The sequence below is a fragment of the Lycium ferocissimum genome, chromosome 12 (assembly GCF_029784015.1).
Source record: "Lycium ferocissimum isolate CSIRO_LF1 chromosome 12, AGI_CSIRO_Lferr_CH_V1, whole genome shotgun sequence".
Taxonomy (NCBI): domain Eukaryota; kingdom Viridiplantae; phylum Streptophyta; class Magnoliopsida; order Solanales; family Solanaceae; genus Lycium; species Lycium ferocissimum.
The window spans coordinates 39,078,720-39,220,856 of NC_081353.1; the positions used below are offsets into that span (position 1 = coordinate 39,078,720).

Sequence of the window (142,137 nt, forward strand, 5' to 3'; positions counted from 1 at the left end):
GGTTACTACTAATTAATTTTGGTAAAGATGAATTTTTAATATGGATAATCTTGTCTTGAAAAATCAAAATAAAAAAGATACACATTATATCTCAAATCATAAGGGAGGCTAGTGTTACGAATCGGAGAAAGTCTCTCAAATTAAACCACAGGAGAGGTTATTTGCCTAATTATGTTTTGTGGCCCTTTATTTTCTATGTTGTCTCCAAGCCAACTAATGGGTTTATTCTGCACATTATAGATGGACACTATCCACTCAAAATGAGTTAGGTCCAGCCCAATCATGTGTGCTATTTTGTTGGCTGATTTGGCCACCAGTATTCATGGTTTGGTTGTTCTATATAGTTTATTCTTGTTAAAGTGACCGATTCCGATTGGTGATTAATCTAGCTTGTTGTGGCATATTTTAGGTTAGTTTTTTCATATTATTTTGTGTGAACAAATCTGATGCATAAATTTTAGTTGCAACCAAAAAAAAAAAAAAAAAATAGAGCATAATCGTAAACAAATATTAGCCTTGCAAATCTAAAAATGATCGTCTTATCTAACACTAAAAAAATATGACATGAAGTCAAACATGGAGTAGGATTAATGATAAAGGATCTGGCTTAAACATATAAAAATGACTAAGCTTCAAAATCTTGTATGTCTTCCATATTATCAAATTGTATTTTAAGAATTGGGGGTGGGGAGGTTGTGGTGAGAATTGGAGGAAATGGACAGAGCCAATCAAATTCAATGGCTGAGACACCCTTTAGCAAGGAGTATCGTTCAAAACCTTTCTCTTAACATTTTCAAATTTTTCCATGCGTAAATAAAGGACTAAATTAATTTTGGTAAAGATGCATCCCCCCTTAGGATAATCTTCATGGAAAATCGCACCCAAAAGGGTGTGATGTAGACAATCTACTGGGTAAATAAACTATATATATAGACACACACACTATGCTAATATTGAAAGTCCTATATACTTCTTTCAATATTGATGAAGTAAAGCCTTAAAATCACCGTAATCTTAGACACAAACAATTTAAATGTCAACTTTGTGATAATCGGTCGACACCACTTGAGAGAAATTCTACATACTCCACGAAGAAGAAAAATACCAACTAAATCTTAAAGAATCAGTCTTCTAAGCAAGAAGGTTTATAACAAGATCAAAATATAAGACATATTTAAATAGATGCATAGCCAAATGTCCTTACTTCTTTCAACGTTAATTTCAGACATAAAGTAAAACCGTAAAATCACCATTATCTTAAACACAAATAGCTTAAAAGTCACTTTGTGACAATAGGTTGAAACCATTGTTACAAAATTCTACATATCCCACGAATTAAGATAACACCTAAAATGATAAAGAAGCAATCTAAATGAGAATTTTATAACAAGATCAAGATAAAAGACATTCAAAGAGAGATGCATATATAGCCAAAAGTCAAATACTTTTTTCTTGATCCACCACCTGAAATTGAGTGCCCAAAAAAAAAAGGCCAATTCTTCTTAGCTTCATTCCAACCCAAGAGTGAAACTTCTCTCATTGGATCCCAACTAGATGAAAGTACTATCACATAACTAACTCCTAATAAGGCAGTCCCAAAGAAAATAAATGACACAATAAATGGCGCCCAAGTAGGTACATCAATCTTTAATCCAACCTTAAGATAATAAAAGAAAGGGGAAAAAGAAAAAAGAAAAAAAGCCAATAAACAAATGGATACCTACTTAAATTAATACTCTCTCCGGATCAGTAAAAGAGTCCACTCAACCATTTCAGACACCCCTTAAGAAGCTACTCACTCCAAGAAAAAAAAAATATAAATTGACTAAACTACTCCTAATTAAATAGGCATTGAAATTTGATCACATGACACTTAATAGGGGCAAATCCGAAAAGATAAGATTAATTGTCTCATAATTTAATAAGTGGACACTTTTTTTGACCCAAGAAAAAAAAGTTAAATGGACACTTTTCCTAATCCGGAGGGAGTACAAAGTAAATATCAATTTTAATGCTAATTTCAGACAAGAAGTAAAGGCTTAATATCACCATAATCTCAAACACAAATACACAAATACAGTTAGACCTCTCTATCACGGTCATTCTCTACAATAACAATTCATTAGAACAATTAATTTTATTTTTTTTAAACCGGTTTTTTATGTTATGTTATATCATATCTTTATAACAATATTTCGTTATAGCATCCAAAAACTATCGAAACAAACGACGTTATGAATAAGTTTGATTGTAACTTATAGTCGATTTGTACAATAAACCGACACCATTTGCGCAAAAATCTATATACACCACGAATCAAGAAAACACCTATAAATCACAAAGAAGCAAGCTAAATGAGAAGATTATATAATAAGACCAAGATTTAAAAGACATATTCAAAGAGAGATATTGCATAGCCAAAAGTCCTAATACTTCTTTCTTGATCCACCACCTGAAATTGACTGCCAAAAAACAGGCCAATTCTTCTTAGCTTCATTCCAACCCAAGAGTGATCCTTCTCTCATTGGATCCCAACTAGATGAAACTATCCCATAACTAACTCCTAATAAGGCAGTCCCAAAGAAAATAAATGACACAATAAAAGGTACCCAAGTAGGCACATCAGTCTTTAATCCAACCTTAAGATAATAAAAGAAAGGAAAAAATAATAAGCCAATAAACAAAGGTATACCAACTGATAATCCTATTCTGCTTATCATTCTATTAGTCACTATCTCTGGTATAACACCTCCTTCTTGATTCCCATCATCATCATCATCTTCTTGATCATCATCATCTTTATCTTCATATTCTTGTTTTGGTTTCTTGGTTTTTTTGGTAATTTTCTTAGGGGAAGGTCCAAAACCTTTTGGAGAATTTATAGTTGCAAAAAGAGGTGTCAAGTTTGAAGTTTGATGTAGTTGTTTGGATTTGGAAATTGGGAAGTGAAGGGAGTGTTTGTTTTTTGAGGTTAATGGAGTTGGAGATACTACTAGTCTTGGAAATGAATTTAGTGTTTCCATTATTCTTTTTCTTCACTGTCCTGTTTACAACTTCACTCTTCACATTGTTCTAATTGGTTGGTGGTGGATAGGTCTTTGTTCAAGATTTTTGTAGGAAGCTTATCTATTAGCTGAGATGATGTCCCTTTGGTAATTTACTATATTGCCCATGCTGGCAAGTTACTCCCAAGTGCTCAAAACTAAAGTGTTATAAGGTCCCAAAAAAGTATCACTTGATAGTGTAAATATTCTTTTTTATGGTTATAACATATCATTAATAATTTTTGCAGGTTACACGTTTATGCTTGGTTTAGAAAGTTAATTTGGAAGTTAGAACTAGGAAAAGATGGATTAAAAGGGGGAGGGGGGATAAAAGAAGAAATATACCAAGGGTTGAATTGGTGATTTCCTCATTCAAGCTAGATATACCCATTCGCCAAACACAAAAAGGGCAGGTTGCTATACTTTCTTTTTATATAATATAGTTTGACATGATATGAAAATTAAAAGAATAAAGAAAAAAATCAAAACTTATGATCTTAAACATAACATTATTATTTGAGTGACTATAGGACTTTTGAAAATTATGATTTTAAACATATCATAACATTTGTGTGACTATAAAAACTTGTTATTAAGGATAAAATGAAAATTTTTAAGTTAAATTATTTCTTAATTTAAAATCTATTATTCTTTGTGAAACATAGTAAGCTAAATATGCCACATAAGATAGAAAGAACTGAAGTATAAAATTTAGTTAAAGGGATGAAGTATTTATTTTAACTACCAATTATGTTGGGATGATATTTATGCTCCATTCTTAACTAGAGATCTCAAGTTCATGTATGAAAATAAAACATCTTTCAGCAGGGAGTGTGTTAATGTCTAAAGTAGACTTTTTAAAAGCAAATTCAAATTAGTCAACTCAAAACGAATACAAGACGTAGGTGAAAACCCCCAAAAGCATATATTTTAAAAAAAGAAAAATTTACATGACATAGCTAACTCTAAGAGGTATTTATGGTTAATAACTACTATTTAAGTTAATTACATTTTGTAGCCACAATTTTCATTTCGTAGCTATATACAATTGTATAGATGTATTTGAATGTATTTGGTTTACGTACCGCAAAAGCTGAATACAAATTATATGTGTATTTATATTCATATGTATATGGTTGAATACATATTTTGACTGTATTATCACTGTGTGTTTGCCAAATGAATTGAATTTTTGATTTTATGTGTTATTTGCTTCATTTATATACATATGTATATGGCTGAGCAGTGTATTCAAATATACTCAAATACACACGGGATACCTAAAACCTAGCTGCGAATACAACTGAAAAATGCATTCAAATACACCTAAAAACCAGCTACAAAATGTAAATATACAAAACATAGCTGTGTATTTTTGGAAATCATGGGTAACTTTTGGAAAATTTACTCTTTATATTAAGGACCAACTCATAAATGTGGATACTGGATAGAACACATTGAATCAATTTTGGCCATAAGAGTTAGTACTGTTAGTTTTGATAGCCAACAAGGGCCGATATATCATTACTCCCTGTTTTACCCCAACAGAATATTACTACAATATTCCAATCAGTTTCAAAATATGTCCCCTCCAAGACTCGAGAGTATTGCACTGACACTACCTTACTGAGCAGGTATAACCTTAAATCTCTTTACTCCTTTTTTTTTTTTTTTTTGCTTTTACTTTAGTATATCATGTATATACACTGAATTGTCCATTTCATTTTTAGTTGTTTCTGCTTACTTTGAGGTTTTATTGCTTAAAGAATGCTATTTTGTGCTCTTTTGTTCTTGGGGGGCTTTTCTGATTGTTGCTTCTTGTTTTAAAGTTTCATTGTTTAAAGAATGCTATTTTGCAATATCTTTTCTTGGGATGTTCTTTAATTTTTAAGAGCATAACTTGTCTGAATCAAGGATACTGATTTATCCATTTCATTTCTAATTGTTGCTGCTTGTTTTAAAGTTTCATTGTTTAGAGAATGCTATTTTGCAATATCTTTTTCTTGGGATGTTCTTTAATTTTTAAGAGCATAACTTGTGTGAATCAAGTATATTGATTTATCCATTTCATTTCTAATTGTTGCTGCTTACTTTGAGGTTTTATTGTTTAAAGAATGCTATTTTGTGCTCTTTTGTTCTTTTGTGTGAGGGGTTGGGGGGTTGGGGGGGGGGGTATTTCTTTAATTTTTATAAGCATAACTTGTGTATACTGAATTCTCCATTTAATTTCTAAGTGTTGCTGCTTACTTTGAAGTTCCATTGTTTAAATTAGGCTATTTTGTTCTTGGGGTTTTCTCTAATTTTTAAAACCATAACACTTGTGTGAATCAAGTATACTGATTTGTTCATTTCATTTCTGATTGTTGCTGCTTACTTTTAAGTTTCATTGTTTAAATTAGGGTATTTTACCCGCAAGGTGGCTCAGTTGGTTGAGCATGGGGCTTTCATAATGGAGGTCTCAGGTTCGAAACCCCCTGCCTGCGAAAGTAGGGAATTTGCCTTCTGGGTCGAGCTCGTTGCACATGGCTTGCCTAGTGCGGGTTATCTCTCCTGTGTGGTTGGGGGCTATTGCACAGGAGCGGGGTTTACCCTGTACGCACCCAAAGGGTAGCGGCTGGGGGTTCCCTTGTCATAAAAAAAATTAGGCTGTTTTGTTCTTGGGGTTTTCTCTAATTTTTATAAGCATAACACTTGTGTGAATCAAGTATACTGATTTGTCCATTTCATGTCTGATTGTTGCTGCTTACTTTGAAGTTTCATTGTTTATATTAGGCTATTTTGTTCTTGGGGTTTTCTCTAATTTTTATAAGCATAACTTGTGTGAATCAAGTATACTGATTTGTCCATTTCATGTCTGATTGTTGCTGCTTATTTTAAAGTTTCATTGTTTAAAGAATGCTAATTTGCACTATCTTTTTCTTGGAATGTTCTTAAAGTTATTTTGAAGAGCATAACTTGTGTGAATCAAGGATACTGATTTGTCCATTTAATTTCTAGTTGTTGCTACTTACTTTGAGATTTTATTGTTTTAAGAATGCTATTTTGCTCTCTTTTACTCTTGGAGTTTTCTCTAATTTTTAGAGCTTAACTTGTATGAATCAAGTATATTGATTTGTCCATTTCATTTCTAAGTGTTGCTGCTTACTTTGATGAGGTATCGTTGTGTATTTAAGGTTATTTTGACCTCTTTTGTTCTTGGGGTTTTTTTCTCATATTTTTAAGAGCATAACTTGTGTGAATCAAGTATACTGAATTGTCCATTTCATTTCTAACTGCGGCTGGTTACTTTCAGGTTTCGTTGTGTAAAGAAGGCTATTTTCCGCTCTTTTGTTCGTGAGATTTTCTATAATTTTTAAGAGCATAACTTGTGTGAATCAAGCATGCTTAATTGCCCATTTCGTTTCTAATTGTTGCCACTTACTTTGAGTTTTCATTGTTTAAAACATGCTCTTTGCGCTCTTTTGTTCTTGTGCTTTTCTCTAATTTTTTAACAGCATAACTTGTATACTGAATAGTCCATCTCATTTCTAATTGTTGCTGGATTTTTTTTGCTTCGTCAATTGTTGCTAGTTACTTTGAGGTTTCATTGTTTAAAGAAGGCTATTTTGCACTCTTTTTCGTTCTTGGAGTTTTCTCTAATTTTTAAGTGCGTAACTTGTGTTTTTCTACTTAGTTCGTTTAATTTTTAGCGTTTCATTTGCCAAGAGAGTAGCTAGCAAAATCTTCTGGTTTGTGAATAAAGGGCCACGGAGAGGACTGGGAATATAGGGGTTTATTTCTGGTTTAACTTTCAAATTATTGAAATAGCTCCTTTTTTTCTCACCACCAACTTGATGGTTAACTGGGATTAGTGGGGAGAATTAGTACAAAGATGATAGAGACAATACTCCTTCTGTCCCAATTGTTTAATACTTTCCTTTTTGGTATGTCCCAAAAAGAAAGTCATATTTAGCAAAAAAATAACTTTAAACTTCTCATTTTACCCTTAATGTGATGGTTTTTAGACACGTCTATGATTTGTTTTATACCACATGTTTCAAAAGTCTTTCTTTTTCCTTGAACTTTGTGCCCAGTCAAACATCGCAACATAAATTGGGACGGAGGGAATAGGATATAGACCCCCCAAAGAAGTAAATAGAATTCCATTATATTCTTCCAGTCTGTTAGAGAACTTTGAGAGGATATCTTTCAAAAATGACATAAAATTTTACCTTATTGCCTAATGAGAAAAGCCTGTCCTGACTTGGGATTTTCCGTTTGGGTAATCATAGTTATCTCTTGCAGAATTTGATAGACTTACGGGGCTTGTGATTAATTGTAGGTAGAAATGATTATAAAGGGCATGCTCAGACGATATGAAAGATGGAATCCAGTGCATCCTACATATGGAGCCTTCTGGGGCATGGGAATAGGTATTGGCTGTGGGGTGGGATGGGGCCCTGGATTTGGTCCTGAGGCTATTGGTTATGTTGGAGCTGGTTGTGGTGTTGGGTTCAGCGTCGGCTTCTCTCTGCTCGGCATTGGCATTGGCCTCCCTGCCAACTACATCTACACAGTTCCTTACAACAGTAAAAATTACCAACTTTTCATGTTCAGCTTCTTAATAATTGCATACCTTAGGGGTCATTTGGTTGCTGGTTAGACTTATGCAGGTTTAAGTTATGAGTTTAATTATTCATGTATTACTTATTTCATCTTTTACCCTGCACAAATAATACATAGATTCCCCATAACTATACATGTATCAGTTATGCAGAATTGTAAACTGGTAACCAAACCCCATACTTGGTGTGCTGATTTTATACATAACACTTAAAATGCTACCAAACGTGGTACTAGTTATGCTTGTTTTAATACATGAATAACTCACTTCCTAACCAGCAACCAAATGACCCCTAAGTTTTCTGTTCTTTTTTGTTTTTATTTGACCAATATTGCCAACTATAAATGTGAGATTTGAAACTACTGTTGAAGTTGATTTACTAATTTACTTGTATATTCTTTGTAGCCTTCACAGCTACCAGAAATGGTGCTATAGAGATGGCTCGATCCACTGATATACAAAGCATGAGAAACATTGTAGAAGACAATTGGTGTTACCTTGATTCAAGTATTTCTGGGCTGCAAGAAAGGGTGATTCAGACTTTTTCAACCTTAAGGGGCAAAGAATCGTTACGGAAGGCGGTAGATTTGTCCAAAAAGTCGTCCAAAATGTCCTTTCCTGATCAATGCATGCATCGTCTAAAACAAGGCATCAATGGCTTATTTCGTCCTTTAAAAGGTATGCTACATCGTGCTCACAAATGGATGTAGTACCATTTTGCAATTTAACCATGATTAGACCTTTCACACCACTTTGTTCTAATTCCTAAAAACACAGTTTAATATTGGTCATCAATCTATGTTCTACGTGTTGGTCATTTTGCGGATTTTGCTGCTAGTCCCTGTCATATCTGTTCCTTTAAACTAATGTAGATAAGTTTGCCAATAAAGCATCAATTATTAGGTTCCAATGCTGCTCTTTGGTTCGAAGATGGAATTAAATGTGATTGTTGACGGAAAAGTAACTTGATCTATCCTCAGTTAAAATGGTTATTAGTTCATATTCGTGTGCAATTTGCAACTAAAATCCTATTTTCAATTTGCAATCATTTTAACCGTTTTTTTTTTCATCGTCGACTCTCTCCGACTGGATCATGTTACTATGATTAAAGAAGTACACACCAATCATATTCATTTGTTTGGAGCACAAAATTACTTATAGATGGCATTTTGGAGATAAAAGTGGGAAGAAACAAAGAGTCAGAAAAAAGAGTGTGTGTGGGGAGGAGTGGGGGATATAAAGGATTAGGTGGGATAAGGAACAAGCCATGACTCCTAAGCAGGTATAAATGTTATAATAGACATACTTGGCAAGATTTTGTATTAGGTCTAGATCTTTACATATTCTGAATACCTGGTGTAATCTGATTATCTGAAGCTAAATAACGATGTTACTGTTTTATCGACTTTTTAGTTTTTAGAATTCCTTCAATCATTGGGGATAAGGAAGTTCTGTTCTGATATACCTAATTTTTGGGACCTTCTCGGTCCATCTTTTACTTATCAAAAAGAAAGAATTTAATAGCCTATTCATTTCCTAACACTGGAGTTATATTGACTGCAGCAGACCTTTTTTGTCAAGGAAACTCTAGAGCTATTTCCTTGGGATAGAAATAAAGATCTCTAGTGGTCAGTTCATGAAATTTTTACAAATGGTTTAAAACGTTTTGTTTAATGGTAAATGATTGTATGACGAAGTTTATAACTGATATTCATTATTATTTGAGTTTCTTTAGTAAGCAATTTAGTAATTTTTCTTGGTGATCTGCAGAGATTAAGAGACTGTTTCTAGGAATAGATTTAGTATCTGTAGATTTAGGAGGAGTTGGCCACAGTAAGGGATGGAAGTACGCTTTCCAATGCCAGCGGGACAACCATAGGCACATAGAAGAGGACCGCACATGAAAGTGCAAGGAGATTGTAAAAAACGAACACGATGTCCGTTTCTTAAGACAAGGCAAAGCCTTGACATCAAACGGGTGGCACAAGGAACCAGGCAAGCTAAGTGATTAGAGAAAGGCTAGTCAGGAATAGTGTTCTAGGAAGTTTGAGTATCCATTCTAAACTTTTAGCACCTAAAATGCTTAGAGTTCTAAGATTTTGACACTTGGTGATAATAGAACTATAGCGAGTGACCTACTATATTTCATCCTTACGTCAATTAGTTCATACAATTGAGCTACTTGTGGCTCAATCAGGATATGACTAGATTTAATATAAGGGCGACACGATTCCTGTAGAGGAAATGTTTGGGAGGTAATCTTGCGTGTAATGGTAATAATGTTACTAAGACGTACCCAATGGTGCGGCCTGGTACCCAATGAAGTGGGTGCAAACCTTAGAGATCATGGTTCAAATTCGAAAAAGACAAAATACTAGGTGATTTCTCTTATCTGCCTAAGCCTTGGTGGGCAGAGTTACCCGGTAGGCCGGTACCTATACTGGTGGGAGGTAGCAATCACCGGATGGAATAGTCAAGATGTGCGATGTCGACCCAGACACCACCGTTATAAAAAATGAAGTTACTAAACTCATGAATGTGGATAGCCAGCAAAGTGCAAGTACAAGGACGATAAACTCAGAAAATTGTTTTTATTAAAGATTTAGGGACAGGAATGGTAATGGTTGTTTGCGCCGAAACTAAAGATTGAAGATGGAAATTCTACAAGTGTCAAAATAATGCTATATGCTTTTGGCCCTGCGAATCTTCGTTAATCAAAATATTCTCTGGATAAGCCTCTTACACTTTTTTGTGGAGGGATTTACCTTAGGATGCTAAGGAGTAAATTGCTTATATGGTCCTTGTCTAACTTCCCGAATTAGTAGGGAGCAGTAGGGACCGTCTAAAGCAATTTACTTGGATGCTAAGAAAAGCCTAGAAGCTGGAACTATCAACATGTTCTTTATATGTTAGATGTCTTTATCATATAGTTGAATCACCCAACTGTCCTTTCATATATCAGCCTTACTTATTGTCTTCAAACCTACCTCCCTTTTCTTGGCTTTTCTAAAATTCCTTTAATCTGGCTTTAACAAGAATCTCCGTGATTGGGGATCGTTGAACACAGTTACTGTTTCCTTCTGGTACACTGAAACTGCCTTATAGTCTTATCCAGAATCTGTGTTAAGGTTCTTGAATATGGAAGCTGGGACACTATTTGGAATTATGTGTTCCGATAAAACTAAGAAAAGGGTCCATAATAGGAAATTGAATGTTCTTGTCAACGTTCTCTTTGCTGACACTTCGATTTGTATTCACACTAATATATAATGTGTTGTCATCTCCGCAATGCTATCATTTAGAACCGTTGCCTTAAATTTGTTTATTTGGGAAATAAGTGTTCTGGAACCATGACCTACCGGTCAGTGTTGAGTAAGGTGTGATAAGAGTCGTGCAGATCCTTCAGAATATACTTAAAACTAGAACAAAAGGAAAACTTGATGTCCTTGTACTAGATACGTGCACACACTTGTATCTGATACAGGGGCGGATCCACCCTTTGGGGTGGGGGTGGCATGGCACCCCTCGATTAATAATTTTTTTATATACTTATGTTGTAATTTGCTTAAATTAGGTTAAATATTTGATCTTGATATTTTTAACATTTTCCGATTCCCGTTTTTCTTTGCGCTTTTTACTTCCTTTGTATGTACACAGTTATATTGTTTTCCTCTTTTCTATTATTTTATGATATTTATTCCAAATTAAGCATTTCTCTTAATCTCAAATCATCGTGAGTATTTAAATCGAAAAACTTGGTTTCAATGGGAATTTTGGATTGAGATCAAAATTCATTTTTTTAATAATTTCTTTTTGTTTATTACTCTCTCCGTCCATGTTTACTTGTCTATATTTGACTTGGGACACTCTTAATAAGCAATAAATAAAATGAGAAATGAATTGGAGTACTTACTAATAAGGGTAAAACTAAAATGGTGAATTATGTCTTGGTTTTTCAAACTATATAACTTACAAGTAAAAGTGGACATATAATTTTATTATAATGGACAAAGAAAAATGGACGGAGGGAGTGTATTATAAAAAATTATGTTATTCTATAATTGTTAAATTCAATTTAAATCACTCTACTACTTAAATTGTGATGGAAAGGTTAGAAAAAACATGAAATTTATGATTTATTGTTGAGAACTTGTAGTTATCTAATTCTACATTTACTTATGGGGTGTATTTACATATTGAAGAGATTATTTTTCTTATTTTGATTGATATAATTCCCTTATTGAAGATGTTATTTTACTTGTGCAAATTCATTTTTTAATATACATAAGAGATGCAAGTTCCTCGGTGAAAATGTTGATTTTACTTCTGTTGTTAATGGGTGTTAATGAGTGTGATTCCTTATTTAAGATGCTAATTATGTTCTTTTCTTGATTTTTGAGATGTAATTTTCATATTTGCAAATAAAAAAAAGCCTTTAAGTTGACCCGAATAAAAAAAGAGATGGACCAGCCTAACAAGATGTACATTGAAAAAAATTGTGGCACCCGCCACCTTCAAATCCTAGATCCGCCTCTGATCTGATATATACCATAAACAAATCCGTGTAACGTATATGTATCCTCCTTTTGAAGTACGGAGAACTTCGAAAACTTATCATGTGTCGTGTATTGGCTTCGTGCAGGTTCAAAGGATTAGCAGCATGAAGGGAAGCACTATGTTTTTCCAGCCCAGAAGTGTCAATGTACACATTATAGTATTGGCCTTTATTTTTTACCTCACAGCATTCTGTTGGCTTACATAAACAACTATTATGGAAATCCACCCCCACCCCCACCCCACCCTTTGTTTTTTTTTCCTTTGCTAATTTCTTTTTGTTCCTCTTCTGGGGATGGTGGGTGAGCTTGTGATAGTAGGGAGAGTAGGTAGAAGAGAGAGGAGTAATTGAAATTATTAGGCTGCTGCTATATGTGTAAACATATTCTGATTTCTTTTATGTTGGAAAACATTGTTCAAATGAAAGTGAAAAAGAATCTGTCTTTTTTTTTTTTTTTTTTTTTTGTAGTACCTGATAATATTACTTTCTCCGTTTCAAAATGCTTTTCTTAGTTTTCTTTTTAGTCTGTTTAAAAAATAACGTCTCTTTCCTTTTTTGACAACTCTTTAATTTCAACTTTTCACATGGAATGTTCAAGACCACATGATTAAAGGGCATTTTGGTACATTCTACATATTTTTAGTTAACAACCACAAGATTCAAAAATCTTCTTTATTTTCTTAAACCCAGTGCCAAGTCCAAACCGGACAAATATTTTAAAACGGATGAATATGTAGTCAAATTCTATGCATCGTTACAAAATAAGAGTCCATGTTGCTCAAGGTTTCAGTAGCCGAGTACCCGTTAGTTATAAGCAAACAACAAATAAGAGTCCATTTAATTCTTTGCTGGTGTGAGATTCCTAAGTACTTGTAAAATTAATCGAGTTGTAGGCAAACTGGCTCGAATACTATTATTATAAACACATGAGAGAATAATTCTAGAGATGATAGATTTACTAGAAGTGGAATTGTGTGCGGTGTATGATTCCTCCCACCAATCACCACCAAAGTATGTGGTGCAATGGATGAGGCTACTTCATCCTTAATCAGAGATCTCAGATTCGAGCCCTGGATTAGAAAATTCTTGATAGGGAGCGCTTCCCCTGAATCGGTCCTACGCGACGCGAATCCGAAATAATTGAGCTTCAATGCGATACCGGACGCCGGAGGAAAAAAAAATCCTCCCACCAACCACTTTCCAAATATAGGCTTGTGAAAGTGCCAAACTTGAATGGTGCGTCAGCATATTAGATGATTGTCAACACAAGTGCTATATTTAGGCAGTTGTGGGCATGACACATCAAAGGCCTTCATTAAATTGAAACTAAACATCTCCAACAACTTCACATATGAAACTAAACATCACATGACACAAGTATGCTGTTAGTTGAAGTAACCCATCTCGTGTCTCTACGGAATAAAATCAAATCTCAAATTAAAAATTGATAAGAAAAATAAATTATATATAAAATGTATGAATACTCTAAATAAACGTTTTGTTGGAAGGATTTGAAAAATTAATCCTAACATAAGTTTCTACATAAAATAATATCGCTTTTGGTTCGAGAGATTAGAAAAGTAACCCATGAATAACTTAGTAGCATTTGATTGGCCATATCAAATATTACCCACCAGCATAAAGTTATGCCACAATCTACATATTATATTATGCGGAACAGAACGTGTAATAAAAAATATGTATTACGAATATAACGATCAAAGTATTTAAAGATAATAATGTCTTAATGTAGGTAATCCATGCATAACAAGCCCTTAATTCATCATCAACTACGATATAACATTTCATATATCAACAATCACCGCATAACAATTCCCCCATTGTTATTCACCTTTTAAATAGTTCATATTATTATAAACACATAACTAACAAGCATGAAATCTTTTTGCAAGAAAATTATAAAAACAAAAGTATTACACCGTATTAAGAGTCTTATCTTCTGCTAACTAACTTAGCATAGAGCGTTGTTTTGATAACGTTTTGTTGGAAAACATGCATAAATAAGAGAAACAAGAAAGCCAAAGAGGAACTACACCAACAAAGAAAAAGTAAGCAAAGCTCATAAACATGGAAGAAGCTATTGGTGAGATTTTAGTAGTGCCATTCTTTGGACAAGGCCATGTCTTTCCATTAATAGAGCTTTGTAAAAAACTCTCCATTTTTTATTTCAAAACTACACTCATTCTTTCTTCCTCCATCTCCTCCTCCATCTCCTCCTCCTTGCTCCGCCACCCGTTCGTCCACGTGGCAGCCGTTAACGCCCCGTTACCGCCACCTCCTCGGCCAGAAAAATTTGACCCTCAGCCTCTTATGTTACATTTCAAGCAAATGAGACAAGGCATGGAAAGTATTTTGAAATCTAACATCGCTAAAAATAATAAGTGCACAAAATTTAAAGTTGTTTGTGCTATAGTTGATTCCATGATGTTGGAACGTATTGGAGATGTTTTCACAAAATTTCAAGTGCCTGTTGTGGCTTTCTTCACTTGTGGTGCTGCTTGTCTGGCCATGGATTATGCTGCTTGGAAAGCTGATGTAGAGTGCATCAAACCAGGTTAGTCGGTTGATTCGGAATTTAAAGTTTGATGAGTTCATTTTTAAAGTTTTAACACCAAACTTATTGTGCTGTTATTCAGGATCTAATATGGCCCTACAGTTTATAATATCAAAGCGAAATAATATCAAGAACTATTTTTAAATACCAAGAGAGATATTTATGTAAAGAATTATATCTCTTATGAAAAAAGTTAGTTTGTAGCATTTCAAGAAAGTAACAACCTTATAGTATATTTGAAATGTACATGTTCTCGATCTATAGCAAGAGTCGTTATTCACTACTTCATGTCGGTCCCTTCAAGTTCAACTATTAACAAGTTCTTGTACTTCAAAGAAGCGTTGTTTTTATGCTAATTTTGTAGATAGACGATCACTCTTTTGAGACAGTAATTATAATGTGCCTCAAGTATTTTCTTCGTCTAGTTTCTAACAAATATTTATTAGATTCACGTGAACCCGTAAATTCCAATCTAGACTGGACATGCATGTCTATATTGAGAAACATTTTTAATTCTTAAATTTTTTATCTTTCCATTCTTATATATATAATAGTCGCTCCACAAGTTCTAATATACTTTTTCTATGTGACAAAGTCTTTATTTTTTTCTTAAATTTAACCTTCTCTTAATTTACTAGGTGAAACCCGGTTTCTTCCGGGTTTACCTGATGAAATGGGCATGGACTACGATGATATAGTAAGGAGACACAGCTCAGAGGAACCATCAATTGTTGCTGAGATTCCACGTACCAAGAAGAAATCTTTTCCAACACAACCTGGTGATGAGCCACCATGGATCCAAGAGGTAATATAATATTAAAACACTACTCCGTCAATTCCAATGTATGTGATACAATTTTTTCGTAAACTTGCTTGTATCGGATGTTTACATCAATTTAATGAATATTGGATAGTATGTGTTTTCTATACTCACATTTTATAAGTGGTTAAGTGATATCTATTCTCGATTTAAATTTAGTTATTATAGTTAAATTGTGTGGTTGGTGTAAACACTAAATGCGGGTAGGTATTTACCTTTCTTATTTTGGAAATAATTTAATTTTAAATTATTCACTTTACTTTTAATAAAAGATTTATAATCACACAATTATTGCTGACTTATTTTAGATCGCGAATTTCAAAAAGAAAAAATTAAACTATATATCCAATTAAACAACACAACATTAATTGTGACCGAAAGAGTATCTAATATTCTCTCCGGTCCATAATAAATGTCTTTTTGGTCTTTTTGTTTTGGTCCAAAATAAACATATTTTTGCATAATCAAAAGGGTATTAATTGTTTTCTTTTAAATTTACCTCTATTTAGATAAGTGCGTTTTTATGTAATAAAAAAACTATACTCCCTCCGGATCAAAAAGAGTATCCACATAGCCATTTGTACACCCTTAAGAAAATAATAACTCCTAGGCAAAAATAGGTAATTTAACTAAATTATTCCTAATTAAATAGGTATTGACATTTGATCACTTAACACTTAATAAGCGCAAATCTGAAAAAATAAGGTTAATTCTTTCTTGATTTGGTAAGTGGACACTTTTTTTAACCAAAAATTAAAGGCTAAGTGGACACTCGTTTTGAATCGGAGGGAGCATTGAATAAGTACCATTTAATTAAGGTAAGTTAGACAAAATACTTACTTCTTTTAGGAGTTAATATTTTCTTAAAGGGTGTACCAAAGATCAAAAGGGTTCCTTTCACTTTCTTTTCTTTTCTTTCCTTTTCCTTTCCTTTCTTTGAGCCAAGGGTCTTTCAGAAACAATCTCTCTATCCCCACAAATGCAAAAATAGGGTCTGCGTACATCTTATCTTCCCCAAACCCCATATGTGAAATCACACTGGATATGTTATATTTGGTGGTGGTGTACCAAATATCAAAAGGACACTTATTATGGTCAGGAGGGCTTAATTGGGAACAAGCAAGCAGCAGGTCCACAAGTAATTAACTATTTTGCCCATTATTGATCAAGTATTTATTAGGCGTATTAGTTATTGGTTTGGGACGTTAAAATATCAGTAATTTCATACTCTCTCCGGATCAAAAAAAGAGCCCACTTAGCCATTTGCACACACCGTTAAGAAACTACTCATTCCAAGAGAAAAAAGCAAATAAACTAAACTACTCCTAATTAAATAGACATTGGAATTTGATCACATAACACTTAATAGGGGCAAATGCGAAAGATAAGGTTAATTATTTTTTGATTTAATAAGTGGACACTTTTTTTGACCCAAGAAAGCAAGGCTAAGTGGACACTTTTTTTTATCCGGAAGGAGTTTTAAACAATTTGCATAATTTAAAGCGGCTATCGTATCCTGGAGAGATTTATCTTTATTATTCCTCTAATCAAGCATACAAAATTATTCCTTCCGATTTAAAATAATGTCTACTTAACTTTTTTCACACCCCTTAAGAAAACACTAATTCATATAACAAAACTCTAACTTCTAGAAGAAAAAAAAATAGGTGTTTTAACTAAATACCCTTTATTAATAAGGTTCTTGTCTATTTACTGTTTTGAGTAAATAGGGTAATCTTGAAAAATAAAGTTAATTCCTTCTTGATTATGTAGATAAATACTTATTTTGAACCAAGATAAAAAGGCTAAGTGAATACTTATTCTGAACCAGAGTAAGTATCTCTTTAAGAAAAGATGTTCTCACACCTCAAATCTTTTCACCATTATATCTTTATTCTTTCTTTTTTTCCCTAACAGGTAAAGGTTACAATAGCCATTCTTGTGAACACATTTGATGAATTAGAGCAAAAATTCCTGGACTACTTAGCAAAACAAACAGGACTTCCAATTTGGGGCATTGGCCCAATGCTGCCAGAAAAATTTTGGACACTCACCGCCACTAACTCCCTACTTCATGATAGAGAAATTAGAACATATTCAAGTCACAAAACAAATTATTCAGAAGATGAGGTACTAAATTGGCTAAACTCAAAATCTCCAAATTCAGTAATTTACATTTCTTTTGGTAGTGATGTTTTACCAACTTTACAAGAACATGAAGAGATTGCAAAGGCACTAGAAGAGAGTACAAGGCAAAATTTCATATGGGTAATTTCCAAAAATCAAGATTATTATCCTAATGGTTTGGAAACTAAAGTTGGGAAAAGGGGTTTGGTTATAAATGGATGGGCCCCACAATTATTGATTTTAAGTCACTCGTCGACTAGTGGATTCTTGACTCACTGTGGATGGAACTCGACTATGGAAGCGATCGGACAAGGTGTTCCTTTATTGGCTTGGCCAATTAGGGGTGACCAATTTTATAATGCAAAGTTAATAGTGTGTCATCTCAAGATTGGTCACATGGTATCATCAATTAGAGAAAATATTGGGTTGAAAAGGGTTAAAAAGGAAGAAATAATACAAGGGATTAAGGGATTAATGGAGGATAAACAAGTTCATAATAGAGTGAAAGGTTTAAGTGGCAAATTTAGACATGGTTTTCCAGTTGGTTCAGCTACTGCTTTGCATGATTTCAAGGATTTTATTATGCAAGCAAAGTGATGATTGGAGATTGTTGAGGGGTTGTTCGCCGGAGTGGATCTAGATTTGAAATTTATGAGAACCCAAGCAACCTCAACTCCTCAAGTATTAGTAATTGAGTTTTCAATTTAATTTGTGATGTACTTAGTAAAATTTTAATGCATTTATAGAGTCTGAACTAAAGCTATTAAGATCTATCAGACCTATATTCAGGCTTATGTTCTACATCCGCCCCGGTTGTTTGTGCTATAGAGTTAAGCAAGCTACCTTCTTTTTGTGTATTTAATGATGATGATATCTTCAGGTTTTTTGGCAAAAAAATAAATGATATCTTCAGGTTTCATTTACTAATTAAGGCCTATTAATTGATTTCTTATATTACTACTATATATAAGGGACAATGTAGTACTTAGTTACATTATAACTATTTAGTTGGCCCAACCAAAATGATTTGCTCTTTCGAATTACCCTTGAATTTACTATTTATTACTTCATGTACCCAAGTATAGTTCCAATAAATCTAGATTCGAACCCTTTTTGATAGCATATATTTTTTCTATGTCTTTTTTTGCCCCTCTTTATTTTATTTTTACTTCGGTTGACATAATCAATTTAGTAAATCTAATTAATTTTGAGCCCTTTAAAAATGCTTAAAAAGTTGTGAAAAGTGATGATGTCATCTGATAAAAATAACTATGCACAAAAATAATCTAAAACGGTGATGATAATAACTTTGAAGAACTCATTTGGTACTGGAAGAGTACTCGGTCGGTTAAATTTTCTTTATTAATTCTTAATCACCACTAAATTTCTCTTGATCTTATTTTTAGTAAAAAGAAATTATTCTGAAAATATAAAGTTAGATTTAATGATATAATACAATTATACAATAGAAAATAAATTTTAAAACTTCTTAACAATTAATAGATTAAAATCTTGGAAAATAAAAGAAAAAACTTTAAATTTTATTCAATTTGCTTAATTAAGTGGGATAGAAAAGAGGAAAAGATGCTTACCAAGTGATCAACTCCTCAATATATTGATAACGGCATCCTGTTTTTGTTACAAACAATTTAAATTGTCAGAAATCGTGTAATCTTTAATTGGTTGAGTAAGAGAATTTTCTTTTAAGAATAAAGCATCAATGAGTTAATGACAAACTAAATTAATTCTTAAACTTTGTTTTAATGAATTCAATTCTTTTTAAATTTCATCTAAACCTAGACTTTAATCACCATATTTGTTTTAGCATAAACCATTGTCACATGAAATTATGAGTAATTAATCAATAAATACCAAAATATGCTATTCCTGCCTCTAACTAGAAATTATATGCTCACAAATTCATAAATTATTAAAATGTCCTTTTCAATTTATGATTATAGTCAGTTTGACATCATTTTGCATACTTTAAATTATATTACTAAATATCAAGTTATCTCTGTCTCTTTGATATCTGTTTATTCCCTAGCAAACTTGCTTTCCTATAACAATTCTTTCAGTAAATTATCTAATTATGTGATTAAAAAATTGAAAAATGAATAATACATGATTAAGAAGCTATCGTCTTAAAAAAGTTGTGCCCAAGAAATGTTCACAAATTATTATTTTTTCAGTTAAAACCTATGAAGTGCATTATTACCTTGATCTTGGGCCCGGGCTTTACTGGACTAGTCAGCATTAAACGTGTGAGTTTATATTTTATACAATAGGTAATGGCATAAAAACAAAATCATCTATCGGGTAATTGTAAATAAATCTCTTAATAAGTACTACTCCCTCCGTCCCATAATAAGTGTCACCTTAGTCAAAAACACGCATATAAAGGAACCAATAATGCAATGTGAAGTTTACTAAATTACTCCTATTTAATAAAAATAAATTACTTTCCCTCTAGATTAGAGCATGCGCAAGTAGTGAACCTTTTGACATTGGGAATCCAACAATATCAAGTTACTATGTAGCTTTTTCAATCATCATTTAAATGTTACTTTAACTTGTCTTTTTGTCTAAGGGTAAAATTGAAAAAAAAAATAGTCAATTTATGTCTTGGTTTCCTAAGATGACACTTATTATGGGACAAATTTTTTTGACTAAAGTGACAGTTAATATGGGACAGAGGGAGTAGTACTTAGTAACAGTAAAAATAATAAATACCTTGATTTCACATGCTAAATTACTGTAAAAATCTTTACATTACCAACGTATATAACTTAAATCCAAATTAAATATACCATTAACCCTTCATCTAAAAGAAAATACTTTGTACACTCAACATAATTCTTTATAATTTGAATAGAGAATTTTTTTTAAATGTTTTTTGATTTTTTATTTTAAAATTTCTTACGTATATATATATTTTTTTTTTTTCTGTGTAGCGTTATGCGTGTGTGTGTGACATTTTGTCCACACAGAGAGTAGTGCATGTGACATATGTTAAGTGGCTTGAGAGGATAATAAAGAGAGGGAGAAAATGACAAATTAGTAACACTAGAAAAAGAAAGAGGAGCAACATTTTTTTTTTTTTTTGGTTAAACAGTATATTCTATTAATAGAAAAAATTAGTACAATAAAGACCAGGAGCAGCTTTTGACTATCTACTCCATTACACAAGAACAAAAAGCTGACTCAATCCTACCTGCTCAATCCAAAGTAACTGGAGAAAGTAACAAAATACATCAAGTCATCACAAATGAAGCTAACCATTTAGCTAAGGAAAAAAACATTTGAGGTGTTGCAATTCTTGCTTCCACTTGATTAATAGTCTGTTTGGTCAAGCTTATTTTTTCCTAAAAGTGCTTATTTTTAAAAAGTGAGGTATTTAACCAAGGTTTTGGAAGAAAATAGTGTTTCAGGAGAGTAGCAGAAACAAATTTTTAGAAACTAGAAAAAATAGTTTTTGCTCAAAAGTCTTTTTGAAAAAAATACACTTAAAAGTATTTTTTTTTAAAGGCAATTCGAAATATTAATTGTTCTTTCAATAAGTTTTTTTAAATTAATTAGCCAAAACCAAATTATTTTTTGCTAAAAGTACTTTTCAAAATAAGCCGAAGATGTAACACAATGTCTCAGGTGATTATCTTCAAAGCTAGAGGTTTGGAACCTTATTTTATTCCTTTGTCTCCAAACTAGAGCACAGTTAGCAATAGCAATAGCACCAGCACCTGATTTTCTCTTGGCTTGCTGGTAGGCCCATTGCTATTCAGATTTTCAATCTCCAATGGGTAATTTGCACGATTGTCCTTCTTTGGGTGTGGTCTTTAATTTTTTTCCCTCAAATTAATGGTCTTTAATTTTTGTCTTTCATCTAAAATATCCCTAGGGTTCGAATTCCGGATTAGTCATAAAAATAAAATAAAAAATTTTAAGGCAAGGCTTTACGAAAAGTTTGTCTTATCCTTGCATAATTAAAAGTCTGCCGGATACGGCAGATTTTTAGTTCAGCCTTAAGGAAAAGTCTGCCTTATGCGGCAAACTTTGCCATATAAGGCAGACTTCTAGTTATGCCTTAAGGCAATGTCTGTCGCATAAGGTAGACTTTAGTTATGTCTTAAGACAAATTCTGCCGCATAAGGCAAAATTTTTGCAAAGGGGTCATTTGCATGATTTCCCTTCAAAGGCATTGGTCTTTAATTTTTGCCCCTCAAATTGTTGGTCTTTTATTTTTAGCCTTTACCTAATACCCCGAGGTTCTAGGTTCAAACTTCGGCTCAGTCAAAAAAAAAAAAATCGCAAAGCAGAGGTTTGTAGCAAAATTAGGCCTTAACGCAAACCTCTACCTTAAAACCTAACCTTGCTACAAACTTCTGCCTTTACAATTTTTATTTTTTATTTTTTTTAATATTTGACTGAGCGGGGGTTCGAACACGAAACCCATGGATTTTATGTGAAGAGCAAAAATTAAAGATTTCAAATATGAGGGCCAAAAATTAAAGACTAGTGTCTTTGAAGGGTATTTCGCTCAAAAAAAATTGCAAAGCCTTGCCTTGCGATTTTTTTTTTTGACTAAGCGGGGATTTAAACTCAGAACCTCAGGGATATTTTCGGTCACTTTTTTAAGTGAAGGACAAAAATTAAAAATCAGCAATTTGAGGGAACAAAAATTAAAGATCAGTGCCTTTGAAGGCCAATCCGCGCAAAAAATTGATCTCCAATGACCCCGTTAAACCTCATCCATGAGGATAGCCTGGCCCATAGGTGACGTGTAATTATGCAATCAAAAAATAAGTGACTAAGGGGTTGTTTGGTTCAAAGACAAGTTATACATGAATTATTAATGCAGAAATTAGTACTGTAGGAATTAGTAATATAAAGATTATTTTTTGTTAGGTGTTTAGTTCATTGCACTAAAATTGGATAAAAAAGATACAATTTGTATATTTATTTATTTTTAAAACTAAAAAATTTCTTATAATTATACCCTTGGATGCTTGGCCTTTATAGGTTTTCTGGAACAAAACAAGGCTAGTTTTGTCATTTTAATTATTTTCATGTATAAGCTATCCATGGATAAGTTATCACATGTGGGGTGGTCAGTGGCGGAGCCAGAATTTTCACTAAGGGGGTTCGAAATATGAAAAAGTAAATACACGAAGAGGCCAAAAGGGAGTTCAACACCTACTATGTATACATAAAAAATAATTTTAACCATCTATAAACAGTTTAATTTTTTGCCGAAGGGGGTTCAGATGAACCCTTAGGCCCTTCTTGGCTCCGAACCTGGTGGTGGTGGAGTCTTGTGGTGGTGGTATAAGATAATACAACCTATGGTGTATTAAATAATTCCGGTATTTGTTATACATGCCTCAAATAGTCAACCAGACATGGTACAAAACAATACCACATACAATACCATGACTATTTTAGCTAATACCTCTTACCATACGAGGGATAAAAGTTTTCATTGCCTGTCCACAAAAGGCACAGTCCGATCCGAAGGGACTTGAATGCCAAACTTCTGAAGCATATCTACTATGGCTAGCCTTTGTTGTGCAGATAGCCTAAGTGTGAGTTTGAACATGAATGTTGGCTTGCAAAGTTATGCTCTTCCATTCTGTTCTGGGGTACTGTGGCAGTAACTTTGTGTACATCTTCTTGATGTAAAAGTGATGTAAGATCGAGTTGAGTTGAAGAAGCAAAACAGTTGCAGTTCAAGTTAGTCCATTTCACAAAGTTAGCTAGGTGGTTCCGGAAGTTAGTTACAACTGTTATAGTTACAAGCTGTTAAGCCTGTAAATTGACAACTAGCAGTAGCAGTTGGGATTCAGCCTTATTTTGATTCTGTGTTGATATATACACAATGTGATTGTAGATGTAATTCACTCATCATAATAATACAAGTTACTCTTCTTCTCTCTAAACTCTATTCTCTCTTCTAACTTAATTCTCGGTTGAAGCCGTGAACAAGCAATCATCTTCTTCGAGCTACAAGCTCCTAGACTAACTAATTCCATTCGAGATTAACTTTGTGCATCAAAAAGGCCCACTGCAACAAATTTATTACTCTAGTCTCTTTGTGATCCAAGGAAAATTCCGGATTACCTGCTCTTAACGGCAAGCCCTTTATTCTGAATTAAAGAATTTAGAATCAATCAAATTTCCCCAAGTAGGATAGAAATTTGTACAAAAATACATCACAACATATCGGTATAACTATTTTTTTGAAACAGTATTTATACGCTCTTATATATTATTATAAAGATGACAACCCAATAAAGAACACTCAAGCATAGGATGATGTTTACACATGAACACATAATAAGGACTTGTACCTATAATATCATCAGCTTATTTGAAACTTACATTACATGATTTGCAATCGCTTAAACTGGATTCCAGAAAGTGAAGACATGCATTTATCTATTTTCTTTATCTAGCAAAACTTGGGCTGCATTTGTCTTGCAAACCATCTCACTTAAAAAGAGTGTTAAAAATCCACCATACAGACAAGCAAAGGTATTGGGATTCTCCAGCAACTTAATAAAGTACATAGGTTACTTGGACATCCGAGGCCGGGTCCATCCACTTGACTCATACTGATGAGAAATTGACTAGCATAACTGTTCCTCCGCACAGCACCGGAAACTGCTTATTGCAATGGCAGCATCCTCAAGCATCTGCACCCAATACAAAACCAAAAGTCATGGCTCCCTTGCTATCGAATGCAACTTTAATTGGACAAACAGGTTGCCCAAGGATTTTATTAACTCACCTTTTGTGGAACAAGAACTCCTTGAAGAGAAGTCGGGAGGAGCCATAGGAATGGATATGGATAGCTGAGTAGTGGAGAAATTATTTTTGCTGGATCCCTCGTCATCAAGATTGGACCATGATTCCTTAGTTGTAGGCCATTCGTCAAAGAAAGGGCGCATTGAACGTTGCTCCTGTTTTACCGTCCCATGAGAGCCTATGTCACTGCTGAAAAAGCAATGTTGGTGTTGCTGTGTCGAAATAGTTGCATCATTCATAGGCTCAAATGGATTAGGCATTTGTATTTGTGGCGAGCTATCCAGCAACTGAGAATCATTTTTCGGTTTCACCATGGGGCTTGAAAGAAGTTGTGGAGGCATCAGACACCATGTGTTGTCTGTGCTAGATCCCATGCCTAAACTTCTCATGCCTGCTGAAGCTTCTAGAGAGAAATCCTGCTCATCAGCTTCAGGAGCCATTCCATGGAAATACCTGTTTTACCAATTTGCATTTCATGAAACTAGATGTTACACAACTTATAAGACAAGTGTAGCTCAATTTGCTATATAAAAAATTTAATGCATTTTGCCAAACTTTCGGCTGGGAGTACAATAGTTACTTTTGTTGATTCCAGTTGAAGCAACATTCTCAATGTTTAGTTGCAAGTCATGTAGTCTAGTATCCTAGTTTCAAGTAAGCAGATGATTATAGGCACAAGTCGGTCATACTTATTCTGGGTTTTTATTTCACCAAAGACAGGAGAGCCTAATAGACATACCCAACTGCATCAGCACTCAAGAATAGTATAAAACATGAGTAGGAAGTAGGAACTACCTATGGTACCAAACAATATACACAATGTTTGGAGACCAGACCCCACTTGTGGGATTACACTGGGTATGTTGTTGCTGTTGTTGTTGTATTTAATATGGGCAATGATTACATGCATCAATGAATTCAAGAGCTTTTTGAAGCCACTTCAGATTATACTCAGATGCTACAATATCTTAGGTTAACTATTGAAGTCCAAATCACACAACAAGAGATAAATAACAATACTCATCTGATTGCAGCAATGACATCTCTCAAATAATGTTCCAATGATATAATCATGCTTACTGGTGTCCAGTTGGTGCTCATGAGTCATGACAAAAGTTTGTCAGACATTTGCATATGAGGTAATTTGAAACTAAAATTACTCCACAAGGATATACCAAAGCAGGGAAAAATTGTATTTCAACAACAGTAGGTCTACCATTCGGAAGTATAAGCTTAAAGAAGAGGAAAAAAGGAATAAATGTCCAACATGTCCTATTTAGCTCCTTCCTAGTGTAAAAGATTTGGGTGTAACATTTTTATCTTTACTGAGCAACAGAAACACAGATCATAGAAGCGATGATTTTCACATGTAACCAGTATTGAACATCACGATGTACAGCCAAAGACCAAACTTTAATGAACACTGTTATGAGTCATTTGAAGGAAGATCCTCTTATCTAAGTAACAAAAACTACTTGAGATTTAAGGCACCAAGTAATTAAAGATGAACATCAGAGGAAAATGCATCTAAGAATAAGAGGAAACATAGAGGAGCAAGAAACGCTACCTGTACGCCTTGTTATCTATCCCGTAGGAGACAGGCTCCATCTGCATTTTCGGTGTGGCGCTTCCATAACTCAGTCCTTCTGAATTAGCAGCAGAATATAGTGGCGTGTTCTGGAAGCTTCCACTGCTGCTACGTTGGAAATTCCCACTTGTTTTGCTGCTTCCGGTAATATTCTGCGACATACTAGTCAACAAGGACCGAGAAGTCAATTGAGATTCCACATGCTTTCTTGAACGGTTGCGGCCTCGGTTCATGTGCCGCTCACAATATTTTGAGTCAGGATATGCATCTTTGGCGCACCTCCACTTCTTTCCATCTGTCCTTCTACACCTTCCTGGCTCGGGATCGAACTTCTTCCCATAATAGGAACAATAACCCACTGATAGCAGAAGATACAAACTAATTAGCTCCATATTTAGCAAATATAGTAGGGCTGCAACAGCCCTCCCTCAAAACCCCTAAAAAGAAGAGCTTTATAGCACAAAAGGAAAAAAAAAAAATACTAGATTTGATTAGGTGGCCTGCAGTCAGAACTCCAATAGATAGGAGTACCAGAATGGAGATTAGAATTTATTCACTTCGTAAACATTGAAATATAATGCAGCTTATAAATTCCTCATAAATTATGGCATAAAACCAAAATAAACACGAGATAAGCCTCTGGAAAGGCAACGACATGCCTCTTAAATTATTGTACAACAAAGAGACACAAAGATATAGCCCATCACGTGCCATATTCATTTATAATACATTAGCAACCTACTCAAACCCAAAAGAGGCTTATCCTACATTCCTACCCAATGAATAAACGAGAAAGTTTCTCCTAATTACAGAAATAAGCTAAAATGAATGGATCACCAGATCTTCAAACAAGGAAATGGAATGAGGTGAAAACAAAATGAAGGCTACTAATGATTGGACTACTTTAACAAAATATTAAACCAAAAAAGAAACCATGATAAAGCAGTTTTCTTTATCTGCATGCTCCAGTATCACCATCAAAGTGTGGTAATCTTCCCTTCCCAGAAATGCAGACATTTCCACCACATTACTTAACTAAAAGAAGCTAAATGAAATAAATATAACAAACAAACAAGTCAACTTACAAAAATGAAGGAACCTTCTCAGTTAAATCAAAAAAAGAACATGTGATTTCTTCCCATCTGTCTATACACATAGTTACAGGATATACTCGTACTGCTAGGAGGATGCAGATAAGGGATATAGTAGTCAAGGTGTATGCAAGCAGAGGCCGATATTATTGAAGCCAGATTTTTTATTTTTATTTTGGATAACCAGGTGTTCAGGTTACTGCACCTCGACTAATTCCAAGGGTTGCATGTTATCTCCCACTGATACAGGTACCAGGATAACTCCGTCTACCAAGGTTTGGACATATGAGAAGAAATCACCTAGGGCTCGTTTGGTTGGGGAACAAGTTATCCCGGGATTGTTATCCCACCCTCAATGTGGGATAAAAACAACACTACAATCCCGGGATAACTAATCCTGGAATTAGTTATCCCGGGATTCTATCCCAACCAAATGTGGATAAACTCATCCCACTAATCCAGAATAAATTATCCCTTATCCCTCGTACCAAACAAGCCTTTAGTGGTTTTTGCTATTGCACCCAGTATTTTTTGAAAGTGGATGATAGATATCTAGTGAAAACACAAAAATTTCAACAAAAATTACGTTTTTAACCCACAATCTTAAAAGTACAGTGAACTTAATGCTAAGTACCATAAAACTTAAAACCCATCAAGCTTAAATCTTGGATCCATCTCTGCAGCAAACTTAGCAAATAATCAGCATCATTATTATTCAGAATAGTTGACTACAAGAAGAAAGAGAGAAACATACAGCTAGGATGATGGATGATGATATCAAGTGAAAACCTTAAAATTTTCAACAAGCATTAGATTTTTGCCCATAACTTAATAGTACAATAGATTTAATGCTAAGAACCATAAAACTTAAAACATATCAAGCTTAAATCTTGGATCCATCTCTGCATGCAAACTTGACCAATACCAACATCATTATAATTCAAAATAATTGACTACAAGAAGAAAGAGAAACATACAGCTTGGATGATGAAAGAACCTTGCAGAGATAGAGTTTACTGAACCCGTATTTATTTTGGATAACCGTGGTGTCCGGGCCAGCTTGAACACACCTCGACTAATTCCATGGATACCTGCTCCCTCCCACCAACACAGGTACCGGTTAACTCTGGCTACCCAAGTTTAGACAGACACGCAGAAATCACTTAATGTTTTTCCTATTGTAGCCATTAATTTTTGTGAGTGGATTACAGATATCTACTGAAAAAACTCAATTTGTTTTACCCATGATTTTAAAAGTACAATGAATTTAATATTCCTTCTGTCCCAAAAAGATTATTTGTGTGGCTGTATTAAATTATTTCTAAATATAGAAAGAGATAATCTTTCTGCACAGACTAAAAAAGAAGGAAAGACAATCTTTTTTGGATAGAGGGAGTACTAAGAACCATAAATCTTAGAACCCATCAACCTCAAATCTTGGATCCATCTATGCATGCAAAGCTAGCCAATACCAATATTAATTATTTAAAAGAAATATACTACAAGAAGAAAGAGAAACATACAGCTAGGATGATGGAAGAACCTTGCAGAGATAGGTTCAAAACTACGTCGTATAGGAACAACAAGATCCATAGGCACAGGTATACCAGCCACTAAGTACTTGTATATCATAGCTTGATGCTCCAATTCTTGCCACTGCAAAACAGTGAAAGGTGGCCTTGCCTCACTCATCTCCACCCAAAAATGAAATCCCAAATTTACCCTTTCTTTCAACTTAACCACTTCACAATAAAAAACTGCACACAGAAATTATTATCAGAACTGAAGTTAATAAAAGGTGACAAGAAATCAGATGGTAAACATGCTCCAACTCCAACTTAAAAGATTGTGGGTAAAAGAGGAAAAAGGGAGCTTATGTGGGGGTGGAAATTTTTTTTATATAAACGTGTCAAGAAGGGTTGCTTGGTAAACACTCTCAATTTCCACTTTCAACTTAAAGGTTGTGAATTTAAGTCACAAAAAATAGTAAAGAAAGCTTATGCGGGGGTTAAAAACAAGTTAATATAAGGTGTTTCAGTGTGTGTGTGTGTGTGTTTGTGTGAGTTGAAGAGAGCAAAGGTTGTTGGAGTTACCTAATAGGGGGACAGATCTAGGGGTTTTGGACAAACATTGAAAGTAGTAGTAGTAGTAGTACAGATATGAGAACTGGTAGTCTGGTAGTACAGTTTGGTTAAGGGGGGTGATTAACTAGTAGTAGTACTTTCATTTGGTTAAGTGAAGTTTTTGAGGTTGACAAGGTTGTTTTAGCAGGTTTTGGGGAAGCTAATGAATGAGTTTAAGGTTTGTAAGGTGTGAGTGTTGAGGTTAAAGGAAGGCATTGGGACATGGGAATAATGAAGTGTGGGGCTGAAAAAGAAAGGGTCATAGGTGGGGGACCTTAGAGAGTGGGGTGAGATAAATTATGTCTTCTTGTGGTCCAATGATGTAAGTTGCAAGATCTTCTTTTCTATTTTTCAAAAAACTATTCAGGAGTCGTTTGGTCATGAGAATTTTTCACTTTTCTTCAAAAATAACTTTTTTTTTTTATTCAAAATAAGTGTTTGGTTATAAAAAAAAATTAAAATTTAATTTGGAATTAGATTTCAAATTTGAAATTGTGCTGCAAATCTATTTTTTGACTTTATTTTCATAAATTCCAAATAAAGTGCCATATGCTCTCTTTTGCAGAAAGTATAATCAAACATAATTTCAGTTTCAACTCCAACTTTATATAAATTACAATAAAGTGAAAAATATCTAGAATCTATAGCCAAACACCTACTTAATTTTGCTTATAATCGTGGTGCTTGGATTAATTTGCATGCACCTCAATTGATTTTAAGTGGTGCCTTTTGCTTCCCATCATCATAGATATCGGTAACTCTCTCCAACAAGACTTAGTTAGAGAAAAAAATGATCACATAGCTTTTTATTTTATCTCTGTTGAGATTTGTTCATGAGCTCGCATGGTTCTCAACTCACCTTACGTCACACATATGCTATTTAATAGGCGTTTGGACATAAAAGTAAGTAAAAAATCATTTAAAGTTACAGTTGTGTTTGAATATGTATTTAACTAGGGAAAAAAATAGAAGTTTTGTGAGAGAAAAAAGTCACTTAAAAAAGTTAGTCAAACCACTTTTTCAAACTTGAAACTTGAAAAAAGAAATCCAAAGACCCAGTCCAATGGTGTATGGCCAAAAGTTGTTTTGAATTTTTCATTTTTTGAGAAAAGCCAAAAAGAAAAAATTATGGCGAAAAGGAGCCCTTAATATACACATTGATAATATACAAAGATATGTATTATTAATATATTTTAACTACACACGTTATTAGTCTCGCTGATTAAAAAAGAAAGATATGTGTCCTATTACATTATTAAAAAAAAAAAAAAACCCTGATATAATCGGACAAATTTTTTCTTTCCCTTTTTCAACGTGAATACACTGTCATGGCCTTGAAAAATGAATCCGACGTGTTTTGGACTCCATTAAAGGTGTCACATAAACATATATATATTTTAAATTCCTCCATTTTTACACCCAACTTCTCATTTTTTAGCCCAACTTCTCATTTTTTTTTCAATCTTTTTAATTAATTACTTTTAAAAAAAGCTCAAAAAAACCCATTTTCCTTTCATACCACCACGACCACGCTTCTCAATAATCCATATCCATGGTTTCTTACCGATTGCATAGGGAAATTAAAGATCGTCATTTTGAAGTTAAAGTGAAGATTTGGATGTTTTGTCTTGAATCTCCATTTTTTTGTCAAAATAATATCCATTATAAACAAAAATCGAACGAAGAAAATTATGATTCCCAACAACTTGTTAAAGAACAACTTTCCACCATAAACGAAAATCAAGGAAAAAAAGATGAAAAATCAAGAAAAAAAAGGAAAAATCGGAAAAAAAAAAGTTGAAAAATCTAATGTTGTTAAAGAAAATCCATTGGAAGTTTTGTTTGGAGTTGCTATTGTTTTGGTTGGAGTTGTTTAAGCACTAATTCTTTGAGTTGATATTGGGAAAAAATTAAACTGGCGGAATTTGGAGAAAGGAGAACATCCAAATGGGTTTATTTAAATTCTTCATTGTTTGATCAAATTAATGGATGAACTTTGTTCTATTAGGTGTTAGGAAGATCCTTTCATATTTGGATTTGTTTGGATTAGATTTGAGGAAGTTGGTGTGATTTTTTTTTTTCAACTTCTAATGAAGATGATGATGATGATGATGATAATGTTGATGAAGATGAAGGAGAATTGGTTATGGGTTTTTGTTATATTATCCTTTACTAAAAATAGAAATTACGTATGGAAAATTGAGATTTTTTTTTTTTTGAGTTGATTTGGTGTGATTTTTTTTTCCATTAATGACTTTGATGACGTGTCGTGGTCAATCTTATTTATTTAAATCAATTTTTATTTTTGTTTTTAACATCAAGGGTCGTTATTTTTAAAAAAATTTGTTCGGGGGTAATAGGGCTAAAACATTTTCGTCCCCAAACTATTACCGTTTTAAGACACGTGAGTTGGGATTTTGGTCAAACGTTGGGGGTATTTTGACTATTATCCCAATTAATAAAAGGGGCCCTTAATATACACATTGATAATATACAAAAATATGTATTATTAATATATTTTAACTTGTTACAGTAAATAATCCACTTTACCTTTTAAGTTATTAGTCTCGCTTTTGATTAAAAAAGAGTATATGTGTAAATATCTTTTAGGTGATTTGACATTATTAAAAAAAAAAACTGATATAATCGCGTATAGTAAGTTGGAATTCTTTCTTCAAATGGTCATGTGAATGAACAGTGACATTAAAGGTGCAAACTTTGTCCTCAAGGTTCAAGAATTATTAAGGATGATTACCGTAAAAGGATTTGCATTTTGTTTAACTGAGGGGGGAAAATCTCTTCTAACTGAAGTCTTGAAATTTTGGGACCAAAGAAATTTTCATTTTCAAGTTTCACCCATGTGCAAACAATGAACTTTACTTTGGTTGTCACTTGTTTGTTACCACTTTATCATGTTTCCTTTTTTATTGCTCAAGAAAAGCATCATTACTAATTAGAGTGATAGATATATCTCAACAAAATACGTACAATTTAAGGGAGAGATCGGGTTTAATAAATGAAGGGAACTATATATATAAAATAGATGTTGGAGTTAATTAGCATTATAATATTGAAAATATTACATGACCTTTCATATTAATGACTATCATGGTGTTGTCGGTTGCAACAATTTTTTTATTTTAATACTTGTATGTATACTGATTACCTTACTAATATTCTAATTAAATGATCTAACTAATTATTACCTCGCTAATAATAGGTATACTACAGCTCATAGAGATTTGAAATGCCATTTTTATTAGTGAAAGTATTGTAGCAGCAGCATAAAGCCATCTCATTTCTTTCTTTCCGTGTTACGTTCGTATAACTCTATTGCTCACAAAATGCTTATTTACTCCGTAAAAGAATCTATACATGTGTATGTATGAGTCATTCTTCTTTGTGATAGATACATGAAAAAAGTTATGCAAATGTGTATGAGAAAAATGTTGGAGGAAATAGGATCTCTTGGCCTCTTACAATTTGAATAGAAGAAAATGTCTTTTTTCAGATCTTTTAAAAAGTTATACTTGACATAGGTGTTTCTGTAGTTGATTTTGGATACATCAATGTGTCTGTGGTTTGCTCGAGTGATTCAACATTGTTGGTCTTTTGTATCCGGGAGAGGATAAGTTAAGATATTGTTACCAAACTAGTAAAAATATTCATTTGTTTTGATTTATATGACAATATTTATTTTTAGTTAGTTCTAAAAAAATTAACATGATATTTTTATTCTAATATTTTAATTTGAACTTTTAATGGCGCTTTAATAGAAATTGACATGATCTGTTTAAGATTATTAAATTTTGAATATGAATGAAAAATATGTCACTGATATTTCAATCTCTCAATGTCAGTTACACAAAATAAAACGAACAAATTAACTACCAAATAATAATGACGGAATGATAAAAGTCACTTCTTCCTTAACAAGAAGTATTAGACTCGAGTTGTGGGAAAGAAGTTCCCTCCAATAGAGAACGCTAAAGCCCCGTTGTCTCTATAGTGGATTTTCTACAATGTTAATTCAAATTAATCTAACTTAGCAGGTTCCTAACATCAGACGCTCGAAGAAAAGTAATAAAAGGGCTTGTTTCCCCTCTAAATTGACAAACATAGATCCACACATGCACGAAATTATGTTCTCCGATGCCTAACTTCATTCATACACATACACATGAACATGTTCTAAGATCAGTATTTTAAAAGCCTCCGCCTATACATTTTTCTCATTTACCTTGAAATGAATGACACATTATTATATCCACGTCACTTGACATGTCAAGATTATCTCCATCAATTAGTTATTTTCCAACTTCAAGTTGTATTTGGAATTTTCATGGCCAAACGTTGATTTTCAAATAAAGTGAAATAATTTTCCTGAAAAAAGTCTGAAATTCTCATGGCCAAACAGGTATAAAATAAACCTTTTTATCTAGTTTTTCCTTTTCTAGATAAACTTTATTATTAGTTTATTATTCCACCCTCGTTCTTCTCTCTATAACCAAATAGCAGACGTCTACAATTAGAGCAAGCTTGTTTCATAAGAAGTTATATTTTAGTTTAGTGTCAAATAGAGTGGACGTAAGACATGGTAGGGAATGAAAGTGAATTCATTATCTTTGACAGGATTTTTCGAACAAACTTTCAAAATGAAATCCTGGGCAAAATTGGAGATATAAATTTAAATTATGAGTCTTAAATGTGCTGGAATTGTGAATCCAAAAAAAGATAAAGGTACTTAATGTTGGTAAAATACTACTTTGTCTTTAATTTATGTGATACTTTATTGTTTTAGTTTATTGTTCAAATTATTTGTAATAATTATTTTTTCGACCACATTTTTAGAATGTATTCTTTCACGAAATTAATATCAGAAAAGTTGCAACTTATAATACTTTTTCATGTAGTTTTAAAATATATAAATTTTAATCTTAAGATATTGATTTAATATAATCCAATTTAGTTTCAAAGTTTAGTCAAATTGACTCTCAGAAAAAGTGAAAAGTATCATATAAATTGGGACGGAGGCCGGGGAGTACAAATTATTACGGTTAAGCCTTACGTTGTAATCTTCAAAAATTACAAATAAATATTTTCTGAAGTGGGACGGAGGCCAAGGAGTACAAATTATTACAATTGAAGCCCACTACGTTATAATCTTCAACTCCTGTCCAACATTATGCAAACTCTTGACTTATCCCCTCCACATAAAACAACCTGGAGAAGATAACGTCGTGTGACTTAAAACAACTATTTTTGACCACAAGAGCCTAAAACTCCACTAATAAAAACATCTTCCTTTAATATAAAATTACTCTCTTTTGTAGTGAATAAGTTGGAGACTTAGAATATTTTTCTTTCCGTCAAGTCTCAACTTTCTTTTTCGCTATTCGAACCTCACTACACGCTATAATATTTTTCACATTTCTCATATTTCTCCTTACACAACTCACGGAAATAAAACCTCTATATATAGGTGTAAGAATTTTACGATATATTACTCATATCATCATTTATTTTTATAAATTAGAAAAACTAATTTATATTTCTTTAAAAAAAAAAACAAATCTTCAATTCCACCAATAAGAAACATCTCTCTCCTTTAAAATATTTGTCCTTACTAAAAATACTTGTCTCAAAATATATGTCGTTTTATTTACCCAAGGTAAAATTAAGTAGCTTTTTCCTATTTTACCACTTGTATTAATTACATCAATGAAGCTTTTATTGTTGTGGGTTAGGATTTTGCCACCATCAAAATTGCAAGAAGAAGATGAACAAGGGTGAGGGCTGGGATTTTTCATTGAAAGAATGTTTCACCATTAATAAAGTAAATATTTAATGCATATATTTGATCTTATGAAATCAACGCAAGAGAAAATGAATAGTTCTTTTTTTTTTCTTTCGTTTTTGACAATTGTGATTTTTTCTTCAATCATCCTAAAAAGTTGATTGAGGGAGAAGAGAAAAATAAATGGGGGAGTTGGGAGAGGGTGAAGAAAAGAAAGAGACAGATTTTTTTTTTTAAAAAAAATTCTTTTAGTTTTTTTTTTTTTATAAATTTCTTTTTTCAGCTTTGTACGCATGAAATACAGCACTTTAGAGAAAAGAGAAAAAAAATGGGGAAGAAATTTGGAGATAAAATCATGCGATAGAGCTCAAAATTGGTTCAACAATGGTGGTTTAATATTTGGAGAAGAAGGTGGCTTTTAAAGGGCAAAAATTGACTGTTAATGCCTTTTTACAAGGCCTCACTCGCCTGAAGTGAGCGTATCATGCGCACAACTGAGTCAAATGCCACATAGGATGAGAGGGGTTTAAAATGCTTAGTTTTGATGGGTAGACGGGTTTAGTTGGCAAACATGTAAGTACAAACACCGAGATGTCAAAAAGTGTTAACTACAGGAATCTTCCAGACTATTCCGTCTAATATTTTTCACACTTCTCATATTTCTCCTTACACAACTCACGAAAATAAAACCTCTATATATAGGTGTAAGAATTCTTCCATAGAATAAATTAGGCTTTAATGATATATTAAGTGAGGTAGAACATGAAATAGTGGTTACAATATTTAAGACTTAGTGGGATAATTAATGGTGAAACATGTCATAGCAAGTTATACCAACAAATAATATCCACTTTCACCACTAACTTATGCAAATTATATATTTTTACTCCAACATTCCCCCTCTCATCTTAAAACTTTTCTTTTCAAAGTTTCAACCAATCTAATATCCAACATTCCAAACGCCAGTGTCTAGATGAAAAATTGTGGAAATCAGAGGTCTACAATAAAATTTTTCACTTTTTTTCGAAAAACATTTTCACTTTATTTTCTTAAATCAACATTTAAAAAAATTTAAATATAACTTCAAAAAATTTTTTTTTTTTTTCACTTTCATATATATTTAAATAATCAATATTTAATTTTATATATAACTAAACACAACTATTTTTTTATCACAAAATACCAAATAAAATAAAAAAATATTTAATTTTCATGATCAAACGCCTTCTAAAATTTGGTGCAAGTAGGAGCGTGTATGTCTTCCCAGTTCCTCGAGGGTGACATAAGAGTACTGAACTGATCAGTTACAGAAAACCACGTGTCAACCAGACACATGCATAGATGCAGTCAGGAACACGTCACTATAGCACCAGGGAAGGAAAATGCCAAACACTTTCTCCAATTTTCATTTCCTTTCATTGGGTACAAAGTCAGTGCGGGACAGCTTTTTTTGATTATTCTAATGTACTTAAAAAAATATCAGTAATAAAAAAATAGGAAATTAAATTCCCTGCCCGCAAAAAATTATAATCCGTCCGTATCAATTTATGCGAACTTATTTGATAAAAGTGTATTGCTCGAATGGTAAGCATCTCCACCTCCAACATGAACGTTTTGGGTTCGAGTCACCAAAAAGGGATTTTGGGAAAAGAAAAAAAAAAAAGAATGTGAATCTATTTTATTGGGCATTTAATTTAAGAAAAAAGAGAAGATTTTTGAATTTGTTGTATAAAATGATGCATATATATCTTGTATGGTTATAAAGATAAATTATTTTCAAATATAAAAGAAGGTTCTTTGGATATGGATTAAAAAAAATAAATTCACATAAATTAAAACGGAGGAGAATATAAAAAAATACCTCACATTGGACAGCTTCTTTTTTTTTTTTTTTTTTTTTTGGTGCCCGCTCTTTCTCCACTATGTCTCTTTTGCCACCATTTCTCCTCCTTTTCTGTGATCGTTTTAATTTATTTGTCTGATTTTCATTTAATATAGAGATTAAAAAAGTAAAAAAAAAAATTGGAAACTTGTGTTGTTAAATAATATGTGGAATATATCAAAATGTCTTTTAATCGTGTGATCTTAAACATGTCACTTGAAAAATTAGGATTAAAGAGTTGTAAAAAACGAAATAAAATTCTTTTTTGAACTGACCAGAAAGAAAAGTAAGACAAAAAAAATTAAAATAGAGGTATTCTATCTGGATCAAAAAGTGTGTCCACTTAGCCTTTTTTTCTTTAGTAAAAAAGAGTGTCCATTTATCAAATCAAGAAAGAATTAACCTTATATTTTTAGATTTGCCCCTATTAAGTGCTATGTGATCAAATTACAATACCTATTTAATTAGGGGCGATTTATTCAAATTACATCTTTTTGTTCAGAAATTAATATTTTTTAAGAGTGTAAATAAATAGGGTAAGTTTTACACTATTTTTGATCTAGAAGGAGTAGGAACTTAAAATATAGGAAATTAAATTCCCTGCCCGCGAAAAATTATTAAAATAACCCCCTCAAATTTGGGCAGCTTGTTTTCCGCTGCCCGATCTTTCTCCACTATATTTCTCATTCTCTTTGCGTAAACAATCAGTTTTTTTTTTTTTTTCAAAATCATTTTACATATATCTGAAAAAATATGAGTTTATTTGGTCTTGGAAGGTATAATTAAATCATCTCTTTCCTTTTATATTTTAATTTCTATTGTGGTATGTTGTAAATTGTTCTTGTGTTTTTTTCTGAATTGATGATGATCTATATGCTTTCATGATAAGAATTTATTGATCTGTTTTTTTTTTCTTGCTGAATTTAAGGTTCTTTATTGTTATTATTTGTTGCCTCATTGATGTTTTGATTGTTTTAGACTTTCAGGCTGTTTCTTCTGTTTATTTCTTATTTTGAATAAGTTTTTAGAAGATTCTAAATTTATTCACTATTTTTGGATTAACTGTTTGTGCACTCCAGAAGATTGGAATTTGTTAGTTAGCTAAATTTGTTAGGTTTACAACTTTTACGTGTGGGCTTGATGATACTTCACGTGTATATTAGAGATGGATCCAGGATTTGAGGTTTATAGGTTCTACGACGAACTCAAGTTAATATACAATAATAACTTGGTTCACAGTACATATATAGGATCTGAGCAAAAGGTACCAGGTTCATGTAAACCTGTAACTCATAGGCTAGCTCCGCCCCAGACTCGTATATTACCATTATGCTGTTTGTTTCACTTGTTTTGGGATAGAAATCTAGGGTGTTTATTTGTCACTATTTCAAGATCAAATATTTGATCTGGTGTTGTATTCAGTGAATAGTCGTGTACCTTTTCTTTTTTAATTGGAGATGAACTTGCCAAATGGAAGGATAACTTTCATACGTTTGTCTGTTGTAAAGATTGTTTTGTACTTTGTAGAAGGATCCTTTTTTACCACGTAGTTTTTATTTGAAGAGATCAAACAGGAGATTGGAAGTTCTGTTGTGTATAAGAAGAAAGAACTATACTACTAGAAATTATATCCTTTTTTGGACCATAGAAGATTTCACAAGTCGTGGAAAATGTGGACATCGTCTTCTCTATTTCTTTATTTCTGTGTCCTCCTGGTTTTATGTTTAACAGCCAACTTACTCAATAGTTGCAATGACAGGGTAAACAGAAAAGGATAACACATTACCTTAGCAAGTTCGCGTTTCTTAAGGCATCAGGTCAATGAAGATAATGCTATTTCTGTTATTCATATATTAAATATAAGTTATAGCTCACATTATTTCTCAAATTTACTTGTTTTTAACCTTCTTACAGATTTATTGCATACTCTCTTTACGCCTCATTGTCATTATCTTAGCTTTATCTTTGAAAGAGTGCTTTGCTATCCTATCTGGCGAATTGGAACGTAGCATTATTCATCATTTGTCTGACGCCTGTTGCTGTTTGTTTATAGGAATCAGAGAACATTCCGGCCCAAAAAGAGTGCACCCTCAGGGAGTAAGGTTAGGCTCTTTCCTAGTTTAAAGAAGAAATTCTGCTGTTCTCTTTTTGTTTTCTTGGCAGTTACTTCCTGTATGTCAAGTGTTTGGCCTCACCTACTTTGATGTTGATTGCACCAATTTCTAAAACTTCAAACAAAAGACATCTTCAAGTTATCAAGTTTAAAGGGATATTAGATCTTTGTAATCCTCAAAACATGCTTACATTTCTACTGAATTATTTTTCTTGTGCTAATTATAATCTTGTCAGTAGTTGAATTTTGAAATTAAAAAAACTTTGTTTTTAGTTGCAATTTTGTAAGCTTATTGTTATGATTTTATTGAACATGGTATACCCTACCCTAAACCCCAGGGTCATTGGCACACTTTTCACACACACACACACTTTTGTAACTGATCCACACACACACACACACACACACACACACACACACACACACACACACACACACACACACAGTACATCGTAGGAGATGGAGATTCTATTTCAGTAGAATATCCCTCCCTTGTATGCATGCTATTATGTGCTCAGCAAGTTTATAGCTAAATTGGCTTTCTTTCCACTTTCAAGTACTAGTATGCAAGAAAAGGAGAGTATTAGTATGCAGCAAGCTATGACACAAAAATTATCAGGATAAGAACGAATTAATGGATTCAGATGATTTGACATAATAATTTGTTAGCTCTTGGAAGCTCATCCAACTTCAAATTTGGGCATGTTAAAGTTGATATAGTTGACTAGTTCTACAACCTAAAGTATCTCATGCTTAGAGTTTGGATTCTTGGGGGCAAAACTTTTCATTTTCGTTTAGTCTTCTTGCTTGTTATCATTCTTCCCGTGTATCTTTATTTTGATTTGGAATTTGAGTTAAACCCTAGAGTTATGGGTAGAGAAGTGGAGTAGTACTTTTCATTCCTGAATGGGTTATGTTTCTTGCTTTGCTCACCGTTTTCCTTGTTGCAGGGGGCACAATTAAGAAAGCACATTGATGCCACATTAGGCAGCGGAAACTTGAGAGAGGCCGTAAGGCTTCCTCCCGGGGAAGATATTAATGAATGGCTAGCTGTCAACAGTACATTCTCTCTCTCTCTCTCTCTCTCTCTCTCTCTCTCTCTCTCTCTCTCTCTCTCTCTCTCTATTTCCTCCTGTCTTCTCAGTTCTCATACATAATGATGGACATCCATTGGCACATTAATGTTACCTCTGTTTCTGGTGTTTGAGATGATAGGAAGATGTGGTTGCTGGATTCACTGTCTTAATTGTATTGCGGAATAAAAATCTCACATGCTTTTAATCTCCAAAATTTTGACTTCCAGAACCAGAGCTTCAGTCCATCCTCCCTTTTCTCTTTTGGCTATGTGGAAAGGAAAGAAAAAAGAACACACTTCCATCTTCCCCAAATTGACTGATCTACTTTATTTCTTGGGGTTGTCCTAAAACTATGTCCATTTTTTTTTGGAAATGTTTTTTTTTTCTCTCTCTATTTATTGTAATACCTTTTCAGTATATGAATCCTAAAGAGGTGACATGTAACTTACTTTTGTACTAATAAAAGTTCATATATTCACCAAAACATTTACTCCGGTTGTCGGCCTACTTTATGTACAACTACAACAACATACCCAGTGTAATCCCACAAGTGGGGTCTGCGGAGATAGAGTGTACGAAGACGTTACCCCTACCTTGGGAGGTAGGAAGGCTGTTTCCGAAAGACCCTCGGCTTAAGAAAAAGCAGTCGACCTACTTTTTGTAAATACTGAAAAATATTGGTATTAAACTTTGGTTAAAATTTTAACCTTAAATCAGTGCCTAGGGCCAATTAAAGCACTGTAGATCCTAGCTGAGTATCATGGATGAAATCCCGAGTGATGCTCATCAGTGTCAGGATAGTGCTAGTGCCTGAAAACTTACTTTGTCACCCTCTAGCATAACAAACTAGTGAAAAGCATGACTTAGGGTATGCAAGATAAAATTAGATGCTTAGGTTGGAAACCGTCATGCAACCAACGAGGTAGAAGTGTATTCTCTAACACCCTTACATATGGCCCAGATTTTGACTCCTTTTTTTGGAGAAGAGAATGGGTCTGAAGTAGAGAGAGAGAGAGAGAGCAGATGGTTCGAGCGGGCTGGGAGCAATTATTAGTTGATGGGCTGAAGGGAGAGATGAGTCCAGAAAAGCTCCATGGCCGGAGTTGAGTGAGAAAGCTCAGAGCGATAGAACATGAAATAGAAAGAGGTTGTGAAAACGGCTCACCAAAGTTTGGCTCTGATACCCCATGGCAGAATCTGGACATCCAATCGAAAATCTTAAGGCAATGGGTAAAGTGGCTCAAGACATTATAAACTCATTTGAGAACCCTTACATAACCAATGAGGGGAAAGTGTATTCTCTAACATCTATTAATAAGCCAATAATCTCAAGCCCCTCACCACAGTTTATTTTTTCTCCTGTATCATGTAATATTATTTCAATTTCGTACTCTTTATGCTTACAATACAGTGAACCTTAACGTCTTTATTTCGTTGGTCATCCAAGTGCCTGTCGAATGTACTTCACAGAAAAAGTATCGCCAAGTCTCACAAATTCTGAATTAACCAACATTTTGTTATTAATTGTGAGGACATCCCATCAAAGTCTAGAGGCTGGTGGAATATACCATATTAACAAGCATGTGCACTGCAGAAAGTTCTGCACAGTAGCTATAATAGTATAATGATGTATATATGTGACTCTGTATTTGAAGCCAATGCTGAGAATAGAATGCTGAATATGCTACATTCTGTTTGCTTACTTGTTGCTGTAAGCCGATTAATTTTAATTTAATTTTTTTTTTTAATATTTTAATATGCAGCTGTGGATTTCTTCAACCAGGTGAATCTGCTTTATGGCACCCTCACTGAATTCTGTACGCCAGAAAACTGCCCTACAATGACTGCAGGCCCCAAGTATGTTTCGTAAATAAGCTGTTTCCAGTTTACTTTTATTATATACATTATTTGATACGTAATTTAGTCATCCTTTGGGGAAAAAGAGTCACTAAATTGTCCATGGTTATGGGAGTTGATTCATGCAAACTGCTTGAGGACCATCTTCGAATTCTAGTGCCCAACAGTGGAACTTGTGTGGCTTTTAAATCACAGGGATATGAAAACTCAGCTGCTTCATCTGTTCCAAATTACCTGCCCATATCGCAATTTTTAAGGGGGTGCATGATTCTTGCATAAGCTGTTAGAAATTAATCAGAACAGTCTTCTCAAGTGACATGACATTAAGGCATTTGGTCTAGGATTTCATAGCCATATAATACTCTGCCCAGAATTTGTAATTTGAACAGTTCAAGAACTTAAAGGAGGCCAAGATGATGGTCTTGTAAGAAAAATCATGAACACTGCTGTAGTGCATTCTAAGTGTGCAGCAATGTTGAGAGGATGTCTTGATGTTGCTTTGACCAAAGTAAAATACTAAGAAGTGACAATATTTTCCCTTCATTTTGTGATTTAATTCCAAAAAGACCAAATATATATGAGATAAACATTAACACTAGGATTAGGTTAGGTGGAAACTTAATCTGGAGTATTCTTCAACGAACTACACCATTCTTGACTTCACATATTGTGTTTTAGGTATGAGTATAGGTGGGCTGATGGTGTACAGATTAAGAAGCCTATTGAAGTTTCCGCTCCAAAGTATGTTGAATATTTGATGGACTGGATTGAAACTCAATTGGATGATGAATCTTTATTTCCTCAAAGGCTTGGTAAGTACTAGTTAACAGCTTCCACACTCATGTTTTAATGTCATTTTAGAGATGTAAACAATACTCCTCTGTCCCAACTCATATGACCTACTTTTATTTATTAATGTCTAAATTATTTCAGATTCTACTAAGTATTCTACTTAGATTCTTATATTTGAAAACTAGCTATTTCTTTTAACAACTACTACTAATATGCAAGTCATATCAACTTCTTGTTTCTATAAAAAGGATGGAAGGAGTCATCTTGAGTGAAGTGAAAATTTTCCTCTTGGGAGCCAAGAGGGGAGAAGGGCGGATGTGCAGGAGTAGGTGGCGTGGAGTTGGATGGCGAATTTTTGCTAACTAAAATCAACTGCTTTGTTAGTTTAGACAATTTTTTGTTACCTTTTCTCATTGTCGACTGGCCTATGTTTTTGTAGGCGCACCTTTTCCTCCGAACTTCAAGGATGTTGTCAAGACAATATTTAAACGCCTCTTTCGCGTATATGCACATATTTATCACTCCCATTTTCAGAAGATTGTGAGTCTTAAGGAGGAAGCCCATTTGAATACGTGCTTCAAGCATTTCATACTCTTCACCCATGTGAGTCGTTTAAATTGCATAATCCTGAATGCACTTTCTTCGTTAGCTTTTGGTTTCTAGATTTGCAATTATATGCTATTACTCTTATGTGTGGACCTGAGAAAGTAACATATGATTTGCAAACAATTAAATCCATGCCCCTCAGACCCCAGTTGTGGGACTACACTGAATATGTTGTTGTTGTTAAATCCAAAACCGCACCCCCCCCCCCCCCCCCCGACGAATCGAAAAAAGCAAGATAATTGTGATTGCTGACTGGTAGATTGTAATCCATAGTTAGATAAGAGTTTTGGGGCAATAGTTTGAACTTCTGTGCAACAGGGAATAATGGAGTCAATTGGAACCATAGATTAAAAAAAAAAAGTTACCCAAAAAATGGCGTTATAAAATTAGTGCAGTTTCTATTATGTGTTTTAAGGAGCAATGCGAGTTGCTTTGAAAACGTTGATTATGTTAAGAACTTCAGGCGCATGCAGAATTTAAACTTTATGCGTTCAATCTTTGAGTTATTATCATTCAACTCAGAACATTTGAAATTATGGCTCAGAATCTAATATTTGTTGAAACTTTAATGATTTTTGACATATGTATCTATGTTTAGCGTTGAAAACACTGGGTTCCGTTGAATCCAGTATGCAGCATCCTTTGTTGTTATGGTTTCATATGATCCTTTATCTATAGGATTGATTTTGTTAACATTTATAAATGATGTTTATTCTGTAGGAATTTGGGCTGATTGACAAAAAGGAGCTGGCTCCACTGCAAGAGCTCATAGAATCTATTATTGTTCCTTACTGAACATCCTCTTGTCAGTTTGCTTTTAACCTGTTTCAATAGGAAATGAAATAGTATGATGTGATAAAAATGTATTTTAGTGTTCAATAAGTATGTAGCCTAAGCTGACATTTTAACATTGATATTGTGCATGTTTGCATCATTGTATTTTTTCTTCATGCTTTTAATATAGGTCTGATTAAATGAATGAAGAGCAACTAAATGGCAGTAGGGAAAATTTAAAGCTGATAAAACGTTAGATGGGTGTAATTATGTAATGTTTGTTTAAGTAGCTCTTTGCAACAAAAAAAAAAAAAAAAAATGTGTCACTCCTACTCATTTCTATAGACTTGGCTATTTGATAATTTTGATCCCCTGGACGATCTCACTTGATGAAGGTGAGAGACAAGCGTTTACCATGTGTCAATTTTTTTTTTTTAATAAAATACATTTTTTCCTTTTAAATTTATAAATTTTCGATCATCTTTGTCAGAGCAAATCTATAAACACTTGATTGGCATTTCATGATTTTGATTAAAAAAATGATTTGTTTTTTATGGCTTTTTTGGAGTCTAAATGAGCTTGACAGAAACAAGGAAAAAATATACTACAACATAACATACCCAGTATGATTTTACAAGTGGGGTTTGGGCGTGGGTGTACGTAGATTTAACCCCTACCTTTGTAGGGTAAAGGCTGTTTTTGATAGACTACCCGCTCAAAAAGAAAAAAGAAAAAAACAAGACCAAAGAAGATGAGATGAAAATATCAAAGAAATAAGATGCTGATAGCGAAAACACGCAAGAAAAAAATTACACTGTCGGAGTAAAATATGCAATGCATTATAAAGAATTAAGCAATTAAAAAATAGTTCCAGTTTTCAAACATGTGTAAGAACAGAAATATAATTGGCTCAATAATCATTGCATAGAATAAATTAAAAAAAAAAATACTAATTATTGAGGTAAAACGCAATGTATATTTTTTTTATAAGGAGAAAAGCAAGATAGTTGCGGTCCTGGCTATGTCAGTCTTTTTTTTGCGTGGGGCGAGGGGGGGGGGGTGGCGGGGGTGCTTAGGTTTTAAATAACTAAGTCTAGGAGGTAATTAAGACTATTAATAATTTATGCATGCATTAAATAAACAAAGTATGTGAGTATATGCTAAATTAGTATTTAATTAAGCCAAAGAAATTGAAATGACCCTTTAAAGTCAAACAACTCAAGATCTACTTATGGGAGTTTTATTTAATCCATTAGAACAGTAGAAAGGTATATTAGACCCCATCTGATTTCGACCTTCTTATAAAACATGACTATTTGTTTGTATATTAAAAAATTTTCGGCAAAGGCATTAAAATGAAAATATGACATACAATATATAAATTGAATTGTGATGTCTCATAAATACGAAATACAATTAATTAGTACAGTAATACTCTCTCGGTTCACCTTTATTTGTTAAACTTATAGAATTTTTTTTATACATTTCGAATAGTTAAATTTTAAATTAATTTAACTTCAAAGATTAATCGAATTGACTATAAAAAGTGAAACTTGATAACTAAAAGTGAACAAAGGAATATTTAGTAAGCGTCCGTCAATAAAAACCAAATATTTTTCCAATTTATTTGAGATTTTTTAGTTGGATTTGTGTGTGCTTATACTCTCCACAAAAAATATTTGATTGTCTGAATGTATTGAAAGTGAAAACAATATTCATGTGTTTTCAAGTTGTATTTAAAATTTTCATAGCCAAACCTCATTTTCAAACAAAGTGAAAAAAAAATCGGGGAAAAAGTGAAAATTTTATGGGCAAACGAGGGCTTGTTATTTACACTTTGTTTGGTTGGTTATTACGTAATTTCATAATGTATTGTATTGTATTGTAATGTGTTATATTATATCATATTATATTATTTTAATTAACACAACATTTGAATAAACTGTATAACTTTTCGTCATTACATAATCTCACACATCAACAATTTATAAGATAAAACTATAAAAAACAAAAAAGTAGAATACAAGACAAAACTACCATAAAAAGACAAGATAAATAATAAAATAAAATTATTATATAATAAAAATGAGAAAAAAGATACAATAACTACACGAACAATACATATATTAAAATTTAAGTAAAAAAATTAAAACAAACATCGAATTTAAAGTAATTAACCGTCCAAACAAGGCACGAGCCCAAAACAAGGTGCGCGTATATTTTTTGACTACACAACCAAATTTCTCTTAGCTGCAATTTCAGAATCGTGCAAAAGAAGATTCGAACTTCATAGATTCGGATTCACTTTTCAATTTCAACTACAGATCATCTTTTCACAATCCAATTACAAAGTTACAACAACTTTTTAATTCAATTTTTCAAATCACTTTTTTTTAGTCAACTAATTACTTTGCTGAGTCACAGATTTCACCGTCATTTAGTGATTTTAAGGTTTTACAAATTTGAAATTTGAATTTCAGTGAATCTGATGGATATAATTGCATAGTGTTAATTGAATCAGCGGAAGTGAGGATTTAATTTAAACTCTAAGCTTCCGGTTATTTGTCAATTTTTTTGAGGTATTTTTTAGTGATTTATTATTGAAGGATTATTATATTGTTGTTAATTGTTGAAATCAGCAAAATCAGAGAAGAAGAGAGAGCAAAAGTTACCTTTTTGAGGAATTTTTAGTGATTTATTGTGGAATGACTATATATATTTGTTAATTGTTGAAATCAGCAAAATCAGAGAAGAAGAGGTAGAAAAAGTATTTTTTTTGAGGTATTTTTAGCGATTTGTAATCGAACGAGTATATATAGTTGTTAATTGTTGAGATCAGCAAAATCAGAAAAGTAGAGGTAGCAAAAGTTTGAATTTTGTGGATTAGTGAAGTTGTCTGGCAATTTTTTGAGGTGCTTTTAGCAATTTATTGCCGAATGACTATATGTAGTTGTTAATTGTGAATCAGTGAAATCAGAGAAGAAGAGGCAGCAAAAGTTTGAATTTTGTGGATTATTGAAGTTATCTGGCAATTTTTGAGGTGTTTTTAGCGATTTATTATCGAAGGACTGTTATATAGTTGTTAATTGTTGAGATCACCAAAATTAGAGAAGAAGAGGTTGGAAAAATTTGAACTTTTGGATTGTTTTGGATTATTGAAGTGAAATGTCGAAGGTGGTGTATGAGGGGTGGATGGTGCGGTATGGGAGGAGGAAGATAGGGAGATCGTATATTCATATGCGCTATTTTGTTCTCGAGACTCGATTGTTGGCCTACTACAAGAGAAAGCCTCAGGACAATGTGGTTAGTTTCCTGAATTTGAATCATTACTTTCAATTTTAAGGCTACTATAGTATGATTGTAACTCTTGGTATGTACTAGTAGTATTATTATCACTCGTTCCGTTTTAATTTAAGTGTCTTAGTTTTAACAGACAAACTTTAAAATCTTGTGGTCTTGAACTAAAGATGTGTGTAATGTACCAAAATGCCTTGTAAATCTTGTGATCTTAAACATGCTATGTAGAATGTTGGAATCGTAGAGTTAACAAGTATAGAAAGATGCATACTTTTGAAACAGACTAAAAAGGAAAGTAAAACACTTATTTTGAGACGGAGGGAGCATTATTATTTTGAGATTTGAATGTCACTAGCAAATTTAGAGAACCACTAGTGTTACAGAACTCCAAACTATTGAATATTGGATAAAACGAGTCCAAGTGAGCGAAATGTACAGTGAGAATTCATATATCAGACCCGAACTAGCCTGGAATCGAGCTGTGTAACTTTGAACTCAAATTACCTGACCTTTTGATGGAATTATTTTTCAATTAAATTCATGAACAAATGGTGTTCTCTCAGGATATCATCTTTGATTCGTGTAGGATGTTGAAATGTGAGTTAAGGAACTTTGATTGGATATTTGTTTCTAATAGTGCAGGATCAGTGGAGAAATGTATTCTCTTAAGCCCCCTAATAATTGATTTATGATGTTGCCGTAATTATTAGGTTCCAATCAAGACACTCCCTATAGATGGCAATTGTCGGGTGGAGGACCGAGGCCTGAAGACTCATCATGGACATGTGAGTTGTTCTTTACTGTTGATGTTTACTTTCTGACCAGTATACATGCAGTACTAACTTTCTTTGAGAGAAACTGATCAATTAAATGGAATCAAGTTCTTTTTCTAGGTGGAATTGTTAAATTGTCATAATTCATCTAGCAGTTGTTTGTACGGACTTCTAATATGCAAGAAAATGTGAGCATTGGTTGTAATAATTTGATCTGCTTATTCATGATATCTGTCTTTGCATTATATATTGTGGGGGTAGTCCAGTTAAGAATGCATGACAAATGCTTTTGGTAAAAGAATACCTTTCTTACTGTTTGATTTTTGCTTTAATTAACAAGAGCTGTGTTTGCTAGTCAATCACAAACTATTGTTACTAAATCCAACAATGCAAAGTGGCACAATATGCTTAAAATATTTAATGTTAGTACTGTTTAATCCATCAATGGTTGAATTGAGTTGTTGTATGACCTGGATGTGTCTAGTATTAAATTTCACTGTGACTTGTGATGGACAAATTCAGAGCGATTTCTAGAGTTCAATTTATTGCGGATTTAGGTTGAAAATTCTTGAAACTTGTTGGATATATATATATATTTTTTTAAATTGATGGATAAGGGCCTAGAGATGCTTAAACCATTGGGGGCAAAGAAGATGAGAAACGTGTTGTATTAGAGCTGGGAAGTTGATGGTGGTTTTTGAAAGCGAACTCTTCTATCACTGTTGCATTTTCTCTGGTGGACCCCCCGGGTCCATAGTACTGGAGCGATTCGAGGGGAGGGGGAAATGACGGTGGAGATGTTCTAGGAGCCCCTCTTACATCCAAGTGCATCATCAAATATAAAGCAAAAGAAACCTTCTGGTTAAAAAGTAGCTTAAATCTCGGAACTTGAAGCATCTGAAATGTCACTCAGTTATAGTCCCTCTTAGAAACTCCACTCTCTTACATATAGTTCAATTGATTCAGATTACCAAAATAATAGGCAGACTGAAAAGAGAGATGGGGTATGCACCATGCTAGCATTTTCATCATTGGGTAGGAATTTTTGAGGTTATTTCTCAAATTAAGAATTAAGAAAGTTTAAAAGTCATATTCCGGCTCCATCTTTGTGGCATAAATTATTCTTCACCATCAACTTTAAGTTGTAGACATTCTCCCCTTCCTATTTCAGTATACAGTAATTGAGGTGATTTTGTATGGACAAAGTCTAGTTTACTCTTTAGATCATTAACCTCCCCCTTGTGTAATTCTTTTAGTATTCCATCGCCAAAGGGTCTAAATCCGATGTCTATTTTGCACTTTCTATTATTAACTTACCCCGGTATAAATTTTTTAGTATCATTCCCCCTTCTCTAGCTAAATGGTCTAAATTAATGTGTTCTAAATAACTAGGAAACTACATTCATTATATATGATAATGCATAACAAAAAGAAAAAGCTTTTCGGGAAAAGAAGAAAAATAATAAAAAAATGACATGGACATCAATAACCTATTTACAAAAGTAGAGAGCTTGACCAAAGTTAAAGAAAATTATTGATGGAATAAAGAAAATAGACGCGATAAACATTTAAAAGAAGGGTCGTTGCATCGTTTCTCTTTCAAAATTAACAGTTACTTGAATATCTATTTATGCATTATTAGCTTTATTATAAATGTGAATGCATTATCTTCCCACATTATGGGTTTTACGGGGTTTGACATCATGTTCCTAGTTCCTACCATATGATAACAACTAACATTCCCAGTGTAATCCCACAAAGTGGGATCTAGGGAGGGTAAGAAGTACGCAGACCTTACCCCTACCTTTGTGGGGTAGAAAGGTTGTTTCCGATAGACCCTCGGCTCGAAAGAAAAGAAAAGAATTTGAAGCAAGGTATCAAGTAGACTATGACAACACAATAGCAAGATACAAGACAAATGAAACAACAAATAATAATACACATGGAAAGAAACTACATGATTACTAACTAGATACTACTAATAGGGAGAACCCTCGACTACCTACTAACCTTCTAGCCTAATCCTCGACCTCCACACCTTCCTATCTAGGGTCATGTCCTCAGTGAGCTGAATCTGTGCTATGTCCTGTCTAATCACCTCCTCCGGTTCTTTTTCGGCCTATCTCTACCCCTCCTAACTCCTGTTACAACTAACCTCTCACACCTCCTTACTGGCGCATCCACCCACCTCCTCTTCTCATGCCGAAACCATCTCAGTCTCGCTTCCCTCATATTGTCCGCCACGGGGCCACGTCCACCTTGCCCCCTTGCTTGGATATGACTTGATCATCGATCTTCACTTCCACCCTGGTTCCCGCGCCACATCACTGAACTTGCACTTCAGGTACTCTGTTTTAGTCATGCTTAAGCTGAAACCTTTAGACTCTAGAGTTTGTCGCCAAACTTCCGGCCTATCGTTAACTCCACCGCACGTCTCATCAGTTAGTACTATCAAATATGTCATCTGCTAATAACATACACCACGACACCTCTCCTTGAATATGTCGGGTCAATTCATCTAGCAGGCTAAAAAGAAACGGGCTAAGGGCTGATCCCTGGTGCAACCCCCTCATGATCGGGAAGTCTTCTAAGTCACCTCCCACTGGTCTAACCCGGGTCTTGGCTCCATCATACTTAATTGCCTTAACGTAAGCCACAGGTACACCTCTAGACTCCAAACACTGCCAACGAACTTCCCTGGGGACTTTATCATACCCCTTTTCAAGGTCAATGAACACCATGTGCAGGTCTCTCTTCTTGTCCCTATACTGCTTCAGCATTCTCCTAACAAGATGAATGACTTCTGTAGTTGATAATTTGTTTATTATTTCATTTGTCACAACGTATAATCTTTTGATTTTGGGACGTTTCTTGTTTGATGCTATTTCATTGATAATCTCATTTTGTGCTACTTTTAAAAACATTTGAGATTTCAAATTGATTTAGCTTTCTACTTAGACTTAAGAAGGTTTTAGATGTGGAACTATGAACATCGAAAAAGTCGACTCTGGAGAGGTAAATACTTGATGCTGCTTTGGTTCCGATAAAGTGGGGGACTCCAATATTAAGAGGGAAGCCGGGGCGAGGGCCCGGGGATCTTATATATGCTTGTCTCAGAAAAGGCGTATAATCATGTAAATTGGGGTTTCTTGAATTACGTTATAGAGGATTGCTTTTAGAGAAAGACGAATGGACAAGGTGGACTGATTATTGTATCAGTACGGTGAGATTCTCCATTCTAACCAATGGGAGCCCTTTAAGCTTCTCTAATAGTTTCAGGGGATTAAGGCAGTGAGACCCTCCATTACCTATATATCTTTCTGGTGATGTAAGCTCAAGGCAGGATGATGGATAAAGCGGTCATAGGAGGATCTCTGAAGGGATCAAAGCCAATGCATTAAGGCAATAGCAAAATGATCTTCATTTTCTATCCGTTCATGTCATATGAGTTTGTGATGTTGAGGTGGCCCATTTATAATTTGATTCAGGTTTTGTGTGACACTGCTAGGTTTTTCTACTGCTAAAATTTTGGATGGCATTTCAAGGAATGACTTTTATGATGGATGCGGACCCTTTTTTTTGCAGGCGAGATTGTTGTGTATTTACCTTTCTACTTGTGAGGCAACCTTGAGCTAAATCAATTTAGCTGTTTAGGTTAAAAATAACCGTTCCATCACCTTCCTCTTCTGTTCCTCCTCTCTTCTGAATGAGTTTGGTCATAGTTCATCACTTCATTGTTGCATGAGTCAAACAACCAACCATCTTTTGACTGTTTGGTTTAAGAAATATTTGTGCAGACAACGATGTATCACAGTTGAATACTGTAATTTTGTATGATGTCCTACAATAACTTTTTTGATGCCTGTTTGTTATTTGCTTCATGAATAGGCATACTTAATATTTCTGTTTGAGGACATTAATCTTATGTATATCTTTCAGATGGTCTATGTCTTATCAGTTTACAACAAGAAAGACAAGTATAATCGTGTCACGGTGCGTGATCTTTCTCAATACTCTCTGTTCTTGCCCCAAACAATTTACTTTACCATCTTCAATCATTATGTTGTTCCAGATGGCAGCTTTCAACATTCAGGAGGCACTTAGTTGGAAAAAAAAAATTGAATCAATCATTGATCAGGTTGTTTTCTCTTGTGCATTAAAGCTTCCCCTTGATATTTTCTCTTCTGACATAGAGTTCTTCCGCCTCTTTTTGTCTCGATATACTTGGAGGTAGTAATATGTCTTAAGTTTGCAGCATCAGGAGTCACAAGGAACTAATGGCAATAGGTACAATACATTTGAATATAAATCTGATATGGACAACGGGAGGAATGCTTCCTCATCAGATCATGAAAGTCAGTAAGTATTCTGCTTTTGCCTTCTGCGAGTTTTGGAGGTGTCGCTATATTCGACTCAGAATGTAGAAAAATAGTGCATTCCACTTTCTTTGTGTTATGTTGCTATTACATTTCTCTTTTGAAATTAATTTAGCTCTTGACTAGTCACTGCATCAAAAAAATTGGTTTTTAAATCTAACTGTGAAAAACAGAGTGTGCAGACAAAAGGGTGAGTTTGCTAAATACTTCCTACTGAGTTTAATGTTTTCTGATATTTGGTCATTAAAGAGATTCAGTCCACTACTAAATAGGATGGCCAAAATAAGAAAGCAAAGCTAAATTTACTAAGATCTATGCCTTTTCTTTTCCTTGGGCCTCTCACCTTTCCCTGGGGAAGTGTGGATGGGGTTGTGGACTTGGTTTCCTATAATTTGCCAATACAGTTGCTCCATTTTGTTTTTGTTTCGTTATTAGTTGTATTGATAGAGTCTATGAGAACGCTTCTCCAACTTCTTGAGGGAAAAACCTAGTTAACAAGTGATGTATGCCCAACTTAATCCAAGGCATTGGGGTCCTTAAAACATACCGGCTCTGGCTGCCCTCAATCCCAAACTTAGTGGCTTTAATTGGGATTGTTTCTTTAGATTTGATCTACTTTCATAAATTTTTTAAATGTTTTAAGACTTTCAAAATGCAAAAACGTATATCCTGTAGTGCATTCGTGTTTCAAGTATCTTATTTTTGAAAGATGAATCACCTTCTGGTTTTGCTTTAGAAATTGGTCTGAATTGACTCTCGATGGATGAAAGAAGGCATTCAGTTTGGGAGGACCAAACAACTAATTCTGCTTACTAAGATTGTGAAGCACATGATAATAATTTGGAAGATTATAGTTCCTTCCTCGATTGTGCCTTTTACACACACACACACACACACATATGACACATCTTATAAGATTTATGTAGCAATATAGCACATTTCTTTTAATCGAAGCACTTTCTTTCAACTGCTCCTGCTTTTACAAATGTAATGGTCGCCCAATTTTATAGGTTTAGTGCTGCTGAGGATGAAGATGATTCTCATCCGAACTTGCTGCGAAGAACAACCATTGGAAGAGGTTGTTAGTTTGTCTCTTGTCTTGGCTTATTTTGCTCTACATATTTGCTCAACTATCCATTTTGCATGACAGGTCTTCCTGAGTCTGTATTTGACTGGACCAAGGAATTCGATTCTGATTTGGCAAACCAGAATGGGAGTAACCAAGTATTCTCCAGAAAGTACTGGCGCTTACTTCAATGCCAAAATGGTCTGTTTAATGTTTTCATCTGTTTTATCTTCCTGTAAGCATGTGTTGTCCGGCAATGATTTGAATCTGTGTTCTTTTAAGTTCACTGTTGTGTTTTTCAGTATAGTTAAGCTGTAGAACATATCAAGTGGTATCTTCACAGACCATTGACAATGTTCCTCTCTAATGTGTGAATGCAGGCCTTCGCATTTTTGAGGAGCTTCTGGATGGCGATTTACTAGTATGGGTTCATCTTTGTCTTCTATGCTGGCTCAAGCATTTCCTAATTTACAGAAGTATGGTATGGTTTTTCGGGGTTTCTTCATGTAGTCCTTTTCTCTGTGTAGCCAAAAAGCTGTAGTAGAGCAATGAAGGCTGTTGGGGTTGTGGAGGCTAGTTGTGAAGATATATTTGAGCTTGTTATGAGCATGGATGCAACACGTTTTGAGTAAGTAATGTGAATTGTCAAGTTATTCTTTGTTGTCTTCATACTTACTTTTCGTTTCAAAGTGCTTTTGTTGTTCATAGATAGGTTTCTGTCAGGAAATTATCATTAAACTGCTTTGCTACGAGCTCTCAATTGGCACTAATTTCTGATGGCTAATTTTTCTATTGTTTTTTAACCAAGTTCACGTAGTTTTGTTCATTTTGGTATCCATAAGTTGCTGGTCCTCGGTGGTCCTAGGGACTTTCTGTGAATGCATGATAACTCTCTCAAGTTATTGAGAATTAAATAGTGTTTAGCACATTGGAAAAAAATAACTACAACCTTATAATTCTCCGAATTATATAATTTTTTCTGATAAGGATTATCCTAATTACATCATTATGGGGATAAAGGATCCTTCCCTTATTTAAGTGGAGAATGGTAGAGGGGCGGGCCCATTGTCCACCGAGTTCCGAACCTTGCGCCACTAGCCTTCATGGAGTTCTCAGTTATGTCAAACACTTCTTTCAGATGCTTATCGCAAATTATGAAGCATTCTTTTTAATTAGTTTCTCATTTTGGGGAACAAAGTCTCTAGACAAGGTGATTGTATGCAGCCAATAAAAAAGTCATTATCATTACATTCTTTGGTGTTCAGGCTCTAAATACTGGTTTAACAGGTGGGACTGCAGCTTCCAGTATGGTAGTTTAGTTGAGGAGGTAGATGGACACACAGCAATACTCTATCACAGACTTCAACTTGACTGGTTCCCTACGTAAGATTACAGACTTCTTTGTTGTAATGGTTGCTTATCTATTTTGTATTTCTCATTTGACTTCTGCTTTAGTTTGGTTAAATTAGCTCCAGCAGCAACATGATTGATTGGATCTCCTAATACACTGGTTTTAAATCACCATCAGAGTTCATGCATCTCCGTACTAAAATTATGATTTTCTTTTGTGCCCCGCCGCCCCCCACAACCCAAAAAAAAAAAAAAAACACAAAAAAGAAAGATAGAAAAGGAAGTCTCACTGCAGAATTCCAGTCCAATCAATCAAGTATGCCTCGTCCCAAACTACTTGTAGTCTGCTGTATGAATCCCTGTAACCTTCCGCTCTATGCTGGCCCAAACTTTTTGCAAACAATTTTTGGTATTTTAGATTGACATTAACTGTGTATGCAGGTTTGTATGGCCTCGTGATCTTTGTTATGTACGTTATTGGCGTCGAAATGATGATGGAAGTTATGGTAAGTATAGCCAAAGGCTCTTATTCTTATCGGTTTATCTTTTATTCCAGTTTATTTATGACTGTACTTGGTTTGTCATCGTTATTCTGCAGTTGTGTTATTTCGTTCTAGGGATCATGAAAATTGTGGTCCACTACCTGGATATATTCGAGCTCATATTGAGAGTAACCTCTACTTCCATCCACTCATTTAGTTCTTTGCATTTAATGCATATGAAAATCATTGGATTGATGATTCTCTATATATCTTCCACAGTAGTATTCTGAAGGTTTTATGTTATATGCTAACCATTATCACCACTCACAGGTGGTGGATTCAATATTTCCCCACTCAAACCTCTTAATGGGAGGCCCAGAACCCAAGTGCAGCATCTTATGCAGATTGATTTAAAAGGATGGGGTGTGGGCTATATCTCGTCATTTCAGCAACATTGTCTGTTGCAGATGTTAAACAGTGTGGCGGGTTAGCTTTTCTTATGCTCTGCTGAAGTCACATAGTTGAGAAATTTCAAGTTTGTAGTGGCATACTTTTTCATTTGCATTAAATTTGCTAATGCATCATCTATTTATGATATATAGTGTTTAGCGTTGGAGAGTCGCTAGTGCTTGTAAGCGATTTCAGGCAGCTTCAGCCTTGCTCTTCCGCCTCTTCACGCCTATTCACTTCTTGTTGCATGTAAGATAGTGGTTGTATTAATAGTTGTTAAGTCAACAGAAAAGCAAGAAGGGAAAAGTAACTGAGTTAATGATTCTTTTCCCTTCTTTGTTCTTTTTCTTTTCTTTTGATCAAATAAATATTAGTACAGCCAATATGGATGAAGTGAATATGGATGGTCCACTAGAAGTAACAAATTTTATGGGTTTTGTGCGTGGAAAAGCATAATGAAGGGTTTGGGGGATTTCTCTTAGTAAATCGATTTCCTAGTCGGGAATGGAAACCAGATACATTTTTGTCTGGATATTTGGTGTGGGGAGTTTACACTAAAGGTGATGTTCCCACAGTTGTACTCCATAGCAAGTTACAAGGAAGCGAGATTGGCATAATTGTGAAGATGGAATACAGGTGGACTATCTTGGGATATTGTCTTGTGGATTGGGAATAGATGATACGGAGGAGCTCCTCATGTAATATAGAGAAGCAATCTTGGGAGGGGAAGGGTCCATGGCCGAGAGGATTCCCTTTCGTTCTAATTACAAATAATTGTTGAATAGGATGGGCATAAACAATTTATGGAGAATCATTTGGAAATGAACACACCTAAGCAAGTGATCTTGTTAGATCGTATGCATGTTGGGTGGCCATTCTTACGGCTAGTAGTTTAAGGAAGAAGAGGAATACATCGATGATTTGGTCTTGTATGTTTAAGATGGTTTTTTTTTTTGGGTGGGGGGGGGGAGGGAGGACAAGGATCACCTACATTTGATAGAAAACTCACTATGGGCTTGTGGAGTTTCATCTATTTAATGTTCATCATTAAGTGGACATATCTGAGACAGTGAGAGGCCTTTGGAGGAGAAGTGGTATTGGAAAGAGAAAGAAAGCACGTGGAATATTGTGCCCGCTTGTTTTGGATTATTCGGAGGGAGATGAACAAAGGATTTCTTGAACGAATTAAATAGCCTTTATGGAGGATCAGGAGTCCTTTGATGTTTTGTTTATACGGGGTAAAGAGATGTTGCTTTTTTATATAGACAGTTGGATAGAACTCTTACAAGCTTAATGCTGCACACGAAGTTGTAAATTTCAGCATCATATTGGTGCTATTAGTGAATTGATTTGATTTATTGAAAAATGGAAAAGAAATTGTGTACTTCCTTGACTTATATTTTGATGAAAGCTTAATGTGTAACTTACGTTTAAATTATCCTCCTTTAGGACTTCGTGAATACTTTTCGCAAACAGATGAAAGGACTGCTGCTCCAAGAATCCCAGTTATGGTTAATATGACATCAGCTTCAGTCTCTGCCAAGAAGAGTCAAAAACTCCAGGAGACTCCTCATCATCGTACTCGTTCTTTGGACCAAATACGAGCTGCAAACAGAGATGCTTCAATGATGGATGAGTATTCTGAGGAGGAAGAAGATTTTCAAGGGGCTGATCAAGAGGTTTGGACCTTGTACATATTCATAGTACATTAGGCATCTCCTTCATAAATACGTGCTGAGAGCATGTGGCTTGGACTTTTTGCAGGTAATGCCACCCAGTCCTGACCATGAAGTGAAGAGAACTGGTATGTGCTGTCCCATATGTATCGTGTTTGTAATATTCACTAAATATATGTATTGTCTGTGCAAATTCGTTACTGACAGTTTTATACTTGTGAAGCACTTGAAGAAGAACCTTTGGATCAAATTGATTTTTCCATCTTTTCGGGTAATCTTCGACGTGATGACCGTGATAATGGTCGTAACTGCTGGAGAATATCTGATGGAAATAACTTCAGAGTTCGTAGCAAGAACTTTTGCTATGACAAATCAAAGGTCCTTTAATTGTTTCTCATTTCCTTGATAATCTCGTTGGTTTTTAGATAATATATGTCACCATGCTCTAAAATCACTTCGGAAAGTGCATGCAGGTTCCTGCTGGTAAACCTCTGATGGATCTTGTTGCTGTTGACTGGTTTAAAGATACTAAACGGATGGACCATGTTGCTAGACGTCCTGGTTGTGCAGCACAAGTAAGTAATACATTAGATTAGTTTCAAGGGAATGTCTACTCATTTAGGGTATTTTCTGTTGCTAACTGAATGGGTAACCAGCAATAGAGAACATCACATTGCAGTCGAGATGTTCTCCTCATTTTCATTTGGTTCCAATAGAAAATGTTGAAAGGAAGAAACGATATCATAATCACACGCACGCACAGACACCATTCGTCAAAATTTTCAAGAACAGAGCTCATTCTATGATGGCAATATAGAAATAATAAAAGGGGAAAAGAATAATGTCTTCGCTTGATTCGCTTTTGCATAACCGTGTTTTCTCAATGGAGAATACTTACACTAAGTATAACTATTTATACTTTGCTACTTAACTATCTAAAACTCTCCCTCAAGCCGGTGCATACAAGTCATCATACCGTGCTTGTTACATATGTTACTAATGTGGGGAGAAGTGACGAGTTTCATGGATATATCTGCAAACTGATCTATGTGAGTACACAAACTTGTTACGGTGTCCCCAAAAAGTTCTTTTATCTGATACTCCCTCTATCCCAATTTATGTGGCACCATTTCCTTTTTGGTCTGTCCCAAAAAGAATGTCAGCTTTCTATATTTAGAAATAATTTAACTTTATGAGATGATTTACAGCCACACATTTATATAAGGCTTGTTTTGGACCACACATTTCAAAAGTCTTCTTTTCTTTCTTAAACTCCGTGCCAAGTCAAATGGTGCCACATAAATTGGGACGGAGGGAGTAATAAAGTAACAATCGATTATAAAGTAACAATATGAAGAGCCACTGATTATCACAGTGTGTTTCCATCTAGCTAATTTCTCCAAATTTCAATTCTTTGAGCAGTTGTTTGATCCATGCGACTGCACTTAATTTTGCCATGGACTGTTAATTTTCACCAGTAATTGTCTTATGTTGGGGTAGAGCTCTCCAGAAGACCTGAATGGTATGCTAGGTTATGGTTTCTTTACCAAGGGCAGAAAAATTGTATTCCTAAGTACAGATGTGGTCCTGCTTATGTCTCCAATCAAGTGCTTTAACATTGTGCATGCTATCTATTTTAGCTGTAGAACTTAAGCTTAGCCTGTTTGTAATCAGTAGATCAAGTACCATATTTTAATTTGTCTTGGTGCATTTATTTCCAGGTTGCTACGGAAAAAGGACTGTTTTCCTTGGTTGTAAATGTGCAAGTAAGTTATTCCACTGCTACTTTCTGCTTTGAGTTAAACTTGCAACAAGTGCTTGGGGAAGAAATAAATAAACCAACATTTGTCTTCTGAAAGGTTCCTGGATCAACACATTACAGCATGGTTTTCTATTTTGTCATGAAAGAGTTAACACCTGGTTCTCTTTTGCAACGATTTGTTGATGGGGATGATGAGTTCCGCAATAGTAGAATGAAGCTCATCCCGTCTGTGCCAAAGGTACCTTTATTACTATCAACTTCCTGAATGATTTCCGGTAGTAGAATGTTGATTGATGATGTTTCTGATACTACGACGAATACAATCATACAGATGCTTTTAACTAGTTATGATTTTATACGATTCTAGGACAAATTTGGTGGTTTGATTTTAAACACCTCTTCAGAAAAATCTTTTATAGTAAGAGAAGCGAGTACACTTCTCTCCGGAATACTATGTTCAAGAAACTCATAACTTGGCCAAAGAGCTGGGTGGGCTGAGATAGATAGTAGTTTTCATGCGATGATTTATGGGTAGAGGATGACAATAGAGCAGCATAAGTAAGAACTTCTTTTTCCTTCTTTTTTTGAGAATGAGTAAGTGAGATAACTCGAATATTACATTGAAACTTTAACCAATAGCTGAAGAGTAACGATGTAAGATGTAACCAATACAGAATTTACTTGAGAGATCAGGGACACTATCTTGGGATGAGACGTTTATGACCCCGCTTTCAAATATATTCTCTGTTGAGATTCTTGTGCATTTCTTTTTGTCAGAAAGTTTAGTGGCTCTCTGCATTGAAATTGCTGTTAATACTCCCGGGTTACAAGTGCCAGTTTTTGACCAATCTCTGCAAATAAAATTAGTTTGATACCATAACAAATTCCCTTTTAGAACATGCATGTTAAACAGTATGCATGCTGAAACTTGTGGGCTATCTTTCAGAGATTTTGCTGTGTTCTCCATTTCCTTCCTGCTATATCTTTATTACAATGTGTATGTGCTTAGAATTTGACCTCTGTCATGTACATGAAGGGCTCATGGATTGTGCGTCAGAGTGTTGGAAGTACCCCTTGTATACTGGGGAAGGCAGTTGACTGTAACTACATCCGCGGTCCCAAGTATTTGGAAGTAAAGACTTATGTCCCTTTTCTTTGAGCTATTTTTTTTTTTTTAACATATAGAGACACAATATGCCATGCATATATCATACAGGTAAGGACAATTGTAGTCTCGGTTTTGATCATGTGTTGTTTATATTCTGTAGATTGATGTTGATATTGGTTCTTCCACTGTGGCAAATGGAGTTTTGGGGCTTGTGATCGGTGTAATTACGAGCCTAGTAGTTGACATGGCTTTCCTTGTACAGGTATGTGAATAGACCTTCACCTGCAAGATTTTGTTTTTTATGATAAATTCATCTGGACAGTTTGTTGAACTTTGTCAAAGAACATTGGGTCCAACTATCTTGGAATGTGGGAAATAATTTTGAGTATGACTTATATAGGTACGAGTTTGGAATACTTCTTCTGTCCCATTTTATATTGCACCTTTATTATTTGGAAAAGTCAAACAAATTATTTTATTCTAGGATTTGTAAATACTTCTTAAATAGTGTTACAAATAACTGTGACTTTTAGTGCTTTTTATGTAGTTCTGGAATATGTATAAAATTCATTTGAAAAATCAAGGAATTGATGTACCAATAGAGACCTAAATTCAGATGAGTATTCCTCATACTTCTAGTCCTATACTCCTATCATTCCTTTTGGGATGGGAGAGTAACAAAATGAATTAATGAAGTTAGTCTAATACGTATAACTTGAAACATTCGGCTGTTTTTTAGTATAGACTTGAAGTTGGGTATCTGGACTCCCGTTTAAGTTCTATAATGCCAGAAATTGATAACTACATAAATCTTTATGTAAACTGCAGAGAATTTCTAGACTCCACCAAAAAGCTTAACATACATTTCCTGATAAGAACATAGTATGGTTCACACTGTTGAGTTGAGAAAAGAATAAAATGAGATAGTAGCAATAAGAACATAGTATCATTGTAGTGTTCTATTATACTCCCATCATACCTAATTAAATATTACATTTGTTTTCTTCTACGGGCAATTTTTTCACTTTTTGATAAACTCTTTCCCTTATAAACAATCTAAAAGTAGTGGTAAGGCCATCTACTACTTACTCTTATTGATTGTATTAAGTCAAAACAAGACATTGCTTTGAGGCATACGGTACATAGGAAAATCTCTTCTTTTTTTTTTTCCTTTATTTGATAACGGTGGCATCTAGGCCCAACTTGCACGCACCTCAACTATTCCAACAGATACTTGCTATCTCCTACCAACACAGGGACTGGGTAACTTTGCTCCTAATGCTTACTTAAAGAAAAAATTTCTTCAATAAAATGGGTAATCGTGGGGAAACTTCAGGAGGATAGGTGGGCCATTCATTTCGATAGGATGGAAATTTATCAACAGTGCTATACTTGATCTTGCAGTGTTGGTATCATCTCACTGCCCGGAATATGGGAAGTCTTTCAATGTGGAGTGATTTCTTAAGGTGGAATTGAATCATCACAACATCAAAAAGCATTCAGGTTCATAGAGACTGCCTCTAGAACCATTTCACAAACCACTCAAGTAGTTCTCCACAAACACTATACGATATCTTGAACTTAAGTAAATGTAGAAGTGCCTTTATCGTAGTACCTAAAGTAGTAACAGTCCCAAAAAATTATCAAAAGGTAGCATTTGCACTACTAGAGGGAAATAAAAAAGGAAGCTCTTTTATCTGCTTAGTTATGAAGATGGATTAAAGGAGATATCCCAGTGTACTCTTCATTTTGGCCATTGTATTTTCTGTGCATGTTCATGATTTTTTTTGTAAGTTTTTATTTCTAATCATCATTTTCCTTAGTTAATAAAATCCGTATCCCAAACCATACCCCAATCAACCCTCATGTATCCCTGCTCCCTAATGACAAAAAGAAGGTGAAATAATATGGATTGATGTATTTGGCATTTCCCCGAGGTCATGCAAATGTGCAACTCATCTTTTCTCTAAAACTTCCTTCCTAATTGTATTCCTTTCTGTGAAATTATTTATATGCCAAACCTGATAATGTATTTGGCTATTTTGTGTTAGGGCAACACCCCCGATGAATTGCCTGAGCAACTAATAGGCGCTGTACGTGCATCTCATATAGAACTCTCATCTGCTATTGTACCAAAGTTGGAGCCTGATACTACAGAGTAGGCCAAATCACACCCATAGTTGACATTCTGAAGAAGCTGAGATTCTTGAAAGATCATGTATACATAGATGTAGTTCCTTTCTATTTTTCATTCATCGTGCTCTTCAAATTCTTTTCAGCTCCGAATGGAACGCTGTCTTATTATAGACGTCAACTTTGTTAGGTTCTTTTTCTGAGCTGTTTCAATTATTAGTAAGAGCAATGAATTATTTCCTTATTTCCAGGTGCTGATCCGGAATAAGATTACACAAAGTTGGATGATAGTTTCCTCTTCCTTTTTTCTTTCCCCAGAAACTGAATTCTGTACAGATATGTGAATTATATGTTCTTTTTGTCTGGAATTTTCTAGTTTAATTCACGCCATATATAAGGCTGGTTATTGGGCGGATAGTTACGCTTAACGGTTATCGGCTTTTAAAAATACTAATCCGTTAGCCAACCGAGAAGATATTGGTTGGTTCGGTTTCGGTTAGCAATTATCCGGCGGTTATCGGCCGTTGTATCGGTTAAATCTAAGGGATAATAAAAATTAAATCCCAACATGTAATCAAACTTCCACTGAAGGCTTTACATTAGCGACACTGGCAAAATTCACATCTTTATCAACTTGAGACCCATTAAATATATGGGTGTTGTTTGTAATTCTTGCTTCTTCAGTTTTCACCTTCTGAGAGGAATTTCTCACATTTCCTAAAACTTCTTCTTTTCTTTCAAGGGTTCCATTCAAAATGCTCTGAATCCTTAGCACTAGGCACAAACGAAAGCCAAAAATCACCTTCCTCGTAACTAAGAAACTGATTTTACACACTAGATGCTTTATATATCTAGGGATAAAAATGTATATATGATAATTTTTAATGGGTTAACGGTTTACCCGATAAGGAAATTGAGTATCGCACCGATAAATCGTTAATTATAAAATTTTAATTCGTTCCCCAACCGTTAATTCGATAACCCATTACCAGTAAGCCGATAAGTCAATTTTACGGTTGGGTTATCGGTTACGGTCCGATTGATAAGCCAATTTTACGGTTGGGTTATCGGTTACGGTCCGATTTTGAATATAGGTTGTTTTCTCGTGTCTTGTCCTCTTGGAGGCAACTATTTTTTATTTTTATTTTTTCCCCATATTCGTCAGAGTACTTTCAGCTTTGTATATTTTTTGATTTTTATGAAATAATCTATCAACTGTGCTGCCAACCTAGTCCATTTGGAAACTAATGGTCGTTGTGATTTGGTTTTGTAATTTGGCTTTAAAAGATTTACCTTTAGATTTCATTTGGGGAAACAACTGAGCAAAAGCTTGGATAGTTGGATTTAGGGTGTGTTTGGTATGAAGGAAAATGTTTTCCAATTTTTTCATGTTTGGTTGGTTAAAATTTCTTGGATAATATTTTCTGCAAAACAAGTTCCTTAAAAATGAAGAAAATGATTTCAAGTTTATTGTCTCCTCCCAACCCTCCCAAAGATGCCAACTCCCACGCCCTTGACCATCGAACCCCCCACCACCCCCCGAACACCCACTCCCCACCCATCCCACCTTATAGTATTTTGGTAGATTACATATATATGCTCTTAGGATAATATTTCCTTGATAACATATTAAACACTAGAGAATAAGTAAGAAACCCACTAGTTTTTCAAGGAAATATTTTACTTCCAAAGACATTAATCAATTGTCTTACTTCCATTTATGATTTTTTTAATCAAAATGAATATTCTCCAACTATACCACTGCTTACTTTCTTTCTTTTCAGGGGGTAATAGGGGTGGGAGTGCTAAAAGGTAATTGGTAAAGGAATATTCCATTTTGTATCTGTAGAGGGTTAGTCGTGTTTACAATAAGAAAAAGCACTCCTTTAGAAGCTCAAATGATGATGCTTATACTGGTGAAATATGTACTAATAAAAATAAAAGGTACTTTATTACTACTAAAAATCTAATAACTACTGATATCTGATGCTTGCGGAAACTTATTTTATGTCATTATTGAGGATCTTTTATTCCTTCGCCTATGTAGAAATCCAAAATCTTTGCAAATCAATCTAGACAACAACAACAATATACCCTGTGTAATTTCATAAGTGAGGTTTAGGTAGAGTGTTCGCAGACCTTACCCTTGCCTTGGAAGGTAGGCAGGTTGTTTTCGAAAGACCCTCGGCTCAAGAGAAAGCGTGACAAAAAAATTAGACAAGGATTGAATAAAATAAAGAAGCCATGACAAAATAGTATAGATAAACACTATGAAGAAAATAACAATAACATCAAAGATTTCATGGGATTGAAAGTATATTTGGGACTTATAACTAATCAAATATAACATTTGGATGCCTCTATTAATTGGAGAAATTCATCTTATACTTTATGTATTTGTTTTCTGTTTTTTAAAAAAAAAGGTAGCCTGGTGCACTAAGTTTCAGTTCTGCATGGGGTCTGGGAAGGGTCTATTGTAGGCAGTGGCGAAGCCAGGATTTTCATTAAGGGGGTTCAAAATATGAAAAAGTAAACACACGAAGAAGCCAAAGAGGGTTCACCGTCTACCATATATAAATAAAACATAATTTTAACCATGTATAAACAGTGTAATTTTCCGCCGAAGGGGGTCCCTTAGCCCTTCCTCCCTCCGCCCCTGATTGTAGGAAACCTTACCCTGTATTTTTGCAAGAGGCTCTTTCCGCGGCTTGCACCCGCGACGTCCTGGCCATATGGCAGCAACTTTACCAGTTATGGATATTTAGATTTGTTTCTTTTTTTTCTCCCTCTCTTCCTTCCACCTTAAATCAGTCCAGAGTAGTAAAAGAAAATGTCACACACTTAAATAAAAATTTGCGCGGATTGCCCTTCCTATGGACTGGTCTTTAATTTTTTTTTCCCCTCAAATCGCTGGTCTTTAATTTTTGTCCACCTTCTCATTTAATGAACATTTATGGGCAAAAGTACCCTTATTCGGTGGTCTATGAAATCAAAGATTCTGGGTTCGATCCCCTGCAGAGTAACCAAAAAAAAGAAAAAAAAATCACAAGGCAAGGTTTCATAGAACTATGCCTATTCGGGCAAAGTTACATATAAATTGTGCTTTGTCTGACATAGTTCTGTAGAATAACTTAATTTCTACAGAACTATGCCAGGCAAGGCATAGTTTCTGTGTATTCTACGGAACTATGTCGGACAAGGCATAATTTCTATGTAACTTTGCCCGAATAGGCATAGTTTCTATGGAACCTTGCCTTACAAAAATAGGTCATACACCCGATTTTTTTTTCCCGATGTCATGGACATTTTCGGCCACTTTTTTATTACTCAAAGTGTTGAAGGGAAAAAATTGAAGACCTACGATTTGAGGGGCAAAAATTAAAGACCACCCCAAAATAGGGGCATTCGTGCGAATTGCCCGAGGGTCACTCGCACAAATGATCCTATTTTGGGGTGGTCTTTAATTTTCGGCCCTTAAATTTGTGGTCTTTAATTTTTCCCCTTCAACATTTTTGGCGCGATATAAATTTAGGTTTCGCTTGGCAAAACTTACATTTCACCCGGCATGTGTATAAGCATAGCATCCCACAAGTTATGTCGGACACGACAGAGCTTTTAACACTCAACATAATCTGGAAAATTTTGCCCGTTCAAATTTTTGAATAAAATTTATTATAAGTCGTTACTGGTACCCACATTTATACCACTTCTAAAAAATTTCAAAAAACTATATTATATTTGTTAATTGGTTTAAATAATGAACTGCTTGGGTCAAAGATTCCATGTTGTGTTTTATTGTTTGTGTACATAAACATTCTACACTTGCTAATTTATTGGTTATCAGAAAATATCTTGCATCTTCAGTGTTGCTTAGTTCTATAATTGCATGTTCTAATACTTTTGCTGGATACTACTGCAAAAGAAGGCTAATCACAATAAGGATTTGTGGAGTGATCAACTCTAGAAAAAGATGCAACTCCTTTTATCATTAAACAACCTGAAGAATGTACAAGGCAAGTTTTACACTGTTGAAAATACATATTTCATGATCATTTAATTCTTATTTATAAGTAAGTACATTTGTGCTATAGTTGTATGTGTGTTTAATAAAATTATCGTATGAAATAGTATTGCGTGACATGTTTTAACTAATGTGTATATATCCTTGGTGGTGCCTCCGTCGTCTTTAAATCATGAGTCTGAGCAGATCCTAATAATTCTAGTGTAAATACATGGTTAGAAGTAAGAATTTTTTTAATAATATTTTTCCTTAGATTTAACTTAGAGAGTTGAGGAGAAAAATCCTTGATGTTTTTAAGGTTGAATTACTACATAAACTGGTCAAACAGGTTGAAAATCAACTGTCAATTCGGACATTTCCCCTTCTATGAAAGCCAACTGATTTGTTGACTTTCAGTCAACACTCATTTCACACAAATACCCTTCTCTTTCCTCCTATTAAACTTCAAATATTTTCAATTTCAATTTTGTAGTTTTGAAGTGTCTAAATTTACAAAATTTATAAAATTAAATTATGCCTTAGATGGAAGTCCTAAGCTATCCGTGCACTCGAGCCAGTTATCCTAGATTATGTAACATTATGAAAAAGTTTTAAGCTATTAGAAATCGAGATTCTATTTACTAGTTTTAAATTTTCACCAAAGCCGCTAATAATGTGGTTTTGAATATTTCCTTGAATGTCAACATATTTTGTTGATTATGTGGCTTTGAGATTCAAATCAGAAGTAGATATTTTTTTCCGGAAAAGTGTCAACTATACCTCTGTACTATCAGAAAAGGGTCAAATATACCCCTCGTTATATTTAAGTTCAAATATATCCCTGCCGTTATATTATTGGTTCAAATATATCCCTCCTCTGTTAAAACTGTCTAAGGTAGACATCCAGTCCTACGTAAGATGTCATTTGATGAGGTGGATGTCACGTGGCATGTTACCTCAGCACCTCTAACCCATTTTATCTCTCCTTTCTATTTATTCCTCCACCATTAAAACTTAGCAAAATGAATATGATTCCTTCATTTCCTATTATAAACCCCTCAAATTTCAGTCTTCCCAAAAATTTCATTTCCCCTTCACCACCATTACAGCCGCATAACTACTAGCTAGGGCTCTGGAAAGAAACTATTTAATATTTTCTTAAAGAATTGGAGGGAAAATTCCTAGAAGTTTTATCGTAGTTGCTTTAAAGAGTAAAAACTCTAAATTACTCACCAATTCTTTAGCGAAATGGATATGATTCCTTTATTTTTAATTAGAAATTTCGAGTTCAAGCTTTGAATATGAAGCACTTCTCTGCTAACAGACCTCAGCGACGTGAATCTAAATTAGTCAAAACTCAATACAACTACCAAACAACACTATGAAATTAAAAAAAAAAAAAAAAAAAAAAAGTCAATTTGGACATTTGTCCTTATAACAAAACCCAAATTTGATTTGTTGACTTTGAGTCAACATCTCATTTCACACACACAACACACAAAAAAACCCTTGTCCTCCCTCCATGTTAAACCCCTCAAAAATTTCAGTCTCCCCCAAAAAATTTCACATTTTTCCCTCCAATCTCTTTCTCTCTCTAGCTTTCTCTCTCATCCAAAAATAGTAAGTTTGTAATGGATGGAGCACAACAATACAATCCTAGAACAGTTGAAGAAGTATTTAGAGATTTTAAAGGTCGTAGAGCTGGTCTTATTAAAGCCCTCACTACTGGTAATTAAAAAACAACTTCAAATTCACTATTTTACTCATTTATATGTAACCCATATTCTTGTTTTTTCTGTCTCATGCAAGTATATGCCTTTAATTCAATCTTTGCTTATGTGGGGTTGTTGAAAATGTTGAAATTTTTTAGCCTTTTTTATGTATGTAACCCCTTTTTGTTTCTTTTTTTATTCTTGTATATTTTTTTTGGTCTCATGCAAGTATATGGCTTTAATTCTAATTTTTATTATGTGGGGTTGTTGCAGATATTGAAGAATTTTACCCATTTATATGTAGCCCTTTTTGTTTTGTTTTGTTTTTTTTTTTTTAATTTGTGGTGAATTTTTTAAACCAATTTTTATTGTTGGCTCATGCAAGTATATGGCTTTAATTCAATTTTTTCTTATGTGGACTTATTAAAGCCCTCACCACTGGTAATAAAAACTGAAATTCACTGTTTTACTCATTTATATGTAACCCCTTTTTGTTTTTGTTTTTATTTGTGGGTTTATTCTTGTATATTTTTTTGATGTCATGCAAGTATATGGCTTTAATTGAATCTTTTCTTATACAGAGTAATAACAACTCAAATTCACAATTTTACCAATTTATATGTAGCCCTTTTTGTTTTTTGTTTTTATTTGTGGGTTTATTGTTGATTTTGTTACCATTTTTTTTTTGGGTTTCATGATAGTATATGGCTTGAATTTTTATTTGTAACCCCTCACCACTGGTAATAAAAACAACTCAAATTCACTATTTTTACACATTTATATGTAACCCCTTTTTTTTCTTTTTTTGTTTATAGTTTTATTCTTGTAATTTTTACCCATTTTTTTGGTCTCATCACTCATGCAAATATATGGCTAAAAACAACTCAAATCACAATTTTTACCCATTTATAATTAGCCCTTTTTGTTTTTATTTTTATTTCTGGGTTTATTCATGTATTTTTTAGCTTTTTTTTTTTTTTTTTGGTCTCATGCAAATATATGGCTTGAATTTTTATATGTAGCCCCTTTTTGTTTCTTTTTTATTTGTGGGTTGATTCTTGATTTTTTTTTTTTTTGGACTAATTTTGTCGTATCATGCAAGTATATGGCTTTAATTCAATTTTTTCTTATGTGGGGTTGTTGAAGAATTTTACCCATTTATATGTAGCCCCTTTTGTTTAGTGTTTCTTATTTGTGGCTTTTATTTTTTGATTTTTTATCAATATTTTTTGTTTCATGCAATTATATGGAATTAATTCGATCTTTTGTTATGTGGGGTTGTTGCAGATGTTGAAGAATTTTATCAACAATGCGACCCAGGTAAAGTCTTGTTTTTTATTATCAGAGTGTTGTGTTCTTTTCATTTTGTTAGGCTTTTGTTATTACCATATATTTTTCAGAACAAAATTATACTTGTAATCTAACTGTGAAATGCATTTGTGGATGTTGTGGAGCCCTGGTGCAAGTTGTTTAATGATTTGGCAATTAGTTTGTATATCCATGTGTCCATTTCCCTTTTTTCTAAAGAATCGCTCCCTCCGGTTCATAATAAGTGTTTGCTTAGCCTTTTTATTTTGGTTCATAATAAGTGTCCTTTATGGCTTTACATAATCAATAAGGAATTAACTTTATTTTTCCAGATTTGCCCTTATTTACATATCCCTAAGAAGTCTTTTAAATTACTCCAGTTTTTTATGATATCATTTAATAAGGGTAGTTTATTCAAAATACCTAAATTTTTTTAGGAGTTAGTGTTTTCTTAAGGGCTGTCAAAAAGGGTAACTGGACACTTGTTATGAACTGGAGGGCGTACATGTTTACTTTTTGGCCATTTCAGGGTGTTACTGGTTTTGTTCTTCATATCAGACTGTAATGTTTCCGTCATACTATTGCGTTTTGCTGATCTTTTAAGGTAGTTGGGTGGTAGGTGCAGTTGTTAGTTTTATGCTTCACATAAAATTTTAGCCTATTCTTCCTATTATCGCATGTTATTATCAATATAGTCAGATTATCAAAGTTTTTTTGAGTTACTTCATTGTTTCAGTTTACTACCTTGCGGGGATTAAGACTATTGCATGTAAAAATTAAAGTGCCTTTCTATAAGTGTGCTGTTGCAGAGCTTGGTTAAATTGTGGCACTTATGAGTGCTGTTTCTATCTCAATAGTAGTTTACTAAGTGCCAGAGAGGTCATTTGTAATGTATTCTTTTAATAGTGTCAGAGCTTTAAATATCTGATATTTTGGTAATTCAAATTGGCTATACTATTTTTTCCATATTTTTATAGTGAATAAAGCATTGTTGATTCACATATTCAAACAAAATTCTCTTTATTGAAGTCTGATGGAGCTTCGAGTTAAATTGTTGCAAATGGAATTCTTGGCTATGATAAAGATTTACAAGGGTTTTTGTCTCATTCATGACAAGATGAAAACCTTCCATCCAGTTCTTTCTTCTTTTGAGTTATTGTTTGGTGGAGCTAGTTTTATTGAAAGTCATTGCTTGGTGCTTAAAGCGATGAATCTATGCGAAGCAAAGGGATATCGCTTCATGAGTGAAGCTATGCAAAGTGATTCCAATAGGAAGCGGTCGGTACCTATGTTGCTCGGACTCTTCAAAAACGGGTGCGTGTCGGATATTCCAAAAGTAGTGTATTTTTGGAGAATCCGACACTGATGTGGGCATGTGGCAACATTTATGGAGAGTCCGAGCAACAGTCCTCAACTTTGAGAAGTAGATTAATATCGACAATATTGCATATTGGATGCTACAAGGAGTTATGCGCTTCACTTCAAGAAAGCGTGAACTTCATTTCTTGCTTTTCACTTCAAGCCTCGTGAACCTTGTCAATTTTGTGCACTTTTCGCTTTTAAAACACATAGGTGGTGCTGGAGTGATGTTGAGAGAACATATGTGCTTGCAGCATAAATGCAACAAAAGCTAGAGCCGAGCTGTTTTTATATCTCGTCCCTGAATGTTTAATCTTTCACTCCCAACCCATGTTTAGACAACTTGCATAATATGAATATTTATTACTAAACTTGGGTTAAGCTTTACTATGGACTTGTGAATTATGACAAAACACTACCTCAATGAGAAAAGAAGCTGATCAAGATCGTTCCCTATGTTATCCTTAATCTTAGAAATACTTATGCAACACAAATATCTCAGAGATCTACAAAGCAACCTCTGTGTTCCACAAGTTTACAAAGAATCATCTCTCCATTATTTTTAGAAAGATAGATAACTTTCACTTTTGGGTCCTCTCTCTCTTTCTCCCTCTTTTAATGACGGTTGTGTTCGGGACTTGGGGCAAATTTGTGCGCACCTCGACTATTTCACAGGTATTTGCTACCTCCCACCATGGTATTGGGTGGCTCTACCCATTACGGCTTAGGCAGATAGGATGAAATCACTTAGTGCTTTTGTCTCCGCTAGGACTTGTTCGATAGGTTTGCACCCACTTCATTGACCACCAACTTTCTCTTTTGGTCTTGACTCTATGATCCTTAGCCTCCCCTCCCCTCTCTCTTAAGCATGATAAAGGCTATCAGTTCTCTTGTTGGAGTGTTATGACTTATGATAACTTGATTATTGTTTAAATCTTTGCTAAAGACTGATCATGGTTATAGTTGCACTTGCATCCATATCTTGATGCTAGCTATTTCCAAGGTTTCCTTCTACAGTTTCTTTCAATATTTTCAATTTTTCAGATGCTTTCTTGTGATTGCACTGTGCCTTGCGTTACACTCTTGTTGTTTTTACATAACTCAGTCTGAAGCTAAAACTATGTTTTTATTCTCAATCAATTGCAGAGAAGGAAAACCTCTGCCTTTATGGATTTCCCAGTGAACAGTGGGAAGTCAATTTACCAGCCGAAGAAGTACCCCCAGAGCTTCCTGAGCCTGCTTTGGGGATAAACTTTGCCCGAGATGGCATGCAAGAGAAGGACTGGCTGTCCTTGGTCGCTGTGCATAGTGATGCGTGGTTACTTTCTGTTGCCTTTTATTTTGGTGCTAGATTTGGGTTTGATAGAGCTGATAGGTATGTTTCCGGTTTTTCTTTTTTTTTTAATTCTCTGTAGCTCACTGGGTATGCTGTTGTTATTAGCTCAAATGAAATTTTGTCTTTCCTAAATGTTGCTACTCTGTCTCAGCAAAATTTTCAAAGTTACAAATTAAGAGGTTTATAATTATAAATAAGCCTATCTCAACTTACTAATGTGCTTTCAACCCTTGTCATATTTCTCTGTCGGTTCATCTGATATGATGTATGAGTATGTCCCATTCATAAACACAATGGTGATGACTTGTGAGTATGTGGTAACTTAAATTACAAACCTTTACCTTCCCACACTTCTGTTGATTTCCTATCTTTGATAATTAGTTCAAACAATGCTGTAATTAAACTGATGCAATTTATGGTTTCTACCAACGCCGATCAATGATTAATCTTTCTCATATTGCTTCCTGCTCTGTTTTCCAGCTCTATGGTGTCGGATCCATCTGCATAAATATAGCCCATTGATGGTTTTTTTTCTCCATCCACCAAGTTACTATCAAAGGAGAACAACTTTAAGTTTTAACAACATCATTCCAAAAAGATGTAGAAGTAAGATGTTGACCAATATTTTCCCAATTCCTTTTTTTCATGTCATAGGGTGACACGACAAGTTTCAAGTTTTTCTTTTGCATGTAAAGTTTTTGAATATATAAATTTTAATTTTAAAATAATTTGGTTTATTATAATCCATCATGTTCAACAACAATGGCCTCATTGCTATGTAAAAATGTATCTTAATGGACTTCTGAAAAACAAAAATGAATATTTTAGTAGCTAAGTAATAAGTAATCCATTTTTGCAACTGTAAGAGAAAGTTAGAGCTATTTTTTTTTGAACTCTTTAATTTGAGTGACCAAACATCAAATTGAGATGATGGTGCTTTTATTTCCAATAAATAAGCAGGCATACACGTCATCATGTCACCGGCTCTTTTATCTTGAGTTGCAGGAGAAGTATAACATTTTCAATTGATAAAGTCTTCTCTAAACAAGTTGAACATCTTGGTGGAATTGTGTCATCACTAGCATCGACTGCCAAGAAACAACTACCTAATGGAGAGACAAAATATCAATGTCATTTTCCAGCAGCACCAATCATAATTGAACTCAAAGGTGTCCATTTCAATTTATGTTCCTCAATAATCTCAGTTTTTCTCCACCTCTTTTTTTAGATTTTTGGATTATAATGCGTTCATTCCTCAACATATTGTCCCCTCAATGTATTTATCAAAACTTTTGTGATTACAATTAAATTTTTCTAGCATTATTTTTTCATATTTGGACGTTTTGGTTTCTTTGCTAACAGGGTGTCTATGTTAGATTTCTTCCACCTGTCTGATTTTATGCAGTGTTTTATGTGTTTATGCTTATTGGATGATGCATTGAATCATTTTTGAGTTTTCAGGACATCGCATCATTTCATCATCTTCATCAGAGAGATTATTAACTGGATATTTTATTATTTTTAAATGCACTTTCTCCAATAACTTCTTCTAAAGTCTGTTCAAATTATACCTTTTCTCATTTTTGTACGTCAAATGTTGTTTATGTGTTTTCCGCTTGTTAAAGTTTTCCAAAAGATACATTAAATGAATCTTTTGGCTAACTTATGCCACCTATGTCTTTTTTGCTAGTGTCAGATTCCATTGAATTTGAACAGGTTTATAACTGTATAACAAAAAACCTAAACAATTATTTGAACAGAAAAAATATGACAAAACAACCACTGCCTCACTGGTGAGTTGAGGAAAAAAAAACAGAGTTAAAAACAGAGGAGAAAAAAACTGTCCAGAGGGGAAAAAAACAGAGGAGAAAAAACAGAAAAAGAAGAAGAGAATAGAAGAAGGAAAAAAAAACTGCCAGGTGAATTACTGAGCATTTTCTGATCTGAAAAAAGAAGACACAACGTGAAGAACAGAAGAAGAAGCAGAAGTATTCAAGAAGAAGAAAGAAGAGGAACTGAAGAAAAAGTAGAAGGAGAAAGAGATGATGAAAACAAGGAGAAGAGAGGTGGGGCCCAAAAAAAACCCAGCTGCTGACACAAAGTTGTAAATAAGTTTGGATTTAAGTCCTGACATCTTTTAATATGCTTTTTTTTTTTAAAGGCAAGTCGTGTTAAAATCCTCGCCTCGCCATAGCCCATTAGGGCTTTTTGAAAGGCATATCACAGCCAAAAAAAGGCCCATCTTGCACCAGCCTCTCGCCTTTGGCGAGAGCACGCGCTTGACAACTTCAGTTCTCTTGTTGGAGTGTTATGACTTGATAACTTGATTATTGTTTAAATCTTTGCTAAAACTCATGGTTATAGTTGCACTTGCATCCATATCTTGATCTTTTTCCAAGGTTTCCTTCTAGTTTCTTCCAATATTTCAGATTTTTCAGATGCTTTTTGTGATTGCATGTCATAGCCCATAGGGTTGTTTTTACATAACTCTAAAACTATGTTTTTATTCTCAATCAATTGCAACAATGTAAACCTGTCTAGTTTGTTTCCCAGTGAACAGTGGAAGTCAATTTACCATGCTGTGAAGTACCCCAGGTTTCCTGAAACCATAAACTTAGATGGCATGTAAGAGAAGGACTGGCTGTCCTGGTCTTATAGTGACATTTGAAGCCTTTTATTAGTCTAGATTTGGGTTTGATAGAGGATAGGTATGTTTCTCAGTTTTGTTTTTTTTTTTTTTTAATTCTCTGTAGACTTATATTTGTTCTTCCTCAAATGAAATTTTGTCTTTCCTAAATGTTGCTACTCTGTCTCAGCAAAATTTTCAAAGTTACAAATTAAGAGGTGATTTCTACGCCTATCTCAACTTACTAATGTGCTTTCGTGCCTTGTCATATTTCTCTGTCGGTTCATCTGATATGATGTATGAGTATGTGGCACTGATAAACACAATGGTGTGACTTGTGAGTATGTGGTAACTTAAATTACAAACCTTTACCTTGTAGCTAGTTCCTTTCCTATCTCTTTTCTACTATTTCATATTATGCTGTAATTAAACTGATGCAATTTATGGTTTCTATTGAGTAATTTTTAGAGTGACTCCTGCTCTGTTTTCCAGCTCTATGGTGTCGGATATCTGCTGACTCCAGTCGTTTACTCCTTCTGTCCCAAGTTATGTGGCACTTTTCATTTTTCGAGATTTAAATTATGTAAAGTTTGACCAATATTTGAAAATGTATTTTTTTCATCATAGTGACACGACAAGAATTCAACTTATAGTACTTTTCGTATAGTTTTTGAATATATAAATTTTAATTTTAAAATAATGAGTTTATTTAATCCAATTTAGCTTTAAAAATTAGTCAAATTGACTCTCGGGAAACAAAAATGTCACATAAATTGGGACCGAGGGAGTACTTAATTATTCCTTATTTTTGCAACTGTAAGAGCAAGGGTGTAACTTCTTGGGTTTGAACTCTTGAGTGGGAGTGACCGGCTGAGATGAGGTGCTTTTATTTCTAAAATAAGCTTTGGCATATCGTCTAAGTGGCTCTTTTTATCTTGAGTTGCAGGAGAAGATTGTTCAATATGATAAATGATCTCCCTACAATTTTTGAGGTTGTGTCTGGGACAGCCAAGAAACAATCAAAAGACAAGTCATCAATGTCAAATCACAGCAGCACCAAAACTTGGGAATGTTAGTCATCATGGTACCTTTTTACAGTTGAATTTGCCTTTTCTTTTATCTCCAAAGTTTGCAACATGTTCTTTGAGTCACTAAGTGATTATATCTTTTTCTAATTTTTAATTTGGACTTTTTTTTTTTTTCGAATTTGAGATTTTTCCAATGTCTGATTTTATGCTGTTTTTTAAATACATTAATTTTGAATCAACTTTCATGAAATAAGAGAGCCTTTCTTGAGATGTGGCTGGATATTTTATTATATTAAATGCACTTTCTCCAATAACGTTCTAAGTCTGTTCTGGCCCTTATCTCACTTGTACGTAGGCTTTACGTGTTTCAACTTATGAACTAAATGTTAATAGCTTTTCCAACTGGAGATTAAATAGGCTAACTTATGCACCATTCTTCTTCAGATTTAATAGACAGGCCATCTAAAATAATTCCACAACCTATTTCGGATTATTACAAAATATGACCAACTCACTGAGTCCTTGTTTATTGAACATAATTAAACCCGTCCTGAAACCTATTCCCTTCCATTCAATACTGTTACTTTGATAGTATTATTTTCATTAAAAATCACATAAAACGTTTCATTTATGATCTAAATAGAGAAAATAAGCAACGTCTAAGTATGGAAGATAAATAAAGACGAGGAGAAGATGGGCACCCAGATGATGAACAAGGAGAAACGCTATGTGGGGCTTTTCCAGAAAACTAATCTAATCTGGATTCATGTGACATATGTCTATGGTTCTCCGTGTTTAAAATAAGCTGTTAGCTATATTTTATGGATACCCATCTTGCACCAGCAGCAACAAGAGAGCACGCGCTTGATTGCACCTGCACTATTTGGATTCACCCTTTGTGAAATCGGGAATTGTTAACAAGATCTTTTTCCAGTGTGAGAAATGGAGATTTTTCGAGAAGCTTTTAGATGTCATAGCCCATAGGGGTTCTATTCTAGGTTACGAATCTATTATCTAGTTTGCAAGAATGTAGTTGTCTAGTTTGTTTATGTAGTATGCCATGCTGTGTATTATCTAGGTTTTCAAACCATAATTAGTTGTGTAGGTTAACGTTATGGTGTTAAGACATTTGAAGTCTCAAGTAGTCTGTGTTCTGTTAAGGGAAGCCATTTTTCCCAGTTATGTGGTGTTAAGGATTATATTGTTCTTCCTCAAAAAAAAAATTCGTCTTTCGTCAACCTTTTATTTCCTGCTAATTTTGCTTTGCCTGCATGTATGGTTCAATAAATTGATTGTGCCTGCAATTTATATGTTCCTTATCTAATCCGATGCGTTCTGAAGCAGCCAATATCTTTCTGGAAATTATTATGCATCATGAGTGCTAAAGTACTTGGCAGTTCATTTTCTCTTACTGTGAAGGGTCTACTAAAATATATTAGAGTCTAATGTCTTTATTTTTTGTGTTGGGTTTCCCACCCGGTGTCAAATTTTAAAAAGAAATATTTGGATTTGCGCGGCGTAGGGCTCTTTTGGGGAAAGGCTTTATATCCAATTCCAAACCATCTTATAAGGACGCTAAATACTTTGGTGGTAGAATCTAATGTCTATGTTCCTATTAGTGAGTACATAGAACATTGTCTCTGACAAAAGCTTGGTAATTAAGTAGAGAAAGGTAGAGGGGCGGACCACAGTGAGTCCAGGGCACACTTGACGTGTTTGAAATTGTGTGCGTGCATTCAGTGAGTTATTAGGCAGCTGCTAGCCTGCTACATTTAACTAGCATAAACGCTGAATTGCGCACCAAAACTTCAGAATGTTTGTTTTTGTTTTTAGTTGGATTTGTGTTCTTATCTCCAAAGTTTGCACTGTTCATTGATCACTAAGTCATGTATTTTCTTTCTAATTTTTAAGTCTTTTTTTTCTTTTTCGAATTTGAGATGTTTTTAAAATATTGATTGCTGTTTTTTAAATACAAATTTTACAACTTTCAAGAAATAAGGGGTCGTTTGGTTGGTGGGATGGGATAAATAAGAATATTAAATGTGTTGGGATCCAAATATCTCAAGGGATTAGTTATCCCACCTTTCATATGGGATAGCTAATCCCACCATTTTAGTACAAATCTATATATAATATAAATTAAAATCAAAGATGATGTTATACCACTTTATTTCGGATTATTATCTTTTATCTTTTTTCTCCTTTTTTTTGACATTTTTTCACCATTTATGTGCTATATTAAAAAGTTCAAAAGTGACTTATTAATTTCCTTCTAATTAAAATGTTTTCTAACGTAGAGGCCATGTAGGTGACACTATTTAGGTAGAGTATTTTGGCCTAATTAATGTCAGAATAGCATTTTGAGTCCGTTTGTCTCTCCACTTTATAGTATTTACGTGGTTATTAAATTTCCATTACTCACTTCTTTCTCTCTCCCATTTGTGGTATTTATTTTCATATTAAACTCCCGTATTTACTTCCTCAGTAACCTTCAAACTCATTAAATACCAATTAACTTTCTTACTTATCAATAGTGCACTAGAATTATTAATTATTATTATAGAAAAGAAAAAACACTTGACATTTCCCTCTCTCCCACAAGAAAATAGCTATATAATGGAATTTGATGAAGGTTTTACTTTACTCCACCAAAACAGAATATGGCACCATTTACAAAAAGTAAGAAAGAACCTTCCTTTCTACGTTCTATTTCCTTCTCAATTTATTTTCACATTTCATAGTTTGAGCCTCTAATGTATGCACTCCAATATAGAGTTAGGGAAACAAATATAATCTTCAATATGGATTTAAGATTATCAGCTTGCTTACAAGAATTACCTACAAATCAAGAACAGTTATAGATGATTATGATTGGAGGACTGCATAATGAAGAGATAATTTGTATAATGCGGCTATTTCATCTATGATGTTACAAACTGTAAGAGGAAATGTTACAGTAGTATGTATTTTTAATGTATATCTTTCTGTTTCTGTCTTATTTTTTATAATTAATTTGGTTCATTTGATAAGTTTGTGATATTTTTGTGAATAGTTCGGTGAGAAAACTAAAATTACTTTGTAAGAATAATTGAGAGAGAGGTTTGGTTCTTATTTGTGGACTCTTTACTGTTTCAATTGAGACCAAATTATTTTCTGTTTATAGGCTGCAACAGGAGTATGTTGATGAAAGAATTGTTGTTGTTATTATTATTATTATTATTATTATTATTATTATTATTATTATTATTATTATTATTATTATTATTATTATTATTATTATTATTATTATTATTATTTCCCTTATGTTTGAATGATAATGCAAATGGTTGTATACTTTGATACTACTTTTTTTTCAAATATTTAGGAACCAAAAAAATATTACTCCCTTCGTCTCAATTTATGTGATACTTTTCGCTTATTGATAGTCAATTTGACAAATTATCATAAATAACTCAATATTTTGAAATCTAAATTTAGATATCCATAAATTAGACAAAAAGTACCATAAGTTGCAACTCTCCTCTTGTCAATATGATGGGGGGGAAAATCTACTTTTATAATTTTTTTATTAATCACGAGGTCTTTCATAAAATTCACTCGCCATGGGAACAAGCATCTTCCCCTCCGTCAACCTATATAATTTTTTAAAATAACACTGGTATTCTTATTTAAAAGGAAATATCCACTTTTATAGTTTTTTTCAATTTTTTTAATTTCTGAAAGAGACTGAAGCTTGAAATTTTGGTTTAAGTTCTTGTGAATAATCTCTCTATTTAATGCAGTATGTTGAATTTTGAAGAAACTTTCAAAAGAAACGAGTTAGAGTAGAAGAAATGGAAGTAAGAAAAGGAAAAAAAGATATATAAAAAGAAGGGAGAAGGAAAGGAGAAAAAAAAAAAAAAAGCCAAAATTAAAAAGAAAAAAAAAAAGATTCATACAATTTGATACTTGATTTGGGCCAGATGGAATTAGTTTTGTATTTTTTTCAGGTTCGTATTTCCTTATTTATTTACCTTTTTTAGATTTTAATCAAGAAGAAAATTATGAAACCACTAGAATTCAACTTTATAATGAAGTAAAAAGTTAAGAGTTAGATACCAATAAACATTTATTGTTTGTGAAAGGGAAGACCATGTTTTTAATACACAAAATTACAAAACGAATTAATTTTTCTTGAATTTTTTTTTGTTGATTACCTGCTTTTTAAGAAGAATAAAGGAATTAAACTTTATCTATATATTGATTATAAGAAAATAAAAGTTAGAAAAGTATATACAACTAAGCGTGAATAGTAAATTGATTACAAGTTCTAATCCATTTGAATTTGATGATTTACAATACCTAATTTTTTTCCCACATTTTAATATTTGAGTATTATAAAAAAAAATTATGCAAAATGCTGTTAGGTTTTCCAATACGACGGTAAACAATGGATTAATTCACTAGCAGTTAATACAGTAACTAAACACGGGATAAAATAATTTCTCAGGTTATCTCACCAACACCCCGAAGTTTATTGAACAATTCTGCCTCCCTTCCTTTCAACTGTTACTTTGATAGTATTATTTTCATTATCAATCACATAAAACGAAGTATATCAAGTAAATATAGAAAATAAGCAACGTCTAAGTATGGAAGATAAATATCTTGGAGATTGGGCACCCAGAATAGGAGAGCTACTTGACTTTTCCAAAATTAATTAATCTTTTCATTAACAAGTCTAGCTCTCCGTATTTAATTAAGCTGTTGGCTATATTTTATGGATACTTTGCAAACAAATATATTGAACTCGATCATTATCTTGTCTTATCTTTGGATACTGAAAGAAGTTGAATCATTATTGAACTAAGGCTATTAACTTCTCACATGCACTAGTCGCTACACACTATTTTATAGAGAAAAAAATTATCCAAATAGATTTTGATGTATGAGGGTAAAATTATTTTAGTTATTGGCATATACTCAACACAAATAATACTTGATTCTGGACATGTTTAGTTAACAACCCTAAACATAATGGAAGACCAAAAAAAAAAAAAAAAAGTTTTAAGAGACATTTTGGACCATCTGCGCTAAAGTATATCCTTTATTTCAATTTATATGGCATAGTTTAACTGGATACAAAGTTATAACAAGAAATTACTAAGACTTTTGGAATTGATGGTGTCAAAATATCTTATATCTTCTCCGTCTCAATTTATGTGACTGTATATATGACTGGACACAAATTTTAAAAAGAAAAACAAAACATTTGAAACTTATGGTCTAAAACAAATCATAGACATTTGTATGGCCAAACCATCTTATAAACGCTAAAATAAGAAGTTTAAAGTTAAATTATTTCTTAAAAAAAAGAAGTATGATAATTTTTTGGGAATAGAACAAAAAGAAAGTATGAAACATAAATTTAGACAAGAGTAATAATATTTACTATATGATTATTAGGCTTTTGAAATATACTGTATTAAATACGTATGAAATAACATTTGTGTAGCTATAAAAGCTTGTCATCAAGAGCAAAATAGAAAATTCAAGTTAAATTATTTTCAAATATAAAATACTACATTAATTTTGAGACCAACTAATAAGAAAACAATTACACACTTTCAGTAAGTATGTAGAGTATTATTAAGAACCAAATGACCTCATCCCAACATTTATATTCTTTAATCATATTTAGTAGGTGCAAAGGGTAGATTTAGGAATAGGAGCCATTTACTAGTGACCTAACCTCTGACCAACAGTTGTCTCTTCATGATGGACAGAGACAATCACACTTCATGGCTCACTTCACCGCTGATGGACTCTAATCTCAAATCTTTTTTTCTATTCGTGTTTAATTAATTTAGATTTGTGTCGGAAAATTATACTTTAAGGTAAAATACTCTCTATGTAGATGAATCTAAAGGTAAAATACTCTCAATGTAGATGAATCAGTTCGAATACGAGACCTTAGGTTAAGAATAGAAAGATACTTATTACTCCAACAATTTGTGGTAATCTCAAATCTCAATGTAGTATGTAATATATAATTGCACTCTTCAACAAATATCTAAGTATAATAAGATCTTTAAGATAGGTAGTTTGTAGTTCTTAGAATTTATTACCTATACTTTTGACTTATCATTTTTTTATTTGTTACTCATAAACAATTCAAGCATTTTTTCGTAAACTGGGCTGATTCATTTACAACCATTTTCCCACCACAACACCTTTCCAGGCTTTCAACCAACCAATACCGACCCCTATAGATTTTTAATATGTTCCACTATTGGAAATCTAGGGGATTATATTTATTACCTCATCTCTGTTTGTTTTGTTTAACTAAGCAAGAGAAAAGAAAAGAAACTACAAAAAGTGCCAAATCCACTTGACATAAAGTGGCTTAGAAAAAGGTCATGTTATTGGGTCCAAAAACTAGAACCTAAAGAAACCACTTCCCAATTGCTAGATAAACAGTTACTTCACATAATCACATGCATCATCTGCTAAATCAGACGACCACTATTTTGTTTTTGTTATGGATAACAGGGCATTGACAAAAAACAAAAACAAACACAAACACAAAACGTATTTAACTTTGAAAAGGGGAAAGAATAACAAGGCCAGAAATGTTTCACAAATTCCAATATATAGATAATAGATATGTGAAGAGGAGCATCATGCAGCAAGAGGCCATTCCTCAATTTCCTGACTTTCAAGTAACTTCACTTTCATAATTTACATTAGAAAGTTCCAATCTTTTCATAGATTGGAACATCTTACTATAAATATGGATAGTAGTGGAACAAGAGACATCATGAAAGACAACGAAAATGGCTCACAAAACATTGCTACTAGTACATCTTTTGCAAAATTTACATTGGGTTAGGCAAAAGATAAGAAAAAACAAAGCTGCAACAGGATTCAAAATCTAGAATATCTTCTCCATTTACCCTTTTGTTTTACGTATAAACCTCCACTATTCACTTGTCAGAATAATTCAGGTTCGCAACGTGCCCGGAAGGGCTCCATTTCTCCTCTTTAGTTTCTGTGCTCAATGTCAATGCAAGATTTCATCAAACAAAGCTCTCTTGATTCTTGGTGGATAGTTTCTTAAGGAACTCATAAGTAGTGATCATAACATGAAAGACACAGATTATTAACATAACATTGCTACTACATCTTTACAAAATTTACATTGGGTTAGTACAATTAGGCAAAACATAAGAAAAAAAACTGCAAAAGGATTCAAAATATAGAACATCTTTCTCCATTTTCCCTTCTCTTTTAGGTGACCTCTGCTTTGCTTTCCGGAATCCACTCGCCCGACTAATCCAATTCACACCGTACATAAATCCACCAGTCGACTAATCCAGATTCGCAGACGTAGAAAGTCCGTGATTCCTACCAAACACGGCTTCATTTTTCCCATACCAACGTGGGCTCCATTTTCCCACTGGTTGACTAATTCAAATTCGCGCCGTATCAAGGAAAGATTTCATCACTCAACCAAAGCTATCTTGATTCTTGGTGGATAGTTTCTTGAGGAACTCATAAGTAGTAATCATAGTTGTTGCAGACATGGACATTGATGCCCATCTTGGACCTAATCCTCTATAACAAGCACCCAATCCACCTTCCTTCACTAAATTCCTCACTGTCTGTAAAACTGTGGGTCCCCTCCTATTACCACTACATTCATCTAATACTTGCAATCTTGTTTTCACAGTGTCAAGTGGCATTGTTACTAATGCAGAAACCCCACTTGCCATAGCTGCACTTACCCCTTGTACAGCCACCATAGCCATCCCCTTTGGCCTATAACCACCACTTTCATCTTTCTTGCAAAAATAGCCACCAACTGAACCCCAAATCACTCTATGAGCAACAGAATATGAACCCCACCAAACTGCATTTGAAGGTGCATAAGTTAGTATTGAAATACCAAAACCTCTATACAATCCCCTCAATCCATCACTACAAACAATCTTCCTAAATGCATCAATCCCACCATTATAATACTTCAATCCATTGCCATTATTTCCACTTCCTTGTACCATTAACCTTTGACTCACAACATCGACCGGGGTCCACACCAATTGAGCCGCCATCGCTGCTGCAAGTCCTGCAGCAGCGTTGGCGATCGCGGACCCCGATGCCTCAGAGAACCCAAGCTGAACTGTAACAGTTCCAACGCTACTTTTAGTCATTTCCAGTGCACCCATATAAAGTGCTCTAGCAGGTATAGTACCAGTAAGTGAAGTACCAAATCCTCTATAAAATCCTCTATAACCTTCATTTCTCAACATTGATACAGCCATTTTTAGACATGGAATTTGAGTACTCATAACTTGTTGCCTAGTTTTCAACACTACCATTGGATATAATGCACCTGATACACCAGAAAAAAGTGCAGCACCTAAGAAAAAAAACTTGGATTTATCAAGCATTTCCCAATCTATATCTGCAGGTAAATGGATTTTTGAAGTTGAATCAACATCTTCCTCCATACTCACACTCACACTCATTTTTTTCACCACTTTTCAAGAACCTTAAAAATTACTAAAATCAGCAAAAAAGTACTTCTTAATCTCAAACCACCAACTGATTATATTAAACCTTCTATTTATATAAAATATTCCCCAAATACCACCCAATTTGTACAAAAAAAAAAAGACAAAAAAAAAAATCAAGAACAGATCAAGAAAAAAAAGGAGAAGAAAAACTGAAAAAACAAAACCGACCCAAATACTAAAATCCGGATTTCTCAAATGGGTCGAGCTCAGATCAGTTAAAATCTACAGAAACAGAGTTACAAAGTGTATATACACTGTATATACTGTGTATATTTATTATCAAGAAGAGATGGAGAGAAAAAAGAAGAAAAACAGGAAAAATAAAACCCACCAAGATACTAACTTACGGAGATCTGAAATGGGTCAAGCTCAGAACAGAAAAAAGATACACATACAGAGTTAAAATGTGTATATACACTGTATATATTGTGTATATCTATTATCAAGAAGAGATAGGAGAAGAAAAACAGGAAAAATAAAACCAACCCAGACACTAACTTAGGGAGATCTAAAATGGGTCGAGCTTAGATTAATAAAATCTACACATACATATTTAAATGGTATATATACACTTATATATATATATATCTATATCTGAAAAATAGTAGTATTACTTTTGTGTTTACTTTTCTGTAGATTTGAGAGCTAAATATTGAAACAGCATATAGGGAAATTTGAGCCCATAATTTTATGAGAGATTATTAGTTTTGAGAAGGTTGTTTTATAGTGAGTGTATAACAGTGAAGAGGTAGTGGTGGCGGAATAATGGAGAAATGAAGAAAAGGAAAGGAGAGAGGGTTATGGATTTGATGAAAGATGAGGGTTTTCTGGATGATGGACACGTGTCGGTTTGTATCTGAGAATAATTAACTTGTCCTTCCTCTCATTTTGTGTGTGATCTTTGTCACTGAATTTAAGAAGGTAAATCCACTTCTAATCTTATGCTAATACTCCGTCAGGATCAAAAAGAGAGTCCACATCAGTATTTTAAAAGGCGGGGACGCAAAGCAAGATGTTTTATGCAGCACGGGGCAAGGCGTAAGCCTTGAGACACAGGGCGTATGTTTCATGTATGTTCAATTTTATAATTTTATTACTAAAAAAAAAATAAGCAAAAGTAAAGTTTTCATTAAAGTTCTGCAAAGAAATTCAAATATAATTACCAATAATATAAAAAGAATTATTATAATAATTATTTGAGAAAGGTAACAACACAAAAAATAGTAATAGCCTAGATAATCTTTAAAATGAAATCTTCATTTACTTCATTATCAATCTTAAGATCTATAAGTCCTTTCCGACCTCAATTAATATTTGCACTGACCTTCATTTGTATATCCAAATAAGGAGAAGGGCAAAAAGTGCAAGAGCAATGACAACAAATGGATAAAGTTCTTTCAGGAACATAGTGTTATGAAATCTCTATTATATCAATCTCATGCATAATCATCTAAAAAATACTTTTTATGGCAGTGTTATTTTCTATGCGAGCTTCTTTTTTTATTTATATATTATTAGGAAAAATCAGTACAATATGAAAACATGATATCATAAAGTATAAATATCATTATAACAATAATAAAAATCGTAATTTATAGCAAAAATACTTTTAAAAACAATAAAAATCAAATTTAACGCCCGGGGCTTACGCTTTTGCTCTTGGGACTTACGCCCCAACTTCTAGGGTGTATGCCCTATGGATCTAAGCCTTTCATTTATGCCCTAGAGCGTTTTTGGTACGCCCCATCGCAGGGCTCCTCCCCCCCCCCCCCCAAAACACTGGTCCACATAGCCTTTTTTTCTGTCAAAAAGAATGTCCACTTATCAAATCAAGAAAGCATTAGTCTTATTTTTTCAGATTTACCCCTATTAAGTGTTATGTGATCAAATCTCAATCCCAGTTAGTCAAGTTACCTATTTTTTGTTAGTAGTTAGTCTTTTCTTAAGGGGGTGTGCAAATGGTTAAATGAACACTCTTTTTAATCCAGAGAAAGTAATATATGTTTGGCCAAAATTACCAAAAATTACTTATTTTGAGAAATATTTTTGGAGAGAAGTTTTTTGTGTTGGGAGGTTTGGCAAATCAATTTAAGAGGTATTTTTTCTATATTTGATAAGCAGATTTTGGTCAATTTTTTCAAAAATATTGAGTGACAAATTATAAAAGACAAGTAGCAAGGTAAGTTTTACAATTAGAATTATTTAAATTAAATATTTATCATGAAAAAAATTAAAGTCATGTGAAAATATATTAACTCGTATTACAATCGACTTTTCTTCTATATTTGAATGTTGTGTTGGATTATTTCCTCTTAATCCTGTGTTATCCCGAACTTATTTTTTGGTTAATTTGGACTCACCATGTGTGGTGTCCAATAAGGGAGAAGCACGAGAGGTAAGTTTAGAATTTAAAGTCTATGAATTCCTATAATAATTTCAAGTTATTAGTATATAATATTTACTGAGTTAATAATTAAATATTTATAGATTTAGTGATTTTCTTGATACATATTTAAGGTTTAGGAAAAATTTACAATGTTCCCGTGAGTTAATAAATTACACGTAGATTCACTTATGAAAAAGCTCCTTACAGAGATCTTGTCATTATCAGAATTCGAATTCGAAATCTTAAATTAAAGACAAGTATTTTCATCCCGTCACAATACCAGTGGAGTAGTAATTACCAAGTTCTGGTTTATGCTTGTAAAAGTAATTTTGACTCCTAAATCAAAAACCTTGGGAACCTAGCAACATGCATGTGTCACACAGAATGCGGCAGTTACAAAACGGATTTTTGGGTCAGACAGAAAACACCATCAAATGGATCTATTACAAAAAAATTGGGTACGATACCATATTAGATTATTTAAATATTTAATTCAAAACTTTAAGAAGACCATGGATGGATGGTAATTATTGGTACAAACTTTCATACTAACAATCAAATTTGACTTGTTATATCTAGTTGTTTAGCAAGTTGTTTATTCATATTTTATTTAAATATTTGGTATTAAATTCAATAAAATATTTTATAATTGTAAGTACGTAGATAGAAAGATATTATATTTATAAAATTGTGTGGAAATGTGTGCAAGAACTGACAAGGATATTTGAGATTGGGCCAGTTAAAAGAAGGGGTGCAGCACGTTGATTGCATAAACAGGTGGCTAACACCAGTGGGCTCATCACTTATTCCATGGGCAATTGGGCATGGCTTTTGCAGCCTCTTAATGGTGTTTCATTCATAATCATACCTCCTTGTGAATTTGAGATTTTATATTTTTCTTTTCAAAGAATTTTTATTCTATTCTATATCTCATCACTTCTCAATTCGTTTGATGGAACATCAAGAACTTCTTGCGAACGTCATGGGGTTCTTTGTAATATGTCAAATTTATGAGCTTATATTAAGTGAATTTTTTAATATAAATATAAACTTTGAAGTTAAAATTATCAAGTATTGTTGAATCTATAACTAATGATGTAAATCTGTCCCGAAACTCCCTAAAATTATCTACCATAATTTTTGGGGTCATTGACTCTTACGCCCCTATTTTGTGCTAGTCTTTAATTGTTGCCCCTCGTAACAAATACTCTCTCCATCCCAATTTACCTGTCTTATTTTTCTTTTTGATCTGTCTCAAAAAGAGTGTCTCTTTCTATATGTTGTAAGTTTTTTCATTCCAACATTTTACGATTAAGCAACAAAATATAAAGGATTATACACATCTTTGATTCAAGACTACAAGATTCAAAAGTCTCCTTTTTTTTCTTAAACTTCATGCCTAGACAAACTAAGACACTTAAATTGAGACGGAGGGAGTAACTCTTTTGCGGGCATAAATATATATTTTTGCATCAGTATATCCTACAACAAAAAATATATACTTATGACTCGCGAAATAGTAAGTTCAGGAATACATTCAATTGCTAAATGGCAAAAATTGAAGTCCAGCCCATTTAAAAGGCAATTCGTGCAATTTCTTCATTATGTTTGCATTTAAACACTTCAATTAAGATTACATTTGAAGTTGACAAATATGTGAGTAGTATTCCCTTATTAATTATTAACTAGTGGAATAACAAAATGCATGAAGTCAGCTCCCGACTCTCATGGAAAAGAAACAAATAAAATGAAGACACGTGGCTTTTGAGCCAAAAAATAAAATGAAAATTTTTAAGCCAAAATAAAGGTCAAATACATAAATAATCCATTTTGAGAAATTGAGATCAACGGTAAACATTTTAACTTGCCAACGACCCCGTAGACACATCTGTTTAACATAGATGTGTCTCATAAACACCTCAATTTACTATATAAAATTATAATAGCCGATGGCGTATGGTATAAAAGTAGTAATCAAACTCAACAAGTGTCTTTTCCCAGGGTGGATTGCGGTTGACATTGAAGTTTATATTCAAGAAGTGTGGATATAAATCTACATTTTGAGAGATAGCTAATAGTAGTAATTGTACGTTCCATCCATTTTCAAAGAAAAATATGCCGGAGGGTCGATTTTGCTAGCAAGGAGGTTAGGAATTAGGATGAGATTTGTAATATATTGGTGTATGGGGAAAAATCGCACCTAACACGTGGACTAATATATGACTGACACGTGTCAGTTAAAAACTATGGCGTAGAAGGAACTAATGGTAATGCAGAGAATAACATTCACGGAAAGGTGGCTAATACGGCGACATGGTCAACGAAGAAGAACATCAACGGGAACAACATATGAGACCCTCATGATTACGCATTAAATGGAGTTAATGCGGCAACGGCGAAACGGTTTCTGACAATCAGAATCAAGGAATTAAATGACAATCATTAATTCAATAATTAATGATTGACGTTACATACCCACGACGGGAAAGGCACCATAGAAGACCAAATACCTATAAATAAGACAAATACTTGTATATCTAGGCATGGAATACTCACTGAAAGAAATAGATTATTCCTAATTACTTATTATTATTATTATTATTATTATTATTATTATTATTATTATTATTATTATTATGATTATGATTCTTTGATCATCAAGCTCTAGTTCATTTTTGGCAAAGGAGAAATCCATTACTGTTATTCATCCTAATTGGCATAAGTTCACTCTTTCTTTTTATTTACTTATTCTTTATCAATTTTTGAGTAACTTGCTTGTGTTAATTCAACCATTTTTATCAAATTACTACCAACTGTGGTTAACCTTATTCAACTTTCAATACAAATTTAACTATTTGGGCAAAGTACGATTTTTGACCGAAACAATTGGTTGTAAAAGGTGTAATATTTTGGGGTTAAATGCCAGCAATCTAAAATTAGGGAGCCAAAACTAGAAACACGGGTCCTTTGGTAGCTGATTTGGAGGTAAGCTATGTAGGTATCAAATTCTGCATAAGTAATATAGCATATTTGGTAGCTTGTTTGGAGTAGAGTTATGTAGGTATTAAATTTCGCATAAGTAATACCCTATCATATTTTGGTAGTTGGTTAGAAGGTAATTAAGTTATTCATGTATAAAATTAATACGGTATTTAATTTAATTTAGAAACCCGCATAACTAATACATATATAATGTAAGATAAAAGGTGTAATAACTAATACATGAATATTAATTAAACTTGACTTAACTAATTCATGCATAAAATAATACATATATTTTTTCACAATAAATTCTTATATTACCAATACATACCTGCGTAACTATAACGAGCTATCAAACGACCTTAACCAACCAATTGTTCTAGATTACTCTAGAAGATGGAGAAGTTATATAAGAGAAGATCCTAGAAATTTGCAACACCTTCCTCCATGTCCCTCCAGAAGCTTCTCTTGTTTCCCTTTGTGTCACACTATATATAAATGACCAAAGTTCCATTTACATTATCCACAATCCAATTTATTCTCAGAAGCAATATAATTCAATTTTAAAATCCTAAATTATCTCAATCACAGCAAATTAAGAAGAGAAGAATGGATATCAGGTTAATGGGATTAGATAATCCACTCTTTCACACTCTCCACCACATGATGGACCTCGCTGCAGATGTAAGCATCTCGTTTTATTATTGAATTTTTTTTACAACTCGTATTGTTAGTATTTTTCTTATTGTTTGAAACTTTGATGAGAAAATTTATGATTGGAATCTCTAGTGTTACATTATATGTTGTAATGGAGTCAGGAGTTCTAACAAATGGTTAAAAAATGCAAGAATATAATGTTACATTTGGACTTGAACGCTATTTTTGAACTACTTTTGTTCCTAGGCAAAAATCTTTCATGAAGTCTAAGGGTATTCATTCATTTATATATTTATGTACTAAAGGTATTCATTCATTTATACATTTATGTACTAAAAAAAGTCATTTTTGATCATTTTCTAACAAAAGAGATTCAAATTATCCTTTGTATTTACCTAGCTTGACATTTTTTGGTTTTTTATTTGCGAATTGGTACTCATTATGGAGTTCAACTAATTTAAAAAATAAATTTATACTTAAATAGTTTCATTTTGGGATGATGCGCTTCTTACTAAATGCAAATTCATATCATAGCTTGAATATGAGATTTCTGATTAAAGATAGAATAGTACTTACTACGCCATCACAATTCACGACCTTTAACTTGATTAAATGCCTTTGGTATCTTGTGTTATAACCAAATTATTATTTTTTTATTTTTTTTATTTTTACGAATGCTCAATATCTTCTTGTTTCTTTAATATTTTCTTATTTATTATATGTGTCTATTATTCAGGATTCAGACAAGTCCAATAATGTCCCATCAAGGAACTACGTGCGCGATGCTAAGGCCATGGCCGCGACACCAGCGGACATTAAGGAGTTCCAAAACTCGTACGTTTTTATAATAGACATGCCAGGTCTTAAGTCAAGCGACATCAAAGTACAACTAGAGGAAGACAATGTGTTGATTATTAGCGGCGAGAGAAAAAGAGAAGAGGAGAAATTAGAAGGGGCAAAATATGTGAGAATGGAAAGAAGATTTGGGAAATTTATGAGGAAATTTGTGTTGCCTGAAAATGCAAATGCAAATGCAATTTCTGCTGTTTGTCAAGATGGGGTATTGACTGTGACTGTTCAAAAATTGCCTCCACCTGAACCAAAGAAGCCTAAGACAATTGAAGTGAAAGTTGCTTAAAAATATGAGATGGAAATGAAAATTAATTAGTCGGCAATGTCGCTTGTCAACTGTTATGTTTGGTTCTTACTGATAGAGATTGTTGTCTTTAAGTATAGGAAAAGGAAAGAAAATAAACAGATATGTGCGATGTGGCTGCCCCAATTAGGGCATAAATCCCTAATTTGGAAACCCAACACTCAGCTAAACTTTGTTGCAAGAACCGCTTCTTAGTTCTTGGTCATTTGATGCAACATTGTTGATTTCATTTAACTGGGCATGAATGATTTATTTGATTAGTCATGAAATTTAAAAAAGAATACAAGATTTTTGAAATTTATGCAAGTTTTAGACAAGTGTGTGATTATAAGGCTATTAATAAATTCATTAAGTTTAAATTGAATAAAGATTACATTAGAATACATTACAATCAAATGATTATTATATAGTTAAAATCTCTTAAATTAAATTACGAAAAACAATCTTCAACCTTTTCTAGTCGCATGCTCAATTGTACTAGTAACTGTATTTTTCTTTCATATCAATAAAATTTGGCTTAATGCATATGCACCCCCTTAATTTTTCTTTTTTTTCATTTTGGCACTTTAACTAAGTGTTGTTTCTATTAAATTTACAACTCGTCTTCGAGTGTGTCTATCAATTCTGCTCTTCCACTGTCAGATTAATTAAGAATTACTCTTTTTTGCCTTTTCAATTGCTATTAATCTTAACTAAAAGATGATATAATTAAATTAAAATATATATTAACATGTTGCTATATTGAAGATGGAATACTATATAAGTCAGATTGTATTTGATAGACACACTTGAGGACGAGTTTAAGAATTTAATAGGAACAACACTTACTTCAGGTGTCAAACTGAAAAAAAAAAAGGACAAGTTTAAGGGCTGTATATGCATTAAGCCATAAAATTTTGTCTTACTCCCACAAAAAGCAAAAAAAATAAAAAAAATTATTGGGTTAGCAAGTCATATTATATTGGGCCTTTTGGCAAACTTTTGCGGGTTATTGGAACTTTTGTTCCATTTTTTTGCGCGGAGTGCCTTTATTTTGGGGTGGTCTTTAAATTTTGCCTATTTGTGGTCTTTAAATTATGCTACTTTAATTTTTGCCCTTCGCATTGCAACTTTGAGCTTTAAGAAATCATGAGGTTCGAGTTTGAATCCCAGCTCGAAGCATAAATTAAAAAAAAAAAATCGCAAGCGAGTTTGGGTCGCGTGTATCTGGGGCCGCATACTTTTGTTAAGAATTACAAATTTTATCGGACCGAATACTATGCCTTATGGGTGAGACTTGGCATAAGTATAAGTAAACATTTGATAATTCCTTCACAAAGTTATTTGATACTTTTAATGACAACTTTTATGCGGACCGGCATAACTTTGTGAAGGAATTATCAAAGTTATGCCGGACCGATACACTTACGCATTGTATCTTTGTCAAAAAAAACTTTGGTAATTCATACATAAAGTTATCGGTGGGGGCATACTTTTAATGGGCAAACTTTTATGCGGATCGGCGTAAACTTGTGAAGGAATTATCAAAGTTATGCGGATCCATAAAATCCGCCCATAAGGCATAATTGTATGGTCCGCATAATTTGGTAATTCCTTCACAAGTGTATGCCGTTGGGGGCATAGCGAAATTAAACTCTGCCTTGCGAATTTTTTTTAAAATTTTGACTGCGCGTGGGTTCGAACCTGGAACCTATGGGTTTTAGCCGAAAGGCAAAATTTAAAGATTTCAAATATGAGGGGCAAAATTTAAAGACGCTGAAGGGTTATGCTCGGAATTGCCCCTTTTGTTCCCATTTTGTCTGGTCTTTATGTTTTGCACTTGACCGAAATACCAATAATTTTTTCGTGAGGCATAAATTTATATTTTCATATCATACTATGGCTAAATTATATTTTCCGCTCTTAAAAAAAATTGCACTTCGCAGGCATAAATTCGGGTGCTAAGGACAAAAACTAAGGACAAAAACTAAAGACCCGCCCGTTTGGAGGGCAAAAGTATAGTTTTTTCAACTTTTGCTCCAATCCATAGGCAAACAAAACATTTCTTTGCGCGGATTGTCCTTCTTTTGGGGGTGGTCTTTAATATTTTCCCCTCAAATTGTTGGTTTTTAATTTTTGTCTTCCGCTTAAAAAAGTGACTGAAAATATCCAGAGTTTCTGGATTCGAACGTCCGCTCAGTAAAAAAAAAAAAAAATCGCAAGGCAAAACTTTTGCAAAATTTTTTCCTTACAAGCAAAGTCTGCCGTCTCCGGTATAGGTTATATGTAACTTCGCCCGAATAAGGGTGAAATTATTATTATCTTTTGACTTTGTTAAGTTTCGAACCCAAAATTTTGAGATATTTTCGACCACTTTTTAAGCGAAAGATAAAAATTAAAAACCAGCGAATTGAGGGCCAAAAATTAAAGACCAGTTCGTATGAAGTAGGGGGGGCATGGTATGGTAGATACCGATTACCATACCGAAATCAAACTTTTCTATACAGCGGTTTCAGTATTATGGTATTTGATATGTATTTTTAAAAAGTTTGGTATTTGGTATGGTATTCGGTATTCATAAAGAAAATATCGAAATACCGAATATCATACCGAAGTATATAATTACATATACAATTCATATATCTTAGTATTATAATACTAACAAATATATAAACTAGTATTATTAGAAAACTAATTGTTTAAACGTTGGAACTTTGACTACCCTATCTTGATTTAAATGTCTTTTTTATGTAATTGATTTACGAATGGCATTGCTTGTACTTTCTTTTGAATATTTTTCCATGTGTAAGGTATTTAGTACATAATAATTGATACGTTTCTTAAGTAGCGAAAGTCATAATTCTTCATGATATGAGTATATGTAAGTCGGAGTCGGACAAACTATGGTACTGATTTACCGCACTGTAAAATACCGAAATCGAACTTTAAAATATCGAATCATACCGAATTAGTTTGATACGATAATGGTATAATATTTTTAGAAATCGAATACCGAAATTATCGTATCGAAATTTTAAATACTGTACTATGCTCACCCCAAGTATGAAGGCCAATCGTGCAAATTGTCCCCAACAAAATGCAATAGGCCCAAGAGAAGCAATAGCCTGTTACATCCACTTCCACTGAGATCATCCAAAACACTGAGTGATGTCTTCTCTTTTGGCCTACCAATGTCAATCTTCTCTACTATGTCATCTTTTTTTTTTTTTTTTTGGGTCGGGGGGGGGGGGGGGGGGGGGGGTTTATATCAAGGGAGATGCTACACTACTATTATAGTATTTGAACCCTCCATCTCAATTTTTTGTGGAAATAAAGCTAGCCACGTGGGGTAGCCCTCAATCCCATTATGTTACTTACTTATCTCTTTTACCATTTAAGATACAAATTAATCAAATAACCTTTCTTGTGATATTTATATCTTGTATATATTAACCAAATTTTTATTGTTTGGCTTACAGACTAGTTATATAAATTATTATGCAAGAATTGCTTAAAGACCTTTTGGTTCACAAACTAATTATACAGTTTAAGAATTACTTACTTTGAGTATTTATGTTGTTAATATGCATATTTTATTTCGCATTCCATCTAGCATAAAGATAATGTACAGATTTCTGCATAATTTATGTTCACTCTTCCTTATTTTATGTGGTACATTTTTTTGTAATTTGTCCCGAAAGAATGACATCATAGTTATCACGTGATTGTCTTATTCTTTATTTTATTCCAAACATTTGAAGTGTAGAACTTGCTTGGTCAAATTAATTTAGATTCACATAATAAAATGTTCGATAACACTCTCTACTGAAAAATATATTTTGAAAGCTAAAATAGAAGACATTTGACCCGCAATGGTGGATCAGTTGGTTGAGCATGGGGCTTTTATAATAGAGGTCTCAGGTTCGAAATCCCATGCCTACAACAGCAGGGGATTTGCGTTCTGGGTTGAGCTCGTCGTACAGGAACTTGCCTAGTGCGGGTTATCTCTCCTGTGTGATTTGCGAGCTACTGCATCAGGAGCTGGGTTTATCCTGTGCGCATTCGAAGAGCAACGACTGTGAATTTCTATGTCATTAAAAAAATAAAAAATAGAAGACATCTGGTTACAGATGAATGTGGAATCTTACCTTTGGATGAAAGCATCTAATTGGAGCATTTTTTGTTTAATATTGGACACGAGTGAGGGTCACTATAGACAGGGAGTGTGGAGGCATTTAATTGGAGAGTGAAAAGTGTAAGAGCAAACATTTATATTGCTTTAATGTGCTCTTTCAGATTTGAACATCTGTCCTTTGTTTATTTTTTGTCTTGATTTATTGTTTCCTCAAATTGTTACTTTTTGCCCACTCAACTCATTTTTGTTGAGCTTTCATGACTACTGAACCAGAAAGTAATAAAAATAGTCCATTATATTTAGAAAAGGTTTAAAATAACATCTTTAATATATTTTGGAGTAATTTTAATTTTTTATCATTAAATTTTTCAGTATTTCTAGTCTTGGAATATTTAATAAATTCTAACAAGTATTAAATTTGTTAGGAATTGTGAAAAAAAAAAGGATCTAGCAGGAACTCATTTTTGCGTTTTTGCTAGTTTTGTATGTTTTTTTAGAGATTGAACAACCTTTGCGCGTAACTTTTGCTATATTTGACATTCAGTATAATTTTTTGTGTTGCGATTTCTAGAATTTAATGGGATTGTTGAGCATTTTCGGTTAATCTTTTTTTACAATTCTTTTCAAATATAAGAGACAAACTTTATTAAAATATTAGACAAAAAAAAATTAACGGACCAGAACTACTTAGAATTATATTTAAAGGAATTAAAAGAAGAAATTTTTTTTGGTAAACATAAAAAACCATTTTTGTCACTTTCTCACTCCTAAGCTGAAGATAGAAAATGATACTACTATTTAAAATATTAAAAAAGGAAAGTCTCTACATAGAACTTTATTCTGTAAATCAGAAAGCAACCTGATTTCCTATATTCTTGATTCTTTGATGCAACTCTAGTTGTCTTATAATGTCAACAGTGAAGAAGAGTACATGTTCTTGAAAAGAAAATATCTATTTCATTTATTTTTATTTGTTTGTTACATATTGCCATATTGGGGTTATCATTATTTGAAAAAAAGGACTATATATATTTCAAAGTGGGGTTGATATGAATTGCCTCAGATCCAGGTTACTGAAGTTTTTATGAGAAAAAGGTACTTGCTTTTTCAGTGATTTCTTGTGATTCTTGGAAATTGTTGCTTTCCATATGTTAATTCACATGACCCTTTTCTTGTTATCTCTCTTTCTTGTGTTTAAAGACTGAAAGTTTATGTCAATTTTGGGTTTTTAGCTATAATTGCTGGTGTATAGATAAGGAAGAGGTGTAAAGAAGAAAAAGTTAAGATTTAGGACCAAAAAAAAGTGTTCTTACTGTTTCTTGTTTGCTAAATAGATCTGATTACCAGTTTCTGTTAAGAATCTTGATTAGTGGGGTGTGGTGAATGTAAAAAGAATGCTTTTTTATTACTAGTTGATTCTCTTAGGCAATGGAAAATGGTCTGTTGAAGCTTATGATAGGACTATTACTGATTCTAAAGAGAGGTGATGAATTAGTTTAACAATGAAAGGCACTGTAGTTTTTGAGGGGTTGGTGGTTAACTTTTACTGCATTCAGTATAGCCGTTTCGATGGAGGAAATGTATACGGTTGCAGTGCCATTTATATTTAGTAGTTTGATCTGTGACAATGCAAGTATAGGAAGTGATATGGATGTTACTAGATTAAAGTCGATGGACGATACAACAATCTTGTATTCTAATTCTGTGACAAAAGCGTTGGTGGACCCCGTTTCTGGGGGCAATGATGATTGCAGCTCTGCTGATTCAGAGAGCGATTTTAGTATTACGGTATCATCATCTGTGCTTGAAGAGAGCAAAAGTGAAGGGACTATGTCGCTTGATGATGATTCCTTCTCATTGGAGGGTGATCAGATTCTTGATAGTTCGTGTTCCTTGTCAGTAGTGAGCGACTGTAGTAGTATATGCGCTGATGACTTTGTAGGCTTTGAGATAGCGTCCGACATAGAAGGTCAAGATTTAGTCGATTCTCAGAAAAGTATTAGCAATGTTGAACTTATTGCGAAGACTGAAGTTTCGGTTGAGTCAGATATTGAGGAAAATGTGATTAGACCCGTGGCACTTTCTGTCAGCCGCAGTGTTTTTGATGTGGACTACGTGCCTCTATGGGGACATACGTCTATATGTGGAAGGAGACCGGAAATGGAAGATGCGTTTGCAACTGTTCCAAAATTCTTGAAAATTCCTCTACAGATGCTAATTGGTGATCGTGTGTTTGATGGACTGTCTAGACGCTTAAGTCATTTGACGACTCATTTCTTTGGAGTTTATGATGGCCATGGTGGTTCTCAGGTCTCTCTCTCTCTCTCTCTCTCTCTCTCTCTCTGACTTTGGTTCACACGACTCCTTGTTAACTACTCCCTATGCCCCAATTTATGTGGCATCTTTCGAGAGTCAAACTTCTTAATTTTGACCGTGAATTTGGACATAGAAATCTCTAAGTTTTTCGGAATACAATTTACATATTTGGAAACTACGTTAAAAATACTATAAGTCACAATAATTAACAATTCGAAATATTTAAAAGGCATATGAGAAAATTGCGGTCAAAGAAACTTGTTTGACTCTCGAAATCCTAAAGGTGCCACATAAGTTGGGACGGAGGGAGTACATATGAACAAAAATTTTGAATCTTTTTTCTCTTTTCAGGTGGCGAATTACTGCCGAGACCGGGTTCATGCTGCATTGGCTGAGGAATTGGAAACTTTTATGATGAATCTCAGTGATGAAAGTATTAAGCAAAGTTGCCCAGAGCATTGGAATAGAGCATTTACGAACTGTTTTCTTAAAGTTGATGCTGAGATTGGAGGGGGGTCTACTCATGAGCCTGTTGCCCCAGAAACTGTAGGGTCCACAGCCGTTGTTGCCACTGTTTGTTCATCTCACATTATAGTGGCAAACTGTGGTGATTCAAGGGCTGTTCTGTGTCGTGGGAAGGAACCAATGGCATTGTCGGTGGATCACAAAGTAAGGCGAAATTTTAAACAAATCTACTTGCATAGCAAATAATCCCTGTTTGTACTCATTTTTAGTTCTGTTTTTCGGTTTGCCAGCCAAACCGAGAAGATGAATATGAAAGGATTGAAGCAGCTGGTGGTAAGGTGATACAGTGGAATGGCCATCGTGTTTTCGGTGTTCTTGCAATGTCTAGGTCTATCGGTATGTTTCTCCTAGCTAACTTGTTCTCTAGCATTTGCAAGATATTTTTGTTATTTATATCTCAAAACTTAAATCCTTATCTCTTTCATTAGCTTACTTTTATAGGCTTGATCAGCAATTCTTGTGTAGTAGTAGAATGATACACACATTTCAAGTAGTCCACATTACTAAGGGGTCATTTGGTTGCTGGTTAGGAAGGGAATTGTTCATGTATTAAAACTAGCATAGTTAATTCCATGTTTGGTAGCTTTTACTTACTTTGTATAAATTCAGAACAACAAGTACGGTGTTTGGTTATCATTTTACAATTCCTCATAACTAAAACATGTACAAGTTATGAGTCAATTTGTGTGTAATTTTATGCGGGGTAGAAGAAAGAATAACTAATAATAATTTTATGCGGGGTAGAAGAAAGAATAACTAATACATTTATAACTGAACCATGCATAGCTAATCTCTGCATGACTCTAACCAACAACCAAACAACCTTTATATGCGCAAAAGAAGACAACCCTTGTAGAGGACTTGGGATTGGACGATCATTGTTAGGCTTTTGGTCCATGTAGCATCGGGCTGTAGTACGGTATAACAATCTGTTCTGTATGGCTCAGGTTCATGCATTGGTCATAGGTATGGTGTAACAATACTAGTCTGTTGGGCCGTGTTATATAGACCCTAGTATGCAATAACTAACTAATCTATGTGATATAAGACCCAATGTTGGAAATGGAAAAAACATGCACCCTTATTACTGTATGGATTTAAGTCCAACACGGGAATGAAGTGATGAGCGCCACCTCTCAAGCCTGTACGAGCTACCATGAGAGTATGGTCTGCTCAAAGAATCTTGACAAGCAAGGTGGAGCAAGGAATTTATACAAGGGATAAAGAAAAAAATACAAGAATGTCACACCAAGGATTTGGACCAATGACCTAGAGCAGTTTTTGAACCCCTTTTGCGACTTCACTAGAATTTTCATTATATCAAGGCGATTCAACAGTTTATATATAAGTTATAACCAAAAAAAAAAATGGTTTTTCCGTATTTTTAAAGTATAATTTCTCAACAAAAAGGATCCGTTTTCCTTTACTTAGCAGAGGAGAAGGGAGAGGAAAGTTAGTGGAAAGGAGTAGGAGAAGGGGTGTAAAAAGCTCGAGAAGAAAAATGAGATAATTTTGACAAAGATAACATTGAAGTGTATCTATGACAGCGAGAGCAATGATTGTAAATGAAGAGGTCTAGTACTCAAATAGCAAACTTCCATCCTTTTCTCTTCCTTCTTTTTTCAATCCATTTTTTAGATTCATTTTCAAAGAGATGACACCTTCTTGCTACTATCACTGCACCTCATTGTCTTGAGCGCTTCACTCCAGAAGTAATAACCTCTTACTTCTCATCGCTCTGCCGCTTTAGGAGTTTTCAAAGAATCTTGCATTGTGTAAAGGACGCAATATAACATATAGGAGAGAGGAAGTATATATAACTATAGTACAATTTATGACGAGACAAAAATATCTCTTTTACTAGACATTTACACATTGTTTCTTTTTGTTTATTTTGTCTTGAAAGAAATATCTCCTCACCATGAAGCAGGCTACAAATCTTGTTGCCTGTCCACATAACCATGCTTCAGTTTTGTATATGAAAAGATACAAGAATTTGTTATTGGTCTTTGATTCTGCATTACTGCAAAGGCAATGCTCTCCGTCCCTTGTTTTATCAATGTCCTAAAAATCTTTAAACTTGCCTGACCATGGTAGTGTGGGCATTGCGAATTTGAGATGAACAACATACTTGATTTTACAATGAGACCAGTCAAAAACATATGCCTAGAGATATGAGATGTGACCATTGACTTACTACAAATTAGATTGCAGAAAAGAAGAAAGTATGCAAGCGACTGACTCTGTCCCTGCGGAGTTGGTTCTTGATTTTGGTGATTTATACTTGTTCATTTTATTGTTCTGAGAGATTCCTTTGTGATTACCGATTAGAAAGAAGCCCAAATTCTTTCAGGTCTTTCACCCGGTAACTTGTAAACTAAGGGTGGGTTTGCTGCTAGGCATGTAAAGTTAGGATGTTCTTTCTCGTTCATCTTTTGCGTAGAGTTGTGGAATGACAAATGCTTGTAAAACTGCTGTCAAAAGTTTCTTTGCTTCAAGATAAATACTCGTCAGTAATGACTGAACATGCACGATTTTAGGGTCAATGTCCCTTTTCTCGTCCGAGATTGTGATATATTGGTCGCCCTCATTTGTCTTATTATGGATATCAGTGTTCATTACCATATTAGAATTTCTGAGGGCATCTTAAAAGACGTGATACAGTGGATTTTAGCATTGTTCTAAAATAGAAACTAATTCTAGACACACATGATTGGTGATACAGCCAATATACTGTAACTTCTAATATATTAGTAATGCAGGTATGACTATTATTCTCCTGTTTGGTCTAGGATGTTTGGATGGTAAATAATGATATGCTTAGGATGCCAAAGCTTTCAAGGATTAGAATTCTCACTAGAAAATAAACTAAGTGAGCTGCATGATTGCATAATGTTGTCCAGCTTGTAGCTAGCTTTTTTTTTTTTTTTTAAATTTTTGGTAAGGAACTTGTAGCTATCTTCTTGTTATGTGTTTTCTTGGGCGTTTATCAGTTGGACAGATTTGTTGGCCAGTAAATTTGGCACACTAGAAGTCCTATTTTTTGTTAGTAAATTGGTCTTTTATCTCTTTCTTTAATACGGTTTATTGATTGCAGGAGATAAATACTTGAAGCCCTGGATAATTCCTGATCCAGAAGTAACGTTCATACCTCGAACCAAGGATGACGAATGCCTTATTCTTGCTAGTGACGGTTTATGGGATGTCATGACAAATGAAGAAGTTTGTGATATGGCTCGTAAACGCATACTTATGTGGCATAAAAAGTACGGTGTAACGCTCCCCGTGGAAAGGGGCGAAGGAATTGATCCAGCAGCACAAGCAGCAGCAGAATGCTTGTCGAATCGAGCTCTTCAGAAGGGCAGCAAGGACAACATAACAGTGATTGTGGTGGACTTGAAAGCTCAAAGAAAGTTCAAAAGCAAAACCTGAACATAACTAGCCTCATTATCTGATGTTTCAAAAATGCCCTTAATGTATTATAAATGGTTAAAAAATGCCCTCCTTCCACCAATTGGATAAAAAATACCCTTAAACGTATTATTGATCCATTTGTAATACGTTAAGGGCAAAATTGATCCAATAGGTAGACAGTTTTTAGCCATTTCTAATACGTTAAGGGCATTTTTGACCTTTTTCTGTTTATAGATTTGCAGTATAAACTAAATATGTGGCTCAAAATGTTGTCAAGCCCTTACATTTTTTACCTGGTAATCTGGGATAATGGCTCTTTATTGGAGTAGGTTCTGTATGTAGTTTAGCACATGCTCCATTCTGTATGTAATTTTCTTCATGTAGCTATTTGAAGTAGCAACAACTACATTATAATCAAATGTAATGGTCATTATGCCTCAAGAGTCAAAAGGCTCCATGAGATATTTTATCCTAGCGCCACTTTGACATTTTATACGTCCAAAATGAGCAATTTGGATTTGAGTTTTCTTCTAATATTGTATCCTCTCCACCCTAATTAAATGTCTTTTGTACTTTCTGTGTCTCATATTCTAAGAAATAGATAAATATTCCATCAACTTGTCCTGAATTTTTAACTACACGCCTAAACTTTGCGGAGGACCTATAGGTGTGTAGTTGAAAATTCGGGACACATTTAGAGGATATTTATGTGTTATCCTTCATTTAACCAGCAAAAATTACGGTCAAGAGTGACATTTTTGGTCAATGAAGTGGGAGGTATTGATATCCCGTGGAACAGTTGAGATGTGCACAAGTTGGTCGGACACTAACGCATAGAAAAACATGCAGAAATTGTGTTTCTTCTAGCTTTTTCATATTTGTATTTTCTTTTTCATTTTAATCTAGAAACTAGAAAGATTAAATGATTTTCTCCCATCTGTCCAAGCGTCGGTGGACAAAGTTATTTAGTACCTGTGCTGTGATGAGAGGTAGCAGGTCCTGTGGAATTTGGACAGAGTTATTCGATATTTATGCTGGTGAGAGCAGCAAGTACCTCGGATGCTCACAAGCTAGTTTGGACACCACACAATTCTAAAAAATAAAAAAATAAAAAAGATGGGAAAAGGAGTTAAAGCAACACCATAGGCCTAGTCAAACAGCTTAAAAATAGTTAATGGAGCAGAGATCAACTTACAAATTGATCCATCTTTTTTGGGGAACAACACAAATTACTTTTTGCAAAACTAATGGTATTCCATGCACATGCATCAATTTTCCCTTTGTCCACACGTGAAAAAAAAAAAAAAACTTTAGCCACCGTTATGGTGGTTGAAAGTGGCAGAGCTGGTGTCAGATGACTAACTAGCTCTAGCCTTCTTTCTTTGTGTTAATAAATGAACAGCAAATGGCTTTGGCAGATGAAGGTAGCCGCCCTATCGTTGTGGCAGTTGATAAAGATAAAAATAGCAATTCTGCCGTGAAATGGGCTATTGATAATCTCCTTACAAGCAATCAAATTCTTGTTTTGGTTCATGTTCGGGTCAAGAACTCACCAAATCGTAGGTACCTTCTCTCTGCTTTCATCACATTCTCAATATTCTCGTATTCATGTTCGTCAAAGGTTTGGCCTAGGGATCAATGAAGTAGGTCGAGTACTGTGAGATTTCATGTTAAATCTCAATGGATGGAAAAAAAAAAGTATTCTCTCTGTCCCAATTTATGCGGCACAGTTGGAATTTAGAGAGTCAACCAAGTTTTCTTTGACCAAAATTTCTTTATATGCCTTTTAAATATTTTAAGTTGTTCTTGTATTGTGATTTATAGTATTACTTTTACGTAGTTTCCAAATATATAAATTTTATTTCAAAAAATTAAAAGCTTCTATGTCCGAATTCATGGTCAAAATTTAGAAGTTTGAATCTCGAAAATTCCAACTGTGCCTTAATAGATTGAGACAGATTGTGTAGGTGATTTCTTTCCATATGTTGAAGCCTTAGTAGACAGAGTTGGTTGGTATCTGTGTCAGTAGGAGGCAGCAGGTGCCCATGGAATTAGTCGAGGTCTGCGTAAGCTGACCCCGACACACAGGATTATTAAAAAAAAAAAAAAAGGCCATTCGTTTGATAATGTAATTGGGATAAAAATTTGGTTTAGGAAGAAATTTAAAATTCTGTTTTCTATTAAGAAGAAGTCTTTGTAAGGGGAACTTCATTAAATTTTATTGCAGCAATGGATGTTAGTTAAGTATGCGTTTTGGTTTACCACGAAGGAGCGTGATAATGGATAAGATCCATTCACCGTTAACCAAAGGCTCCAGGTTCGAGCCGTAGGAATGGAGAAACTCCTGATAGAGAGTGGTTCCCTTTTAGGGCCCTATAGGGCGAGAAACCCCATTAGTCCTGCTAGTAGATTTTGAGTGCGGGATGTTTAAACAAAACTAAGTGCATTTGGTCTCGAAATCGCCATTTTTCTATATATGGAACAATTGAAGTTTTTGGTTTTTTATTGTGACATTGATGTTATTTTGTAGCGGTTGGTGGGGATGAAGTTGTTTCAGATTCAAATGGAGGATCAAGTGATGAAGCTACTCAAAATGTCTTCACACCTTTCAGGGCTTATTCTGTCCGCAAAAGGGTAAGTGAATTAATCTTATCATAGGGATTGATTGAGTAGAACAAACAAGAAAACGTAAGGGAAGTGTCATTTTTGAGAAAATCCATGATAAGTTAGCAGTCTTTTCCTTTCAAGGATGGTTTAATCCTTTATTTTCCTTTACTTTAATCTGTTCTGAAAAATACTGATACGTTCCATATTTGGAAGCTCTTTAATTTAACCTTCTGACCTTCTGATTTGACCCTGTAATGACATGCTCTTTATAAGAAATACTTTTGATAAGTTATACATATTTAGATAACGTGGAAAAAGTCTTCATTTCCTCTCTACATTACTAGTAACATAGTAGTTAAAAAGCTTAAACACCACATTGTCCTCTGTATGGTCTTTAAGATCACAAGAAATAGGTGTTTTCTGTTCTTTCCACCCTCTAAAACCTCTTGTTCTACTTGAGTGTTTTTCGCCACTAAATTAATTAATAAATTACCTAGAGTAGCATCATAAATGTTTAGACGAAAACGCGCTTATCCATTCCACAACTTTAACTAAATCTTACTTTAATCAATTAAAATGGTTATTTGATGTTATTACAGATAGTGGTGAATGAGATTGTCCTTGAGAATACTGAAGTGTCGAAGGGACTTCTTGACTACATCAACAGTAACTGTGTTACCAACATCGTTCTTGGTGCATCATCTAGGAGTGCTCTTGGCAGGTTATTATCGCTCAATTTCTCTGTTGCTTATGCTTCATTATGGAGGAAAGAAAGAACTTGGCTTATAACCTTCTTTGCAGAAAATATTGGACTCATGATGTGCCAACAATGATAAATAAGGCTGCGCCAGAATTTTGTACTGTATACGTAGTTTCAAAAAGCAAGCAACAATCTGTCCGACTAGCAGCAAAATCTCCTCCTTCGGCACCAGCAAGGCAACCATCCTCCTCAGCATGGTCATCTTCTCGTTTAAGTAACTCTGATTTAGAAAATTCATTCAGGTATAAAATAAGCGAGGGTGATATAAAAACTGGCCAACATTATTCTCATTTTGTTGTCCTTATCTTTGAGGGAGTTATCACAACTTTCTCAAACTATAGGTGTCACTTGATATTTTTGAATTGGACCCGAAGAATCAAAAGAAAACGTGTCCTGTCTTTTACAACACGCATCGTTTTGCAAATGCAGAGCAATTAAACTTAGTTTAGTAATTTGGGGCAGTTTTCAATTTTTAGTTTTCTATGATAGTAGACAAAAGGATAAGTAGTTATATAAGATTTTAAGAATTAATGTATGGGAAATACTAGCATTAACTCAAAAGATTTTTTGTTTATTTCTGAATATTATTATGTCCTTCTCATTTTATGTACTACTAACTACTATGTTGGGAGTTGAACACTTTTTTCTTTGACTATCATCTTTGATTAATTGAATTAGACTTCCTGATGCTCTAAGCAAAAGTGTTAATTCGTTTTGTGCTAGCTAACTTTAATGAATCAATGGTACAAAATAGGCTGTCATTCGCAAGGTCAGAACAAAAGATTGTAGAATCTGAGAAGGCTAGGCCTGAAAAAGGACCATCTAATGTAGCGACGGATAATCTTCATCCTCTCGGGCAGACGAATTCATATAGGCACACTTCTCAATCTGATGGTAGTATTCGGTTCGCTATTAACCCCAGATCAGTTGATATGTCGGCCGAAAATCTTGACTTCACACAGGTTGCAGTCAAAGACCCTCCAACGAATGAAAGCTCCTCAAGTTCAGTAAGTGCAATACAATCATAGAAACTACTAGCCTGTTTGGCCAAGCTCTTGGGAAGCTAAAAGTGCTTATTTTAGAAAGTTGAGGTGTTCGGACAAACTTTTAGAGAAAAAAATAAGTGTTTTTTTAGATGCTAAAATAAATAGCTTTTCCTCAGAAGCACTTTTGAAATATTAGCCAAGCATAAAGTACTGCTCTAATATTGGCAAAAGTGTTTTCAAATTAATTAGTCAAACACAAACTGCTACTCTCCAAAGGTACTTTTTTAAAAAGCACTTTCGAAATAAATATGTTTTAGAAACTTGACCAAACAAGCAAAATACATCGCAACTCAAATTTGTTGCTTAATAGACGTTATGAGCATTTCCATTATGTGAAAAGTATCAAATTTTGCTTAGTAATAGCCTCTGTCTCATCATATGTGATAATGCAGTTGGACGCCGAGATGAAAAGACTAAAACTTGAGCTAAGGCAAACTTTGGATATGTACAATCAAGCTTGCAAAGAAGCTATCACGGCCAACCAAGCGGTAATATCACATTCTCTAACTGCCTAGACCACAAAGATGAAGACATCTAAAATAGCAAGAAAGAAGAAATTCATGGGCCCAACTATCTGCAAAAAGCATTAAACATATTACTTGCATTGTATCACGTAGATCATAGTTTCAAGAAACCTAGTTTACCGGTTCAATGATTTAAACGAAATTATGCACTCAAAGGTGTGGCCTAGTGGTCAATGAAGTGGAGGAGAACCTTGAGGTCTCGGGTTCAAATCCCAGTGGAGACAAGAACACTAGGTGATTTCTCTTCATCTCAAAGTCTTGATTGATAGAATTACCTGGTACATGTTGTTGTGGAGGTAGCAGATATCCCGTATAATTAGTCGAGGTGCGCTCAAGCTGGGCCGGACACCACGGTTATCGAATAAAAATTATAAGGGATCTCATGTTTCTACAAATCTACTAGTATGAGTAGAATCAAGCGGCTACCAACGCCCAAAACTACATAGGTGCATTCAGCATTTTTATGGGAAGTTATTCTTCCAAGGAAATATGTAAGGTCAGAAATAATTGTTATAAGGTAGTACTAAGAAATAACATCGCATCACCACTGTGCGTACGTTTTTGAACAAATTGTTAGTATGTCTCTGATCCCATACATGGCTCTTGGAACACGAGTTACAAATTTATGACATCAAACTTAATGACCAAGGCTTTCTCCCTCTACTTATCTTGCAATAAGTTTTTCATGTGTGATATGTCTACTAAGTTTCAGGCTGAAGAGCTTAATAAATGGAAAATGGAAGAAGCTCGCAAGTGCGAACAAGCCCGTCTTGCTGAAGAGGCGGCTCTCGCAATTGCTGAGACCGAAAAGGCTAAATGCAGAGCTGCTATTGAAGCTGCTAAGAAAGCACAAAAGATGGCTGAGATAGAAGCACAAAGAAGGAAGTATTCGGAGTTAAAAATTAAGCGAGAGGCAGAAAAAAAGAAACGAACAATGAATGTTCGACCTCAGAATGATCTACGTTATAGGAAGTATACAATAGAAGAGATTGAGGCAGCCACCAACAAATTCTCAAGTTCACAAAAAATTGGAGAAGGTGGATATGGACCTGTTTTTAAGGGAAAACTAGATCACACGCCTGTTGCCATTAAAGTTCTGAGTCCTGATGCTGCACAAGGGAAGAAACAGTTCCAACAAGAGGTACCTCTTTATATCTCTAATTCAATGATACCCTCTGCTTTTATAATACGTATTAAGCATCGTGCATTATTTGGGCTGAGCAACCTCATTATCCATAGAATTCTGTGCATTCATTGAGTCACTTCTAGAGTTAATTAGTCGCGATGCATTTGAGGAATCATGATAAAAATTGTAGAAAGTAGACAAATGCATGTATACTGATACATTTTTATGCATGACATGATTGCTTTTGATTGATATATAACAGGAATGTTTTTGACTAATGCATCACATGGTAGTTATTTCTTATTTTCAATATGCATGCTTCATCTAAAAGCTTCTCGATTATGTGCATAAGCTTTGTGAAGAGATTTTTACCAGTACATTTATGAGCCTGTTCTTAGAGATGTACAATGAAACTTTTGTTTGAAAATATTTAAATGATGGTTTAGTAATGTAGATGGAATAGCTTTTCACTTGCTATACCTAGAACTATAAAAGATGCTGTAGCTTGCACTCTCTCATCTATGCTAATATATATAGAAGTCCTCTTTCTTGGTTAAATTGTTTATTGATGTTAGTATAAGGTATTTGAGTCTTTAGCCAAAATTGTCCCTTCTCTATGGGAGTGGGTCTATTTTTGTCATTTAAATATAACCCTAAGTCCCTGAGCATCTTTAGTCCCTTAAGTTTGCTAAAGTGGAGCACCTTTATGTCAGTTTTTCGGTCGGTCCGAAAGTCGGTCAGTTTTTGTCGTGTTTTTAATAGTGTTTTTGGTAGTCATCATTCGGTTTTAAGTCCATTCTGTTAGTTGGACGTAAGGTGCTCCACTTCAGTAAACTTTTTTTGATAACCGGTGTTTGGGCCAGCTTGTGCGCAACTCGACTAATTCCACGGGATACCCGCTAGTAGCCACCCACTAGCAACGGGTACTAGGTAACTCCGTAAACTTAAAGGACAAAAATGCTCAGGGTTATATTTAAAGGACAAAAATAGACCTACTCCCGTAGATAAGGGACAATTTTGGCTAAAAGCTCGGGTATCTGACAAACCTGCTGATGCACATGAAAAATTCTTTTCCATTTACAGGTTGAGGTCCTCAGTCTCATTAGACATCCGAATCTGGTGCTACTATTAGGTGCATGTCCTGAGTATGGGTGTTTAGTTTATGAGCTTATGAATAATGGCAGCTTGGAAGATCGTCTTTTTCGGAAAGGTAATACCCCTTCAATTCCATGGGAAATTCGCTTCAAAATTGCTGCTGAGATTGCAACAGGGGTTCTATTCCTTCACCAAGCAAAACCAGAACCTCTTGTTCACCGGGATCTAAAGCCAGGAAATATTCTGTTAGACAAAAATTATGTATGCAAAATCAGTGATGTTGGTTTGGCAAGGTTAGTGCCATCATCTGTAGCCGATAGTGTGACACAATATCACATGACTTCAGCTGCTGGGACTTTTTGCTACATAGATCCTGAATATCAACAAACAGGAAAGTTAGGGACTAAATCAGATATATATTCGCTTGGCGTGATGTTGCTCCAAATTATCACTGCAAGGCCACCAATGGGTTTAACTCATCATGTTGAGAGGGCCATCGAGAAAGGTAAATTTGCAGAATTATTAGATCCGACAGTACCAAATTGGCCAGTGGAAGAGGCTCTTACGATTGCAAAATTGTCACTCAAGTGTGCTGAGCTAAGGAAGAAAGATCGACCGGATCTTAGTTCAGTAATAGTTCCTGAGCTTAATAAGCTTAGGGAATTCGGAATGAGCAGCATGCCAAGTATCGGTAGCTAAACTTTGCCCTCGTGCATCTTTAATACTAAAAGATCCCGTCCACACACGATGGATACTACTGTCAACTCAGGTCTGTGGTTTCTTCTCCTTTACAACATTAATTGAGTGCAGTAAGCATCAGTTGGATAGTTCATTTTCTCTTTTCATGTGTTAATGTTACTGAAATTGAAGGAAAAATTAATCCCTTAAAGTGTGAGTGATGATGAGATGAATTTATCAACATTTTTACCTGTTCTTGGAGAGGACTTCTGACGGATAAAATGTTGTTCCAATCTTTTGAAATGCTGCCTTTGTGTTATCCTCTTTTTTGACTTTTTATTTCATACATCTTATTAGTAATGATCTCATAATTGGGATAACATGCAGAAAGACTCTAGTATTTGATAGTTTGATCGCCTGAAATGTATTGGTTGAAGATTGACGAAAATATTCCTATCAGCTTTTCACTATTGGATTAGAATTTGAATTTTATGCGGTCGGTTTTAGAATGATGATTGGAAAAATACTGTACCAGGAGTTGATTTGATTTTGTCGATTATTCCTCATCCCCATGCTTCACCTATATTCACGCTCTTTGTCACGTCAATATTCAGGGAGTAAAAACTATCAAATAATCGAGTGTGCACCGCATAAATGACGCAATAGATGAGATTTTTAGGTACTCTGGTGAAAAGAAAGTTATAATACATGATACACACATATAAGGTATGCGTACACAGGCTCATATATACGAATACATCCCAATTCTATAAATCTAAGAGAAATACCTCCCCGTCAATACTTTTTTTTTTCTTCTTCTTCTTTAGTACTGTATATATTTTCCAATTCGTCTCTGATCATTGATTTTCTTTTTTCCTTTTGTAAAGGTTCACATGATATTTTTTACATGTAAGACTCCATATCAGACTACCCACGATTCAATAATATTTGAGCACTTCAAGAATTCAACAACTTTAAGGCGTGGCATAAACTAATAATCCACTAAAACACATATAGGAGTATGTGTTACGCTCTGTATATGCAACTTAAGGGAGCGTTTTACCCTCCCAAAGTGGGATTTTCGGGCACGAATTTGAATTAGTCAGCCCCAAAGCGGATATCGAACACCGAGTGAAAAACCATATATAAAAAAATAAAAACAAAAAAAAACTTAAGGGCGTAGCGGAGTCAACCCTTTAGCTCAATAAAACTCGATAGCTTTGACTCGAATTTTGTATTTGTGTTAAAAGATTTATTTATATGTATAATTAATAAATTCAAAAGCCTCTAAACAAAAAGAATATGATTCAGAATCCATAAATTAAAAATCTTGATTCCGCCTCTCGTAACATGGAATATTAAGTAATGATCTAGGCAATTTATTTTTCCGTCTCAATTCTTAGCATCCTATTTCAAATGCCAGAGCATATATTCTTGAGTCAAAAGAAAGATTCAATGGTGCCATATACCTGACATATCATTCGTAAATGATTATTTTACCTTTAAAAGATGACAATTGGATATTGAAAGTTCCAAACGAATTACGATTTGAAAAAAGATGGAAATAACTAGTGGCAGAGTTACATGCATGTAATGAATTAATGATGCTGTAATCGAACTTCCTTCGTTCAAAAATTATATTGTGCAAATTAATGTAGAAATAACTTTTATTTTTTTTGAAAAATAAAAAATTCTTGTAAAATATATTTACTATGCTACTAAAACAACATAAGCATAATAACCAGTGGCAGATCGATCGAGAGTATGATTTGGGAGTTCATGAGAATCCATTAACTTCTGCACAAATTTTTTAACAAATCAATGTATATGTCTAAAAAAATGATACAAATACTGAATTTAAAAGGAAGAAGCTAGCTAAAACTAAGCTAAATTATACTAAGAGAGCTAAAAATAGTTTTTCATTGATAAGCTCCAAATGAGCTGATAGTGACTACAAATAGCCTCTCTCAAGGAGAAGACTGAACTGAAAATAAGAAATTACAATTGGAGAAAATATGTAAATAACCAAACTAGTATTTTAAACTATAGGGACCTATTTGTAAGTTTCTGGAATTAACAACTAACTCTAATGGGCTCGTTTGGTTGCTGGATGGAGAAAAATTATAATCGGACTAATTTATAAAAATTGGGATTATTTTATCCAAAAGATGGTATAAAATAATCCCTATAAGGATAACTAAAGGTCCGGATTAGAGTGTTTTTTTATCCCACCTTGAGGGTGGAATAACTAATCCGGGGATAACTTATCCTAGGATAAGTTGTTTCCAACCAAATGAGCCCTTAACAGTACAAGCCTTCACAGCCTCCTGTACAACCTTCTCAAGCAACTTCATTTCAGGCCATTTCCATATCGTATAAAAAAATCCATTGTGAACTTGATGCCGCTATAAAATCCCTTAAACTTCAAATTTTGAATTTGCCTCTAATAACAATAGGGGCTGATCTGCATGGTAACATATGATTCACCCAAGGCCAGCCGAAGGACCAAGCGACTGAAGTGGAAGCTTTAGGCCCCTCAATCTGTGAGACCCCATTTTCTATTATAACAGTAGGTTCTAAATAGTTGTGGTTAATTGTCTTTAAGAATATTGAATATTTTTAAGGTTAAAAAATAAAATATCTTCAACAGCAAGAGCATTGAAGAATTTAAATTTTACATTTCTTTTCATTAATTTTCAAGTTTTCTAGGTAGGCGTTTGGACATGAGATGAAATCAGCGTTTGGACATGCGATTTCATCTCATGAGATGAAATCCCAAATCACCCAAAAGGCAAGATTTGGGATTCCAAATCATGATTTCAAATTTTTTAAATGTAAAAGTTGATCCATAAGTTTATATTTTGTAAAAATCAATCCATAATTTGGTAGATATATTTACCAGTTTACTAACCATTTATATCAGATATTAAAAGGTCTACAAATTGGTAGTATATTTATAACAAATTTACTCTTACCAACTATGTGGAGGATTATATTACAGAGTAGTTACACTACAACTCATGTTCAATTTTCCATTTTATTGAACTAAGTTTGATGTTGTTTTTTAGAAATTCCTTCTATTAGCATATTAATTTTGTTATGGACTATTACTTGTTCATTTGGTAAGATTGTATAAGAATTGGGAAAGTTTTGATGGTTTTCACAACTTGGGAGGTTTTATGTCTATAAAAAAAATACAACTTAAAAAATTCAAATTGCATGTCTAAACATGATTTCAAATCATGATTTCATCTCATGTCCAAACGGCTCCTAGCATTATATCAAGCAAAATGTTTATATCAAGCAAAATGAAGTAATCAAAATCTTGTATTAATATCAAGTTATCAACTTCTAGAATCATTTTCTATTATTAGAATATTACACCCTCCTCCTCAAATCATGTAGTAATATATTCCATTTCGCGAAATTCAAACTATGTGAACTTTGATCAATATTTTAAAATGTATTTTTTCAACATTTTAAATAGTATTTTTTAGTTTCATCATCTAACTTTAAATTTTAAAATATTAAGTTGATATCATCCAATTTACGTCGAAAATTAGTCAAATTAATTTTCGATAAAACGAAAAAATGTCACATATTGAGATAGAACTTCTTAATATATATATATATATATATATATATATATATATATATATATATATATATATATATATATATATATGTGTGTGTATATTTTAAATTTGTTCTCTATATATTTAGTACGTCAAACAATAAAATATGAATACGGACTCAAACACACACACACACAAAAAACAAAGTTGAAAAATGAACATTAAATGAAATAAAAAGTTCACATCTTCAAGAAACAAAGTTGTTAGAAGAAACCCATTATAAAAATATTACAAATAACTTCACATCTCAAAAAGCTAGAAAAATGAACTTTAAATGAAATAAAAAGTTATTTTTAAGAAAACAATTCAAGGCCAATAAACAATTTGAAATATGAATAGGGTATACATCAAAAAATTACACACACAATCATAAAACAATAAAACCGTTGAAACTTAAACTTATAACCGTTCCAAATAATTAGGGTGGTCTTTTTAATTTATACAAAAAACTCTCCCGAACCGAACCGAATAGCTCATGGAAATATATTTTATATATTACAAATATGTTTTGAATATATAAAATATATTTTATAAGTCCATTTAAATAAAAAAATTTGGCCACTAAATTTTGGGCCTTTAGTTGATTGGATTTAGTTTCAAACCCATTATAAAAATATTTAAGTAGGCATTAATAACTTCTTGATCTCCTCTCTCATGTAAAAGCTAGAAAATGTTTGTTTTGGTTCAATTCAACATTGTTGTCTTGATTTAAATGAAATATAACACATTTCATTTTAATTACATTGTGTAATTTTTTTAATAGAACATTAAATATTTCATAAGAAATAAATAGCCTTATTTGGTGGTGTATACAAATAGGTTTGTGGAGAGATACGTGTCATTACATTTTAATGGTGGTGTATTTTTAGGTGACACTTTAAAACTAAAATAACTGAAAATTAACCGAAATTTGAGATGATGGGACGGTCTCGAAAAGTCTAATTTTGGTTATACAAAATAAAATAACCGAAAAATTGAGATGGTATAATTTTTTTAAAATAACTTACCGAACCGTCCCATTATTTGACACTATAGAGATCAACTAAATCTTTATGAAAATTGATTGTAAACCCAACTATTCCATTACATAATCAACCAGAACAGCTATGTATTGCTACTTTTTAAGATTAGTAGTGTTGTGGCAGAACCATAATCATTAAAAGAATAATTAAAATATAAAGAAGTATATATACACAGTGTCATGGAGATTCAATATAGTACTTATCTATAAAATATAACTTTTTGGCGAATGAGTGTTAATTGACTCCCTTTAAACAACATAGCTCCGCTCATGTTTATCTAGTAGGATAGGAGCAACATATTCTTATTAATTCCCCTCCGACGAAAAAAACATTATGTTTTAGTTGCTAGAAACTTATTCTACCAAGGGTGAGACACAATGAATAAATTACTTTCATAAATAGAAAAGCAAAACTAGCATAAAGAACATGCTCTTTATATTCTTTCGTCATGATCAAGTTTATGATTTAACATGATGAAGTTTATGATGACGTGATATGGGATAAATGCTTGTGCACATAAATGATAATTATAATCTTTTCTCAAAGTAATTTTTTATTATTACTACTAGTTTACACTATAATCAAGCACCAAATCTAAGCCCCAACAAAATGGAATTTGTTTATATTAATTAATTAAGAAAAAATAAAGCCAACGAATCATCTGTTAAAATTCTGGCAGACTGCGCATTAATTGGACACATCATTTTTCAGATTTGTCAAAGGTGCCTTTTTTTTTTCCTGCATTATTGTGATTATATTATTAATTAATATAAAGCATATATACTTTAAGCTGCTTTTGCGACGTGGCATATTTTTCTCGTGGCTTCACGTATATATGAAAGCGTGTTCGTCTTTGATTGGTTAAAAGTATCATAAAACAATTTTTATCTTGACTTTTGACTTTAATTTTTGTACACCGATAGTGTACATCTTTTTACACATTAAAATAACCTACAACAACAAATAGCCGTTAAATGCTAGTAATATTAGGCCAATGAAGATGAAAGTGTGTTCGTCTTTGATCGGTAAAAGCATCATAAAACAATTTTTATCTTGACTTTTGACTTTAATTTTTGTACACCGATAGTGTACATCTTTTTACAGATTAAAATAACCTACAACAACAAATAGCCGTTAAATGCTAGTATTATTAGGCCAATGAAGATGAAAGTGTGTTCGTCTTTGATCGGTAAAAGCATCATAAAACAATTTTTATCTTGACTTTTGAATTTAATTTTTGTACACCGATAGTGTACATCTTTTTACAGATTAAAATAACCTACAACAACAAATAGCCGTTAAATGCTAGTATTATTAGGCCAATAAAGATGAAAGTGTGTTCGTCTTTGATCGGTAAAAGCATCATAAAACAATTTTTATCTTGACTTTTGACTTTAATTTTTGTATACCGATAGTGTACATCTTTTCATAGATTAAAATAACCTACAACAACAAATAGCCGTTAAATGCTAGTATTATTAGGCCAATGAAGATGAAAGTGTGTTCGTCTTTGATCGGTAAAAGCATCATAAAACAATTTTTATCTTGACTTTTCACTTTAATTTTTGTACACCGATAGTGTACATCTTTTTACAGTTTAAAATAACCTACAACAACAAATAGCCGTTAAATGCTAGTATTATTAGCCAATGAAGATGAAAGCGTGTTCGTCTTTGATTGGTTAAAAGCATCATAAACAATTTTTATCTTGACTTTTCACTTTAATTTTTGTACACCGATAGTGTACATCTTTTTACAGCTTAAAATAACCTACAACAACAAATAGTCGTTAAATGCTATTATTAGGCCAATCAAGATTCATTGATGACCATGCACTAGAGCAAGAGGAGAAAAACGGCCAAAAGGGTGACAGAGTGATCTGAAGCTAATCCAAAATTTTAAGCATATAATATGTATATTTAATGTTAAAATATACAGAGTCCTAGATAAATTTTAAATACTTATTATATAAATCTTTAATATAAATATAATAAGCCAAAATTACTAAACTATCAAATCCGTACATAGAATTCTACCTCAATCCCTGAGGGGACTATTAGAAATATTTAACATTAAAGAAGTATTGGTAAGAGTAACTTGAATTTATGGAGGTGTCTTGTAAGTCAGCCAAGGGTTTTTGTTTTTGATAAAGGGATTATTAAGAAATAAATGGTCTTACAAGTTGAATGGGCTTTCTCACTTAATAATAACCTGGTCTTATAGGTTGATTTTCTTATCAATCTATAACAATTGATATCAAAGCAAGTCGAGTAATGCAGTACTAAAAACCACGACTTGGAGCGGTGGCATGGACCCATGAAGTCAGATGCCAATCATACCAACAAGAGTTTTTGAAAAAACTAAAAGAGAGAGATATAGAGAGAGAGAGAGAGAGAGAGAGAGAGAGAGAGAGAGAGAGAGAGAGAGAGATAGAGAGAGAGAGAGATAGAGAGAGAGAATATATCCCTACCATTATATATATATGTACCAAATATACCCTTCATCCATTAAAGTTGTCCACCTCAACGTGGCGGTCAATTTGATGAGGTGATGCTTTACGTGCGCATTGCCACCTCATCACCCCTAACCCATTTTACTCCTCTCCTCTTCCACCACTAAAATTTCCACCCCCTCCACCACCATTGCCACCATACCGCCATATAATTACCGCTCTAGAAAAAATTGCCCTTCCAATTCTCTCTCTATACATCAATCTTATAGATACTTCAGATATGTAGTGATATTTCCATTTGTTTTCCATGGAAGAAAGAGAACGGAGTATATAGTTATATCCCATCATTTTTTTACCTATCTGAAAGGGAGTCTGTTGTTGTTGTCATCAAATGAACTTTCCTATCATAACCTTTTTGGCAACAAGTGGAGGTGCTTCTAGAACCATTGGGTATTCATTCACTCAGAAATTTTACTGATAATAAGATCATGTAAAACAGGAGCATACAAAACCGTTCACTGTTATCCAAGTTCCAACACAAACATTCTTGAGAGTGTTAATAACTTTAAAATAAAAGCCCCATAATCAAATAATCAAGGAAACATGTCATACAAACATTCAATTCGCTGATTAGAATCAAGAATGAACATTTGGAGGCCAAAAGAAATCAGTATCGTGAGCAAGATAGAATGAGGTTTGATGTAAACCCATTAAAACAAAAAATTATGTTAATCAGGTCTTAGAGCATGAAAAGAAAAGTGAAATTCTGAGAAATTCAAGATTACAAGAATATGTGTTACCAAAATGAAGAGGAACAAGAAAGAGAAGGAGTGAGCCAAGTGAGGACGCAACATGTCCGGACCCTCCAGATCTTCACAGGGAAATGAATCTAGAATTAAAAGGGAAAGTTTCAGTTTGGAGTGTTAGGATTCATCAACTGCGATGGCGGCAATGGTGGTGGAAGGGGTGGAAATTTTAGTGGTGGAAGAGAGGAGGAGAAAAATGGGTTAGGGTTGATGAGATGGCAATGCCACGTGGCATCCACCTCATCAAATGTCATTGTCACATAGGATAGAATATTCAAGATGGATAATTTTAACAGAAGAAGGGTATATTTAAGCCAATAGTATAATAGCAGGGATATATTTGGACCCAAAGTATAACGAGGGGTATATTTAGCCCTTTTCCGTTAAAAAAATGATTACAATCTCAACAAATTCTCACTATTAGAAAAAGATATTTTTTTCCACCGACATTCGGTGAGAAATTTATACTACAAAACATGATGTTCACACCTCATTCTCACTAACCAATTTATTGGGAAAACGCATGGTGGGAAACAGATTTCCACTTAAAAGCTAGGAAACTTCATATTTTTCGGTGTGAAAATACTATTCTATTTAAGTTTTTCCCACCGATTCTCAGTGGAGATAGCCACCAGACATTTTTAAAATATATATATATATATATATATATAGTAGTGTCTAGACCAATGGGACGTTAGAAGTGGTGGCTTGAATCGAGAAAGTGGTGTCAGCCGTGACCATGAGATGATTGGTCGTCGATCAGGCGAGACCAATCATTAATTGTGTACCTATTGAGTCCCTCATTCATCATTGTGAAGTGTGAAGAGTGCTGATAATGAGTTTATAGATTGACTATGTTCTTCCACTTATAATTAAATTAGTCTTTTGAATTGGATTCTCCCGTTAAATGTGAGCATATAATTAAATTCCTATCTGCTATACATAAATTATTAAGGAAATACCCGTAAAGAGAGACACAATTATTCCTTACATGATGGAACTTTCTAGTTACTCTCATCCTATATAATGTCCACAAGACTACACACTGTATTTCCTCATACATAAAATCATAAATCAAAGTCTTTGTCCCTTTCTCATGGAACATTAGATAGCAAATAGCTAGTCTCTTATGTTCCTGTGTCCTTATTCTTGCAAATTGAAGATTCAAACAATTAAAGGGGGTATTTAAGTGAGGTGACAGAAGAGAGTGAGCACACATGGTGTTTTCTTACATGATATGTATATGCTAATTTCATGCTTGAAGCTATGTGTGTTCACCCTCTCTGTCGCCTACTTATCTCTCTCTCACTCTAGACCTTAGATATTACAAATTTATTTATAACATATACGTCTGTAGAGGAGTCATGGAGCAACAGTTATCTTTGTGTGGCCTATATATCAAGAATAAGCTCTCTCCGATCACGTGCACCGAATTACCGCATATTTGTCTGTCTATGGATTTTCCTATATGCTCTAATAGCAATACATAGGTAGATAGTTCTCTACATATGCTGCATATATTCATCTCAATTCTTTCCTCTTGGTACCCTTTTAGGGCTTGGAAACTTTGGAGGGGGATTCTGTTTCAGTTATCTATTCTTGCTTTGAGTCGGTGTCCAGGTTTTTGGAGTATTCCCAACAATTCAACTAGAAAACCACAGGAATGGAGGCCTTTAACCCGAAGACTTCATAGGCAGATCCAAGATTTGACGACTTCAACTATTAGTAATTGAGTTCTCTCTCTCTCTTTTTTTTTTTTTTTTTTTACTTATTTAGTAAATTTTCCTAACACGAGATCTGGGTCACTATTGGATTCTGCCGAATCCACATCCTGAAGGTCTCGAGTTCGGGATGTGAAAATGGAGTCTCCTTTGATACGAACTGCTAAAATACCTCAGGGTAGGGTTTTTATGTACCACGCAAATCCAAATTCCTGGGGTCAAGTTTTGGACACCAAATAATTAAAAATAAACATAGGAAAACCCCAAGAAAATTGCGCATGGCGTTGTCCAATTTGCAGTCAGATCTCTTGTGATATTTTTCCAAGGAAATTACCTAGAGGTTAATGTTTAGGGCTTCTACAAAAACTTAGCAATTAGGGATTCGTTAAATTTTTCCTCTTTTATAGTATTTACTTATGCGCTGAAAAGTAATTTTTATAGGGAAAATTTTATGACCTTAGCTTCTTCTATAAATTCCGTTGACAGTTTTTCTATGGGTCGACTTTGGGAACATCTGCTATTGTCAACACTTCAGTGCTTGTACTTATAATATGAGTTTAAGTTTTGTGCTCTTATTTCGTCAGGTAGAATTGATTTATAATAACAGATAAATTTTTGTTGCAAGTTTGATATGGTTATTTAAAAAATAGAATAATAATTTGCTATAGCTAGTTAAAATAAACTAATGAATATAAAAAACTCTATGTTATTGATATGTATAACTTAAATTCTTAAAATATAGGTTTTCATAATGCTATCCACATGCAGGCAGATTGGATCCCATGGGAAGAAGAAAAAATGAACCATTTTCTAGTTGTGATTATTGACATTAATTTTTCTTTTCGTTCTTGATTAAAGTTGGTTTTATTACTATCTTGTGATATTATCATCTGTTCTAAAGTCTACTACTGTCTGCACTGTGCTTTTCCTACGCATTATTCAACTCAAAATTAATTAAACAGATAAAGTCTCGTAATTTATTTTAACCATCAAGAGTCTAAAGTTCATTAATTTCGATTGGTTGAACATCTTAATTTTCATGTTTATTCCAAGAGCTAGAATTTTTATAAGAAATTTAAAATATCAAAAAAGTAAATATATGAAAAGTCAAGAGGATTAAATATTTATTATATATACATAAAAAAAAAAAACTTTAATCTTATATATCGAGCGCAATTTTTTGACGAAGGTGGTTTACTTTTGGCGCCCATCTAAACCATCTTGTGTTACCCAAGGTCTGCCAGAATTAGGCCCATTAAGGCACAATAGATGTTGCCCCTCAAATTGATGGTCTTTAATTTTTGCCCTTCACGTAGAAATTTTGAGGTTCTGGGTTCGAACCCCCGCTTCGGCATAAAATTAAAAAATAATTTCGCAAGGCAAGGCTTGGGAAAAGTTATGCCGGAGTCGGCATACACGCGCTTAAGGCAAAACTAAAGTCAGCCGGACGGGGTAAGACTTTGCCTTGAGGCATATATTTTATTTTATTTACTTTGCAAAACAAACTTTTAGTTATGCCTTAAGAAAAAGTTCCGCCTTATGAGGCATAGTTTTAGTTATGCCTTAACTAAGATTCTGTCCCATAAGGCATAACTAAACTATGCCTTAAGGAAAAGTCATAAGGCGAAACTTTTCCTTAAGGCAAAGTCTATGCCTTAAGGAAAGATTCCGCTTTCCGGGGCATACTTTTAGTTATGGCTTAACTAAAATTCTGCCCCATAAGGCACAACTAAACTATGCAAAATGTTCTGCCGGATCCGGCATAACTTTAGTCATGCCTTAAGCGTGCGTATGCCGGCTCCGGAATAACTTTCCCAAGTCTTGCCTTGCGAAATTATTTTTTTATTTTTATGCCTGAGCGGGGGTTCGAACCCAAAACCTCAGGGTTTCTACGCGAAGGGCAAAACTTAAAGACCACAAACATGAGGGGCAAAATCTAAAGACCACCCCAAAAGAAGGGCAATCCGCGCAAAAAAATGTAGACAATCCGCCCTTAATGAACTTCTAACTATGGGTTTACATGGGGCGGTTTGATTCGATTTTTATCGAATCAACTATATCGGTTTGGGTCGGTTCAGTTTTATTAGTTATTTTGTGATTTTTTTTATTTTTTTTGTCTCATGACTACTATTTCAATCTTATTTTTTCAAGTTATAGATAAGTGTTAATAAATTAATATATGTTTAGTAGTAATTGACAAACATATGTACTATAAACACATCATAGTTATTTTGTACTAACAATAATTTTTCAATGATGTATGCGTTTAAACTTAACAAATTTTAATCATTAAACACAAAAGTCAACATGAAACCTAAAAACTTATACACTTTGTTTAATTTTAAAAAATAACCGATAATACAATATATCAAATTCGAAGAAAATATAAATTAAATATACCTTGAAATATGAAGATGAAAGAACAAATAAATTGACTCATTTCAATAACACTTGATAATAAATTAAGCATTATTTAAAGTACATAAAAATGGATGCACCATACAGTTGTATTAAACATCCAATGTTGAGAGAATCACAAATATTTCTTGACATATGTTTCTAAAGAAAATCTTATGTAAAATAAATAAAAAAATTATATAAAATTTATATATTTGTATGTCGGTTTGGTTCGATTTTTTTCTTAATTAATATCAAACCAATCCTAGTTGGTCTGTTTTGTTGGTTTGGTTTGATCTTTGGATTTAATATGATTTTTCGATTTGGTTTGTACACCAATACTTCCAAGTATATATATGTGTGTGTGGAAAAAGAAGTAGAAATAACACTAGATTACCTTTAGCTATGTTTTAGTTTAGCAAGTCTTAAAAATTATTTAAATTGGATAGTTAGAGTCAACAATCTTAAACCGTTCCTCCACAATCTTAGACCGTTCCTCCTCTTTCTCATTCTTCAGACCTTTGGGTTTAAAATTTGAACTACTAAACCAAACTTTAAATCCAATACTTGAGTCACTTCACAAAATCAAATTTATATATCTTTATTTAATTGTGAGATTGCTAAAATTTATAAACGCCGTAAATTTTGACTATTTTTTAAGTGACACTCTTAAAACTCCTCCTCTTCTTTCTTTAGGCCTTCGGGTCTAAAGTTTGAACTGCTTAAACTAAAACTTCATATATGAAACTCATATCAAACTTTAGATACGAGTTTGAAACTTCATACCCGAAGGTCTAAAGTTTGGCTTTAAGCCGGCTAAATTTGATAGGCTTTAAAAACTTCCGCTATTTCTTAAATAGCAAAAAAAATTGACAATTAAATAGCAATATTAAAAATGGCTATTTGTGCACTTTGCCAACAAAAAGTCTGATTGCCTATTGTCCCTTTTTTTTTCTTTTTCTTTATTCAACTCCTTTCATTTTTCTTGATGATAAGATAATGTTTTTTCCTTTCCATTTCACTTAGTGGAATCCACGTTATTAGTGATTACCATAACTCAATTATGCAGTGACAAGATTAGAATTTCACAAGAGAATATAATCCCCCTATTGAAGCGGTCCAAAATCCCTTAAAAAAAAAAAAAAACACACACACACACACACCCCCTACCTATTTTTCTTTATTCCCTCAATTGTAATTTATGTGCAGCAACTAAAATTTCGAGATTCCAATTTTTAAACTTTGATCGTGTATTTAGTGGCTTTTCATTTTTTCTTGAATCGGCGATCTATCGAAAAACATCTCATCTTATAAAGATAGAGGTAAAATGACACTCTATTCCCTTCAGACATAAAAGTTTTAAGCTTTAGGAAATAAATGTATATATTTAAAAATTACGTAAAAAATACGATAAAGTGCAATAAAAAATATTTGAAAGACTTATTAAAAAAATTCGGTCGACGAAAAACTTGATCAACTCGCCACATAATTTATGTTTTTTTTTTTTTTTTTTTTACCCCAAAAGACATGAAAAATAAAAAAGAAAAATAAATTTGAAAAAAAAAAAGAAAAGACATGAGTCTCATAAAACTCATTCTCCATCAGATATTGTGTTCCTTAACTCCACGGTGTAGATCCGAGGAGTTTTTGGAAAAAAAAAGGTTGCAGTCTTCACAAACCCTAATTTCCATTTTTCTCAAATCTTTTAGATCCCTCTTTAACATACTTCAAATCATTATCAGGTAACTCTTTTTTTCTTGCATCTTCCTTTTTTTTTTCTTTTTTTTTTTCCAATTTTACTTTATCTTTTTAGATTTTTATATGTCTTAGTTTTTGTTTTGATTGAAAGACTGAGTTTTTATGGTTCATTTTTGTTGTGTAGTGGTTTTTGTATAGTTTGGTCTTGTGGGGTTTGATGGTTTGTTCTTATATTATGTGGGTTGGTTTTGATTCTTGATTTAAATAACTGGAAAATGAGGGATCTATTAATAGTTTTCAAGATTATTGAGTATTGTGGAATAAAATGGGTCAAAGATTAATATAGCTAACCCCAAGTTGCTAGAGATTGAGGCTTAGCTGTTGTAGTTGTAGTGGTGTGCTAAAGGGGTTAGCTTTGCAAAGATTAGAGGGGTTGGTAAGTTTGGAAGAATCGAAAAAGGCGAGGAGAGACTATAATGCCTCGATGTGCGCCAAAAACTTGACATTCTTTCCGTTGTTTTGATGTATATTTTCCACTATCTCAGCTCCATGAGTGATGTTATTTAGTATTGTGGAATAAAACGGGTCAAAGGATTCATGTAGTTAACCCCAAGTAGCTTGAGATTGAGGCTTAGCTGTTGCAGTTGTAGTTGTAGTAGTGTGAAAAAAGTGGTTTACTTTGCAAAGATTTGAGGGGTTGGTAAGTTGGGAAGAACTGAATAAGACTAGGAGAGACTATAATGCCTCCACGTGCGCTAAAACTTGACATTCTTTCCATTGTTTTGATGTATATGTTCCGCTATCTCAGCTCGATGAGTGATGTATGTCTGCTCATCCGAAACTAGAGCTATAAATGCTTTATGTCGTTTCATTCCCGTTCTTCATTTCCTTCTTCTCGAATCCAAGGGGGACTTCTCATATTTAGAATCTAGCTGTGAGTATCTATTGTTTGTTTATGGGCACCTCGCCTCCTTAACACTTCCTTCATTCTCGTCCCTTGTTACTTTGATCCAGTGTCAAATAGCTATTAAAATTGGGTTGCGCTGTCTGGAAAAGTTATTTCTATCTTTATTCTCCCCCTTTTACTTATTCAAAAAAAAAAAAGGAGAAATGATGCATCTTGACTCTTGCATATGCCCTCTATAATAATTGAAGGAAAGAACAGATAATGTTATTGATATTCGGTGAATTACAAAAAAAATTGTGAATTTGTTGAAGCGTTTTGGGTCTTAAGCTACCTTACTTATTATTTTATATGTCATGGAGTTAGGCTTAGACTTTTTATCATCTACAGAATGTTCAATGAATTGCCATGTGACTGCTAAGATTTGTTATTTGTTAATTGAAAAAATTAGTTTCGATTTTTTTTTTTTGAAATTGTTTATACTACTATACGAGAACTATTCTGATATTAAAGCATAGTTGATTGATTTGGTTGTTTCTTTTATTCCATGCAGTCATGGCAGGATCAGCACCAGAGGGTTCTCAGTTTGATGCTCGTCAATTCGATGCGAAAATGTCAGAGCTGTAAGTTATATCTTCTCCATCCTATATTGAGGTCATCTTGATTTGGCTGCAGAAAGCATCCTGGTCTTTTACTCCCCCCCCCCCCCCCCCCCCCCCCCCCTTCCTTTTCTTTTCAATTTACTGATTATCACTTTCTGCTGATATTTTGGCCTCTAGCCTTTGCCATGATTTGATCGACTTTTGTGGTTGTTTGAAATGCCAAAACAGGATTGGTGCTGAACAACAGGAATTCTTCACATCATACGATGAGGTTTATGAGAGTTTCGATGCCATGGGTTTGCAAGAAAACCTTTTGAGGGGCATCTATGCCTATGGTAAATTGACATCTCATAATTTTTGTTTCCGTTCCTCCATTTTCCCCAGATTTTACTGGGATGTGAACAGTTATTTGAATTTCTTGAAGGTTTTGAGAAGCCATCTGCTATTCAGCAAAGGGGCATTGTTCCCTTTACCAAGGGCCTTGACGTTATCCAGCAGGCACAATCTGGAACTGGAAAGACGGCAACTTTCTGCTCTGGAATTCTCCAGCAGCTTGATTACAGTTTAGTTGAATGTCAGGCACTGGTTCTTGCACCAACTCGTGAGCTAGCACAACAGATTGAGAAGGTCATGCGAGCACTTGGTGACTATCTGGGTGTGAAGGTTCATGCTTGTGTTGGGGGTACCAGTGTCCGTGAGGATCAGCGTATCCTTCAGAGCGGTGTTCATGTTGTGGTTGGTACTCCAGGCCGTGTCTTTGACATGTTGCGCAGGCAGTCTCTTCGCCCCGACCACATCAAGATGTTCGTTCTGGATGAAGCTGATGAAATGCTCTCTAGAGGTTTCAAGGATCAGGTAGCCGTTTTACTTTAATTTTTGCTTCTTCTTTTTCCAACTCAAAGTGGAAGTTAATTTCTTATTTTGTTACTCAGTGATGTTTCTGTGTTTGAAGGTTAATTAACAAATCAGAAGTTGATTATTGCCCCCCTTTTCCTTACTTTCAAAGTAGAATTCTCTTTTTATTAAAAAAAAAATTATGAAGTGAGGTGCAATTCACTTTTTAAATGTGTTTACTTATTAATTATTAGTAGGTGAACTAATAAGCTTAGACTGATTTGTTTGTAATATGTTTCTTTCTCCATCTTTTGGACTTCATTAGCTCTTTTGTTCTGGCCTAGTTAGTTATGTGTAGCCGGCAAGAAAATTTGTTGTAAGCTTAAATGCCAAATCCTATCATTGCCTTTTATTGAAATCACTTACTTCATTAAAAGAAAAAAAGTAATATGTTTCAATCTCTTGTCCATCAACTATTCCGCATTCCCACACTAGTTGAGTTCAGTTATATGGATTCTATATATACAGCTTGATTTGGACCTGTTTCACTCCAAAGCTCAATAATCTGAAATTTAAATCTTGTTAGAGATTCTCTAAAATTCAATGTTTTTCAAGTCTCGCAGCTTATATGTAACTAGTACAAGGACTTTTAACAAACACTAGATTCTTGAACTCGTTGGTATTGCTATAAGGATCATTTGCTTTCTGGATTAGTTTCCACGATACTTTAGGTCTACCTTATCTCTCCTACTGTATCTTTTTTTTTTTTGAAACTGGTAACTATCTTTCCTACCATATCATTATAGTCCTGTGCCTACGGATCAGAACATTTGAGGGTCTGTGTAGGATGAGAGAACCATCTCTAGCGACCATTTTTGAAGTTATATTATATGTGTGCTTTTTATGTTCTCCGTCAAATGTGGTTACGGCTAATCTTGTCAAATCATATATGTCCGCACATTTGATAATCTTTGCAATACTATGACATTTGTGAATATGTTTTGGTCTTTGATGCCAAACATTCATTCTCATACTAGGTCCACATTCATTTCAAGAGGTTATGTAAGTCTCACTCTTTCTTTCATAAAGTTTGATTTGCTTGAAAATTGTGCTGTGTTATTGATCTGTTTATTGGTGAATCGTTTCCCCCCCTCATCATTGCAGCCTTGTTGTGCTCTTAACCTCTTTTAAGAATTGCTGCCTGCTTTTGCTGGTCGTTTCCTTCTTGGTTTTGATGATTTATCTTGTCCCATGACACAATTATTATTTTCCAGATTTATGATATATTCCAACTTTTGCCACCAAAAATCCAAGTGGGTGTTTTCTCTGCAACTATGCCACCAGAGGCCCTTGAGATTACTAGAAAATTCATGAACAAGCCCGTGAGGATTCTTGTGAAGCGTGATGAGCTAACTCTTGAAGGTATCAAACAATTTTATGTCAATGTTGAAAAGGAAGAGTGGAAGCTTGAAACACTTTGTGATCTTTACGAGACCTTGGCCATCACCCAGAGTGTCATTTTTGTTAACACTAGGCGAAAGGTTGATTGGCTTACCGATAAGATGCGCGGTCGTGATCACACCGTATCTGCAACTCATGGAGACATGGATCAGAACACAAGAGACATCATTATGAGGGAGTTCCGATCTGGCTCATCTCGTGTGCTTATCACAACCGATCTCCTCGCTCGTGGTATTGATGTCCAGCAAGTCTCCCTTGTTATTAACTACGATCTGCCAACTCAACCAGAAAACTACCTGCATCGTATTGGTCGTAGTGGACGATTTGGAAGGAAGGGTGTTGCTATCAACTTTGTCACCAAGGATGATGAAAGGATGCTTTTTGACATACAGAAGTTTTATAATGTCGTAGTTGAGGAGCTCCCCGCCAATGTTGCTGATCTCCTTTGATGCGATTTTTGGGTCTGCGAGGGGAATTTTGTTCCCTACATGAAGTAGTTTAATAGGTTTATTCTTAGGTTTAGTTTCAGTTTGTACTGGACTTGGAGTTGCGAAATGCTGGTCCCATGATTTGCCTAGCACCAGTTACTTTCCCAATTCAGTTGAACTTCAGAGTCAACTATTGCAAATTTTGTTTGGTTTGTTATTTTGTATTTTAAGTGTCCAAATAACTTCGGATTTGGTTGTTTGAATTGTTAAATTGAGCTATTTTTCTGTGGAAGGTAAGGCTTTTAGTTGGACTTCTGTTTTCTCAATTTGATGCTACACTTGTACTGCAGATTTTATGCAGTTTGCTTTTGATGTACCCCATTCCCACAAAGAATGCTAAACACGGTAAGAGAAGGATAAGTCGGTTTTTGTATTTTTGGTTTAACCATCTGATGACATAATCCACTTTTTCTTGCCCAGTCAATCAAGATTCATGTCATATAGGTCCTCTAAGATTTGCCCAACCAACCAGGATTCATGCCAGATAAGTCCTCTAATCGAGACGAACTAATAGGATTCATGCAGATTAGACCAACCAATAGGATTCATAGCGGGTAGGTCCTTAAATCGAGAAGGTAAAACTTGTCCAGTCAATCAGGATCCGTGCTGAATAGATCCTCTAATATGGAAGGTAAAATGTCTTAGGTCCATTGTTTCTTGCCCAATCAATTGGGATCCATGTCAGGTAGGTCCTTTAAGATTTGCCCAACCAGTAAGGATTCATGCCGAGTAGGTCCTCTAAACGAAATCAACCAATTAGGATTCATGTCGGGTAGATTCTCTAATCGAGAAGGTAAACTTGCCCAACCAATCAGGATTCACGCTAGGTAGATCCTCTTATAAAGAAGGTAAACGTATTTGGATAAAAATGGAGAGATCACAACCATCTCTAACATGCTTTACTATTAATAGTAGGATGGAGTGACTACTATGTTCATAGGTCTACTTCAACTTGCCAGTTGTTATATTGAACTACTATGTGCTTATACTCCACATATTGAGCTACTATGTGCTTATATTTCATCTTGTGTCTAACCCTCAATATCAAATTAGTTGGGTTCGAAAATTCCTCATATCATTCCATTCTATTTAGACTTACTACTATTCTAATATAATGCTTCAAAGTGATGCAGAGCTATGTGTATGTTACTGCTAAAGTTATTCTATATGTACCTAGAGACTTACTGAAAGTGAGTTAAGTGCAAGTGCAGCTTCAACTAGATTAGCTTTGGCTAAATAACTCCGATTTCGTAAAATTCATACTCCAAAACTTTCGCTTTTTGGCATAGCCAGTGGAAGGCTCGCACGATGGGCCACTAGCTCAGTGATAGAGCATGCTCCTGACAATTGCGTGATTCAACTTTCAATTTTCGTGGGATCCGAGAGGTCAGGAGAGGACCACCACGGCTCCTCTCTACTCGAGTATCCATATATCCCTTATCAGTGTACGGACAACAATCTCTCGAACAAAAGTTTAGGTTCGGCTCAAAGAAAAAAAATGAAATGGAGCACCTAATTAACACGCATCTTCACACACTACGAGGGAACGAATCTCATCCATCTCACCATTTTTTTTTACGCCACATTACTTCAAGTTATTCGAAAAGAGAGAGAATAGATCTACTGATTACGAGATCCTAGGAACAAAGCCAGCTAGCAAATTGAAAAGGAAACAGAACTGAAACACTTGTATCTTAAGTTCCATTGTCCGAGGCTGATTTCTGATGAGCTATTCTTCAATGTAATTATTTGAATTTTAATTAAAATTAATTATAAATAGAAAAAAGCTAGGTGATCTAAATCACCCTCCTCGGGGAGTGTGCCTTTTTTTTTCTTTTTTCGAAACCCTGCATACGCGAGATGCTAATGTACCAGGCTGCCAACAACAACAACACCGGCAACAACAACATACCCAGTGGAGCACCAGGTTGCCCTTTTTTTAAAAAGTTAGTATATATAGAGAAAAAATAAAGCAAAGAAAAAATGTCAAGGAAATAAATAAGGCTTGATTGAAATCTATAAATTAGTATATATAGAGAAAAAATAAAGCAAAGAAAAAATGTCAAGGAAATAAATAAGGCTTGATTGAAATCTATAAAATTTAATTAGAGTTCAGATTAACTTAAAAAGATGATTACAGGTAATTTCTTAAATAGCAACAATTAATAACTTAAAATAAATGATGCATACCTTATTGCAACAAATTAATTATAATAAATTAGATTATTACACCGTGAGAATTTAACTATATCCACAAAAAAGAATTATAAAGATATTAAAAAACAAAAACTTTGGAATAAATATATCAAACTCTATATTCATAAACATTCTAGATACAATAAATATTCTCCTTCCATTTGCCTTGTCTCTACTAATATAATACAACACTGAATAAATTGCAAAATTCAAGCAAACAATAAAAATAAAAACAACCAAAAATATAAAAGTATAAAATGAATCAAAAGGTCGATTCCACAAGTGAGGGTTGCTCAGTTGGTAAATCAACTCTACCCAGGGTCGGTACGTCCAGGTTCAGGTTCAGGTTCAAGTCACACTATGACTTGAAGAGGAAGTGTGGAAACGCCATAGATATTTGGTTAAAAATAAATAAATTAAAAGGTCCATTTTAAGATCTTCATTCTTAAATCAGCCTTACATTTAGCATTCTTGATTGAAGCCACCACAGGAGTTTTTCCAGTGGGTATTTTTCCATGTATTCCTTCACAAGTAACTCTGATTCCCACTTTTTTACTCTTCAATTTATTCATTTTTGCTACCACCATTGTATCCAACAAGATCTTCAATGGTAATCCATTTTTTCTCTTCATATCTGATTTCAAAGATGAAACTGAATCCGCATCAAGCACTTGAGACGCCATTGATAAAGTTGAATGAATAATTGTAATATTATTTGGACCATTGTTGAATCCTGTGAATAGGGGTGACAAAATTAGCACATGAAAACATGATCCGCTCAACCCGCTCATGTTTGAGCTAGTAGCGATCAATCTATTTATCAGCTCAGCTCATTCTAAAATTGAACTGATATGTAGCCCAAATTGAGGATGAAATCTTATTAAAATCTCTTCAAAAATACATTTTTAAAATTTGATATATTATATATAGTCATAATGAAGAAGAAAATATTTTGTTAGGTTCTCTATTCGGTTCAAAATAAGTGTCCAATTTTGATTCAAAATAAGCTCACAAAATCAAGGAGAAATTAACTTTATTTTTTCTTATTTGCCCCTATTTACATAAAACAATAAATAAGCAAGAGTCTTAGTAATTAAAGATAGTTTAGTCAAAATATCTTCTTCTTTTTTTTCTACGAGTTAATATTTTCTTAAGGTAAAAAAGACTAAATGAACACTTATTTTGAAGCAGAGAAGTAGGTAAAAATTATTCAGCCCAAGCAACTATTAATCCAGCCATTTTGACCCGCCTAAATTTAGCTCAATCCACCCGATTGATACACCTTACTTGTAGGGCTCATGTACCATTTTTCGTCGATGTGTGTGGATTCGCGGTGAATTAAACAGAGCTGGTAACTTTCGACGATTTAACGGAGCGAGAATGAGGGTGGTATTTATTCAATAAATAGTAAATATGAAATGATGAATAACTTTAAAAAATATAACAACATCGGTTGTTTGCTCAATACCACAAATCTTAAATGTTTGGCTTTTGCTGGTGGAAATTGTAAAATTTAAATTTGGTAGGAGCAGTGGTGGTAATGCTTGTTACCTGATACCACAAATCTTAAAAATTAAACTCATAAAATTTAAATTTTGGATCCGTCTCTGCTTACCTGTGAACGATCCATTGGCTAGTACGACTGAATTTGACACCACTGTCAAGGAAACGGCGTCGTAGTTGTAAATCAGCTTTTTATTCGGATTTTTCGTCGAGAGCGTGATGTTGACCTTCGCGGTGAGGCGCGTGGTATCATCAGAGCTAGTACCGAGTTTGAATTGTGTGATTTTAACGGAGGAAACGGAGAATGAGGGTGGTTTAGGACGGAAGAGCAAGTAGAAACACGCGCCGGAAATTGCGGCTAGGAGAAGGATAGTGGAAATGATGAGAAGAGACCAAAAACAACAGTAGCAAAAACATCGACGGCAACTGCAATGTTTGCGGTTGTGTCGGTGGTATGCGGTTGGTGTTGGTCTGTAAGGAATGCGGTTTGGATTGTATGTTTGGCTTTTTGCTGGTGGAAATTGTAGTGGTTTTGTGGTGGTAGTTGTGGGATTGGTGGTAGGAGCAGTGGTGGTAATGCCATTGTTGGGCTTGGCTGAAGGGTGAACTCTATCAGCCATTTTTGGAGAGTGAATTTAGCTTAGATTTAGATTTGGCTGAAGGAAAATAGAATTTATACACCCATTTAGAATTTTTAATCATTCTACTTCCTCCGTCTCAAATTATCCGCCGTTGTTTTTTATTTTTACAAGCTCCTTAAGATAATTAGGAGGGATATTTGACATACTTAACTTTTATTTATATTTAAGTTATAATCTTTTTCATTAATGATAAAATTCTACTATAGGTAAAATGAAAAAAAAAATTAATTATATCTTGAACTTCTAAAACAACGAATATTTTAATCATTCTACTACCTCCGTAATTATTTTTTTTTTTACAAGCTCGATATTTGAAAGAATTTGAAGTATTATTTAATTACTCAAGTATTATTATTTTGAATTTTAAGATACAAAGGTTTTAAGAAATAATTCAAATATAACATTGTTTTTAAATAATTTAACCGAAACCACACATTTTAATTAACTATGCTGAGTCATATATCACTAGGTTCAAAATCATAATTTATCAATAATCGAGGGATCAAAAGTGGTATCATTCCTCATTTTAAAAGAAAAAATACTCCTAGGGGTCTTTTAGTTTGTGAGAAGTTATCCTAAAATTATAATGTGGGGATTGTAATACAAAAATTAATAATTACAGAATTATTAGTATAATATACTTTTTGGTCAGTTGGAGTTGGTCGGTAAGGATGCGATTGGGATATACCAATAAATTACAGAATTATTAGTAATATACTTTTGCGGCAGGGGCATTTGTGACAGTTGGCTTTGCTGAAGGGTGAACACTATTGGCCATTATTGACCGAGTGTGAATGAGCTTAGATTTTAGATTCGAAGAAAGAAGAAAAATGGAATTTGTACCCCAATCACTTCACAAAGGTGTTTGACTAACGTCGGTGGACTTGTGGAATTAGTTTAGTTGCATGCAATTTTTAAAATGTTGTCGGGTGTATATTGAATTCTCTAAAAATAATTTATTTTGTAGTATTTGACACGAATACGATAATATTTTAGAAGAATCTGAATAATTCTCTAAGTAGGTGTTTGGCCATGAAAATTAAATATTTTTCACTTTATTTGAAAATTTGGAGTTGGAGTTATGTTTGGTTATAGTTTTTGCAAAAAATATTTGGTTGTTTGAATGTATTGAAAGTGAAAAAAGGTTTTCGTTGTAAATTGCCAAACGCTGATTTTCAAATAAAGTGAAATAATTTTCAGGAAAAAAAGTGAAAAATTTTCATGGCCAAACGGGCCCTAAAAGTACTACTCCCTCCGTCCCAAAAAGGTTTGTGTTTTAACTTGACGTAAATTTAAGAAATAAATAAAGACTTTTGAAATGTGTAAATGTTCAAGCCTTACATTTGTGTGGTTGTAAGGCTGTAAATCATCTCACAGAGTTAAAATGTTTCTAAATATAGAAATGTGTCAATCTTTTTGTAACAAACTAATAAGGAAAGTAAGATAATCTTTTTGAGACGAAGAAAGTACAATATTTTGGAGCATCTGACACGAATATAATAATATTTTAGGAGAGTTCTTATAACACATGAATTAGTCAATCACGATAGACAAAGTTATTCATGTATGTATTGGTGAGCAATAATAAATACCTCGAAGGATTAGTTGTGATGCATAGTTGATTCAAACACTATAATTATGAGGGAAAAACGTGTTTAGTTGACAATTGAGAAATTTGGTAGAATGAGAATGGTTTTTTTCACCTTTAATCAGAGATTTCGAATTTTAGCATCATGAAAATGAAAAAAGTTTGAAGAACAGAGGGTATCCGTCTTAAATAGACTCAACATGACAAATTAATAAGGTCGATACATACAAATATGATAGTTGAACCAATCGAGTTGGGTAAATAATTACCGATCGAATATCGGATAGTCAAATAAAAGGTATTTAATTGGGTACTAAATTTTAAAAGGAGAATTTTTTAAAAAAAAATTGTGATTATGAATACGCCATTGATATTCTTGTAGCTATGGAATTATGTCACTAAACGTAATATTTAACACTAAGTTATCCTAAATATGGTGAAACATCATTATTTTATAACGTACTAAAAAGGAAAGACGTAAAATAAAACAAGCAGAGTTGTAACTTGGCTGATACAAAAGGAGCAAGGAGATGTGATGTAAGAAAGGGCTTTTAGAAGCTTTGGTTGTTGGGCAGGAATGAAATTTGTGAAGTAAAGGCAAAGCAAGTCCTTTGACAAGACGGACAAATTTTCGACATTTGACATTTATACTAAATTATTATAATGAATAATAAATCAGAATTTCAAACATATTAATCGTAATTGAGTGATAATAATATATGTAAAAATATATGTCATATATTCATTAAGTTAATATAAACATTAAGTACAAATAAGGTTTTATTGTGATTTGTGAGTTACCAAGAAGGCAATAAGTCGGAATCTCTTGGCTAGCTTCGCTACGGGTGCTTCCCTTATTCTTTTTCTTTTTATACTCCCTCCGTTTCAATTTGAGTGTCTTAATTTGACTAGACAGAGAGTTTAAGAAATAAAGAGTGACTTTTAAATCATGTGATTTTATATTAAAGATGTGTGAAGTCCTATAAAACTTGTGGTCTTAAATTTGTCATGTATAATGTTGGAATTGAAAAACTTACTAATTATAGAGAGAGACACTCTTTTTGAAACATACCAAAAAGAAAAGGAAAGTAAGATACTTAAATTGGGACGGAGAGAGTACTTCTTTTGTTTTGTTGTTGTTGGTCCTAGGCTTATTTTGTTCACCTACATTTTGTATGCTTTTTATTACACCCATTTATTATTCCCTCTTGTCTATTTCAAGTGTCTTTTTAGACTTTTAAATTTGATTCATGACAAGTAATCCTTTGGTCACAATTTATGTTTTCTATAACAACATCCTGTTATAACAGGCAAAAAAATCCGGACAAACAACATTGTTATAAAGAAGTTTGATTGCACTATTCTTTTCTTATACCAAATGTAATATATATAAATGAAGACACATAAATATTACTAGTAGAAAATTTGATCACGGACACAAATTTTCCCTTTTTCTAAACTTAAAGTTAAATAAAGTATTTAACTTTGTAATTTTTAAGTGAAATAGAATGTTTATTTTAAATGTATACAAGAAATAGGATTAATTAGATAATCTTCTCTTCGTATGTTTTTGAGGTCCGTATTTTTCACTCATGTGATTTTTGCTATTATATAACCAACATTATGTCTATTTTTCGGTAATCATCGTATTCAGATTAGTTATAAATACTTATTACCTCTCCCACCAACCTAATAGTCCACGGGCGAATTTAATATCCAAAGTTAATGAACTCAATTTTTAACTAAAATCACTACACCTTACATTATGAGTCAAGAACTTAATATTTGTTATAATATTAATTATTTTCAAACATGCATCTATGTCTCATACCGAAACTTCCTTGCATTCATTTTGCAAAGGTAGCATTAGGGGCTGAGGGATTTTTTGTTTTGCGACCCGATGACTAATTTGGATCCTTGTCGGAAAATGTTATTTTGGAGTAAAAAGGTTTCTACAAGAAAAACTGTTATTTCTTAAACTTAAACTTAAAATCTCTAATTAAGATTGATAGAGTACTCTGCCACAATCTTTAATGATTGCATACTCTATTCCTTTCTTCCTAGTATAGGTAATGGATAAAATTATGACCGTTTTTTATTTGGTTGGGGGTACTTGTTTTATATGCTTCCTAAGTTTGAAGTGGATAATGTGAAAACAATAATTTCCATAGACTAAAAAGTAGCAAGAAAACGTCTAAGCATGCCAATAAATATATCGAATAGAAAAGTGAGCATTTCACATTGAAAAGAATCCTAGAAATGAAATTCAGAACACATGGAAAAAATGTACATACAAGGCTAATTTTACTAAACACTGTGTTTGGGCAAGCATCGACATACTTCCAATACCAATCTTCTAAGGGTTCATTTGTAGATGATCACTCAATTTTTATTTTATTGCACTTACGTCACTAAATTATTTTTTATAACATAAAAGTTATTTAGCTTTACTCTAGTATCACAAAAAACCACTAAACTATTTTATAACAAAAAAAATCATTCAATTTTTCCTAAATATTACATAAGTTACTAAACAATTTTTTTTGGTAACCAAAAAAATCATTCAATGAAGACATAAAGTTATTATATGGAGATATGGCTTAAAAAAATGATTTTCACTTGGACAAACTTTACCACTGATTTAGATTTCAACTTTAGTAAACATAACATTTAAAGGGTTTACAAAGAGTATACTGAGCTATATTTGTTGAACAAGTAAGAAAAATGGAGCGTTCTACGGAGAAATAGAAGAAAATGTTAAAAATATTTAAGGTAGTTCTATCACTCTCAAGATAATAATCATGAGTTTGGAACCGACATTACACGTGTATGAGTTTGAAATGCATTAAAAGTACTTGAAAAGAAGATTTGAAGGCCAAAAGCATGCTCAAATCGAGGTTCAACACCACACTTGGCAGAGTTAACCAAGGGTTGATTGGCATATTCATAATTAGTGTTAGTTATTACGACCATAGTTGTAATTGATAATAGCTATTATAATTGTAGGTTTTAGGGTTCATGTCTTAGTTAGTTTTTGTGTAAATAGAAGATTCTACTTTTTTGGTGAGTGTTAATTAATTATCGACATACGAATTATTTTAAGTAGAGTTTATTAGTTTTGAAGAGCACATATGCTTCATTTTGATAATGGTGAGGAATTTTTTTTGACCAAAAAAGCGTATCGTTCATTGTGGAGTAGATTCCGCATCCAATTAAGCATTTGACCAAGGAAATGAATGATCCCTATTGTGGCTAGCAGACAAGTCGCGTCATAAGTGCAGTGGGAACGAATTTCTTAAGAAACCAGTCTAAGCCGGGTCAACATCGAATGAAGGAGACGATGGAAGGTATAATCGTCACATTCAAGAAAATGACAAACATAGTCCCTTATCTTTGGTAGTAGGTTCAAAGTAGTTCTCTAAATATCACCTGAATAATTTTGGTTCTTTACATATCTATCATATATTTACCAAACACTAATTGTTAAATTTAACCAAACATATGAAGAATAAATTTAAATTAAATTTAACTATAAACACCAGAAATGCCATCGAAGGTCCATAATTCGCAACATAAAAAGCTACATCAAACACGAAAAAAGATCACAAATAACAGAATTTGCATCAGACTTTTGAAACAGACCAAAAATAACATAAACGACAAAATCATACTCCTTCCGTTTCAATTTATGTAAACCCATTTGATTGGGCATGGAGTTTAATTAAAAAAAAGACTTTTAAACTTGTGGTCCTAAATGAGTCACATATATTTTGTGTGGCTATAAATCATTGTATAAAGATAAAATGTTTTCAAATATAAAAAGAAAATGTTTTCAAATATTCTTTTTTATACGGATTAATAAAAAAATAGGTTCACATAAATTGAAACAGAGAAAATATAAGTTTCCGTTAAATATTTTCTAAAACTGCTCAGGTAGTAATACTTGAAAAAGACTTTTTTAAACCTACCACTAAGTAAAGGATTACTTTTTTTATTTTCTCTCCTAATTCTACTTCTGTTGTTTAGGGATATTTTTCAACTTTCCCAACACAACTAAAGATTTTAGATTAGAATTGGGAAACAAACATAAAAGACAAAAGACAAAAGACAAGACAATCATAAAATCTCTTACACACATTTTTGTCTTCCTTAACTCCACGGCATAGATCCGAGGAGTTTTTGGAAAGCTGCTGTCTTTTACAAACCCTAATTCTCAAATCTTTCAGATCTCTCTTTTAACACACTTTATACCAACTATCAGGTAAAATCTCCTCTTCATATTACCTTTTGTTGGGTCTGTTTTATGTGTATCTGTTGGATTCTTTTATCTTTAACTTTTTGTTTGATTTAAAGTTTGAGTTTTTGTGGTCCATTTGTGTTGTGTAGTGTTTTTTTTTACAGGTTGGTCTTGTGGGTTTTGATGGTTTTGCTTTTCTTTTATGTGGGTTGGTTTTGATTCTTGATTTAACTGATTGAAAAAGAGCATCCAACCGAAAAAAAAAAGATTGGAAAACGAGCGATCTATTGTTTCGTCTTTTACTTTTGTGGGTTTTGAGTATTGGAATGAGACAGGTCTAATGAAGTGAAATGGGATATTGAGGATTTATATAGCTTGTGTTAACTAGGTTGGAATTGAGGGTTCATATAGCTAGTTGTTAGCAGTAGTTGAGTGGCGTGAAAAAGTTACTAGCTTTGCGAGGATTAGAGGTGGGGTAATGTGGGAAGCAGACTAGGAGACTATAATGCCTGGATTGGAATGAAATGGGTCCAATGAAGCGAACTGGATATTGATGATTCATATAGCTAGTTGGTGTATTGAGTGGCGTGAAAAAGTTGCTAGCTTTGCAAGGATTAGAGGTGGGGCAATGTGGGAAGCAGATATGGAGACTATAATGCCTGGATTGGAATGAAACGGGTCCAAGAAAGCGAACTGGATATTGAGGATTCATATAGCTAGTTGGTGTAGCGGTAGTTGAGTGGTGTGAAAAAGTTGTTAGCTTTGCGAGGATTAGAGGCGGGGTAATGTGGGAAGCAGACTGGGAGACTATAATGCCTGGATTGGAATGAAACGGGTCCAAGAAAGCGAACTGGATATTGAGGATTCATATAGCTAGTTGGTGTAGCGGTAGCTGAGTGGCGTGAAAACGTTGTTAGCTTTGCAAGTATTAGAGGTGGGGTAATGTGTATAATGCCTGGATTGGAATGAAACGGGTTCAACAAAACGGACTGGATACTAGCACTACTTTGGGCCTTTTTAAGCAGCTGGTGGAGTATAGGGAAGAGAGATGGTGAGGAGGAGTGTCATCCCTGCCTGCATCTGGTGGAGTGTGTGGAAGGAAAGGAACGCTAGATTTTTTGAAGGCACTAGTAGTTTTATCCAGAAAATTAGGTTGTACTGTCTTAGTCTGGTCTCTTTTTGGTGTAAACAGAATCTGTGAAGGGAAGTAGGTGAATTAGTTGACACTTTTTTTTTTTTGAAACTGGTAACATTGGTATTGAAAGCACTAGGGCAGTGCTAAAGCCATATTTACAGAGGTGAATTGGTTGACTTGATAGGCAATGTATAAGAATGTAGGTTTTTGGACAGGGTTTTTTAGACCCTTTTGCTGTTTGTAAAGATCTAAACTTAGCACCTTTTTTGGGGTGCTTAAGTTTTTGTTTCATAGTAATACAACTGTTACCTTCTTCGAAAAAGAAAAGAAAAAAAAAAACACAAAGCGGACTGGATATTTTTTTTGACAATGTTAACATCAAAGCAGACTGGATATTGAGGATTCATATAGCTAGTTGTTGTAGCGGTAGTTGAGTGGCGTTGAAAAGTTGTTAGCTTTGCGAGGATTAGAGGCGGGGTAATGTGGGGAGCAGACTAGGAGACTATAATGCCTGGATTGGAATGAAACGGGTCCAACGAAGCGAACTGGATATTGATGATTCATATAGCTTGCCTTAACTAGCTTCGGATTGAGGATTCATTTAGCTAGTTGTAGTTGAGTGGTGTGAAAAGTTTGTTATCTTTGCAAGGATTAGAGGTGGGGTAATGTGGAAAGCAGTCTAGGAGACTATAATACCTGCATGTGCTTTGTTGTTTATGTGCCTTATAAAACTTGATATGCTTTGTTGTTTATGTGCCTTATAAAACTTGATATACTTCCTGATGATGTTTATAATGTATAATTTTCCATATCTCAGCTCAATGAGTGATGTGTGTCTGACCTGGAATCACTTACGTGTTTGTTATATCTTAACGAGAGGAGAGTACCTATTGTTTGTCTATGGGCTCTTCACCTCCTCCAACACTTTCTCATTCTCGTCCTTTGTTACCTTGATGCTGTGTCAAATAGCTATACTAATAGGGTTGAGCTTCCTTGCAAGTAGTCAAACTGTTATTTCTATCCATATAATGCCCTTTTTACTTCTTCAAGAAAAGAAAAAGGAGAAAGGATGCATCTTGTCTCTTTTGCGTGCCCTCCAATAAATGAATGAAGAATGGATAATGTTATTGATACCAGGTGAATAAAATCTTGTTTGTGATTTTGTTGTAGTGTTTTAGACCTTAGACTACTTATCCTATTATATCTTATATGCCATGGAGTTAAGTTTCGACCTTCCTTTCTGTCTTCTATAAGATGTTTAACGAACAGCCATGTGACTGGTAAAATTTGTGATTCGTTAATGGAAAATTTTAGTTTTGATGAGTAGTTATTGATACTCGGTGAACAAAATTTTATTATGTGATTTATGAAGTGTTTTAGGTCTTAAGCTGCCTTATCTATTATTTTATATGTCATGGAGATGGAGTTAAGCTTCGACCTTCACTTTTTATCATCTACAAAATGTTCAATGAATCGCCATGTGACTGATAACATTTGTTATTAGTTAATTGAAAAAATGAGTTTTGAAAAAAAAATTGTAAATTTTGCTTATATACCAGTAAACGAAAAATATTTTGAGATTGATGGGTAGTTAATTGATTGATTTGGTTTTTTGTTTTATTCCCTGCAGTCATGGCAGGCTCTGCACCAGAGGGTTCTCAGTTTGATGCTCGTCAATTCGATGCGAAAATGTCAGAGCTGTAAGTTATCTCTTCTCCATCCTGTATTGAGGTCATGTAAACTGGCTGCAGAAAGCATCCTGGTCTTTTCTTTTATTCCCTCAATTTACTGATTACGACTTTCTGCTGATATTTTTGCCCTCTAGCCTTTGCCATTGATTTGATTGACTTTTGTCGTTGTTTGATATGCCTAAAACAGGATTGGTGCTGAACAACAGGAATTCTTCACATCATATGATGAGGTTTACGAGAGTTTTGATGCCATGGGTTTGCAAGAAAACCTTCTGAGGGGCATCTATGCCTACGGTAAATTGACATCTCCTCATAATTCTGGTTTCTTTTCCTCCATTCCCAGATTTTACTGGGCACTGAACAGTGATTTGCATTTCGTGAAGGTTTTGTGAAGCCCTCTGCTATTCAGCAAAGGGGCATTGTTCCCTTTACCAAGGGACTTGACGTTATCCAGCAGGCACAATCTGGAACTGGAAAGACAGCAACTTTCTGCTCTGGAATTCTCCAGCAGCTTGATTACAGCTTAGTTGAATGTCAGGCTCTGGTTCTTGCACCAACTCGTGAGCTAGCACAACAGATTGAGAAGGTCATGCGAGCACTTGGTGACTATCTGGGCGTGAAGGTTCATGCTTGTGTTGGGGGTACCAGTGTCCGTGAGGATCAGCGTATCCTTCAGAGCGGTGTTCATGTTGTGGTTGGTACTCCAGGCCGTGTCTTTGACATGTTGCGCAGGCAGTCTCTTCGCCCCGACCACATCAAGATGTTTGTTCTGGATGAAGCTGATGAAATGCTCTCTAGAGGTTTCAAGGATCAGGTTGCCCTTTTACTTTAATTTTGATGTTTTGAATTTACCTCAAAAAAAGAAAAAAAAGGAAAAAAATCAGAGTATTTGCTTTTTTGTTTTGTTACTCAGTGATGTTTGTGTGTTTGAAAGGTTAATTAACATATTAGAAGTGGGACCCGTTTTTCTATACTTTTTAGAGTAGAATTCACCTTTTTTTGTTTTGTTGATAAAGTACAGTGGATTCAATTTTTAAATGTTTTTACGTATTAGTTGATAATGAATAATAAAGTGATGGCTGACTTGTTAGTAATATGCTTTCTCATATCAAT

At 33.8% G+C, this 142,137-nt stretch overlaps 14 protein-coding genes across 25 annotated transcripts in view; 10 read left to right on the forward strand and 4 right to left on the reverse strand.

Moving 5' to 3' along the window:
* Positions 1-2,351: 2,351 nt before the first annotated feature.
* On the reverse strand, positions 2,352-3,110 carry LOC132040447 (protein PAM68, chloroplastic). Its single transcript, XM_059431086.1, has one exon. The coding sequence runs from the start codon at positions 3,021-3,023 to the stop codon at positions 2,427-2,429; it is 597 nt and encodes a 198-aa protein (XP_059287069.1). The 5' UTR covers positions 3,024-3,110; the 3' UTR covers positions 2,352-2,426.
* A 1,380-nt stretch (positions 3,111-4,490) lies between these two features.
* LOC132040950 (cadmium-induced protein AS8) lies at positions 4,491-12,658 on the forward strand. 2 transcript variants are annotated; one of them, XM_059431647.1, is made up of 5 exons: positions 4,491-4,678; positions 6,337-6,377; positions 7,366-7,612; positions 8,053-8,325; positions 12,290-12,658. In XM_059431647.1, exons 3-5 carry the CDS (start codon positions 7,372-7,374, stop codon positions 12,301-12,303), a joined length of 528 nt encoding a protein of 175 aa, XP_059287630.1. In that variant the 5' UTR covers positions 4,491-4,678; positions 6,337-6,377; positions 7,366-7,371; the 3' UTR covers positions 12,304-12,658. The 2 variants fall into 2 exon arrangements, with proteins under 2 accessions (XP_059287630.1, XP_059287629.1); XM_059431646.1 differs by lacking the exon at positions 6,337-6,377 and having other exon boundaries at positions 4,493-4,678.
* Positions 8,704-44,432, forward strand: LOC132040949 (MOB kinase activator-like 1A). Of its 4 annotated transcripts, none has more exons than XM_059431643.1 (8): positions 8,704-8,715; positions 37,733-37,785; positions 39,063-39,111; positions 40,073-40,181; positions 41,962-42,055; positions 42,734-42,867; positions 43,287-43,450; positions 44,174-44,432. In XM_059431643.1, the coding sequence occupies exons 2-8, from the start codon at positions 37,763-37,765 to the stop codon at positions 44,246-44,248; spliced, it is 648 nt and encodes a 215-aa protein (XP_059287626.1). In that variant the 5' UTR covers positions 8,704-8,715; positions 37,733-37,762; the 3' UTR covers positions 44,249-44,432. The 4 variants fall into 4 exon arrangements, with proteins under 4 accessions (XP_059287626.1, XP_059287627.1, XP_059287625.1 ...); XM_059431644.1 differs by lacking the exon at positions 8,704-8,715 and adding an exon at positions 12,453-12,463; XM_059431642.1 differs by lacking the exon at positions 8,704-8,715 and having other exon boundaries at positions 37,654-37,785.
* Positions 14,113-18,643, forward strand: LOC132040804 (scopoletin glucosyltransferase-like). Its single transcript, XM_059431479.1, has 3 exons — positions 14,113-14,777; positions 15,416-15,582; positions 17,515-18,643. Exons 1-3 carry the CDS (start codon positions 14,291-14,293, stop codon positions 18,319-18,321), a joined length of 1,461 nt encoding a protein of 486 aa, XP_059287462.1. The 5' UTR covers positions 14,113-14,290; the 3' UTR covers positions 18,322-18,643.
* On the reverse strand, positions 23,853-29,521 carry LOC132040222 (growth-regulating factor 4-like). 3 transcript variants are annotated; one of them, XM_059430850.1, is made up of 5 exons: positions 28,751-28,998; positions 28,185-28,204; positions 26,096-26,474; positions 24,512-24,981; positions 23,853-24,416 (listed from the first exon to the last, which is right to left on the reverse strand). In XM_059430850.1, exons 1-5 carry the CDS (start codon positions 28,897-28,899, stop codon positions 24,409-24,411), a joined length of 1,026 nt encoding a protein of 341 aa, XP_059286833.1. In that variant the 5' UTR covers positions 28,900-28,998; the 3' UTR covers positions 23,853-24,408. The 3 variants fall into 3 exon arrangements, with proteins under 3 accessions (XP_059286833.1, XP_059286834.1, XP_059286832.1); XM_059430851.1 differs by lacking the exon at positions 28,185-28,204 and adding an exon at positions 29,301-29,521 and having other exon boundaries at positions 23,854-24,416; positions 28,731-28,964; XM_059430849.1 differs by lacking the exon at positions 28,185-28,204 and having other exon boundaries at positions 23,854-24,416; positions 28,731-28,998.
* Positions 44,433-46,441: 2,009 nt separating the features above from the next.
* Positions 46,442-63,068, forward strand: LOC132040568 (protein ENHANCED DISEASE RESISTANCE 2). Of its 3 annotated transcripts, none has more exons than XM_059431215.1 (22): positions 46,442-47,530; positions 48,235-48,309; positions 52,237-52,290; positions 52,370-52,435; positions 52,553-52,656; positions 53,684-53,751; positions 53,824-53,940; positions 54,120-54,160; positions 54,267-54,367; positions 55,027-55,122; positions 55,531-55,595; positions 55,688-55,759; positions 55,902-56,057; positions 57,471-57,700; positions 57,786-57,825; positions 57,921-58,075; positions 58,171-58,272; positions 59,419-59,463; positions 59,557-59,697; positions 60,496-60,591; positions 60,728-60,829; positions 62,619-63,068. In XM_059431215.1, the coding sequence occupies exons 1-22, from the start codon at positions 47,393-47,395 to the stop codon at positions 62,727-62,729; spliced, it is 2,175 nt and encodes a 724-aa protein (XP_059287198.1). In that variant the 5' UTR covers positions 46,442-47,392; the 3' UTR covers positions 62,730-63,068. The 3 variants fall into 3 exon arrangements, with proteins under 3 accessions (XP_059287198.1, XP_059287199.1, XP_059287200.1); XM_059431216.1 differs by having other exon boundaries at positions 46,474-47,530; positions 57,930-58,075; XM_059431217.1 differs by having other exon boundaries at positions 47,458-47,530; positions 53,824-53,974.
* A 5,105-nt stretch (positions 63,069-68,173) lies between these two features.
* On the forward strand, positions 68,174-76,127 carry LOC132040480 (PHD finger protein ALFIN-LIKE 4-like). The gene is made up of 4 exons (XM_059431128.1): positions 68,174-68,428; positions 69,700-69,732; positions 72,226-72,454; positions 75,988-76,127. Exons 1-4 carry the CDS (start codon positions 68,332-68,334, stop codon positions 76,115-76,117), a joined length of 489 nt encoding a protein of 162 aa, XP_059287111.1. The 5' UTR covers positions 68,174-68,331; the 3' UTR covers positions 76,118-76,127.
* Positions 76,128-83,199: 7,072 nt separating this feature from the next.
* On the reverse strand, positions 83,200-85,422 carry LOC132038929 (uncharacterized). The gene has a single exon (XM_059429424.1). It carries the CDS (start codon positions 84,577-84,579, stop codon positions 83,557-83,559), a length of 1,023 nt encoding a protein of 340 aa, XP_059285407.1. The 5' UTR covers positions 84,580-85,422; the 3' UTR covers positions 83,200-83,556.
* A 5,089-nt stretch (positions 85,423-90,511) lies between these two features.
* Positions 90,512-91,854, forward strand: LOC132039982 (17.3 kDa class II heat shock protein-like). The gene is made up of 2 exons (XM_059430569.1): positions 90,512-90,679; positions 91,389-91,854. Exons 1-2 carry the CDS (start codon positions 90,605-90,607, stop codon positions 91,788-91,790), a joined length of 477 nt encoding a protein of 158 aa, XP_059286552.1. The 5' UTR covers positions 90,512-90,604; the 3' UTR covers positions 91,791-91,854.
* Positions 91,855-96,695: 4,841 nt separating this feature from the next.
* LOC132040978 (probable protein phosphatase 2C 6) lies at positions 96,696-102,618 on the forward strand. 2 transcript variants are annotated; one of them, XM_059431690.1, is made up of 5 exons: positions 96,696-97,017; positions 97,677-98,232; positions 98,590-98,907; positions 98,994-99,099; positions 101,861-102,618. In XM_059431690.1, the coding sequence occupies exons 1-5, from the start codon at positions 97,007-97,009 to the stop codon at positions 102,193-102,195; spliced, it is 1,326 nt and encodes a 441-aa protein (XP_059287673.1). In that variant the 5' UTR covers positions 96,696-97,006; the 3' UTR covers positions 102,196-102,618. The 2 variants fall into 2 exon arrangements, with proteins under 2 accessions (XP_059287673.1, XP_059287672.1); XM_059431689.1 differs by lacking the exon at positions 96,696-97,017 and having other exon boundaries at positions 97,191-98,232.
* Positions 102,619-103,444: 826 nt separating this feature from the next.
* Positions 103,445-110,316, forward strand: LOC132040977 (U-box domain-containing protein 35-like). Of its 2 annotated transcripts, none has more exons than XM_059431687.1 (8): positions 103,445-103,736; positions 104,708-104,811; positions 105,384-105,505; positions 105,586-105,786; positions 106,299-106,551; positions 106,983-107,078; positions 107,827-108,255; positions 109,324-110,316. In XM_059431687.1, exons 1-8 carry the CDS (start codon positions 103,583-103,585, stop codon positions 110,032-110,034), a joined length of 2,070 nt encoding a protein of 689 aa, XP_059287670.1. In that variant the 5' UTR covers positions 103,445-103,582; the 3' UTR covers positions 110,035-110,316. The 2 variants fall into 2 exon arrangements, with proteins under 2 accessions (XP_059287670.1, XP_059287671.1); XM_059431688.1 differs by having other exon boundaries at positions 103,572-103,740.
* A 13,303-nt stretch (positions 110,317-123,619) lies between these two features.
* LOC132040724 (eukaryotic initiation factor 4A-2-like) lies at positions 123,620-128,284 on the forward strand. Its single transcript, XM_059431393.1, has 5 exons — positions 123,620-123,788; positions 125,202-125,271; positions 125,479-125,585; positions 125,675-126,105; positions 127,359-128,284. Exons 2-5 carry the CDS (start codon positions 125,204-125,206, stop codon positions 127,992-127,994), a joined length of 1,242 nt encoding a protein of 413 aa, XP_059287376.1. The 5' UTR covers positions 123,620-123,788; positions 125,202-125,203; the 3' UTR covers positions 127,995-128,284.
* A 2,039-nt stretch (positions 128,285-130,323) lies between these two features.
* LOC132040153 (NDR1/HIN1-like protein 6) lies at positions 130,324-132,386 on the reverse strand. The gene is made up of 2 exons (XM_059430770.1): positions 131,845-132,386; positions 130,324-130,962 (listed from the first exon to the last, which is right to left on the reverse strand). Exons 1-2 carry the CDS (start codon positions 132,350-132,352, stop codon positions 130,646-130,648), a joined length of 825 nt encoding a protein of 274 aa, XP_059286753.1. The 5' UTR covers positions 132,353-132,386; the 3' UTR covers positions 130,324-130,645.
* A 5,658-nt stretch (positions 132,387-138,044) lies between these two features.
* The window catches only part of LOC132040723 (eukaryotic initiation factor 4A-2-like), a 5,890-nt gene continuing 1,797 nt past the window's right edge, over positions 138,045-142,137 (forward strand). Inside the window, exons 1-4 of one of the 2 annotated variants that reach the window (XM_059431392.1) lie at positions 138,045-138,222; positions 140,964-141,033; positions 141,212-141,318; positions 141,408-141,838. In XM_059431392.1, the coding sequence (XP_059287375.1) occupies positions 140,966-141,033; positions 141,212-141,318; positions 141,408-141,838 (606 nt within the window). In that variant the 5' untranslated portion in view covers positions 138,045-138,222; positions 140,964-140,965. Of the gene's footprint in view, positions 138,223-140,391; positions 140,471-140,963; positions 141,034-141,211; positions 141,319-141,407; positions 141,839-142,137 lie in introns of those variants that run through there. The other variant, XM_059431391.1, reaches the window with a different exon arrangement.

Excerpts from the sequence above, each read along its gene's own strand:
- LOC132040978 (XM_059431689.1), top strand. The coding sequence starts at position 97,492 with ATGGAGGAAATGTATACGGTTGCAGTGCCATTTATATTTAGTAGTTTG. Across the intron at positions 98,908-98,993 it reads CATTGTCGGTGGATCACAAA|CCAAACCGAGAAGATGAATA; the intron begins GTAAGGCGAAAT and ends TCGGTTTGCCAG. Across the intron at positions 99,100-101,860 it reads TGCAATGTCTAGGTCTATCG|GAGATAAATACTTGAAGCCC; the intron begins GTATGTTTCTCC and ends TATTGATTGCAG.
- LOC132040568 (XM_059431215.1), top strand. The coding sequence starts at position 47,393 with ATGTCGAAGGTGGTGTATGAGGGGTGGATGGTGCGGTATGGGAGGAGG. Across the intron at positions 47,531-48,234 it reads GAAAGCCTCAGGACAATGTG|GTTCCAATCAAGACACTCCC; the intron begins GTTAGTTTCCTG and ends CGTAATTATTAG. Across the intron at positions 48,310-52,236 it reads TGAAGACTCATCATGGACAT|ATGGTCTATGTCTTATCAGT; the intron begins GTGAGTTGTTCT and ends TATATCTTTCAG.
- LOC132040480 (XM_059431128.1), top strand. The coding sequence starts at position 68,332 with ATGGATGGAGCACAACAATACAATCCTAGAACAGTTGAAGAAGTATTT. Across the intron at positions 68,429-69,699 it reads TATTAAAGCCCTCACTACTG|ATGTTGAAGAATTTTATCAA; the intron begins GTAATTAAAAAA and ends GGGTTGTTGCAG. Across the intron at positions 69,733-72,225 it reads TTATCAACAATGCGACCCAG|AGAAGGAAAACCTCTGCCTT; the intron begins GTAAAGTCTTGT and ends AATCAATTGCAG.
- LOC132040977 (XM_059431687.1), top strand. The coding sequence starts at position 103,583 with ATGGCTTTGGCAGATGAAGGTAGCCGCCCTATCGTTGTGGCAGTTGAT. Across the intron at positions 105,506-105,585 it reads TCTAGGAGTGCTCTTGGCAG|AAAATATTGGACTCATGATG; the intron begins GTTATTATCGCT and ends CCTTCTTTGCAG. Across the intron at positions 107,079-107,826 it reads CTATCACGGCCAACCAAGCG|GCTGAAGAGCTTAATAAATG; the intron begins GTAATATCACAT and ends ACTAAGTTTCAG.
- LOC132040222 (XM_059430850.1), bottom strand. The coding sequence starts at position 28,899 with ATGAGTGAGGCAAGGCCACCTTTCACTGTTTTGCAGTGGCAAGAATTG. Across the intron at positions 26,475-28,184 it reads GTTCTTTCATCATCCAAGCT|TGGGTTATTGTTCCTATTAT; the intron begins GTATGTTTCTCT and ends TTCTGCTATCAG. Across the intron at positions 24,982-26,095 it reads ATAGATAACAAGGCGTACAG|GTATTTCCATGGAATGGCTC; the intron begins GTAGCGTTTCTT and ends TTGGTAAAACAG.
- LOC132040724 (XM_059431393.1), top strand. The coding sequence starts at position 125,204 with ATGGCAGGATCAGCACCAGAGGGTTCTCAGTTTGATGCTCGTCAATTC. Across the intron at positions 125,586-125,674 it reads GAGGGGCATCTATGCCTATG|GTTTTGAGAAGCCATCTGCT; the intron begins GTAAATTGACAT and ends AATTTCTTGAAG. Across the intron at positions 126,106-127,358 it reads CTAGAGGTTTCAAGGATCAG|ATTTATGATATATTCCAACT; the intron begins GTAGCCGTTTTA and ends ATTATTTTCCAG.
- LOC132040153 (XM_059430770.1), bottom strand. The coding sequence starts at position 132,352 with ATGGCTGATAGAGTTCACCCTTCAGCCAAGCCCAACAATGGCATTACC. Across the intron at positions 130,963-131,844 it reads AGCCAATGGATCGTTCACAG|GATTCAACAATGGTCCAAAT; the intron begins GTAAGCAGAGAC and ends CCCTATTCACAG.
- LOC132039982 (XM_059430569.1), top strand. The coding sequence starts at position 90,605 with ATGGATATCAGGTTAATGGGATTAGATAATCCACTCTTTCACACTCTC. Across the intron at positions 90,680-91,388 it reads TGATGGACCTCGCTGCAGAT|GATTCAGACAAGTCCAATAA; the intron begins GTAAGCATCTCG and ends TCTATTATTCAG.
- LOC132040447 (XM_059431086.1), bottom strand. The coding sequence starts at position 3,023 with ATGGAAACACTAAATTCATTTCCAAGACTAGTAGTATCTCCAACTCCA.
- LOC132040949 (XM_059431643.1), top strand. The coding sequence starts at position 37,763 with ATGAGTTTATTTGGTCTTGGAAG. Across the intron at positions 42,868-43,286 it reads TTTATTTCCTCAAAGGCTTG|GCGCACCTTTTCCTCCGAAC; the intron begins GTAAGTACTAGT and ends ATGTTTTTGTAG. Across the intron at positions 43,451-44,173 it reads ATTTCATACTCTTCACCCAT|GAATTTGGGCTGATTGACAA; the intron begins GTGAGTCGTTTA and ends TTTATTCTGTAG.
- LOC132038929 (XM_059429424.1), bottom strand. The coding sequence starts at position 84,579 with ATGAGTGTGAGTGTGAGTATGGAGGAAGATGTTGATTCAACTTCAAAA.
- LOC132040950 (XM_059431647.1), top strand. The coding sequence starts at position 7,372 with ATGATTATAAAGGGCATGCTCAGACGATATGAAAGATGGAATCCAGTG. Across the intron at positions 7,613-8,052 it reads CTACACAGTTCCTTACAACA|CCTTCACAGCTACCAGAAAT; the intron begins GTAAAAATTACC and ends TATTCTTTGTAG.
- LOC132040804 (XM_059431479.1), top strand. The coding sequence starts at position 14,291 with ATGGAAGAAGCTATTGGTGAGATTTTAGTAGTGCCATTCTTTGGACAA. Across the intron at positions 14,778-15,415 it reads TGTAGAGTGCATCAAACCAG|GTGAAACCCGGTTTCTTCCG; the intron begins GTTAGTCGGTTG and ends TTAATTTACTAG. Across the intron at positions 15,583-17,514 it reads AGCCACCATGGATCCAAGAG|GTAAAGGTTACAATAGCCAT; the intron begins GTAATATAATAT and ends TTTCCCTAACAG.